General features: G+C 34.1%; 1 protein-coding gene and 1 non-coding gene across 5 annotated transcripts; one reads left to right on the forward strand and one right to left on the reverse strand.

Annotated features, from left to right (window-relative positions):
• Nucleotides 1-7,640: 7,640 nt before the first annotated feature.
• On the reverse strand, nt 7,641-7,722 carry Trnas-uga (transfer RNA serine (anticodon UGA)). Its single transcript has one exon. It is a non-coding gene; the product is annotated as a tRNA-Ser (tRNA).
• Nucleotides 7,723-8,316: 594 nt separating this feature from the next.
• LOC132699627 (protein gustavus) lies at nt 8,317-113,680 on the forward strand. Of its 4 annotated transcripts, XM_060666451.1 has the most exons (5): nt 8,317-8,514; nt 41,787-41,833; nt 108,541-109,027; nt 109,727-110,135; nt 110,956-113,680. In XM_060666451.1, exons 3-5 carry the CDS (start codon nt 108,728-108,730, stop codon nt 111,093-111,095), a joined length of 849 nt encoding a protein of 282 aa, XP_060522434.1. In that variant the 5' UTR covers nt 8,317-8,514; nt 41,787-41,833; nt 108,541-108,727; the 3' UTR covers nt 111,096-113,680. The 4 variants fall into 4 exon arrangements, with proteins under 4 accessions (XP_060522434.1, XP_060522431.1, XP_060522432.1 ...); XM_060666448.1 differs by lacking the exons at nt 8,317-8,514; nt 41,787-41,833 and adding an exon at nt 56,481-56,955; XM_060666449.1 differs by lacking the exons at nt 8,317-8,514; nt 41,787-41,833 and adding an exon at nt 86,528-86,858.
• Nucleotides 113,681-117,497: the final 3,817 nt, after the last annotated feature.

Below are 117,497 nucleotides of genomic sequence, written 5' to 3' on the forward strand. Positions count from 1 at the left end.
ACCCTGGAAAAGGGTTGGGTTGTCTCAACTGATAAGTCTAAAACAAATGCGCCATCAAAAAGAGGTAAACGAATAACTATTTTGCATGCTGGTTCTAAAGATGGTTGGATTCCAAATGGACTTTCTCTGTCTGTGAAAAATATTAAAGATTCTTCACTGGATTACCATGAAGACGCCACCGCTGATTTATTTGAAAGTTGGTTTAAAAACAAACTAGTTCCAAACATAGCGTAATTGTAATGGACAATGCGAGTTATTACAGTAGAGAGTTAGCTAAAAGCCCTTCCTCATGTGACACAAAAGGAACAATCCAAAACTGCATGTATAATAACGACGAAAAAGCAATTAATTGAGGTTTTACAAAACTTGAACCTACAAAAGAAATACGTCTGTGATAATTATGCAACAAATCTAGGACATACAGTTTTAAGGCTTCCACCTTACCACTGTATATTTAATCCCATTGAACATGTTTGGCACCAACTGAAATCTGCCATTCGTCGTAACAATGTTTTTCCCCGTGTTAACTCCAATGGTCTCAAACTTATAAAAAACGAAGTTTTTAACATCCCTCCACAAAGTTGGGCAAATTCTGTCAAACATATAGAAAAAGCAGAACAATCATATATGCATATTGCAAAGGATATAGAACAAATAATAATTAGAACAGGCGATGATAGCGATAGTGATACTGATATGTTATGTGAATAATTTTAAGTAATTTAAGTAGGTAATAACAATAATTTGTAATTTTAGATTTAAACATAAATACATACATAAATAAATAAATATCGTTTAGTATCTTTTCTAACAAAACCCCAAATAATTAAATTCTAAGCAAAGTACGGACCTGTTCGGCCATATTTCATTCTTACAGCTTGCCCGGGTCTTTCCTTAATTCGTATCAGTTAGTCACTTTCTTGTATCTATGGACAGACTTTACTCTTTAATTTCGTTTTTAAAAGAATTGAGATTAATGTTTATTCTTAAAATATTATATAACACGTAATGAAGACAATTGTCTAGTGTCGAATGAGCATGCGATCTACATCGTAGTTCTTGGAAGGTTTTTATTCCGGGTCAAGGCGCAACTAGGATTACTTTCTAAAGCCGCTATTCTAGAAATTCAAGAGCAAATTGAGGAAAGTGAATTCTTTAGTCTTAGTCGCTATGACCACACAAAAAAAGCATTTATTTCTTATTAAAATAATTGCTACTATTATTATTGCAGCAAAATAAATTCAGCCTAATCTTGAAGAGTCGGAAAAAACATTCAATAAAAATAATGTAGGGTTTTTTATCCATTAACTTTTGGTAATTATGGAATTTTCAAAAATACGTTGCAAACTTACCAGAATGACATAACTTGGATTTTATTTGATAACGATTTATCTTCGTGATTTCAAGAACATAAAATTTGCCATATTAAATTTTAGGTGAAATTACTATAACTAATATATTACTATAACTGATTTTATTTAAGTTTTAGTAATTTCATCTAAAATTTAAACGCGAATATTAGAAAAACTGCCAAATACAATATTTGCAAACTTTATATTCTCAAAATCAAAAGTGTTATATTTAAAACAATTTTATTTCAATATACATATAATTACCAAAAGATATTAGATGAAAAACATTACATCTTTTATATTTAAAGTTTTTTTTAACTGTTCGAGATTTGACTGTAGGAATGGTGCACAATACAAACAAACACTCTATAAATAATCCAGAACAAAATATTCATAAAATAATTTCAAATTGCACTTTATTAAATTGTTACTATTTACAAAACTTTTGGATTCCTGGTTGTTTTAGATCGAATTTGCTGACGTTCAACTAAACCAACACTCATCAGTGATTGCCGAACACAATCACGAGACCGGACATCAAATTTTATTCGATAAAACTAAACTTCTTGCATGTAATCAATTCTTCTACCAACGAAAAATGAAAATTTATTGAAATCTAATAGCTACCAAACAATCTTAACCACGACTTCACCCATATGGGACAATGTTCACGCCCCTCCATTGGTTCCGCCCCCTCCCTCCCCAAAGAAACTTCGAAAAATATCCTGAGAAAATGTTTTTTAACCTCTTCGTCCCAGTAAGTGGGAAATGACCCGTTTGGTTATATCATAAATAAAAATTTGGTGACTCCGAATGCTGTTCCAGATACTTTGGACGCGCAATTTTTTCCTTTGTAGGCCCACGCCTGGCGATGCAGTAGCGAGTAGAGATCTGCGCGCTATTTTGTTCGGCCTTGGCGGTCTCTCGTATTATTTTAAGCCCCCGCCATTACAGTCTTTTAAAAATAAATTTAACTATGGAAGCGACCGTCTACGCCTAACATCTGGCAATTGAGTCAATGCGGCAGATCGCCTATTCCTGATTAGGTATTCAAAATCAGCATAATAGCTTATCGCTGCAAACCACTCGTTTTTTTTCTTCACAGAATCAATTAAAAGCCCCCCGCGCCGGGCCATTTTCATATCAGTTTTATTACTGTGCGTGTCATAACCGTTATGACCCTATTCACCTCCCCTACGACTTATCGCGGTCACAATCTTAACCCCATCCAACGTGAGCCACTGTCCATGACGACGTCCGCAAATGGGGTAGATTGGGCGATAAAAATCGACTGTAGTGCATCATAATTCTGTCCGGATTTTTAATTGTCTCGTGGACTCTGATTTACATAAGTCATTATGGTTATTCAGGGGCGTACGACTCTTTTGTTTGTTAAGTTACGATGTGCGCAAATTTCCTACAAATTGTGTTTTTTCTTTAAATTTATTTTGTTCTTACTGTCTTGGGGTCAGCATATATTGGATATATGCTTCTTGGAACTATAGTTTGCAGAGTTACACTTATAGAAATTAAGAACAAGTTGATTTTTTGTACGATGGAAAGTGACAAATTGCGGATTACGACAGATGCAACTGTGGTCAGAAGAAACGCCTCCATCATCGGCCATAGAAAATCTGATTATATTATTCCAATTTAGTATCTAAAGGACACTGTGATTAGTTAGTAGAAGACCCAAAACACTTTATTCCTTGTTGTTTTCTGTCATCGATTTACAATACATTTAGGATTAGTTCGAAATCGAACTCAAGCTATATAGAAATGCTTGTCATTGATGAATCGATGAAATTTTTGTACAATTTTGTACAATGATGTAATACAATTTATATTTTAGTCCACTCGTTTTTGACAAAATGGGAAAAAGACGAAATTTTTATATAATTTCATAGAGTTCCGTGACTGACTGCAGCAACAATAATTATTTACAAATTAAAGTAGAACAAAAACACTAAAAATTACAAGACACACTAAAGTAAAAGATTCTTTAACCATTCCAAATACTGCTCTATGTGTCCACCATTTTACTGAACACATTTCTGATGATGTCTTGCATTTAGTAACATTTCCGGATAGTCTCTTAACTGATTGATTGCCCCTGAAATCATTTGCCGAAGTTCTACGATATTATTACAGGGAGTTCTGTGAACGTCTCCTCGAAAGAAAAAATCCATTAAAGTTAAGTCGGGGCTGTTGGCTCGCCAATCCATAGTTCCGCCGTTCCCTATCCAACCCCTGGGATATTCCATGTTAAGAAAATTTTTAACTTACACAACATTGTGAGGAGGGGCACCCTCTTGCTGCCATATAATAGCAGCGCTGATATATTTAGAGGTAAATCTTCTATATATTGTTCTATTTAGTGCTCCAGTTAATTTTTGTTCTATAAATATCTATAACACCACACCATGCATTAATTGATTGGTACTCTTGGGTTATTTCGTGTATTTGTCTAGGATCGTTTAAAGATCAATATCGCGTATTTTGTCTATTGAAACGCTTTCTTGTAGTAAACGAACTTTCTATTTAAAAAAACCAAACAAAACTGCATTTCTTCTTCGATTCTATCAAAATTGAGTCGATTGATCAGCGATAAATACCTCTGTCTAGTAATAGAGGAAACTGGATGTACTTCATAGAATCTTAATATGTGTGCCTTATTTTCTTAATTTAAAACATTAGGATTCCGGTAAACTTTTTTAGCATTTAATACATTACCGATTTCAGCAAATTTCTTTGCCAGCCTTGGAAATATCTGTTTTGAAGGAGCTCGGGGCTCTGGATAAAGTCCAATATACTGACGACGAGCTGCGATTGTACTTTTATTATTCAGAAGTATATTATTCAGAAGTATATTATCACTCCTTTCACGGATGCTAAAGTGGCGAAAAACCAATTTAACAATAATAACTCGACGTTGTTTACTAATATGTCAAACATAAACATATTTTTATTTGTCAGTCAGGGTACTGAAATTATATAAAAATGTCCTATTTTTGCCGATTTTTCAAAAACGAGTGGACTACAATATAAAGTGTGTTACATCATTGTAATCGGAATAAGATATTCTATTAAACACTTATATAACATACAGGGTTTTTCATTTTTTAAAAATATGATGTAGGTTTATATGTCAGAAAATTGATAGCGTTTTGTTTTATACGTTGCTTGGGTAAAAGCTTAGCTGCTATCTATACATTTTGTTTTTTTGTTTACCTAGATATCTCCAAAAACAAAAAAATTACTGCCAATTCAAATGTTGTCAAGATAAATTGAACGCACGATACATAACATACAACTATTTTGCGCATAATGATTAGTTTAAGTTATAGAAATGAAACTCACACACATTTCGTTAGTCGATATAATAAGTAAGTCCATGAATTTTGAATACTTTACTTTGCACCTGTGATTTTTCTGCTACCTTGAAGCTGAATAGGCGTCAATATAGATCGCATTAAGCATTTGCTTCTCTTGAGATGATGAATAGATGAGTTTTGAAGATACGACATAACTTTCGAACTCTAACTGAAACTCAATGGAGAAACTTGTGGATATCCAGAATTTAGTGTCGACAGGAACCGTATCCTTGAAACGTCAGGCATCCCACAATAGGGAATTCCCGCGGCGTCCCACAGCTGAGTTAAATTTATAGGGAGGACGTGCAAAATCCGTTGGCAATTCGACGATTTCACTGCGGTCGTAAATCGAGGAAATCTCAGAATTGCCGTGATACATTGGCCGGATATATCGGACGTTTTGGAAATTATTACATCGGTCCACCATCTGGCGTCCGCGTTTAAACGTAATGGACGTCGAGTTTAAATGTTCGGAGCGATTTTGTTCAATTGCGCTTTTTTTTCTTCTCGCTGTCCAGTTGCGCGACTCCGGATTAGCTCCGCGTGTGTTTTTCATCGTCATCAGTCCAATGTTTGATGATTTTTGAAAATTGCTTTTTTTTACGTATTTGGTTAAAAGCAGATAATACATTCAGCAACAACTTTTTTTTAAAGTTGGTACATTGGAGTTTACCATCTATTAATTAAACGGACAATAATGTCCAGTTTATAGTCTTCCTCAGACAGATTCAAACTTTCTTATTTTAAATGAAAGATGTACGTATTATTTTTAAATCTGAAAAATTTACCAAAAATATGTTCTTTTCATCTCAAATAAAAAGTGCGGACCTCTAAAAAAATGCTATGGACGTGGCAACACCGCTTATATTAAATTCCAAAGGTTTTCACGCAGTAATTTCTGAGATACGGCTGCCACGGGACTTTTGACCTTCTTTTATCTTGAATGACAAAAAATATTTATAAACGAACTATAAGATAATCTAAATTATAAAAGAAAAGTGTATAATATACAATTTACAGCCTATGAATTATAATGTAGTCAGTTTAGTAAATTTGAAAGTCCTGTAAAAAGTTTCTCAAAATTTATGTAGATAATTTTTTTTGGTGCGTTTCTCTAAAAGAACAACCCACATGCCGAAAAAAGAAAGAGCGAAAAAATAAGATTTTTTTTTCTATTTCAACCAAAAAGTATCAGCTAGTTTTTTTCTTCGAAAAAGTAGAACCAACTTTGGTATTTTAAATACGACACTCTATATATATTGGATTTTTCGTAGTTTTGCTCAAATCATAGCTTCCGTTAAATCTTTATTATAGCTATATTTAAATTCGTAGAGAGCTGGCTATAGCTTTCAAAATTCCCAATCAATACTTTTTTGTAGACAAGTTCACTCTTTAAAAATAATAGAATGCAATTTTTTTCATATGCAATGAAATGGAATTTTTATCAACTTTTATGGAACACAATTACAAATTGGATAGTTTGGAATACATTCCATTGAACTCTTTTAACAGTTAATGAGTTTTTTATTATTAATATATATATATGTCTGAATTATTGTTAAATATTTTATTGTATTTTGAGGTTATATCGATATAAGTTTCAATAAATGCCATGAACTTTCACCATGTTATTGCCGGTTTATAAAGTACTGAAAGTTAACGTTTACGGTTTAATTTTCGAGTTTTGATCACTTTAATGTAATTAAATAGAGTATATAGAATTTTTAATTTGAAATTACCAAAAAGAGATTCTCAATTGTCTCTTCCATTCAACAAATTTACATACCATACATTTATAAAATAGAACCCATAAAATATTGAAAATTCAAGTCTAATTTCATGTATGGTCTTGAACTGTTCTTCCATGTTAAATTACTTTAAATTTTTGATTACATGATTATAACCATCTATAAACATATATGTATATTTAACGTCCGTAAAGCTTCCGTTAATTTTAAACCACATTAAATTAATGTTTTAAGTACTTTACAAACCATCCTTCACGTGGGTCATCCGCCCGATTTTTTTGTAAATGACCGAAAGAAGAAAACTACAAAGAGTAAAGAAAAGAATAAATAATGCAAAAAGAAAAGTAGTCGATGGCGATTGGCGATTGGCGATTGGATCAGACACTAGCTACCTAAAAGCCATGAAAATAGTTGAAAATTTTGTCAAGATGTACGTAGAAAAGAATTTTAAAGGGAAGGGTTGCGGTCTAAAATATGATATAAGAAAAACAGTTTAATTAATTAAAAAAAGTTGGAAACAAAACATTGTAGACACATTTATCAGTAGGGGTAGGGGTACTGGCATATATTTAAAATTATGGAACATAAAATAAAAATTAGTTAATGCTCGCTAGGCTGTGAACAAAGTTTTATATCGAACCACTGCCCTTACGATGTCGTTTATCCGACAAACGGGATTTTTTCCTTAAAACACTTTTATATTCCTCCCTTCCTCGACCTTATTGACATCGCAAAACCCCATACAACCGTAAAATATGACATTAAAAATTACTCAGGAACATTTTCAGCCCTCCCGCATCGCCTGGCCAGCGCAGCATTCGGCGTGGTATTCGTTATTCGTGGACACAACGCGACAGGCCCACTGGGGAATTTTCCCGCAGGACAGGAAGTGGATTCATCCAGGCGAACAGTGCATTTAAACCACTTATCCACTTACGAGATACGCGGTTGTGTGATATCTTTATGGGGAAATAACTTAAATAATTGTATTTTGGATATGACAATTTTTCCTTTGATAATTATTCCTTCTAAATTAAAGAATATATATATCCTATTGTATTTATACGCTCTTGAGAAACCTTTGAAAAGCAAAATGCCTTCTTCTTAAATCTGCAGTTAAAGAGTTCTCACAAAAAAAAAAACATATAAGTCTAGAAAAAAATGTCCGCTGCGGACAGGATTCGAACCTGTGCGGGCAGAGCCCAATGGATTTCAAGTCCATCTCCTTAACCACTCGGACACCGCAGCTTGATTCAAAATTTTTTTCGAAGTCGTAGCTACTGTCATTAAAATAAAGCATCAAAATTTAACTAGTTTTTACTTCTTTAGATTTAAAATCTAGAAACGTTTTAAAAAAATAACGTTAATCAATAATAATTACTTAACAGACCAAAAAAAAAGATATAGTAAATAGGTTTGATGATTATTTAGGCTACAATTACAGGAAAATGAAGTTGTCAATTTTTACATACAAATTATAACTTAATTTGGAAACAATAACATATTTTTAAAGTTTATTCTCCGAATATCTGCAACCAACAATACTGTTATAAGACAATAGTTTATAAAATGTTCGTACTGGGTTCCCAAATATTTTCTCATTAATTGTATTTTTTAATTTTATTTTGAATAGTTTCTGACATCTACTGTTTGAATTCTTAAATACTTTCTAGTGTGAGACCGATGTAAAGATAACTGTAACCGTAATTCTCAATACACTTTGTCGATGGACCATCGCTTACGAGATGGCGCCACAAACGCAAAATTGTAGTAAACTACGATGATCATTTTCTTGGTTACCCGAACTGCTCGCTAGGGGCGTTAGCAATCGCGTGTCAAAAATCGGGCAAAAAATTCAGTGACAGACTCACAAGCAGACAGTTTTCAGATTGTTTATGGTTTTCGATATTATTCGAAGTCTGGCACGAGTCGAAAGTTAATCAAATCGCGTGTGCAGTGACCAGTCTTTCCGAATCAAGCCTTGTGTTCTTTCTTTATTCCCTTGGATTTAACCAATTTTGCAGTCCGTGTCCACGAAAGGTAAGAACCTTGGTTTATTTACCTTAAAACGCTAGTTTACCCGAAACGTATTAAGTTACTTACTGTTGCACATCTATTGCGCAAAGCGTTCTTCACATCTTTATTTAAACCTAAAATGCACCCGCTTAATGTGCAGCAGGGAATGGGCAATAGGGTAGGTCAATTGTGGGGGTTAGTTATGGCGGCCATATTTGTTGATGTTTCTACCTAGGGGTCCACATAGACTGTTTTTTGTGATCATTAAGTAGGATATTTGACTGGTTTTAATGTTTAAAATAATGATCTTCCCTGTATCACGAATACAGAGGTACTGTTTTCTATTTTCTATACCTATTCTTATTTTAGTAAGAGTGGTTGTGAGGTTTTTTGTGATTTGATGTTTGGGAATCGGAAGAAGTACTTGTTGGTGGCACGAGATATTTTGTAGTTATTAATTCTTCTAGCTATTACTTAAATCATCGTCATCTTCCATTTTAGACAAGGAATTTTTCCGTTGCCATCTGCGCATACATAATCATACAAAGTGCTTTTGCAATTTGTATTAATAAGGTGATAAACAATAACAAGTTTGAATTTTAATTTGTATGTAAGTTTTGTTTGCTCTTGAGCGACATTTAAGACGAACAAGATGATGAACAGGTTTTATGCAAAAAGATTTAGGAGCTTAGCATTTGCGTGATGTAATATTTTTTATCTTGATTCCTATAAATCTAATGCAAACTTTGTTTATTATTCGAGTAATTAGTTCGCATAAAATTTAATGGGTATGGTGTAAATCAAATTCATCGGTACTGTACCGTTTTGCTTGTATTGGAAAAACTACTTCTTAAATACGGATTTTAGCATTTTCTTGGCATTATCTACCCTCGACGTCATATGGCTGATAGTAGTTGTTACATATAACGGTTATTAACATTTTGGCGATAATAAACCTGTTAGTTAGTGCTCCTATTAGTAACTTGAATAAATATGATCCTTGCTTATCTTATTTGTCAGGTTCGTTTGTTTAAAATTCGATGCCGAACTAGCTTATTCGATAGCCTCGTAAGCCCGATCTAAATAACCTCAAACTATAGAGATCGAGCGTAAACCACAAATAATTTTTCAACATGAACGGTTTATGTAGTCAGTCTCTAATTTTTAATTGGGGTAAAATATCCGAGTTGACCCAAATCTCCCAATTAAACGTCGTTGAAACCAATTATCAAATATGACCTGCCTTCCGTGTGTTACTGCCTGTGACTCTATCAAGGTCACATTGTATCTGGTGTACCAAATAATTAAAGATGCCGAAAGAAAACACACTACTGTATTAGAAAGTCGGTATTGTATCTCATTTATTTGCACTGCTTTGCAAAAAAATTTTAATAGATATTGCGTAAAATAGAATGCGTGACAATAAAAAAAATGCATTATTGAACTCACGAGCGCACTCTACATAGCCAGTTAAATGGATGGTAATCATATACAGTAAACTCCGTTTATAACGTACATACATACATATTTCACTGGTCCGACCAAAAAACTCTTGATTTTTTATCGGACATTACGTACCATATATAACTTCTACCACAGTTATAAAGTACAATATTTTCACTATTGTTCCGGTTATAAAGTATCGGGGATTTTTGGAAATTGCTAGACAAAAGAAACTGGCAACAATAACAATATCTACAATTTGGAGTAATGGCGAAAAAATTAGAAATCCAGATGAAGATATAGCTCTTTTACCATGGTTTCAAGTTCGAAGATCCGAAAATATCGCAATAACTGCTCCAGTTTTGAAATCGAAAGCCGAAGAATTTGCGAGGGGATTACCAGGTGAGGATTTAGTTGTTCTACAGGTTGATGACTTACCTCTGGTTCAGTGGTTCGAGAAGTAATTAGTTGCGCAATAGCGGCCAAGATCTAACTAACATCTTGTATCTTCCTAAGGATAGCTTCCCAAGTGTTGATGATAATTTAATAACAACAGAATTATTAACGGATAATGATATTATCTAAAACGTCAGAATAGAGAAATATTGCTTCTGGTTGACAATTGTGCAGCTCATCCAAAAATCTAATCCTTTCAAATATCAGATTCGAGTTTTTGCCTCCAAGTAGCACCTCAGTGGCCCAACCAATGGACTAGCTCATAATAAAATGCCTTAAGACATATTACAGTAGATATTGTTTGTATAGTTTGATCTAGTTATTTGAAAATGGGGAACTTTTCAACATCACTATCCTAGACTCCATAAAATTACTTTCTCGATATTGGAATGATGTTACTTCAACCACTATTTCAAACTGCTTTCGACGTGCAGATCTGATAAAATCGGAAGATGAGTTTGATTCAGACGATGACTTACCTCTGGTTGAGTGGTTCGAGAAGTACAAAAATAATAACAGCGATGACTGGGAGGTTCCCCTAAGTAATTGGTTGCGCATTAGCGGTCAAGATCTAACCAACATTGAAATGTATCTTCCTGAGCTGGATAGTTTCCCAGCTGTTGATGATAATTTAATAACAGCGGAGTTATTAACGGATAATGATATTATTACTGAAGTTTTACAGCCAAATGTTCCTCAAAGCTTTGATAACGAAAGCGACTATGATGTTCAACAGGACGAAGTACGAAGTTATTCTGAAGCGCTTTGTACCGCTAAAATTGTTACCATTTTTGTACAATCTATTGATAATGTAACTGATGATATTATGCAAGCGTCCTGGAAGGTTGAAAAGCACATCGAGAATATGAAATTTGTATTGAAAAAAATAAACAAAAATAACGAATTTTTTTACCCAAAATGAAAAAAGTATTTATTTTGACTTGTATGTTGTAAAGTTTATATAGATAGATAACTTTTTGGTTTAGATACTTTAGTTTCTTTCGTTTTTTAGCACCTATCTTAGTGTTTATTATTTTTCTATTTTTATGTAAAACAAGAATATGTATGTACCTACATAATTTATTTTTTTTATACCGTACTTCCGCTTATAGAGTACATTTTCTAGAGGGTACTTTATAACCGGAGTTCACTGTATTAACTAAGCACAAAATATATTTTATATATTATAGTGACAGTTACATAAATATACGATTATGTTTTAATTTTTTATATCTTAATGTGTATTGAATTTTGCTAAAAGAATGATCAATTTTGATTGCTTCCACTACAATTTAAATGCGTATACAATTTAATATTTGTTGCTAGTTGCTGCAGCGGAAAACTATTTCATTTCAGGCACGTAGGATTCGTTTCGTTGGATCCAATTAAGAAAATCCAACGTTGCTGTATTTGATATCGCTCTTTAAATATTTTTAACGCCTCACCCGCCGATCCTATTGGGTCGGTGACATTTTATCACGAAAAGAGTCTGCATTATTGTAATACCGATAAACTCTACTCGGGACAGTTTTCGTTTATTCGCGTGGCAACGGTGGAGCAAAGCTTGACCGAAACTTCAAGGCGGTTATAAAAAAAAAAATCGTTTCAAGCATTGAAAATGTCGAATACATCTGCGGGCAGGAGAAATCCCGACAAAAGCATTTTTATTCCTGCAGCGTAACAGGAAGAACCTTCCATGCAAATGAACGTTTCAAACGCAAGTTGGTTGGTCAAGGAATGTTTATAATTAGTGGTACTTGATACGATTACGCTGGTTGATTTCGAACAAACTGTCACGTTATACACGTAACTTATTTTGCAACCTATCAGCGTTTACATGTATTTACCATACATGGGTGTTATCTGGTATGCCGCAACTTTGGCCTTTTGTTTACGTTTTTTCCAGCGAACCGAGTAAAATCCAAATCCAATTTTTTTTGCGTATTTATGGATCTAGAATAATAAACTAAGTACATTGTTCACGTCTGTTTTGACAGCAATACGGCCATGCAGAAATCAATCGTATTATGTTTCCGCCATCTTTGTTGTTAACAATAATGGTTATGAAATAAGTCTTAAATTACTGCGTCGCATCTTTTACGGGAAACTTAATCTATTTGGGCAACAGGAGTTTAAGGGACAAGCAACTTACCTTTGCAGTGATTCCATCCATGGGAGGTTCGTTTATTGCTTAGACGTGAATAAATAAACGCAAATAAGTAGACTCCATTTAAGGAAATCTGACAACTCGAAATGTTATATACCAACTACAAGGTCATATTCTAACCGCACATCCATATGATTTCCACAATTTATATGAATTGTTCGAGAAATACCCATATAGGAACACAGAAAAACATATACTGCTGCCATTGATGTTAATCTGTTTATAAGACATTTCTGGCATACCCAAGAATGTGTAGGATTACAGTTAAAAACATAAGTAACAAACATAATCTACATGTAATGAAAACAAGATAAAGGACCTCTCTATGTTATACACCGACTCCATTAAAAATGATCATTAAAGAGAATTGATGGAAATTGCAATTGTTATCTCTCTTTCTACAAACATTTCTAATTTCTAAAGGAGAGTGGCGGAGAGTTTTCAAATATTTTCATAAATAAATGTCCATATCTCTAAAAAGGCTTAACGCATTTTAATAAACTTGGGGTCTTTGAGCTCTCTTTTCCTCGGCAATATTCTTGCAATTGCTTATCTTGTCACCGGATGACGTTTTCTGAAAAAATAATTTCTTGAAAAAAGAATAAATGCAACGACATGCCTTGTATGTCATTAGATAGTCCAATAAGGGTCAAACAATACCGGTGAAAACCGCATCTCAATATCTTCATCCTCACCGAAAACGCGAAGAACGCTCAATTTATTTTTTTTTTTGATTTTGGGAAAAGAATCGACTCTAAAGTTTCTTTATTATTATTATTATCTAACTATCAAAAATTTACCAAATAAAACCGGCATTTACTATTTTATTTATTTTTTAGTCAACTAACCAAAAGTAATAAATTGTGCATAATAAAATTATCTGTTCCCTAAGGCTTTGATTTGTTCTATTCACTGAATTTCGGTGAATTTAAATAAGACAATATTAATGTAATAAACGTTTAACAAAATTAAATTAATCAATAGGGTAGTCAGTCTAGACACTTTGACAAGCATCAAATAGCGACATGTAAGATGCGTTGCGCTTGATCAGATAAAAATCAAATTTGTTTTCATGCCAATCTTAACAACCAGAAGGAAATTATTTCGGTCTTATCCATTTTTAAATGATTGGCCGCATTTTACTTAAATACGTTAATAGTTAATGAAATTAATTAGTCGCCAACAATTTAATTACCGATTAAAACTACATTTTATTGAAAAAGTAAGTTTTGTCCCTCGAAGGTATTCTAAAAAAATCAATGAAGATATATATTTTGCTTTTATTTGGCATCCTTAAGAATAAATCAATATTTCTTTTAATAAATTCTGGATAATTAGATGTTAATAACAACCAGTAAAGTATTTTTTTTTCGCAAAATTTATCTTTTTGCGATTATGTCAAAAAAACGCCACCTGGTGCCCTTTTTAATGACTCCAAGTTTAAACCTTTTTGGAGGTGAACATTTATTTAACAAATTGTTCGAGCACTGGGTGTTTTATTTAAAAAATATTGTTTCCCAGTGCTTTAATGTTAATTGACATATTCTTGTCACACTTGGTGGGCAGTGTAGGTAGGTAGGTATACTGTACACCCTACTAGATTTTGCTAAATTAACGCGTTGGGCTACGACCAGGGGCGTTCGACAGGTACCAGCAGCCGGTTGACTTTGCCGAATTCTACGCCACTGGCGCAATTGCCGTTTTAGTACAACTTTTGAATTTTCTGGTATTTTATTTGTAAATAACATACTCGTACTTTGGAACGATGAAATCTTTATTTTTCGGTATATTTAAATTGAAAAAAAATCCTGCGCAATTATTTTGTACATGAGTGTGTCTTGTACGCCGCGCGTTCAATATTGAAAAGCAAATTGAACCGTTTTATTGCAATCTAAATGAACTAGTAATTTTAATAACACCAAAATATCAAAAAATATGTTATTTCTATTTAATCATATTCTTGTATTTAAGATATTTCCTTTCGTCCATTATTATGAAGGATGCGTCTGTAGGAAAACTACTCGGAGAGTGTTGCGAAATCCTGTGGCCACGCGTATAATAGGTACATTTTTCTAGATTAAACAATAACCTTGTCGAAATATGTCACAGTACGCATTTAAGTTCAGTGAAAAAAAATCACCAAGGTAAATGTCCAATTGCTCGTGTCCCAACCGCAAACATTTTTGCTAAATTCTTGGCGCAGGTGTTTTGTATATTTCTACATGGTTTAAAACGACGAAGGCAGTGTGAATAATACCCCTCCGTCTTTTGTTCGAACGTACACAATATGTTTAAGTATCGGCGACCTATGACGAACCGCTAACACGTACAAGGTCCATCTTCCCAACATACAGCAACGTTAAGTGGAAAAACTGGAAAAATACGCGAATGTTGCGAAATTCAGGGCAATCCGGAAAATTTACAACGCAATAAATGGTTACCGGTTGCAAAACGAATTCTATACTTATATAACATTCGCAAACATCGAGCTTGCAATTAGTTTCAATCAAAGAATATGTAAACATTCTTTAAAATCCATCACGCTAATGTTAATTTGCTAAGGGATCATAGGAATCAAGCTCCACACAACATACGCAGAATTCATTTTTATTTTCACGTTGGTCAAGAAAAAGCAGCTATTTTGAACACTGTTTTATTACCTTCTCAATTGTTATTGTGTCTCGATTTTTATGGCCACGATGAGTACCAGATCCCAGCAGGTGAGCACTCAGATCTCGCTATTAGTCATACGGCAGCAAGAAAAATTATTGCAAATTTGTTTTGTTCGGCCATTTCAAAATATTATGGCTACACACACAAAAAAAACTTATTGATCCAGTTCAAATAATTTAAGATCGAAACAGGTGGTGCGGTCAACAAGACAATTAGCAATGTCAGTAGCTATATTGGTTCAGAGTAATTTCATATTCATTATTGGTAATAGGAAGGATACGGTTTTATGCGTCCATAATGCTATCGTTTAAGGTTTTAATATCGTTGTTAAATCACGGTGGTAACACGTAGAAACCGAATCTATCTATTTATATGCGGAACATGTGGAAAACCAAGAGCTAGTAAAAAGAATGTATATATTTTTTTCAGGCTCCGCTTTTTAGTACTCATTTTCAACCGATTTGAACACGTCGCATTGGAAAATTGAATAAAGCTATTTCGAAGAAAACAAGTCTAGTTTTCTAATTAAAATTATAAAACACGTATAGGTGCACGGAATACCAACATTAGAAACGAGCAATTTTCTTGTAAAATTTCCTACCACATGCGATGAATTAATTCAAAAGGGTATTCCCAACATACTAGGAACAAGAAAATCTACCTAGTCTCAGTTTTATGTTTATGTGTGTGTTCGCATTCTTTATCTACTATTCTTCCTTTTCTGTGGTCCAATTTAGTCTTAGTGGACATGTTTTTATTTACCATTTTATAGCAATAGAATGATAAATACAACTGTATATATATCTCGCAAAATAATTTCGTCGTCTAGTCAATTGCGAACGTGTTCAAGCAAAAAGTACTCAGCGACCTTTACGCAAATTTATTCTCAATAGCAATTCGATTTCCGTTGCCTATCGATAAAAAACAATAATTAAGACATCCGTTGATCGACGTTCAAAATTTAAATGTTGCGGCGACCTCTGTCTTACGGAACCGCGACTTTGTCCTCGTTTGAGTTCTGGCTCCTAGATGGCGTTCCTCTCGATGCCGATCCGAACTGCGTCGGCAACGGATTTCTGTACGATGACAAAACGCGTCGCTAGATGGCGGGACCCATAATTTAAAGAAATTGATTTGCTATTTGGCATTGTTTAAAAATATTTTGTGTGTCTTAATGTTTTTTTAATGCGGTTTTAGGCAGGTCGGAATCGGGATGGAGCAAATAAAAAGGATTTGCCCGAAGATAACTAGATTATCGCTAATGCGGTGTAGTCACTGCGTCGCTAATGTCAATTTCAATAAGTTTAGCAATATCCGATAATTACCTCACTTAACAATGTTACAAAAGTAAGCAAACATGTCGACAAAAAATTACGTATACGTACGATGATGCAATTTGGCAATGAAAACTACGCCATTAAACGGTCGTATGTACATATTTTACACAATCGAGCTGTGATTTTCTCTGGCGATTATAATTCATATACTTCCTACTACTAACGCCGATCAGCTAACAAATGGGTTATTATTAATAAATTCACGAACAACCTTCGCTTTAAAACGCCGACAAAGATTGAAATTGGATTTTTGTTTTGTTTTTGCGAATCTTATACATCGAGATATATAAACTCCTTTCTAAAATAAAATCGCATTATAACTATTAGGATACATAAAAAAGATCGATTTGCAAAATAAAATTATTTTAATAATTAAAAAATAAAAGAATTTGGACAATACGTCTCTTAAAAATAAAGTTGGGAATTAAAAAAACTGAAATTAAGGCTATCACAAAACTTTATGCAATATAGAGTTTTGTACGGATATAATTAGAACAATCTCTTAGCATACAATTAATGAAATAGGTAACTTTTTCACAAATATAATTGGAAACTCATTGCTGTTTAATATTAAAAATAATTATATAGATATTAAACATAATTTTTTGTTTCACAGACAAACAATTTAAGATATACTTTGAAATCGGGTGTAACTATTACATTTTAATTTATTTTTAATATTAAAAATAGTTATATAGATATTAAACATTATTTTTTGTTTCACAGACAAACAATTTAAGATATACTTTGAAATCGGGGTATGACTATTACATTTTAATTTATTTCTATTTTGAATAATTTGCAATTGCTTTAATTTATAATTTTGCGATATCAAATTCCAAATGGGCGCAGCTATGCTATTATACCATAAGATTTTGATGTTAGCAGTCTTTTTTTTTCTTTTCTAGATATAAAGTAAATTTTTGTAGAAAATTTATTCATTATATAATCAGAATGTAAAACGTCCAATTATAATTAACTGTAGCACCCAAGTATTTCATTTCTCTTTCGTGCAGCAGTTTTTCGTTGCTAATACAAATGTTTACGTCATTCATATTTATTTTATTTAGTTTATGGTTGTTTTCCAACGATACAAAATTTTCACTTGTAGGTATTTATTCCAGTGTTATTTATTATTGTACAACCAAGAATGTTATTCAAATCAGCATTAAGTTTTCTTTGTCATTTCATGAATATTCTTACCCATAAAAAAATCATTATGTCATGCGCAAATAATAGCGCTTTACTTTCATCTTTTACACACATTCTACAGCTGTGCAATCAGATATGCAATTACCAAAAATACGTTTGAAAAGTAGATGTATCTAGAAGCGATAATTATTTTTGCGCTTATTTTATTATTATAAAAAACAAGTTTGTTACTGAATCATAGTGTTTAAAAATGCGGTTCATTTTTTCGGCGTAAGGGTTATATCCAAACAAGTTAGGAAATAATACTTCGATAGCTACCCAGTAATTTTAGAGAGCAAAAAAATATTATTTAAAATAAAATGTTGATAATATAGCGTCATTTATTCCATATTATACTGAAGTGCTGCATTAGTTTCTTTTTATTCTTTTCATTCATGGAGTTAAAATTTAAAAAAACTAATAAAAATTACCTGTACTTGGTTTTTCGATTCTACCCTATAAAATGCATGTTTGGTATCATTAGGTATATAATTTAATGGAGATGTAACTATAAAATACGCAGAACAATTAGAGTCGTTCAGTATAACAACGAATACTTAAACATTTTCTTGTCGGATGTGTTGTGTGTGTGTGTGTGTGTGTGTGTGTGTGTGTGTGTGTGTGTGTGTGTGTGTGTGTGTGTGTGTGTGTGTGTGTGTGTGTGTGTGTGTGTGTGTGTGTGTGTGTGTGTGTGTGTGTGTGTGTGTGTGTGTGTGTGTGTGTGTGTGTGTGTGTGTGTGTGTGTGTGTGTGTGTGTGTGTGTGTGTGTGTGTGTGTGTGTGTGTGTGTGTGTGTGTGTGTGTGTGTGTGTGTGTGTGTGTGTGTGTGTGTGTGTGTGTGTGTGTGTGTGTGTGTGTGTGTGTGTGTGTGTGTGTGTGTGTGTGTGTGTGTGTGTGTGTGTGTGTGTGTGTGTGTGTGTGTGTGTGTGTGTGTGTGTGTGTGTGTGTGTGTGTGTGTGTGTGTGTGTGTGTGTGTGTGTGTGTGTGTGTGTGTGTGTGTGTGTGTGTGTGTGTGTGTGTGTGTGTGTGTGTGTGTGTGTGTGTGTGTGTGTGTGTGTGTGTGTGTGTGTGTGTGTGTGTGTGTGTGTGTGTGTGTGTGTGTGTGTGTGTGTGTGTGTGTGTGTGTGTGTGTGTGTGTGTGTGTGTGTGTGTGTGTGTGTGTGTGTGTGTGTGTGTGTGTGTGTGTGTGTGTGTGTGTGTGTGTGTGTGTGTGTGTGTGTGTGTGTGTGTGTGTGTGTGTGTGTGTGTGTGTGTGTGTGTGTGTGTGTGTGTGTGTGTGTGTGTGTGTGTGTGTGTGTGTGTGTGTGTGTGTGTGTGTGTGTGTGTGTGTGTGTGTGTGTGTGTGTGTGTGTGTGTGTGTGTGTGTGTGTGTGTGTGTGTGTGTGTGTGTGTGTGTGTGTGTGTGTGTGTGTGTGTGTGTGTGTGTGTGTGTGTGTGTGTGTGTGTGTGTGTGTGTGTGTGTGTGTGTGTGTGTGTGTGTGTGTGTGTGTGTGTGTGTGTGTGTGTGTGTGTGTGTGTGTGTGTGTGTGTGTGTGTGTGTGTGTGTGTGTGTGTTTTTTTTCTAGTCGGTAGGACTACACATTCGCCCTTGATGACCGGTGTAATTATTACGTCGATAAAAAGATGTCGCTTCGTTCGTAATATTTGAAATTTCGTATGCTTCGCGGAGGGGTCACTATGCATCCTGCTGCGGGGAGATATCGATTTTCACCCAGTGCCAACGCGAATTTTGCAGTGTTCTTATGGTTACCATTGATCGGGCCTACAATGTTGCACTGCAGGCCGGAAATTTACCGGAACGTCTAATCAACTTCGCAGTGGCGTTTCGTTGACGGATAATCGAGTCACAATTTTTCGCTAGTGATTTTTTTTAGGGTTTATATGCCTGACCGAAAATTTTATTGATTTACTTAAACAAAGAGTCCATTTTCGATTCCTAAACAATCTCGAGAATCGAGCGTGAATTTGATGCCGTACAATTCCGCAACGTTTTAAATACAGTTTTAATCAGTTTTGATTAGTTTATTAGATTAGTAGTTGTTCATGTATACACGTATGATGCATCAATTTGCAACAACTTAATTTATAAAATTTTATTGTAATGTTGGTTAGTTTATAAAATGTTCTGAATAAATCTGAGAGTGAGATCCGCATTTCGGCTGATGGAAAATGTACTAAAAAGAAGAGACTAACGTTCCATGAAAAAAAATACAATTTTTTTTTCAAAGTATAATCGCTTAGCAAAACAATGCCAAAACGGTGTAATGTAAAATCGATTTGACCGTAAAATACTGGGTGTTTCACAAAACATGCCCCAATGTTAGGTCGGACATTTCGTAATCTAAATCAAAGAAAACGCTTTATACAAACGAAGCTCCGCCATTCAGGAATGTTGCACTTTTATGTGAAAGTGAATAATAGAATGCAATAGAAGACAATACTATTAGGGGACAGCAACGGACTTCACAATATTAATCTAGTTAATGCAAAATTAGCCCTTTATAATTGTCAATTCCATATTTTAACACAATCGGGCAAGAAATATTTAACATATTGTACAAAAACACATTTTTTTAAGTATTTAATTTTTAATTTACTTTTTTTGGATGAACGAACCTTCAGTTGAGCGTTAAGCGAGTTGGATTTGAGATTGAAGACGTTCTTTGTGATTTTGTATTTTCCTTCATTGCCGCAAGTCGAAAATATACGAGTTTGTTATCAACTACGTTTCGGGTTCCGGCCGTTTCGTGACTAGTAGGCAACGCGCACCCGTTGCACGGCTACAGCGGTGGGATCCCGTCCACCCTCTTGTTGTTTCCGAAAAAGAGGGTCACCACACGTTTAATTTTTAATAGCTTTTTATTTTTGATCAGATTAACGAGCCGTTCCCGCTTTCATTTTGGTCCTCGTGTCCGATCCCTTTCACCCGTTTTCGGCCATTTTTTCACTCGGCGTCTACCAAAAAATTCCCGCTGGCCCTTTTTGGCGTCGACGAAGTGACGGACAGCAACGGGGGTAAGGGCGACTCCGTTTGAAAAATTACCATTACCATTACCATTACAAATAAAAATCGTTTAGATTCTTGTGTGCTATATATGTGTATGTGAGCGTGTGCTATATATTTCTCATTGGTTTACTTACCGTGCATATATTTTTTGTGCATAAACGTTTTTTCCTTCCGCTAATGTATACAGTCTATTAAAAAAAAAGCAATAGTTTGATCAGTAACCATGTATTCAAAAAGGCTTTTTTCGAAAAATGTACCCCAAATTATTGTTTTGTTTTTTAAATTATTTTTGAAACGATTTAATCGAAATGCATTTGATTGTTTTGCAATTTAAAAAATAATAAATTAAACATAAGTGATGGAGGAATTGGAGTACACAGTTATTTTAAAGCTTACAAAGAAATAAACATGTTTGTTTTAAAAATTGTAAATTGTAATATTTGCAACATCACAACCTCTCGTTTTTACTCAAATGCATTGCAATCATTTCTTGATCAGCAGATATTTCGTTACAAGGTTTCTTCTCTCCAATTCATCATTTTGTATTTTTCGTGAATCTTCAATTATTCTTTGATCGGAAACTCTTGAAGTCTGAGCAATTGTCTGTTGTTCGGCTTTTCTTAGTCATTATTTCATCAGTGTGCCTTATATGAGTTTCAACAAACTTTACGGTATATGAAATAGATATTATTTTATTATTGATTTGAGTAGACACTTTCAAATTGTATCAAGTTAACAGAATAAATACTGCAAGTAGCTCTAACTGAAGATTAAAAATGTAGGCAATTACAATTACAAGAAAGAAGAGATAGAGAGGGCTTAATGAATTAAAAAATGGAAGTATTTTATCAGATCTACTGATAATTAAATTTGCATATGTTAGTTAAATTTTGAGCAATATTATAAGAAAAGGATCTTTTATAAAAAAATTCTATGTTCTGGTACTATGAGACCACCGTTACGACGCAGATCTGGTTTGTGTATATATGTCACTGTGAAACTGAATCTTTCTGTAAAGATACTGCGGCATTTTATTTTTCAATTTTTTTAGAAAGAAACTCATGTACAGTTTTAATCGATAAAACATATTTAACCAACCCAGTCTATTTAGGTAGGGCGGAACCATATTACCTAATAGTCCTAATTAGACTTTCCATAAATAAGCCTTAAACAAGAATTTTGAATTTGATCAGGTGCTAAATTATAGAAACCATCCAAGTCATTATTTATAAGTACTTCAGTATAGTTTGTGGATTTCTCTGAAAATGAGAAGTAAATTTGGGTGTCGTGCGCATAGAAATGAGAATGTATATACGATATACAAAAGAGGACCTAAAATACTACCCGGGGCTCTGAATATACCATATGTGACATGAGAAAGTGCTACTTCACAATTATAACCTTTTGTGAACGATTAAAAACCTCTCGATTTGTTCCTCCATTTCCCTTTCAAGAATCTTTAACAGTGTTGGCAGTATACTAATCGACCGCAATTGGTTAAAATCGGAGGAACTGTCTACTTTAAGTAAAGGAAGCCATCAGCTTTTGTTTCAATTCGTTAAAGATAATTTTTTACGTCGGTTTCTGTTATCAGTTGAATAACGATTTATACCTTCCAATTTCATTAACATTGCGTATTGAAATACACAGAATATAACAACACACGCAACCTTTGCCATCATTTATGTTGCACTATCTTGCTCTTCACCGTGTGGGTACTTTCTTCCTGCCAGGCAAGCATAGTAAATTTCTCAATCTTCCTGTACCTTCCAAGCTGAAATTTTTTGCCTTAATGCTTAATTCAGTCTGTAGGAATTGGATATCAACTCGTTATTATTTATAAAAAAGCATATAAATTTGTGCGTGTAAAAGCTACTTTGGGTTATTATCGCATCACCCGGTATACGTTCGAAACCTGTAACCCTGAATTGGTCGTTACCATTCTCGCTCTACAATTTGACCTTTTTGTCGGGCGGCGGACTGGCCGTCGCTCATGTTCGAGACAGAAAGGCAGAAAACATACAGAGTGTTGGGCGTTCGAGCGTCGATACACCGAGGAAGTGAAAGGTCCGTGTTTTGATCGCCTATTCTGTAATCGAAGAGGTTCCACGTCGTCCGGCCTCTTGCTTATACATGGGACTGACATTTTTTCTGTAGGATTTAGTTTCGATGGTATCCTGTCGTCTGTACCGGGCGTCTCTCTAACGTAGGTCGCTGCATGGTTTCCCTCAGCTCTAAGGTTGCCTTCTATATTAGGCCTTTTTCGTCTACAAAGATAAGAAGCTTTTGTGAACTTTATATGCACTGTGAGTGATTTCAATCGGAATTGGACGTTTTGCAACAACTTTGCAACAATAACTAATTTTGTTTCTCAACAGGGTGTCCCACCTGGAACTTCGCCGATTTGTTAGGGGAAAACTTTTATAGTAAAAACTTTGTTTTACTTGTCTGTTATGTGTCTAAATGGATGTCTTCTGACATCTGTTTAATTAAATTACTGTTAACCTTATAAAACTTAAATTTTACTATATTTCTATAAATCACATGCATTTTAGAATCCTAACTTAGGCTCATCTCTGGAAGAATAATTTTATAACGATAACAGAAAACAAAAAATAAAAAATAAGATTACAGGGCCGTATTAATAGAAATATAAAAGATAATATTTTGGGTGGTTAAACAAAATCTAAATCGAACTATTACAGTAAGCAAATAAAACGGATAAAATATTATGCCTGTATTTAAGATGGCCGTCTTGAAAATTATGAATTCAAATTTTAAGGGCGCCATTTTATTCTGTTATCTTTCATATTAACGAAGGTATGGCCAATTTTTAGAATGGCCGAATTTTTAATTTTGGCTCGTAGCTTAAAATTTTATAATAACATTTTTTAAGTCTTAAAAAATAAGGATGTAACGTGGAAACGGCTCCTTAGTAATTCTTTTATTGGTTTTTTCTTAAAAATAGTTCATTACATCAATTCACCTTTTTTTAATTAGCTCAAACTACCGAAAAAGATTTTTTTGTGTCGGCGTCAAGCTAAATTTGTTTCAGGAATACCGTTTTAGTTTTGAAATTTGACGTTTTTATTAAATTATGTTAAGTAAAGGGCTGTAGGAAAAAAATTACATGAACTTGTGTTATTTTTTCGTACTCTATCTAAGCCATGAAGATTTCCCACCTTCTGATCCGACCCCTTGTATATATAGTTTATTTAAGAAGTATTTATAATTTCATCGGTGTGCAATATCCATTTTAATTATTGCTAAAGTGTTTATATAATTGTATGCCGAGAAACCATTCGCGTAGGTTTTCGAGCAATGCGGGAAAAAAGTCCCTTTCTACGTATAACCACCCGGATTTCCAATAGCCGGCTCGTCGATTTCAGAAAATTCATTCGCGATCTAAGGCAGTAATTTTGAAAACGTTACGCGAATATATTATCGAATCGGAACGCGACCTTGGTACCTACGTAATGGCGCGAAAGTACTGAAAAAAAAACTGTGATAAATCGGACCTGTTTTTCAGTTTTGATAAAAGCGTAAACGATAACTTATTTATTTTCTTCACCCTGTTTGCGGCGTTTTAATTTCTGACGCGATCGGATTGACCTCGAAATGTCGTATCTCACTTTCAAAATGGTCATTGTACTCGTCGGAGAAAAAAAATAGCTTCGCTTTTTTTTTGCAATTTTTCGAGATTGCTATTACCTCGATCTCTCGATCGATTTGAATTTTTCGCATGTTCCATTTGGCTATTGACCCTTGAAGATTGATTCGGGCAATATAATTACGGAATTAAGCGAAATTAATTCGACCGGGGCAATTTTGAGAGTGTGTTGTGGATTTCGACATCCGAAACCAAAAAAAAAAAAACGTCGGTACCCGATTATTAATTGATTGAAATTGACGGCCGTTTTGTTTTGCCAGTCCGATCGGTAATTTAGAGCCCGTCTATTGCAACATCGCGAAAAATCTTGCAAAAATCTGCCCGTTTCGTAGAAATTTCTGATACAATTTTTCTTTTGAATAATTAATAGTCTAGAGGTAAGTATTTCCTTAAAATATCAGCACACACATTTCTAATGCTAAACGGAAAATAAAGATCTTTGAAAAAACATCATTTTAAATCTCAGTAATTAATGGCAACTCATCTTGCCATTAATTACTAATCTTTTTACGGAAGTTATGATCTGGAATCTCCAATTTAAGATTCGGAAAATAATAGGTCATACCAAGTAGGGGAAAACGACAGAAACCGCGTTTGTTATTTACAGCGTGAAAATACAACACAACAACACAACAACACACACAACAACACAATACAACTTTATTAAGATTTTCTTTATATTTATTATTTATTATTAATTTTGTTTGAGTCAATTCGATTTTATTTTATGGTTGGTATTTGGTATTTTCGCCGCCGAACATGCCCGACTTTACCACATCTACTAATTTAAAACAATAATTCAAATGGGGTACAAATGTTTTACGCAAACATAACGCAAATAAGCTAGTCAAGAAACCCCAACAATATCGCGTTTTCGATCCGACAAACAAGTTTATTTCGTATGCCAATATTGATTTTTTGTTTTTACAGGTTTATCACGCCGTTCTAAACAAAAACTTGTTTTATTTTTAAATTTAATTTCATTATTATTTTTATTATTATATATATTTTTATATTTAACGTGGCAAAGTATAGGAAAAATAATCATAAAAAATCATTAATGGAAATAACTCAAGAAGACAATAAATTTTAAAATTAATTAAAAAAGAGAATATGTTTTTTCATTATTTCATTCGAAAACAGTCAATTAAAGTAATGGAATTAAAATAAGCTTTACACTCATTTAGTGCAAAACGTAATTGTAATATACATAGTTAATTTCATAAAAACGATTTTAAAAAAGCTTTGTCTATCTTCTGACAACATATAAATGCAAAGCAGTCCTATAATTTTTAATTCTAAATAAGACAGGTTTATAAAAAGGATGGTTTCCACTTGAAAATTGTAAAAATTGTAAATTGTAATTTTTCGACATGCTGTATCGAAATTCCTTTTTGTTCAACAGACAATTTTTTACAGGGTACGTTGATAGAATAAGATTTATTGAAATTGTTCGGTCTGAGAAATTTATTTTTAAGATAAGTAACATATTAAATATCTCAGAAAGTTAAAATCTTCGTATAGGATATTATGCATATTAAAAGTAATAATATATAGGGCGTTCTATCCATACAAAAGAAGTTGACACCTACTTTCGGATTGTGCCACCATCTTGAAAGTATTTTAGCTGGATTGTCTTCACTAACATTAGTTGAATTCCAAATTTTCCAATTTTTGCTACTTCAGCAGAACACTCTGTACAGGGTCGCTGACTAATAATCGAACAAAATTATAATTGCAAAAGTTTCTTTTTTTTTTGTATACTAGCTTTTGTAAAGATTTCGTTATAATGAAGCCAAGCTCATTCCTGTTCATTTGGCAACGGCGCTAGTTTTTGGATCCACACGATGAAGTATTGGATAACCATCGTAGTTTTCTGTACAAGGCCGGATAAGAGTACAAAAAGTAATTGTTTAAGGTCGGTACTTAGGGGGACAGGATATTTTGCCGGCGTTGGGGGCGGTTCGCCCCATTAAAATACCTATATACCAATTTTTTACTAAATACGGCAAAAGTTTTTAAAGCAATCTACTTGTATTTACTAAATATAAGGATATAAAAACAACAAAAATCTACGCGACGTTTTTTGGCGAGAAAAATTTTACAATTTCATAGGATTTTGCTTTAAAAAAATGAATCTATTAAAACGTTATTCATGTTTTCGAGTTATTTTACCTATCTTTTTTTTTCTTTTTTTTTCATTGTCATCAATTATTTAATTAATTGATATATAAAATTTTTATTTAATGATCATCTTATCTTATTTTGGAATTTGTTTGCTTTTACTAATATTCGTTTCTTTAATTTACAAAATATCTGTTTTATCGACCCCTGTCAAGACATCAATTTATTTCTTAAATAAACACAAACAATAAAAAAAATTAATCACCAATATAATGATGCTGATCATACTCCAATGAGAGTTGTAGGAAAATATAAGATATCCTATAATTCCGACAAAGTGTTGATTAGTGAAAAAGATGTTTCAAAAAATATCGTTAATTTGGTTAATAATGATGTCTTCGAAAGTTCCTCATTCAAAATATCTGTTTTTTTCAGTATTTCTGAAACATACATTATTTGAATATAGGTACCACAAATTCTCATTGAGTTATAAAGGTTAGAGCTGAAAAAATGTATATTTAATAATACCAAATTGTTTAAAAACTGATGTTTTTGAAAAATTGTACAGATTCATAGATTTTCCCATAATTAAACTTATTAAGAATTGTTCATGCCTTTATTGAAATTAATTCCTGATTTATTGATTGTCTTGTTTAACTTATTTTAATTTTTTTTTCTTTCTTTTAGTTAGAAATATTTAATTTAATTTATTTTGTTTGTATGTATATCCCTATACTTTTAGTGTTTTGTAATGTGCTAAAACGTTGACATTTTAGTGTTTTTCTTAGCGTCTCTTCTGTGTTTTTTTTCTCTTTCTTTTTCATAAAAGTCCTCCGTTAATAGGTACATTAATTCGTGGTTTAATGATTGCGTTCTTTAACTGATTTTAGAATTGGTTTGTTTTATCTATTTTTCTTTTTGAATAATTTTTTTGTTTACAGTTTGCAAAAATGCTATTTTTAAACAATAAAAAAGATCCTAATGTTTCAAGTAAAATAGAAAATATCCGGTTTCGAACGAACTATCTAGAGGAATAATGATTATTTCAAAAATAATTATGAAGTAAACATTTTGTACATTATTTTGCACTTAAATGTTGTCAGCAGTAACTTTTAGAATCAAAAGATATTTGTGTTTTAAATTTTAATTTGGGTATGGTGCAGAAATAATAAAAAACACATTTTTTGTAGATGCAGAGCGATATCCTTCACACACACACACGTGCTCGCGTTTACTTGTAAATTAGAAATTTGATTTTAGTTTAATTTATTCCTTTTGCGATTAAACGCGGCGCCGCCCCGTATATATCACGTTCGCGCCAATTTCTTGACGGGCGTCGCGTTCTAATGGCATATTAAATGTTACGCTATTGACATTAAACAAAATCCGTACGCGACTGAAATATCACAGCTTTTCCTTGACTTGGAAATACCGCGAATTATATATACCCGATTTTATATTGACTTTATAAATTTTAACGATTTTCTAGGTGTATACATATATTATAATATGAAATTAAGAGGGGGCCCTTACACGCGCGTTTTGCGTACGATCGCGTGAACCGCAGACCTGAATTTTTTTAACCTCGTTTAGTCTCGGATTTTGTATATACACTCGCGAAATTTACATTTTCGTCTACGGTTTCGAATGAGTAAGAACAAATCACAGGATGCTCCTCAACAAGGTTTCGTTTCAAATTAGGGCTTAAAATGCCTTCGTTAATTTCATTGTTACTCAAAGATTACAACGAAGACGAATAAGAATTTACAATTTACTACTACCTTGTCATGTCGTTACCACGACAGACGCTTATAACGTGATATCGTTGAAATCTCATTGTACACGACAAACGATTTCTGATTCCGCCACACCATTTTTCCATTTTATCATGATGCAAATATGATTGCTGAGACACTATTGTCCTTCTTAGTCATAACATCTTGCTAGATGTATTATGACCTATATCAATGAATTTCAATTTGAACTGAGACAGCTTTTACTTGATGAAAATCCATTTATCAAAATAAATAAGAACTAGAAGTTCAGATTTTCACGAAATTATACACCGTCTCTTTATCAAATGTAATATTTACAAACTACCTGCTACTATATATACCGAAAAATGACTATAAAACCTTAATTAATGTTGTTGTGAGAATTTAAGTTCAATAAAGTAGAGGTATTTAAATCTAATTGAAAGTTAAGCAATACATTTGAATGTCTCATTTTGTTAATCTCGATGGCTTCCAATAAATTTGATTTTCTACTTTTTGTGGCTGTATGGAATATATCAAAATGGTCGTCAAAAATGTGTTTTTCTGTGTTTAAGTGTGTAGCATAATTAGAATCTAGACTATTGTTTTTAAACGCTCTTTTATGTTCGTTAATGCGTTTTTTGAAGGATCTACCTGTTTGTCCAATATAAATTTTAGGACAAGATCCGCATTTCAACCTGTAGACACCTGATTTTTGAGATTTTGGACATTTCGTTTTATTGTTTTCTTAAAAATTTTCCTATTGTGTTGTTAGTTCTGAAAGCTATTTTTAAACCACACTTTGACAAATGTTTTGAAACTTTTTCGCTAGGTTCTCCTATGTATATAATTTTGTAATAATTGTTCGTGTTCTGTATTAGCCTTCGGATAAATAGAGTTTACTGTTGTCTGGATTTGTTTTTTATTCATAATTTCATCTATAATAGACGGATTGTAGCCGTTATTCAGTGCAATTTGTTTAATGACATTAAGGTCTTTGTTGTAATTTTCTGTTGAGAGTGGCGCATTAAGAAGTCTGTGTATAAAAGAGTGGAATGCAGCCATTTTGTGTGCATAAGGGTTATTTGATCTGTTATGTATGACTGTGTCCGTATGTGAAGGTTTATGATAAATGAAAAAATCTAATTTATTTTGCGTTTTCGTAATAGTTAAACCTAAAAAATGAATAGAGTTATCCTGTTCAATCTCGATGGTGAATTTTATACGATTATGTAATGAGTTAATGTAATTTAAAAAAGAATTCAATTGTCTGTCCGTCCCAACAAAGCAAGCAAAGACATCATCCACGCATCTATACCACCCTAGAAAACCTTTATTTAAAGGATGCTCTAGTATGATATTTTCCAAATTATCCATTAAAATCTCGGCTAACAAAGGACTAAGTGGGTTTCCCATAATCAAACCTTCCTTAGAGATGTAAATCTGTCCATTAAATTCAAAATAATTTTGGTCTAAAGATATTATTCAGCAATCTAATAAATCTTGTTTCACCGATGGGTTAACCTGTTTTTGAGTTAGGGTGAAATCCACTAAATCTATCACATCCGTAGGTGAAATACTGGGGAATAAGTTGTGTACATCAAAAGACAATAGTGTTGCGTTAGAAGGGATTTTGATATCTTTAATTTTGTTGATTAATTCCAAAGAATTTTTTATTGTAAATTTTGGTTTCAAATCTGTGTGGAACTTTAAAATATTTACTAATTTTGTTGAGAGTTTAACTGCTTCCAAAACGCATTAACGAACATAAAAGAGCGTTTAAAAACAATAGTTTAGATTCTAATTATGCTACACACTTAAACACAGAAAAACATATTTTTGACGACAATTTTGATATTTTACATACAGCCACAAAAAGTAGAAAATTAAATTTATTGGAAGCCATAGAGATTAACAAAATGGGACATTCAAATGTATTGCTTAATGACGAATTAGATTGAACTACCTCTCCTTTATTGAACTTAAATTCTCACAACAACATTAATTAAGGTTTTATAGTCATTTTTCGGTATATATAGTAGCAGGTAGTTTGTAAATATTACATTTGATGTCGAAACAATTGTCATGTCAAAATATATAATTTCGTGAAAATCTGAACTTTTAGTTTAGTTTTAGTTTAGTTTTTTGGACTGCTCTCTTGCCACTTATCTCGATTGAAGCAACCTTAACTCACTATACCTTGACAGAATGCCTCGCTCATATTTCGTTAAAAATTACGTATAAAATAACAAATATTTCTTTTAATCGAAGAGGTCTTTCATAGGAGACTGTACTATTTTCTCGTTTTTTGTATTTGTCTGTAGTATTATCTATTGTAGGTTTCCAAAGAATGCTCAAATGCTCTAAAACTGTGTCAAGTTGTCAAAATAAATGTCTTTTTGAGTCAATTATTCTCGAACCATATTCTACTCTTACTTACTTTTGTTCTTTAGATAGCCCCAAAAACAAAAAAAAAAACAAGCGGAAAGATATCTGAACTATTCGGTAGTCATATCCAAAGCTTGTCGTTAAAGATATTGGTGGTCTACAGAATATTGCGGAAGATGCTATATGAGTTAACCGTTGTTATGTTAAATTATGACTTTGAGGTGTGGTGACTTAATCCTACTGTGTTTTATCGCTAGAGAATTGAAAAAATGGCGAATTCGGTAGGTAGATAATACTATACGTAAAAGTTCAGTAATTTTTAATAAATTGATTTAATTAGAAATTTTCCAAACCTAATCGTGAAGTTTTTTTTTTGTTGATTAAATTAGACCGCTGGCAGGTATGCACGACGTCACTTGTGTTTAAATATGGTTGACCTTGGTTTTTAATTTCGAGTCATCCGATCAGTTATTTGCGGGATATTCGAAAAAAAGTAGTACTGAATACTAGGATCTAAAAGTAGTTAGCTGTAAATAATATTCGGGATGTTCTTAAAAACAGTTTATTATTTAATATCTGCAATTGTCACGAACCCTTTCAAAATTAGTTCTAAATAAGGATAGTTTTGTAACTGGGTAAAAATGTTCGCGAAAACCATGTACAGTACTTTATAAACGTCCAATGTCCGACAAGTTATTCAATTTTAAAAACGCTCGGTGGAACGGAACGCCAACGGTTACTAGTCGTTGCTTTTAATGAATATTTCTTCAAGGCAGGGGGACCGAGCACCATGGCCCCAAACAAAGGCTGATTAAAGTGCTCAGCCGCCATATCAAGCGGCAACCTCTACTACACAGTCAATTACAAAATTATAAGGAAACGTTGTGGGGGCCTTTCTTAAAATTTTCGTGATCCGCGCGGCAGTTTCGTGGATTCCGATTGAGATAAACTGTTATTAATTTGTTATTTGGTTCATTCGTTTCGTTAGAGACGTAGGAAAAAAAGTCCCTGTAAATTCTACTACGTATACCAGAAATATTTTGAGCGTCACCATTACCACATAGCTTGATGGACGCGAGAAAAGGGTCGAAACTAATTTGCATACAATAGATTTGTATTGGGGTCTTCCTTCCCAAGAAAAGGTATTTGGTTGAGTTCGTTGTGTTGATAGTAATATTTTAGGGTAAAGTCTGTTCATAGATATATGACTAACTGATACGAATTAAGGAAAGACCCGGGCAAGCTGTAAGAATGAAATATGGCCTAACAGGTCCGTACTTTGCTTAGAATTTAATTGTTTGGGGTTTTGTTAGGAAAGATACTAAACAATATTTAATAAAATAAATACAAAAAAATAAAATTACAAATTATTTTATACTTAAAATTATTCACATAATATATCAGTATCACTATCGCTATCATCGCCTTCTATATTATTTGCATCATGGATATACGATTGTTTTGCTTTTTCTATATGTTTAACAGAATTTGCCCAACTTTGTTGTTAAAAACTTTTGTTTCTATAAAGTTGAGGACATTGAACTTAACACGGGGAAAACATTGTTACGACGAATTGCAAATTTCAGTTGGTGCCAAACATGTTCAATGGGATTAAATATACAGTGGTAAGGTGGAAGCCTGAAAACTGTATGCCCTAGATTTTTTGCATAATTATCACAGACATATTCCTTTTGTAGGTTCAAGCTTTGTAGAACCTCAATTAATTGCTTTTTGGTATAACATTCGTGAAAATAAATGTCGTTATTATACATGTAGTTTTGGATTGTTGCTTTTGTGTCACATGAGGAAGAGGTTTTAGTCAACTGTCTACCGTGATAACTTGCATTGTCCATTACAATGACGCTATTAGGAGGAATGTTTGGAACTAGTTTGTTTTAAACCAACTTTCAAATAAATCGGCGGTGCTGTCTTCATGGTAATCCAGAGAAGAATCTTTAATATTTTTCGCAGACAGAGAAAGTCCATTTGGAATCCAACCATCTTTAGAGCCAGCATGCAAAATAGTTATTCTTTTACCTCTTTTTGATGGCGCGTTTGTTTTACACTTATCAGTTGAGTTAACCCAACCCTTTTCTGGGGTATCATAAGTGTCGAATCAGGTTTCATCCAAGTTAATAATTGGCCTTTGTTGTTCTCTGTAAATCCTAATTTTTTCTAGATATTCCAGTCGCCATTTCCGAATTCTAAAAGATTCCATTAAAACTTGCCTTTTGTCAATTTTTTTTAAATCTAAAACCCTTGTGTTGAATAAACTTCCATAAGGTAGTTCTGTCACATTTAACACGGGTTGCATCTTTTTCAAGCCTAATAATTAAGGTATCTAATGTTTATTCCTCGTGTAACTGGTAAATTTTATGCCGTATTTTATCTTGATCACTTTCATCTACACTCGAGAAAATGTCAGCATCGCATCTGTTTTTCCTCGCAGAAATGGGATTATTCACAATTTTCCATACAGTTGATGTTGGAATTTTCGCCAATGTGGTCGTTTCTTCTAAAGATGCTTACTTGCTGGAACCGCGTTCAATGAGAGTCAAATAAATATTGTTTATAACTTCCTTAGTCTCAATAGAATAGTGTTTTCTACATTTGGGCGGGAGCATCTCCTGAGATACACTAGATTCGCACATATTTTGCATAATTCGCACACGATTCAACACACGAAATAAGAATGATTACTAATAAACTTAAACTAAGTAGTATACCAAACCAAACAATATTAAACACAGGTAGATATAAAATTATCTTGTATTCCGGACCACAATTTTACCTAAATTTAAATTCCGAAACTTTAGGTAATAATCTTGTTGCATTGTATGTTAATGACCACCCTTGGATAATCCCATTCAAAAGCAATAGGTCACTTTCTCATATCTATGAACAGACCATACCTTGAAAATATTAAATACAGTTACTATTAGGGTATGAATTTGCCATCCAGAGTCGTTTGATATCAGCAACTCAAAAATATTCACCATTCGACGAACTCGTTTAGACAGACTATATAGACTAGTTTACGCTAATTTTAAAATGTGTGGTAGCGAGTCTTTATTTTTGTATAATCATTTGGTTAGCTGTTATCTAAAAAAAATTATGTATTTAAGCAAAACAGTGGTCGTTTGCGATAGAGAATCTGATTTCTAATCAGACGCCTTAACCGACAAGCCAAGACTAAATCTGTTTGAAAGTCGAACTATTTCCGATGATGTGCCATGCGTTTGAAATCTACGAGCACTACATTTTTAAGGATTTTGCGCACTCAATTCGAATATTTGACAAAATTTACTGATATTAGGTCAGCTGTTAATTAAAAAAAAAGTATCGAACCTACGCTGCGATAGAGAATCTGATTTCTAGTCAGACGCCTTAACCGACATTCCAAGACTAAATTTGTTTGAGAGTCGCACTGTTTTTGATAACGTGGCATAAGCCTGAAATATACGGGAATCACATTTTTATAATTTTGTGCTCTACCCCAACGTATGTGTTCTTTAAGTTCACTTCAAATTCTTCTGTATTGCAGAAAAAAGAAATGTATCCTTGATACTATTAATGTGTATTAATTATTTGACCTTGTAAAATTGTCAAGCCATTATTTTTTAGTATTGACTGGTTTGAGGTTTATAGCGTTATAGGTAAGTGAGTGTTTGGCACCTTTATAGAGACGAGAAGAATTTTCTTGTGCACTTCGATTTTAATAAGAATTTATTGTTAAACAGCGTTGAAGGTTGCTTGAAAAAGGTCGAAAATTTTTTGGAAACCTTAATCAAAGATTTTGCATTTTTACATTATAAAGCAGTGTCTCCGGTATTTGTAAATCTAATCTGGGGATGATTTTCAGGTACGCCATTTTACCTGAATTGTGTGTAGGTATACCACAGGTCATCAGGTGTTCCGAATGACAAAAAGACCTTTTATGCGGAACGAGGTTACAGTACCTAGACAGTTTACGCTCCCATAGAAAAGGTTCTATCCCCCTTAACGCGTATTCCCTTTGCCGTAAACTACCTATTTTGGTTAATTTTTTTTCATGCCTTGGCAGGAGCAGTACAAATAGCACATCAGTTAATTGGAAAACCCCGAAATTTATTAGAGCAAGAACAGAATTATTCAGTAATAACCTAGGAAGAAAATAAATATTTTGTTCGTTGCTAATGAAAATCCTGTGTTTTATCGCTAGAGAATTAAAAAAATGGCGAATTCGGTAGGTAGATAATACTATACGTAAAAGTTCAGTAATTTTGAATAAATTGATTTAATTAGAAAATTTCCAAACCTAATCCTGAATTTTTTTTTTGTTGATTAAATTAGACCGCTGGCAGGTATGCACGACATCACTTGTGTTTAAACATGATTGACCTTGGTTTTTAATTTCAAGTCATCCGATCAGTTATTTGCGGGATATTCGAAAAAAAGTAGTACCGAATACTAGGATCTAAAAGTAGTTAGCTGTAAATAATATTTAAGATGTTCTTAAAAACAATTTATTATTTAATATCTGCAATTGTCACGAATCCTTTCAAAATTAGTTCTAAATAAAGATAGTTTTGTAACTGGGTATTAGGCAACAGATTTTTTCCGTTTTTTTTAAGTTGTGTGGAGATAAACGAATGGTAGTGATTCTAAATACTTATTTATCTTCAACTTCTCCGTCGACCAGTTAAGGCACATTTCGTATTTCCATAGAATAAAAATATCGAAAACATCCGCCCTTCTTTAGAACCTATTTCGATGAAATTTTTTATTTGCAAAACATCAAATTTATTCTAAAATAATGCGTCGAGGCTTATTTTTAGAACCAATTTTGACGATCGAGTTTTATTTTCACTTCCCAAACGCCCTGTATAGTTTTTCGTGAATCTTCCTCGAGTTTACACGAAAGGGTCGATCCAGATTAAAGGGGAGAACAACATGTTAGCGTTGTTGTTCATTCGTATCTGCCTAAGTTTCAATCTGACCGGTATATTTTCAAGCGGCGCGCTAACAGAAAAAGACCATAATCACGGCCGGGGAAGGCACACTGACTTTCTGAACAACTACGTAGTTATGATCCGATGGAATTGACCGATTTCAAGGTGAAAACGAGAGACGTCGACTATTTTATACCTGCAGCGGCAAGAAGAGACCGTTCCGTCCGAGAGGTAACGACTAAAAAGCAGGCAGACAGGTAAAGAAACGGTCTGGGAAAAACTTTGTACGGGAACCCGTATTGCAGATAGTGCCTTGTGCGCAGGTCACAATTATTTAATAATAAACCCTCCGTGCGAAATTTGAGGTAGTTAAAAAGCTAAAGGAGACATAAAAACTCATACGTTACACGTGTTGACTAAAAATAAAGTAGTTGGATCGCCATTTAGTCCCGTGTTTTTTTATTGTACCGTCGTAAATGGTAAGGATCGCGGCTACATACCAGATAAGTAAAATTCATATCCATTCTAGTTAAAAAAAAACTTGAAGGCAATTTGTTACTTTGTGTTTTATTTCTTTAAACGCCATCGATCTCCGGCTGCATTCCTTTTTCCGTTTGGTTAACCCCTTATACGTGTAATGCAACTAAGCTTTAATTGATTCTTACTTTACGTTTTGGTTAGATTTAAGGTCTTCCACGTGTTTTACTAATCAGTTGTGTTTGTAAATTCAATTTTAGTTCTAGATAGTATTTGACGTAGGTGGTTTAAATGATCATCGTGGGATTTTTATATTTTTTTGTGCTGACATTTCTCATTCACAATTTCGATGTATATCTTCATGGAATTTATTAATATCCTTTGATCTTGTTACCCAATAAGTAGATTAACTTTGGCAAACTTCGTCATCTGAGATGCAGTATCTGCATACCCGACTACCCTCATAGGCCTTTAACTCGTTTAACTGATTTTGTTTTTTACTTTTTGGTTTGTTTAGTCATCCCATCCAACTAGAGAACATTAGTTATAAGTTCAAATGCATCCACTGAAGTTCTGGAACACCTACTCACTGTCAACTGTCAACTCGTTAGTGTTATTTCAAAACAGAATTTTTCATCGCACTACATTTCGATATGAATTTTTTAGGTAAAAAACCTGTAGATACACTGGAATTTAAAAAAAATCGTATACCCAGAAATGTTGCGAGTTACTCCAACTTTTGCAAAATAACTGTAATTAATTACCATTCAAATGCTTTCCAGTGATATAGATAGCGCTCGTATTTTGTTAACTGATTTTTTTAATTTCCTTGCTTTTTAATACACTGTATTTTTCAAATTCGCTAACTTTTTTTGGTTAGTTTAATTGTTAAACCCTCAAACTTTCCATTATGTTATTATTCTTATTTTTCATACTAATTGTCATAACACAATGAAGTTAGGGATTCATATAAAAGCTATCTAAAAAAATTAGGTCGCTTTTTTAAAAACAAACGAGAAATCTCAGTTGTACCTAGTTATATGAATTTCTATCTATTGAAAATTGAATATGACATTAAAACAATCCTAAAAAAATTAGGTCGTTTTTTTAAAAACAAACGAGAAATCTCAGTTGTATCTAGTTATATGAATTTTATTCGGCCAGATATATTCAACTCTTTTACACTATATTTTCGACAGTCGTTTTCTAACGAGGGTTCTCTCAACAATTTTATTGGTGTTAGTAGTTAACACCATTCTAAAAATATAAACATTAAGTTATTCTCCGATTATAGGGTGGAAAAAGTTCTTAAAGCAATTAATCTTAAATTCACAATTGGTCCAGATTTAGTTCTAGCATCCTTATATATTACTGTCTTTTTGTTCTGGCTAAACTGCTTGTAAAACTTTTTAATCTGTGACTGAGAAACCAAGCCGTACATGGAAAATATCTAAAATTATTCCCGTACACAAAAAAGACGGTAGATCGCAAATCACAAACTAGAGAGCTATTTTCCTATCTACAATTTCTGTAAAGTTTTAGAATCTCTTCTACAGGACAAAATATTTCATATTGTTAAGAACCAAATAGTCCCACAACAATATGGATTTTTTAAAGGACTATTACAAATTTATTTATTTATTTATCAACGGGTCAACCGTCCAATGTAAAAAAAGATTCACGTAAACAAAATAGTTAAAAACAAAACAAAATAGAATAAAACAGAATGAAATAGATAGATAAAGACCCAACCCTAGGATGAAAAACATTGGTTTCGCAATATTTTTGCACCCTGGAAGCAGTCAAGTTGGTCCGAAAAGCGATTTGCCAGTGCGGCTGATCTAGTAAGAAAAGAACTCTGCCCATAGTTAGCACGATGGGAGTCTACCTGGAAGGAGTGGTTTATTCTGGTCTGGCGGAAGGGAACGCGGAGTCAAATCTTACATAGCAGGTCAGGTCCAACTTAACGATTTTGTCTCAGTATATTTCTGAAGCTGTTGATGAGCGTTTGAAGCCCTAGATGACAAAATTTTCATCCACAAGCCCCGTGCTTTTGGATTTTCCGAATCGCAACTTGCAACTTAATACAGCCAAGTTTAATGTAGTCTCTTTTACCACCATGAGTGTCGCTGTGATAAAACTCTCTCCCATTCTAACACTTTTTGTGACTTGGAAGTAATATTCGACTCGAAATTATCCTTTGCTCCTGATGCTAATAAGGTCTGGCAGAAAGCTATGGATTTATCGTACGTTTAAAAATACGGAAGTCATAATAATATATAACTCATACGTGAGGTCTAAGTAAGAGTATGCATCATTAGTTTGCTCAATTTTTTGAAGTATGTATGGTATAAGTTGGACGGAGTATATCTCCCAAAAAGCTTTGCCATGATTACCATTATTTAATCACTTTAATTAAAATTTTAAGTAAGTTGTTTGACATAGTAGCACATTGTTTCTGTCCAAACCAAGAAAAAATATTTTAAAATGTTCATCTATTTTCTCAATGTGCTTCAAGTACAATTCTCGAGACGATTTGGACCTTTTTTCGCAATGTATTAGTAAGGTAAAAACGTTATTCGGTCTTTTCCCATTCTCTTGTTTGTTTATTAGAGTTAATGCTTATGTTAAGTTAGACTTTAAGTTAAGTTTCGTGATGCCATCATTACTTGCAATGCCTCTGTAACTATTAAATAATTTGTATTACAACCTACCTGTTAGTTGGGCTTCATAAATAAATAAATAACACGACGTTCCGTATTATAATTGTAGCCTGTCCGTGATAATGGCAAACCCGAAGTTTTTAATTAATGTAAAAAAATTGTGAAAGATAAATTATTGAAAATGAAATAAATAAACGAATGAATAAATATTTCAGTTCGTTCGGTTATGCAAATGAATAAAATTAAACTTAAACAATATTTTTTTCTAATAAATAAATTTAATATAAACGAGTTTCATTTGGCATATAAGACCAGAATTAAAATAAAAAATTAACTTGAGCCTATAAACATTCTGTTCTATTTATCAGAGCTATAGATTTTTTTCCTATTCTTTTGTTTTGTTCAATTATTTATTCATCATTATTTTTTCACTATCTGTTTGTCTGGATGTCTACTTTCACGCTCATTGTAAACCATTTATATTTTTTTAAATATTTTATTATTTTATTCTAGTTAAAACAACAAACATATTAATATTATTATTAAGTGATGAGCAGCTTTTATTTGAAAAAAAAAAAACTAGTAGTCAGCTTGTCATGTGGAATTACTTACTTACCCATTACCTGCACTTTGAAAGATTGATGTCTAAATTTCAAGTAATTTTGAAATAAAATCGTAACCAATTGAAAGTGCTGAACTGCGAACCGTTTTTCCGGATTATCTCCCTTCGTATCGCAACGGAAGACCGTGGCAACTCGTTTTTTTTTTTCTTTACGTTTTTCTTTGTAACGTACACGAGACCTCAGACAATGAAATTATTCAGTACGATTCAAGGATCGCGGGCAGCAGCGAGGTAAAAGAAAGCGACGATATTTACGTTCTTCGAGCTTTATTGTTTGGACAAGAAAAAACCTTTTTTAAGGCCTTATCTTCACGGTCGCAGTTAACGCGCGCGTACAGGGGGAACGGTTGCATAATTTCTGTCTTGTGAATAAAAGATCGTTTTATGTGGGTATATAAAATAATGACTCAAATGCCGCGACTATTTGTCGTCGAATTATATATTTTCGCAATCTCGTAACGGGTAAATCTGAGAAAGGCGCACGTTTCGGATAGAGATATACTGGGTGTCCCATAAGTCGAGTACCATAGTTAACGGAATAATCAAACCAATCGTATCTTACAGTTGAAAGTTATCACATTGTTAATGTTAATCCGAACCCCGAATGTGTTTATATGCGTTGCTGATGTATGGTGATCGTTGGAAACTACGGACCACAGACTTAACCTTTTAAACTTTTATGGAATACTGTGAAAGAAACAAATTAAAGGTTAATACCAATAGGTGTACATATACAAAATAGAAGGGTTAATAAATCGTACTGAAACTTTCAATAATCTTAAATGTCTGATTGTTTTATATAACACACAGCACTAGTACTTTGTAAGTCTCTGCAAACATTTGTAATGTTTTACCAGAATTGACTAAAAAACTAACGGCCGTAGAAAAAGTATAGTATCTAACACTTTGATAAGGTTCTTAAGCAAGCTCGTGATAAAAATTGTGTTTATCAAACTTGTATCCCTCTCCAATTGATTATTAAAACTTTAGGGTTTCAAAAACTGTTTAAGAAACTCCTTATAGCAAAGGCGTTCTGAAAGAATTTTGGTTGATTGTTCTGATGCTGACGCCATGAAATGTTATATCACAAAAGCTAGAAAAACTAATGTAGATTTAAAAAGGGTGGGTTTTAAAGTACACTTTTTTTTTGAAAAATACGAAAATACATTTTTTAATTGTTAATGTTGTTATTAATTAAATTAGTCTCTTACCCTTTTGTTTGAAAGTATTCGGAAAATATTTGGAATGTTGTATTCACTTATAAGCATAGTTCAACAAATGGGTGCTTAGTTTTCAATGTACGGGGTGTACGGGGGGAATTAATAATTTGTAATCTTTCAAAAAGATTTTTGACCCTGGTTTAAGCGACGTAAAAACTGACTACTGACTGGGGTGCTTTTTTAGATAATCGACAGTTTCTCTTCTAGAGCCCAGTTGCTCAGAATTCGGTAAAGTTTAGCAAATGGTTATAAATATTTACCATCTAATATATTAAAACTACTTAAAGACCTTGTATAACTAACTTAAACAAGACGTCTTATTTATTCTATCTTTTTTATACAAGATTATATATATTTGAGCTAGAAATGAAAGTAAAATTCTTCCAATGATAGGTACATCAAAAGAGAAATTGCTAACGATTTGAAAAACCGTTTGCTATATCAACATCGTAATATTTTTAAGATGGTTACCCATATCTACACTAACGGCTAAGCGATAAATTATTCATAATATTATAATATATTATTATATTTGTTGATTTTACAAGCACGAACGAGTGTGATCTCCTGCTAAAACAAAATGATACACTCTGTCCGTAAGTATTTAAGTTCCCATTTGACTCTGAAACAAGGACGCGTAAACAATTATCCAGATCCAAAAACTTTAAAGGAAGGACAGCGGCTGAGAGAGTGAGAGAGAGAAACACATGCAAATAGTTGGGCACCAGTCGTAGGTATACTATACTGAAAGTAACATGTATTAACATATCCTTTCCAATACTAAAATCAGTCATAGTGAATCGAATTGAAAAATGAAAATGAAACTTAATAATATTTCAGGTAAAAATCAAGGTTGATGCAAATAATTACGTATATTAAACAATCACCGGTGAGAAATATATGCATATTTGTGTGGATTGCGGTTAATTATAGTTATATTTAGTCCTACAACCAAAATCAATTGAATTCCTCCTCAACGTAAAATTGGTATCACTGATGTAGTTCATGTCCTTCCAAATAAATATGTTTTAAAAGTTGTTTGAAAAAAAATTGTTATTGTGACGCAGTTTTTCTGTCGATCAGGTCAATTTACCATCATGCCATACCACCCATATAGGTGTATTAAGATATTTGTAATGTTCTTCTTGTGCAATTGAACTGTTTTTTTTTTCAGATTAAAGATGTGGATAAAACGCCTGGGCATAGGATCGCAAGTGATAGGTAAGTTTAAGTGATAATCGAAAATTATTAGTTTTTCTCAAACACAGAAAGGGGAGGATTACCATTTATCATATCATTATTTGAAAAGTACCTCGCGCGATAGATTTTCATTTTATCTTGATAAAAACTGACATTTTTACATATTTTCAAAAAATTACCAGGAATACAAGGTTAGTCAGTTTAAGATTTAAGTGAATTATTACTGCAATTATCACTGCAATCACCAAAATCTGTTTTTTTGGTAAAGTTTAATATATGCTTAAACTCTAGTAGTTCAATTCAACTGAGCGTTGAATTGAACTAGATGAAGGTGGTAAATTTCACGCGTTTCCCCTTTTTTTGTCACGTGAAGCTCTGACAATTTGGATGTTGGTGAGAAACAACGATATTTCTGGTCAAATAAAATGGATTCCTGACGTAAAAACGTATTACGTGATCTTGTTTCCAAACATCTTAATCATCTAGCATCGACGGGCGTAATATAGAAAGTAAAAGTGCGATATAGTTGATACGAAAATACAGCATCGTTAGAAGACAAGTCGACTGCTGCCGTCCAAAGCTACTACGGTCGCCCGTATAGTGAGAGTGCGAGTTGCTACACACACACACACACACACATTCACACACAAATTAAACAAAGAGGAACTGTTGCGAAATCGGTAACAAAAATTGTACCGTAGGTTCTCTTTCTCTTGCCATTCTAAAATCGTTTATAGAATTTCGTGAATGGAAAAGGAAATCAACTTTTACGTTTGCCCGTTTCTATTTTGCACAATATGGCGCCGGAATACCGTGTTGCGAATGAATCACTGTGCGGTTTATGATCTGTGGTTATTGCGTACTGCGGGGCATATCTGCATCTAAGAATTTTGATATTTTATGGGATTATTTGGTCAAAAAATTTTCTAGTTCTGCGGTTCTCGTCTAGTCTGTATTTTTCTATTTGAAATTTGTAGGAGTGTAATTTTATGTAAAAAAAGTGATGCGGCATTTGCAATGTCAGTTTAGACAGTATCATACATTATACTGACAAAAACAAACAAAAATCATTACACCCAAAGTCAAAGTATGTTCATAGATATAAGAAAGTGACTAACTGATATGAATTAAGGAAAGACCCGGGCAAGCTGTAAGAATGAAATACGGCCGAACAGGTCCGTACTTTGCTTAGAATTTAATTATTTGGGGTTTTGTTAGGAAAGGTACTAAACAATATTTATTTATGTTTAAATTTAAAATAAAATTACAAATTATTTTTATTACCTACTTAAATTACTTAAAATTATCCACATAATATATCAGTATCACTATCGCTATCATCGCCTATTTTAATTATTATTTGTTCTATATTATTTTCAATATGGATATACGATTGTTCTGCTTTTTCTATATGTTTTTGCCCAACTTTTTGGAGGGAAGTTAAAAATTTCGGTTTCTAAAAGTTTGAGGACATTGGAGTTATCACGGGGAAAAATATTGTTGCGACGAATGGCAGATTTCAGTTGGTGCAAAACATGTTCAATGGGATTAAATATACAGTGGTAAGGTGGGAGCATTGTCCATTACAATGACTCTGTTAGGAGGAATGTTTGGAACTAGTTTGTTTTTAAACCAACTTTCAAATAAATCAGCGGTGGTGTCTTCATGGTAATCCAAACAAGAGTCTTTAATATTTTTCGCAGACAGAGAAAGTCCATTTGCAATCCAATCATCTTTAGAGCCAGCATGCAAAACAGTTATTCTTTTACCACCTTGGGATGGCGCGTTTGTTTTACACTTACAAGTTCAGTCAACCCAACCCTTTTCCGGAGTATCATAAGTGTCGAACCAGGTTTCATCCAAGTAAATAATTGCCCTTTGTTGTTCTCTGTAAATCTTAATTTTTTCTAGATATTCCAGTTGCCATTTCCGAATTCTAAAAGATTCCATTAAAACTTGCCTTTTGTCATTTTTTTTTTAAATCTAAAACCCATGTGTTGAATACACTTCCATAAGGTAGTTCTGCCACATTTAACACCGGTTTTATCTTTTTTACGCCTCCTAATTAAGATATCTAATGTAGGCACGCTTTGTTCCTCGTATAACTCGAGAAAATGTTAGCATCGCTTCTTTTTTTCCTCTGAAATGGGATTATTTACAATTTTCCATACAGTTGATGTTGGAATTTTCGTCAATGTGATCGTTTCTTCTAAAGATGCTTACTTGCTGGAACCGCGTTCAATGAGAGTCAAATAAATATTGTTTATAACTTCCTTAGTCTCAATAGAATAGTGTTTTCTACATTTGGGCAGGAGCATCTCCTGAGATACACTAGATTCGCACATATTTTGCATAATTCACACACGATTCAACAGACGCTGTATTACACACGAAATAAGAATGATTTCTAATAAACTTAAACTAAGTAGTATACCAAACCAAAGAATATTAAACACAGGTAAGTATAAAATTATTTTCTATTACGGACCACAATTTTATCTGAATTTAAATTCCGAAACTTTAGGTAATAATCTTGTTGCATTGTATGTTAATGATCACCCTTGGATAATCCCATTGAAAAGCAATTGGTCACTTTCTTACATATATGAACAGACCTTACCCTCTAGGAGCTTTCAAGAAAGGTGTTACGGAAGAACTTAGGCGGACATGTTTTACGTTATTCGGTCTTGAGCTGTGAAACTAATATTAAAATCGGTAAAAACCAAAACCATTCTTATTTATTTTGTATGAAAAAAAAAGAAGTGAATCAAGTCACTTTTTGCGCTTATATGTACCTACGTCTACGGACGAACTCCTACAGTGAATGTGATTCCACTTTTGACTATCTCTTACTCTAACCATAATAGAGTTAAACAAAAAGTTGAAAAAATCGGATACTGGGGACGCCCCTTCTATACGACATATGTACGAGTGAATGTATGTGTGTGTGAATCTAATTGGATATATCCCAATTTAGATCGTACACCCAACAACGTTGAATATGTATAGGAAGATATAATAACCCCTTCGTAATTATCCTCGCCGGAGGGGAGTGGGGATCCGCGCTTACGAGGGAGCAGCCGGATTCGCTTGGGGGGGTTAAAAGTGGCTGCCTCGTACAAACAGTGGCTAAAAATTATAATGCCGTACGATACGCATTATCCCGAAAATGTATGCCACTGGGGTAGCTCGGGCGCATAATATTTCGCAGCTAAAAACGTCGGGTCTCCCATCCTTACGCGCATGCGCGAATGGAGACATCTCAACTTCAGTTGTTCAGTTGTGGGGCCCAGCTTGAAATACTTCATTTTCGAGACCAACGTGGGAATCAACCTTCTAGGCCAATACAACTAACAGCAGGAACCGTTTCAAATGCATATTTTTTATTATATAATGCCGAAAATATACGACACATACAGTGAGGCCGGATTAAAAATAAATCTGGCCAACATTAAATATCTGCTAATGGAGTCTCCCCAGTACAATTTAAATGTTGATAGACAATTGGTCGAAACCTGTCAAAAATATACTTAATTACTATCACAGGCTCGAGTAGGTTAATTAATTAAAACAAGCCATCAGTAAATTGAATTTCTTAATATACATAAAGCCAAGATTAAATAAAAGTATTATACAAATTTTATTGTTGTATGGAACCCAGACGTGGGAACTAACGAAACCTGACACGCAGAGACTGGAAGTGACAGGGTAAGTTGTAGAGTATCACGGATGCAAAGAATAACAAAAAACAACGAAATGAAACGAAGAATGAATGTAGAAATAACGATATACGAAGAATGGGAGAGCAAGCAGACTTAAGTGGCCAACACATTTTTTATTGCCAATCGCCATATAGGAGAAAAAAGGGAACACCTCTAGATGAATGGATAAGTTTAGAAGGATATAGAGAAAAGCGGAACGGAAGAACAAGATTGGGTTTATTTCTACATTTTTGCAGATATGTGGTACTTTTTCGTCACTCATGATCTAAGTTGGCATTGAGTTGACGTTCTAACCAACAAATAGCAAAAAGTATTATTGGGATTTTATTAGCTGTGCTGAAGCACTCTTGCAGTTTTTATTTTATCTCCAGTTTCATTTTGGTTTTTCTTTCGTTCTTATTTATCTTCCTAAAACAGTCCCTACTTGAGGTAGCTGATTTTAAGTTGAATTTGCCCATTAGATGGATTTATTAAAAACACATTAAAAAGCATAAACTGATTTCCAATTTAAGGGTTTAACATAATAACTCTAAAATATTTTCCTAGGAAAGCAATACAAAATCTTATGGAGATAATTGATGTATAACAGATGTTTTCCCAGTTTTCTTCAATTATTATTATTATCAATATATTTTAATAGAGAATGGATTTTTCACTGCACGGACTAATAATAATCTAACCGATAAAACTTTACTCAAATCCATCAGCTTTCAGCATTTGTATGCACGAAGTACCGAAGTAAGGTTCTAGAACGTCATTGTGGAATTGAGGGTTACAAAGACAAACCCAAGCAAGATAGGCCTACTGTTAGAGCTATATAAAAATTTACCAGAGTTAAATACCACATTATGTTGTAAAAACGGTATATGGTTTGGAGAACTCTATCTTATTCCATCATCTCCCAATGCTTTTCATCTCACGTTACTACGTCCTATTTCTTGGACGATGAAGAAAGACTTGTTACCATTTGGCTATCACCACAAATACTGGAGCAGACTTTCTGCGGTTTGTTTTGCGACACAGTAGAACATCTGAAGCTCTTAGCCTTGTTTTCTTTTCCACTGATACAGGTTGTTCGGGGTTCCCATTGATCTGGAAAACAGAAAGGCAGGCGATTTAGAAGTCTGTCTTAAATGATGATTTTCTTCTTTTACATGTTTTCAGAATTTTTGAATTTCTATAGAGGTTGAAAATTTTGGCATAAAGTGTTTTTTCTTTATTTCTTAATTTTCAAATTGTTCCCATGGGATGGTTATTGAAAAATTATATTTATTTTCGTATTTTTGGTTCACTGGTGAAAAAGGTTGGTAAATATTTCGATATAGATAAATCTAGTTAATACACCACCTATTCTATGATTTTTTTTGTCACATCCAGGAAATATTTTTGCACATCCATTTATAAATGTTATTATTATCACTACTAAAGGACATAAAACCGTAGAAATCGCTAATTTATTTATTTATTTATATATGACTTCAAAAATTAATAAAAGCGGTACATAAATTTGTATCACGTTTCAAAGTAAAGTAAAAAATATATATTTTGGATTTGAGCGTTTTTGTTAAGTCTATAGCATGTAGATTACATTGCAGATAACATACATTAAAAATTCTATATTGATTATGCGTTACTTTTTGAAACAAAACATTGTTATTGCAAGTCTACAATTAGCGTGGTTCTTTAGTATTAGATTGTGCCTTGTGCAGTGAACGTTACAGTTCGTAAAATATGGCATATCCGAGGTATTTGACTCAAAAGGAATTAAAGGCGGCTATGGACGAGATCGTGATGTATGAGGACAATAACAATGAAAGTCGTAGGTATTATTTGGATTTACGTATTCTTATGTGTTGTAGCATTCCATTTCTTGTAAATTAATGCTAAAAATAACGTGAAAAAATATTTACAGAACATATTGACGCGGTCTATATTCCACCCGACGTGGATACCTTGACTGACGAAGAAGATATGATTGATAACTTAAATCTACAAGAGTTTGGGGAACTAACTGATATAGTTGGAACTGTCATTCAACAGTCCTGTAATTCGTCAACTACTAAATCTGAATGGGACTCATCAGATGATGATTGAATTCAAAAGAAGACGTATGCTTTCTGCAAACGACAGGCTTGCTTCTACTGTCAAATAGAAGAAAGGTCACATTGAGTACACTCACACACCTATATCCGATGAATTTAGATTATTTGAGGAACCAAAAAATAGGCTTTCTGGAAAAACTGCGCATGAAATATTTTTTATATTTTTCATGACGACGTGATTGATTTGATTTTAAATCTTGCATTGCTTTGCGACTTTTGAAAACTGATAAACCAATTACTCAAAGCAATCTCGCACGTGCCATGCTAATAAAGCCCGAAGGAGATGTAGAATGTGCATTTACATACTTCATGCTTTTCGAATTTGAACTTTCTTTTGTATATTTATGTATATTATATTATATGTTACATCTTATGTGCCCCAAAACATTATTTAATGTTTTTTCCCAGTGGTCAGTATGTTTCGATTTTTTTTTTGACGCATATGATGCATTCTTAAGTACAACAAAATAAATAAGTTCAAAGTAAAAAAGCATTTTTTTATTTTTTTTATGCTTGGGATAATATGGGTTAACAGAGTTATCGTCTATGCTTTTAATAAATATTGTATTTTAAGTTCGGGTGGAAAAGCAATATGCAATATACGTCGGGACTCAATTTTTCGGATTATCCGGCAACCTCGCGTCCCCCGCGTCTCGTCGACATTCTTCCGCACCCATTTTCAACCCTCTCGCATCCCCCCACCCCGTCCTTTGACCGACGAAATTGAGCCCTATGACGTTGAGCGCAGCCCCCATAATCGCTGCGGTCGTTTTCCTCGTTTATTTACCCTCCCGTTTTTAAGGGGGTTATGGAGGGGGGGGGTGCCTTTCGCACATCTCGCACCCCCGCCGCCGCCGGCCGGAGAGAACGAATGTTAACGAATCGATACTACGAGTCTGCGCTCGGGGCGAATTTTTGCGCCCGTCTAAGAACGGACGTACGTCCGCGTTAACTGTCACGCGTGCAGGGACGATGGGAGCACGTCGTGAATCGTCGTCGGGGATCAGGGACGGCGTACAATTGTTGTTACGCTAAGGGTGTGGGCTGCAAATAAATGCAAGGCATTGTGTCTACACGAGAGGAGTTTTTTATGTCGGACGCGGTAGCGGGATGGTTTTCTGAATCGCCCGTTTATCGATTTTCAAAAGTAATTAATTTCCCGGTCCGCAATGGCGGCGGTTAAGCGCAAACGTAAGCGAAATACAATTACAGTAATGGTTTGGAACCTGTATCACCCTGTATACATCCTTTTGCTAAGTCTCACTGCTTTTTACTAAATAAACCAAGACCATTTTTTTAAGCCGCTATGTAGCTATAATTCAATTTATGAATAGAATGTATTATAAAAATATTATTAAGTAATGTCTATGGAAAAACACGTTGTTTCAAAAATACTACAATTTGGTATCCCTTTTCTTATGAAGTTCAAAATAATCCCAACTCATTATGCAGCGAAAACTTTCTATAGATGTACCAAACCAAACCTGCATAATGGAGTTAAAAAGGGTCCTAGACACTGTGCTGTAAATACAGCATAAAGGGGTGAAAAAAAATTGCGCATCCAAACTCATTCGTATAGTAAGGAACTTTAAATTTGAGAATCTGAGAATAACAAGTGGCACGTTACAAAAAATAAAATACCTAAAGAATATGATGAAGGTAAGATAATAAGATGTTAAATGGGAAACTTAATAAACATAAGTTAAATTATCAGCAAACGTAAAATGATAAATAGTAAATAATAATTTGCACAGGTCTGTACATATATAGATATTTTTTTACTGAATGAAAATACGTAATAATACAATTTAACTGGTATCTTAAGAAAAAACTCTTAAAGGTAATTTTTTACCATTTTTAGATATTTATTGTTAAAGGAGTTTATATTCTCTAAATTTTTTAATTCCCGTGGTCTGGAACACAGTTGTACAAATTTTTCGGTTTTTTGATATATGCGTATTGTAACTTTAAATTTACCTGAAATTTTAAATAGCAGTATGGTTTATATGACAAAAAATTCCGGCACGTAAAGTATCGTTATTAAGTGGTTCTACTTCTATATATTAATTGGCATACCTTCTGTTTTGTAATTTTTGTAAATTCGACAGCATATTGGAGGCTAAAATAAGAAAGGGGAACAAAGATGATATTGAAAACCTGACCGAATTATAGTCAACTACTTTCGGGGTGTCGGGAGTTGTGAGAGATTGGGAAGTTAATTAAGTTACCAATAAGAACTGTCACATAAACTTTTTCTTAAACTTCCAAACATTTTTCAACTGATATGTAAGATTATTTATTAATCTAAAGAAAAATGATAGCGAATAGTATCTCAAGGTATGTGTTAAAGTGGTTTCTAAAATCCTCAAGAAGTTATCGACCATATAACCTATGTACATATTTTATTTTTTCTACAATTTCAATATTTGAAGGTTAATGTGATTATTTTTGCATATATTGATAGGCGTTGGTCACAGCGATTACTTTAGTTTGAACAATATACAGTGCTTAAAAAAAAAGAGAAAAACATTAAGGATTAAGCGTAGTTTGTTATATGAACATTGGGTCAAAAGACGACTATTAGCGAGATAATCGCATTTCTAGCGAAAAATAATGGTTTTATTTTTTATCTTAAAAATGAAAGTAGATAGAAAAATAAAATATAGCGGAATTATTACCATTATAAAAACAAACTTTGTATATTAGAATCATTTTTCTTCAGTAAATTTAAAGAAAAACCACTTAAGCAGTCGCACAGAAAAAAAAATAATTTCGATAGACTGGTTGATACGATACTTTTTGTCTTCTGCATTTTTTTCTCATAAAACGTACAGTTTCCTAAAAAGTAAAATAAAATGCAAAGCATTGAATGTTATTTATTCATTAGTGTAATTCTTCATTATTAAATTAAAACTTTTATTATTAGACAATTAAAATATTAAGTAATAAATGTTTTATTAAATGAAACTTATTTTATATTCAAACTAACTGGAGAAATGTCAAATAAAGCAATAAATAATAAGAAACACATTGAGAAGGTCACTAGAATTTTTGGTTTAGTATTACGAAAAAATTGCAGGAGACAAGTTTCTAAATAAAATATAAAATAGAAAAAATATGTTATAAAGTTTTTTTTCTTAAATTTAATTAAGAAGAATGAATGAATGAATGAGTCAATCAAAGCGAGTGCATTAATTTTCAGTAGCGCGATACATGACTGTGGACGTTTATATAACAAACTACCACTAAGTTATACTTTTTATAAAAGTTTTGGATCCCTCCTGCGTTGGTTTTTGTGGAATCGTACTAGTTAACGTTTCGCTTCTTCAGCCCTTGACTGAAACTGACTCATATTGTTTGAGGGGGGCGGAGCTAAATGAGGGACATAAACACCTTGCATGTAATCAATTCTTCTACCAACGAAAAATCCGAGAGTCTATAGAAATCTATAAGCAACCTAACAATCTTAACCGCGACTCAGGACTGGTTGATTTTGTTCACTGTAGCGTAAATAAAATGCTTCATCTGGGAAAATACATATAAAGTGAAAAGATATACCGAAATTATTTTGACATATTTTCAGAAGAGTAGGCTTTTTCCATTCTTCTTGGGGATCACCAAACTGCCGGGATGACACATATTGATATCTATTAATAAGATCTATATAGGAAATAAATTTACCAATTATCATCTAGAACTGAACAGGGGTACGCTTACGCCGAAAAAAATTGCGAAAGGAATAAGTTGACGGCCACATGAAGTCCCCTTGTTGCTAGGCAGCATTTGAGGCAATTCTAAGAATCGGTCACACATTTTTTATTCCCAAAACTTGTTCTATCACAAAGCAACTGTTGGTAAACAATATTATGGCAAATATAATACGTCGCGGTGCATTTTTATGAGACCAAAGTTGTTTAAAATACGTAATCTTCTTGGTGTTTGTCGGATTTAACGACCGCATTTGAGAACCAATAATTTGAAACTTCGATGCATATGCATCATTCTAGAATCCGATTTAAGTAGTACGGATCGTTTTAATATATTCATGCACGTATTTTGATCTTTACAAATTGGTGTTTTTTTTTTTAAACTCCTCCTATCTGAATGGATAATTGCCCCACGGAGTTGATGTTCATATCATTTCGAATAATTGCCGACAACGACTCGGTCAATTAAGAACAGATGTCTAATTCGTTATCTCGCCATGTTGTTGGCTTACTGCTGAGTACAAACAAACGTGAATAATGGACGTAATTAATTTGATTTTTTCGGTTTTGGAGTTGAGGTGCCCGTTGTTACGGCTTTCACATTAGCTGTTGACGCGAATAAACAAATCTTCTCTTGTAGAAAGCGAAAACGAGCTTTGCCAAATAAAAGGAGTGAAAAAAAATGGCGCTAACAATAAGACTGATGATGTGCGTGTGTGTTTATGTAGATATCCGCTTTATTTATTTATATATTAATAGCAATTATAGAGCAACTCAAATTACGACAGGAGTTCGTCAAAAAAGAATAACGGCATATTAGAATATAATCGATAACCAAGCCGATGATACGCGAAGTAAAAACGATCTCACTGCAAGGTTATAGAAATTCTGTTCCTAATAAGCTTTTTAAGGCATCCAGATTAGTTTTAAGAAAATATATTTCAACATTTTATTCCGTTTATAGACAAAAACAGTTAACCAAAAATAAAATAAAATTAATTTCATCTTCAAATCCAAATCAAAATCAAGAGTTATATAATAAAATAAGTGATAACAAATTCTACAAAGCCTGATGATGAATATCAATTATTAATAAACGTTTTCGATAGAATTTTTCTACGCATTAAAGGAATACTGGCCTGTTACAGCCTTTTTTTCATTGGAGTGAACTTTGATGATGCACTCGCCATTTTACTAAAATTGTTATTACTGTTCACCTACTATAAGTTATCGGCACATGCTAAAAATTTGTATGCACCATATGCATGTTTATGTTCATGACCTACCCGTGAAATATTGCCCAATTAATATGATTCTATAGGTTAATTTTCTAGATACGCCATTAAATTTGTTCTTACTCAACAGAATTCCCAATTTTATTACCCCGCACTATTTTGAAACAGACTTTAAACGATTTAGGTACTCCTACAACTGGTCTAAGATTTTTTTAAACAAAGTTTTTGACATCGATATTTAATAGTCAACCAGCACTACTCAAGATTGTCGTTTGTACACAACATTATCTATATATTTATTAATTTATAATTGGTATGTATGGTTTTTGAATCGTCCAAATGATATTTAATCTTTTCTAAGTATCTGATTTTTAATCTCCAATAAACCATTCAATCCTGCAGCCAGTTCGTTTCAAAGTTTATTACGTAGTCTCGAATCGACAGTCGCCTGGAGAAATAGTAAAATAAATATCGATCTGGTTTTGCTTTGTCATTGTAAAACATCGCAAAAATCTACACGAGCCGCATTTAAGTAATACAATCAATCCTGATATGTTAAGTCATGTTTTCAACATTTTGTTATATGTTGTATATTCTTATCCTGCTATGATATACGATTTTTTGAGCAATTTATACCTGTGCGGGGTATTTATATATTTTTGACCAAAAAATTTCACTGTTTTTTATGTTTTCTTTTCGTATTGAATAAACATTCGAGAACTTGACATTTTCGAGATAAAAAATAAAAGAGCGAACGTATTTTAATTAAAACCATTTAGCCATCACAATGGCATACGAAAAAAAAAACTCCGTAGAAAGAATTTTGAAAGAAATACAACCGATAAAAAAAATTGCTCGCATGTTTGATGGAAAATTTTATTTATGATAATACAATGTTCAATCATCAACGTGCAGGTATCTTAAAATCTATATTTCTTTATATAGTAACATGTCAAAGAAATTGTTTTTTTTTGGTTTGTTATGTATTTGCATTAATTTGCATTATTTCGTGGATGTTGTGTATGATTTTCTCTCATCAATCGGGGATTATTTGCACTTCTCCAATACCTACAATTTTGTTTATTTACCATACCGTACTCATGGCTCAAAGTTAGAGTTATGGTATGTTACATGATTTGTGCTTGAAATCTGACATATAGTTCGAAAGTGGATTTAAAAAAAATAGAGTTTCATTTAAAAAATGGAACTTGCACATTTGCATTTTGACTCACTCTGTATATTTTCTATTTACTGCAAAAAATACGCAAGAAATATAATAGATGCGTGCGAGCATTTGTTTTGACTTGCAATACCTGCTTTTCAAATAAATTTGTTGCATATTTTTGCCGTTCACTGTATTTGTTTATATAGGAACCCTCAACTAAAATGCCTTTTTAACAAATTGCATAGATTAATATGTATGTGTTAGATAGTAATTTTTAAAAGACTGTCAACATTTTGTCAGATTTTGAGATTTAGAAGTTTTTTGATTTTTGCTTTTAGCCCAGCAATTTTAAAAGCTAAGGCCGTTTGTATAACAGATGGAAATGACTAGTACAATTTTTGTTGTGTTAACTGACTGGTCAATTGACCGAGATAATTTTAAAAATTCCATGAAAGAAATATACATAGAATTATCGATCTTTTCAGTGAACAATATGTCACAAAACAATCAGCAATTAATCACAGATGAAAATTTGGTTACTACTAATAAACGTTCTATTTTTCTTAACTCTGTTGTAGAAGATGAAATTAAAAATTTAATACTATCCTTAAAATCTGATTCGACGCCGGGGTTTGACAATCTTCTCTATTGCAAAAAAATCATATCCATAACATAAAGCCAGTCTGCCAAATTATTAACTCAATGTTTACAGCTGGTAAGTGCTGGTAATATTGCTTTAATAAAACCCATTTATAAAAAAGAAGAAAAAAATATTCTTGAGAATTACAGGCCTTATATCTTATGTAACAAAAATTTTCGAAAAAGTCTTAAAAGTTCGGCTAGTTTCCTTAGATAATTTAAGACCATGTGCTGCAGTGTTCATTGACTTAGCAAAAGCATTGGATACTGTAAATACCTGAAAAATCTACAACAAATGGTAGAGATTAATATGGAATGGAAGTCCACACGGACACAGTCCTAGGAGCCATATTTTTCCTTATATACATAAATCAACTACTTACTTCCGATAAAATCATCTCTTTTACTGATGTTACAGTTTTGTTTGTTGAAGGTAACAATTGGGACGAAGTCACAGTCACAGTGGCATGACAATAATTTACTAACAATCAACTTAGATAAAACACAATAGTTGTCCTTTTGAATTTATAATGATCGACTACCTACAAACAATAAACTTCCTATAAAACTATTGTTTAGAAACAGATGCTGGTCTTTACGCAGAACTGAGCATTTTACCTACCTAGGAATTCATATTGACTCAAATCTAAAACTTCCATATCGAACAGTTAGTGAAAAAGTTAAGTTCCTTAATGTATTTATTCCGGCAATTTGCTAAAATATCTGATACAATCCCTTATATCTTATGGAATAACTGCTTGGGGTGCCGCTTATCACACAACTCTTCAACCCCTTAACTTAATACAGAAAATAATATTGAAAATTATATTATAAATCACCCCTTTTGTTCTTAATAAAAAATAAATTACTGGTTAATTCAAAAACTCACGAGTATGAAACACGCTTTAAACTAGGAAAAAATTTAACTTTACAAAAAATGCATTTATCTGTTGGACAAAAAAAATTACTTTTATACTGGTCAAGAAATTTATAACGCACTACCTCCAGAACTGTAAAATAAAATAAAATTAAAATCATTAAAAAAAAATTAACTAAGTGGCTTATTCTTGGTAAATTGTAACTTAAGTTTCTAAGTGGCTATTTGTTATAAGTCAAATTCACAAATTCTTTAATGTATTGTAACTATATAAAATAGTTTCTTTTTTTTTGGTAGATGATTTAAATAATAATAATAATAATTATTATTATTATTATTATTATTATTATTATTATTATTTATATTTTGCGTTACTTCGCCGTCGCGTGGTTCTGGGAACCTAATTTAGTCGATAATATTATTCGGATTCCCTGAATCGTCAAGTATCATTATTCGGATATTCCTTGAATAGGGTTATATGTAAACTGGACATCACAAAGGCATAATAGTTTAATATAAAATACATATTATTGTAAAATAATGATAAATAGCACTTTACAATTGCAAGATGCTATTTAAAACATTTTTTGACTAGTCAATTAAATAGTGGTCAATTGACCAGTCCCAACACTAGTTATTATAGTAGTTTTACTTTGTACGTTAATCGGCATTCTTGCAACTATTTCGTAATTTTTGTAAACTCTGCGACATATTGGAGATTACAAAGAGATAATAAATAAATACATCTCCTGCTACTTTATTGCTTGCCCTTATCTTTATTTATTTATTTTTTTTTGCAAATATTCTTTTTTCTAATTCTTGTTGCTCTATGATTGGTCTGTTCCATGCTATCTGTTAAGCAACCTCGTTTGTATAAATAATTAACTCAATTTTAGATAGCCACATTACGGGAAAAATGAATGAATTAGAAACACACACCGTTAAGCGTTTTGAAACCTGAATAAATTAGAAACACACAGCGTTAAGTGTTTTGAAAAATGTAGACCTCTTCCGACACGCGCCAAACACCGAAAAATATCTCTCTCGCGTGGACTTCTCTCTCCGTATATTCCTATTGAATGAAAATGCCCTTCTCCTCGTTTACGCATCGACCGCGTCGTGGCAACGTCGCGACGACGGACCCCACCGGCTGGTCGCCGCGTCGCGTCTCCTCTCTCTCCGGTCCGTCTCACCACCGCCGTCGCCGCCGCCGCCGCCGCCGCCGCGCCTCAGTGCTGGCGGGTCCCGCGGTCATGTTAACGTCGTCCCATCAGCTGCTCGTCGGTGCTTACAGTAATAATACCAACCGAACCGGGATCCATAACAACCATTGTCAATACCAATCTGTCATTTGGTATAACCAGCAGCAACAAGTGGTACCCGTCGTACCGACCACCTTGTACCATCATCAGGGAGTCGTTGGTAGATATCCCACGTCTGACGTCAGTAATAAGGATCGAAACCACCACGGGTTAGGGTTCGGGTTTACTTGGGTGCTCGGCAAGGGCGTATTATTGAGCGCCGCTCCCGCGTATGTGTTGTGGACGGTCGGCGAAGCGAGCTGCGTACCCGGTTTCGTGTTGGTACCGGCCGGCGGTGGTACCGCGGCGACCTTACAGCACCAATTCGCCGGCGGAAAGTTCTCGTACCACCGGACGAACTTTATTTTCGGCGTTTCCATTGGCATGGAGACTAGGTGGGTCTTTATGTTGTTTACGTATCTAGTTTTGGTTAGTTTTGGTAGTTTCACCACGACCGTTGGTGAAACTGACGCCCCCGCGCGCAGCTGCCGTTGGTGACCGTGTCTGCGGTTTTGACACGGAGGCGATCTGTGGGCCGGCCAAGGAGTGGCCGTTTATTAAACATTTCGTTTTCCGGCTTGTTAATTGGTAATGACGCTTAACACCGGGTGAAATATTGATTTTTTAAATTAAAGATCTTTTTTATTAAAGAAAACAGTATAATACATAACATCTGCCAAGGGAAAGGGATTATTCCTCACATTAACAATATTTGGCGCATGTATATATAAGTAGAGGTAATAGGGGACTGGCCAAATGGTAACCAGTATTTAAGAAAGTTTTTAGGTATTGTTCTCGTCATTGTTCTGCATTGATGCTATTATCTTTTTTTTGATTTTTAAAAATTATTTCTGCGCTTCATTTTGACAATGGGTTTGCTCTTTGCATAGTTTATAATGTAACAAATAATTATATTCAATTTATGCATAAATAATGGATTTAATTTTTTTTTTTAATTTGTCTCCTATTTTTGGAAAGTCAGTAAAAATGGGATTAATTTTTGTGAATCTTATTATACGAAAATAAAACCAGAAATGTTGTGGGAGGGGGGTAAAATATGGAACGACGCATATAATGAACAACCATATACTTTCAATGTTTTTTTTTTAAATATTTTTCGTCGTGTAGCACACCAGATCACCATATTTGATAGTGTCAAAAAATGGCTACGATTTGTTAGCTATTCGTATATTACGATAAATTTAATGCAAACCGTGCCATGAAAAATGGATTAAAAAAAGTTGCAATGAGCACACAGCATAAACGATATTTCATAAATAACCAAAAATTGTTAATTCGATTTTTATCAAAAAAGTTTTTTTTGTAACACAAAGCTCTTGCTTTCTTCAAAAAAAAAAGTAAAAAAAAAACAAAAGAAATGCTGATTTTATTTATCGCAACTCACTTTGTTTTTTAAAGTGAGTTGGGATAAATAAAATCCGCATTTTTTTTTAGCAATTTTGCTTTCTGTTAGACAATTATTTTAAGAAAACAAAACCTCAGAAATTTTGTATTACACAAAAAAACATCCAAAAACAATCCAAACAATTATTTTGAGTTATTTATCAACCTTACTTACTGAATGAATAAAAATATTGTTAATAACTTTTTTTCTAATGAAAACGTGAAACTATATGAAAATTATATACTTTCCATACTTTCCATTGCAGCTTTCACGATTTATGGAAGAAACTAAGTTAGAAAAAAGTATTGAAAACGCAGACGTTTAAAATAACTCGCAATACCACTAACAGCAAATGCCAACCTTGAAATATTTCTGAAAATAGTCAATATAACGAAATAATCAAATGGTTTGCCTGAAATTTTCGTGTTGCCATTTCTGGCAACATCAAGGAGTATACAAAAATTAAAATACATACTAAATTACATAAAATAAAAGTGAAGAAACTTTGTTGGTATTGTAAGTATAACAATAACAATTAAGGAATTGCGCAGTTTATGTTATTATAAATGGATACAAACAGATAAGTTAAAAACTCTAAACTTTACCTTATCCGACTCTGTCAATTAAAAACGACATCATAGCCGTTTTCTTATCATCAGTATGAACGAGAATTGCTTAGAATAAAAAGTGATTGTTAAGTATTTTGAATAATCGCCCTGCTCGTGGGAGTCCAGCGGCGAGCTCTTTAGATGATTCAAACGAAAATATCACAACACCAAAAACATATTTTCGGTCTCTACATCCTTGAAATTAACATTTTCACATCTGCAAGAGCGTTAAAAATATGCGACACTTGTTTACGCTCCTTTCATTTTCACATTTGCAAATTTGCATTCCCTCTCAACAAAAAAAAAACATACGGGCCCACAGTTAAATAATTTCTTTTAGTTATGTTTTGTTTGTTAGGCCGTTAACAATGCACATGTTGTAAATCGCACCGCGGAGTAACAATAAACAATACACAAAAGAACACGAATTAACATACGAGAACAACAATTAAATTACTTCGGTATCCCGGTAAATAAAAACTATATACAATGTTGTAGGCATATTTTCATTTCCCAATATGAGAGCGGAGAAAAAGTCGTTTTGTCTTGTATTAATACGTAGCCAGCGGCCACAATTTGCATGCTATAGGAAAATGTTTGACGATTTGATTGTTTAAAGCGCCGAGCGATTCAACGCTAAGTTTTGAACTGAATATTTTTGAAAAAGATAGTTTGCCACCGCTTTTGCTAAAAATTCACATCATTATTTTAGAGTTACTTTCGTAGACGCACTTTCTTCGCAGAAAAAAAAACATACATTTCTTTCTTAGTCCAGAGACTAACTGACAGAGAAATGATTCTGAATATTTGGATAGAAAACATGATGATAAAAATTCATTTTTTTCTTAAAAATTTAGCACCCTGTAGCTCGATCGAAAAAAAAATCAGTGGAAAATAACGCGAACAAGACAATAAATAAAACATTATTATTATCTTTTATTTCAAGTGATAGTTTTCCGCTGAAAGTCTCCTTATTAAAAACAAATTTAAATAATTAAAAATGGAACTTTTCTGCCCCGGGAATTATATTTTCAAATTTGGCTCGAAAATATTCGTCAGCAACAATAAAATTCAGCAAAGTTCGACCTCTGTTTTCAATTTTATATTTTAATTCGCAAATTAAAGAAAAAAACAATGTTTTCGCCATCAAATTTTCATTTCCTCCAGGCAAGAAGACATCCTGTTACAAAAAAAAAAAAAAAAAATTACGTATTGCCACAAATTTGAGCGTCTTGTTATATTAATCTCTTTAGGTGCCCAAGTGCCCATTTTGAGTGACTGTAACTTTTTTATTTTTAAAAGTATCAAAAATAAATAAATAAAAGGTTTGCATACATAAAACAAAACACTAAAATTTTTCTGAGCCAATTTGACATATTATATATAATTATATAACACTCTTTATCTTTTATGTCACTTGTTTTCTAGACATTGATAAAAATGTGAAATTTTCAGATAATTTCGAAGAGTGCTATATCTGACAATTAAGTTATCCTTATATTTAAATATTGCACTATTGATTAATGCATATCAATTTTTCACATTGTTATTCTTATTATTACGTAGTACTGGTCTACCTAATGATCATTCACCAATACATAAAATAATACCCAAGGGACCATGAGGTCATTATTTGCATTTCTTAGAACGCAATATATAGAAGATCTACGCCTAAACATATCAACCCAAATAATGTGTTGTTGGCCTCCTCACAATGGCATGAACTTTAGTAATGAGAACATACCTTTTGAATTTAGCATTGATGACAGTTTTTTTTTCTATTCTATGACTTCTATTCGAAACAAGGCGCAACCGAAATTCGATAAATTTCGGTTGTTTCAGTATTCTGCATCGAAAAATTTGCAACCATAGAGAGGACGAGGCCGAATCCTGTCAAGGGCAACCGCCTAGCGGCGCATCTAAACATATCACTTATTTATCCGCATTTGGCAAAACGTAATGCACACACAATGTCTATTACTCATATACACGCGCGAACCTTATTAATAAACAATTATTCACAAATTACCTGTCCATTACTGGAACCAAAGTGCAAACAATATTATTGATTTAGCATTGAAATTAATAAATATTATCATCAGGACACACCATCGATATCTATGTATTAATGGCAACGCCGGCGACCCTTTCGTTCCATTTAACGGCTCCTATTTGATAATATTAATCGTTAATAGGATTAAACATAACGCAGAAAGTTCGATGTAGAATTAGTTGTCCGCTTTTTACTGGATGTTTTCAACATTTTTTTTTGAGAAAAGATACTATTTTTTGCATTATTCTCGACAGTTGATATATATATATATATATATATATATATATATATATATATATATATATATATATATATATATATATATATATATATATATATATATATATATATATATATATATATATATATATATATAATAATTTTGAAAAAATGTTTGGAAAAACAAAGTTTTTGTTGCTATGGAAACATTTAAGTTGGGGCGCGGTCGGTGTCACCAATCTCAAACGGTTAAGTGTTGGATTTTAAAAACAATGCAAAGAAAAAATACTTCTATCCAAGAAATGACATTTTTAAACATTATGGGATATTACATATAGCCGTACGGAAACTAAAAAAAAAAAATTCACCCAAGTAGACGTCCTTCTTACGTCTAGCTCACCGAATGTATAAAGTGACCCGGCAACAAATAAAACATTTTCCAGTCAAAAAGAAAAACAACTAAAAACTGGATACTGAATTCTTCAGAAAAATTAATACATTTTGGTTAGTTTTATATGCATAATCATAATAAATATATATCAAAATAATCATAAAATATGAACTCTGCTCTTGTAAGCAATTTTCTCTTCTTTCCTTTTTTAACATCTATTTCAGGTACTCAAATTAACCAATTAACCAATGTTAAATTATTTTTGGGTTTAACATATTTGATTCACCAATCTGTGATAAACAACTGATTTTTTTGTGCCTAGCATATGATATTAATAGCTTAATAATAAATAAATAAATAAATTTAAATTAATGCAGTATTTTTAAAACTAATGTTTTAGTTGTCTTTTAGCCAAATCGCACAATTCATTTGCAAAATAAAGAATTATAAACATTTTTCACATATTCCGGTTTTTTTTATGAGACATCTGACTAAACAGCAACTACTGAATTTCATTAAAAAATGTTTTTCATTTTCCCTTTAAAATTGTTGACGAAATGTTAAAATTCATTTATTAAAAGTTATATTATTAAGCAATATCTGATTTTTAGTTTGCCACCCGTTCGATTTCCTAACAAAGTTAACAATTTTGTTTCTTAAACCCAATTCGGGCGATTTAAAATAATTGCGTTCACTAATTAATCCAGCATCTGTATTCACGACCATAATTGGGACGAATTGGCCAATGGGTAGACGGAAACAGAAATTGGTAAAATTGCGCTTGTCTATTGTGCAATGTATCGAAAGAGAAATTAATGTTGGTATCTGCCCACGCACTTGCAACGTGTACAAATTTTTGTTGTCGACTGTATCGGACTATTTATATCTGAGAGGCCGTTTTTGTTCCTATTTTAAAATCGCAACGGCTATAAGGTGGTACAACAAACTTGCCCGACAAAAAAGCCAAAGACTTATTGCAAAAATTGTTGAGGAAAAGAGGAATATTTTGGGAAATTTTCCTTTAACCGAAATCAGTTATATAAAAAAATATATTTTTGCCTTACAAACATAAAAAAAATGCCGTGGAAATGCATCATATTCATTTTCTGCGCTTTAGAACCGCCGAAATCAATTAAATCAAATTAAAACAAATTAACCAGAACTAACCAATAATTCGGAGCAAACATCACTTTCATGTAATTGATTTTGACTATTCTAAAGGCCGGAAAATAATGCGTTACCGCACAAAAATGTTTGTATTTCTACGTTCAAGGATTTTAAAAGACAAAAATGCAATCTTTGATTGAAATCATTTCGGCTAAACGGGAGTCGAGCCACCATTTTTATTGGGGTTCATTTTGAGGTGTGGTTGTCCTGACTCTCATACAATACAATTTTTGTTCAAATTTATAATGTTCGCTTTAACTAGATTACAGTTACAGTGCAGTTCAAAGAGATGCTATATTGTACGCCACTGATTTTTGTGCAATTTTCGTTATTTTCACTACAGCTTTTTTGACTCTAAACATTCATTTTTTGGTGCCGTTGATAAACAGTTCTAAAAAGAAAAAAATGCTGTTTTTTAATTTTAGTTTCTTCAAAATTTTATTTCATTTTTTTAAAGAAACGTCCCCATTCTACTTTAATGCCCCTTCTGTAAAATATTGCTCACCGCACGGATTTGGGAGCAGTCGGATGATTTCGCAAATACTACCGCACGACTTGAATTTTGACGTTTATCAATTCTGATGGTCATGTCATTGAATGTATTCTTGTTGTTTTGCAAAAATTATGGGCCACAGAAAAAGTAAACTTTTTCAGTTACGTCAGTGAATGTATTCGTGTTGTTTTGCGAAAAGTTACCCAAAAACTAACGGTCGTAGAAAAATTGTAGAATGCAACACGTTCGGTAAACTCTTTAAGTCACTCGTTTATCAAACACTCGCTCCGCTCGTGTCAAATAAACTCGTCATTCAAATGCCGTTTACGACACTTGAACTTGCTAACCAATCATCCTAATTTGTTCATGACCTACGTTTGATATGAACTTGTTTTTTTGGTTAGCGAATCTCGCAGTCGAACTTTGACGCATGCAACACCCTGTATAATACTTTCGTAGGTTAATAACCGATAGCGGATAATTTTCGAGATTGTGCATGTTCCGGGTATCTAGGGTACATGTTTGCGTACCATGTATCTGAGCCGTAAAAAATATAACTTTAAAACAATGCAGAAGTTACATTCAGCGTAACACACTTGTGATAGCATACGAATATCATGACACTTTTTAATATTTTAATAAAGTCAACACGCGACACAACCAAATTGTTCTAGTTTTTAGGAAATATCACCCTCTTAGCATTTTCGCAGATGGGTTAAGTTTATGAAAAGGATAGAAATATCTTAATAAATAAGAACTAAAATTTCAGATTTTCACGAAATTACATATTATGACATGACAATTGTTTCGACAACACCGTGTCTTTATCAAATGTAATATTTACAAACTACCTGCTACTATATATACCGAAAAATGACCATAAAACCTTAATTAATGTTGTTGCGAGAATTTAAGTTCAATAAAGGAGAGGTATTTAAATCTAATTGAAAGTTAAGCAATACATTTGAATGTCTCATTTTGTTAATCTCCATGGCTTCCAATAAATTTAATTTTCTACTTTTTGTGGCTGTGTGTAATATATCAAAATTGTCGTCAAAAATGTGTTTTTCTGTGTTTATGTTTTATGGATCTACCTGTTTGTCCAATATAAATTTTAGGACAAGATCCACATTTCAACCTGTAGACACCTGATTTTTGGGATTTTGGACATTTCGATTTATTGTTTTTTAAATATTTTCCTATTGTGTTGTTAGTTCTGAAAGCTATTTTTAAATCACATTTTGACAAATGTTTTTAAACTTTTTCGCTAGGTTCTCCTATGTATCTAATTGTTTTAAATTGTTCGTGTTCTGTATTTGGTTTCGGATAAATAGAGTTCACTGTGGTCTGTATTTGTTTTTTATTTATAATTTTATCTATAATGGACGAATTGTAGCCGTTGTTCAGTGCTATTTGTTTAATGATATTAAGTTCTTTGTTGTAATTTTCTGTTGAGAGTGGCGTATTAAGAAGTCTGTGTATAAAAGAGTTAAATGAGACATTCAAATGTATTGCTTAACGATCAATTAGATTTAAATACCTCTCCTTTATTGAACTTAAATTCTGGCAACAACATTAATTAAGGTTTTACGGTCATTTTTCGGTATAGTTTGTCATGTCATAATATATAATTTCGTGAAAATCTGAACTTTTAGTTGTTATTTATTTTGATAAATGGATTTTCATCAAGTAAAAGCCACCTCAGTTCAATTTTAGAAATATCTTCTTGATCACCGGGATAGTAAAAAGTATCGAAGCGCTTAAATAACTCTAAAACTGTCAAAAACAGCAATGTTGTCAGATTTACCACTTTTACGTCACACGCCATAATTTTTGTTATTTTAAATTTAATGCGTGCCCTATTTATTTTTATTGCAATGAATTGCGCTTTTCGAATTTAGTGAAGTCTGATAATTTCAAAATTGTTGTTGTTCGGTATAAAGTATCGCAACGCGTAAATATCTTCAAAACTGCCAAAGCTGGAACGATAAAATTCAATACCTGCCGGTTTTTGAACATGCAGAATTCAAAAATTCTAACACCAATTTTGTCAGATTTATCATTGCTAGAAAACAATTGTTGACATCTCCGAATTTTGGAGGTTCTTTTACATAGGAAAATTTAGAAATATATCACAGTAAAAGGTTATCAGAACTATAAATATCATCTGCCAATATTGCTGTTAGCATTTTTCAATTCTTTTTCTGGTACTTTTCACTAACCCGGTATATATTCTCCATTATGTTCTCACCGAGTTTTTATACATAAAATTTTATACAAGTTTATTGGAGGGAATATATGTGAAATATTTTAGACCTAGGGCGCTAAAATCGCATTTTCATTTCTGGAGTCCTCAACAATTGAAATAGTATATTATGCAACAAGTTTGGTAAACGGCATTTGAGTCAGGAGTTTATTTGGCACTAGCGGAGCGCAATAAAAAGTTTTTTCTACTCCCGTCTGTAAAATACCTAATTACCCGCCGATCTAGCGTGCGGGAAGCGTCACTTTACCACGTCAGTTTCGTTTCCCATGAATGCGAGCCACTTCGGACATTTCCGGGATTTTACCGCACGGATTTGGGAGCAATCGGATATTTTCGGAGATATTTCCCACGCTTTGAATTTTGACGTTTGTCAATTCTGACGGTCATGTCAGTGAATGTACTCTTCTTGTTTTTGCGAAAATGTACCCAAAAACTAACGGTCGTAGAAAAAGTATAGTATGCAACACGTTCGGTAAACTTTTTAACTCACTCGTTTATTAAAAACTCGCTCCGCTGCGCTCCGCTCGTGTCAAATAAACTCGTGAGTCAAATGCCGTGTACCGCACTTGTTGCATAATGTACTATTAACGCACTTGTTGCATAATATACTATTACCATACGCGTTGCATACTATATTTTTCCTACGATCGTTAGTTGTTGGGTACATTTTCCAAAACAACACAATACATTCACTCAAATCATCATGAAACACAGAATGAATTTACTAGCGAACTTCAAAATTTTAAATGAAAAAGTTTGTTAAATTTCTAGCATGTTAGACTCTTAATTTTTCAAGGAAACTTCCACAGGCTACTGTAATACTTTTTATAAAACTTTTGTATTCCTCTTGCGTCGGTTTTTGTTAAGTCGAACTAGACAGTTCGACGCAGGAGGAATCGAGAAGTTTTATAAAAAGTGCTAGACTCTTATTTGACAATTTTTTGTTGAAGCAAACGTAAACGTGATATCGTTGTATTAGTTTTTTTTGAAGAAATAAATTGTATTTATAGTGATGTCGCAAAACGCTCCCTAGCGGCGATACAAGCGATCGAAATCAAGCTGCTCACGCGAAATATTTATTTCCGAGAATGTTCGACACCCCCACCACTTTCCCTTAAGAGGTAGAGCAAAAGGAGAGTCGCATTTATGACAACTTTAAAACGGTTTTCATTTTAGTTATCTATAATATAAGATTATTTCTCAAAAAACAGGATTTAACATTCAAAAATGTTATTTCGCCTCCTAGAAATTTAAAAATAATGTCCAGCATTTTCTCTTGTCAGTTGTCGGCTTGTTGTATTTGCATACAAACGTTATCTTGTAATTGCAAGCGTAGGGATATTATTAATACGTTGATAATACGTCAAATTAATTAAACTGCGTATGATTTCCCTGTCATTAGAGCGGCCGTTCCCTTAATCTGTGACGCGTCACTGTTTGATCGTGATGAAAGACCCACGATGGCGCCCGTACACCATCACGATTGGTCCATAACTTCGGATTAGACTAATGATGACAAACTACTGATGGGACTTCGCAGGACACGACAAATGCAAGAGCTTTGCTGTTCCGTGGGAAATGTACACATTTAATTCGGGAAAGCGTACGACGGACTTTTGAAACGTATTGCCTCGAGATGAACGAGGAAATTTCAGGCTGTACAACGAAAGGGCGATTTCTAAACTAAGCCACAACCTCTATTGTCAACGTCTCTTAAAGTTTTAGCAATATTATTATTCAACCATGGTCGAACAGATTACAGATTTCTGGTGGAAGAGTTATCTTTTAACTTGTCCGTCGCTGCAACCCAAGAAATCTATCGTGACTTCCTCTATAGTTATTGAGTTTTAACTAGGATCGTCTCTCGAATTAACTTCACAGATTCGATATTGTCTTCTTGGCCTAAGTCGTGGCCACTCTCGATACGTCATCACATTGGCCTAATACGTTATGTGGCCGTTTCCTCTTGTTAGCAGAATCTAAATTCATTGTTTTCCTCCACTCAAATTAAGTATAGGTGCCTGTAAGGTTGACAGTGTCTCATCAGTAGCTTAGCACGTCTGCTGTGAGGAATTCTGAGGTATTCCTTTGCATAGCTTTAATTGGGGCTTGACTTAAGACTTTTTTCAGCTTTATGTGCTCATATAATTTTTGTTTTGTTCTTTCTACTTCTCTAATTTTTGAGGTGTATTACATTACTGCCCTTATTGTTATTATTCCGGTAATGTATACTACGCGAGTGCAGTGCTTTATCTCCCTGTAAAGCTTGTCGTGTTTGGTGCTATCACTATTGGTGGCCTTGCAGTAGCACATAGATTCGTTGGCATTTTCTTTTTTCTCAGTTGCCTTGTAGCCTCCACCTGCATGGTTATTGTTCACCAGACAACCGCTTCATGTGCTATTTGCTTTTGCCACTGGGTCACTTTTGGGCTTAGACGTGATTTCCTTCCACACATTCTTCTGCTAAAGCTGCAATTGTTGCTCAAGTGTGGTCATTTAAATATGCTATAGGTACTTTGTTGTAAAATTGTTGGTTTCTTCAAATCGTCAAAACGAATTGTCTCGATTTGTCTAAGTAACCGTTTATTAATTTACACTGGACATGCGTCAAGCTATCGGTAAATTGGGAACACATGCCTGACAATAGGTGAAACAGAAAAAAATCTGTTGGTGACTCGGTATTGTGCATATTATTAACGAGTATAGTCTAATAATGTAGAATCGATACGATTGTCGTTTGTCGAATTTCGACACTATGAGTATATAGGATGCGAGACTGTGCATATCGGCAACTGCCTCAGAATCGATATCGGTGATAGACAGACCCACGTGCTTTCAATACGTATTCACCTACTCTGGGGGAGGGGTGTGCACGCACTATTGAAACAACCTTTTTGGGGGTGTTTATATTGACGGCAAATGGATACTCGCGTGACGAGATTCTTCAGGTCGTCGACCTTGCGGGGTGCGAAAAAGGCCATACTAGCGCCCCAGAGGGGTGCGGATGCAGCTTTAATGTTAGGCGTTTTGAAATTTCGAACCTAAATCCGTGGGTATACTTTTTTTTTATTGTACGATGTGTACGATGTTTAAAAAATTTAACCCAATATTTAGGTATGTGATTTCTGAGGTCAGTAGCTTTTTCATTAAATATCTAATGGCTATATCTTTAACATATCCAACTGAACCCCACTGAACTTGAAAATCATTTATATTTTGCAAAAATCAACCACAACATTTTTGAAATTAAATTAAAAACTTATGGTAGCATTTTTTATAACTAAAAATCTGATAAATTATCTCCTTTGTTTAAACACTGTTATATACCGAGTTAATAAAAAGTAAAGGAAATATCTCCAAAGCGGCCAAAACTGGACGCAAAAAAACTCCATACCTGTGGGTTTTTAACATGTAGAATTCAAAAATGTTAACAGCAGGATTGTGAAGTTTGTTTTTAAACACAGTTGAACAAGTGAGAGGTTACCAGAATTATAAATATAATTACGAAATCTGACAATATTGCTATTATCATTTGCGGATTTTGCATGTTCAAAAATTCGCTGGTATTAAATTTAATCGTTTCAGCTTTGGCAGTTTTGGAGATATTTATACGTTCTAGAACTTTTTGCTCTAGTTCAGAATATAAACACAATTTTGAAATCATGAGACCTTATTAAATTTGACGTCTTCAACACTGCAATAAAAATAAATAGGGCATTCTATTTAAAATAAAAAAATTACGACGTACGACGCAAAAGTGCTAAAACTGATAACATTGCTGTTAACATTTTTGAATTCTGCTGAGTGTTCGAATACCTACAGGTTATCATTAACAACATTCTGCATACAGGAATACAACCGGGGTATATAGATTATGGAATTATATGGAATAATACCATATTATTGCTATATCTGTCTGGTCAAAGTAATTATCAATTTTATGGAATTCAATGGAAAAGCTGGAAATATCAAGATCAGGTAATGTTTGTTCCGTATGACTGTACCATCATTGATGATACAACACATTGTTTTTTAACATAATTTTAATACCACCTTACATTTTTTACCATATTTACTACATATCTTTTAAGCATCAAACCATATTTTCTTTCATTCAATTTGGAGTAACTTTTATATCTTACTTTTTTTTGTACGTCGTTGAACTCGTGATATTATTGCTTTGTATCTAAAATTGATTTTTGACTATTTTTTATTAAAGTAGTCAATTACTGAAAAAAAAAGCACTTAGTGTTTTCAAAATTGTATCGATTTTTTGTTTTGCAGAAGCAGCCTGTGAAATATCGTACACCTATTAAAAAAAAAGCCTGTACTATATATTAAAAACATTTCGGTGGGACATTATTGTGTATATTCGTATATAATTCTTAGTCCGGAAATTTTTTGTTTTCTTGGTCATTTTGGACTGCGATGCTATTTATACCAGGACGCAGCAGCAAAGGAAAATATCGAGCTTCGGCGTAGACTTCATGAAAATAACCACTCTCATCCTGTTTCGTGTTTTTGTTCCCACCGGTTTGCCTTGCAGTGGCAACGAACCCACTAGGACATGTCACGGCCGTTGACTCGCTCCTATGCTACCCAAATGTCGAAACATAATCGAATAGACCACCTCACACCCCAATGATGACGCCTAACTTTGGTGTATATTATGGAGGTTTATTTTACGTAATTTTGACCTTGTTTAGTTAATATCTCACTCTCAGTTTTCAAAACTATTCTATATATAAGTTTTGTATCTTGACGAATTACTCTGGCCTCTGCGTAAATGTAGGACGATGCACCCTCCAGCCTGTAACCTGAAAGCTAACTCCGCACAGCTGGTACCCCGTAGGGGTCAAAAATCCACGTAATAGGAGGAATTTGTCACAATACGTTGCTTCTCCCGCATCGATCCAAATCCGATCGTAATAAAAACAAAGTTTGTTCGAAACGTTTGTTATTAATTCCCAACTACACCGTATAATTGTGTGCGTTCGGTCACTTTAGATTACACAGACGTAATGGTTTGAGAATTCAAGGTTAAAATCGTTGGGGCTTTGTGCTTTCATCTCTCATGAGCTAAAATTGTAAACGCAGATGTGTCTTGGCTTTGTTTTGGCTTTCGTTTTGGAATTCTTCGGGCAGAGTTGGTCGGTCCGGGAGAGCGAAGGTCAAAGGCTTGTTGTGACGACGACAGCTCGGTGTGTACATACTGGCAAAGCTGTTGGGTTTGATGCCCACATTAAACGTGTGCGTTTTCTTATACGTTTCCTGTCGTGATGTTTGTCGCATAAACTGGCAAAACGACATTTAACATAAATGCGAAAACATTTGCAACGCTGCTAGGTATCGTACAGTGTAAAAAGTATAAGTGAGGTTATGTGTATTTGTATATGCTTTGGCCCTCGCTACGGACCAAATGTTAATTATAGGCTTTTAAATACATAACCGTTCTATTATGTCGTCTTTACAGTCTATATTTTTTTTGGCCACCATATATCGAGAAATTGTTGAGGATGTACACGTCTTCAGGCACTTATTTTTCTGATCTTGATCCGAACTAGTTTTTAATCACTTGTAATATTCCCCCGTCGCAGCAAAAAAAAAATCCGCTACAAACTGTAATAATGCATTTTTTCCCATTATTCTACTCACGTTTTATCCACTCTCGGGCCATTATCGATCGGAGACGGAAACGAGCCGTTTTGGCACTTAGCAACCGCATTGGGATCTATTCTGCCGCCCCCAAAAGCAACGTCGTCGGTAAAGGGCGTCGCTTCGCTTCTGTGTATACAGTTATAGTTAAAAAGTGCCACAGGAATGTTCCAATTTCGTTTCCGTTTAAAAAAATATATAGTAGGGAGCTCCAAAATTTAGTGTTAATCAGAAGTATTTCGTATGCACTTTCATTGGCTGTACATTTGGTAATTTTCTTTTTGAAGAAGAGCTTAGTCCTAAACCAAATAAAAAAATGTTTGTTATTAACGTAACGGAAATGCTTGTGGCAACAAAGTTATCGAAAAGATTTTCGTTCCAACTCAAACAAACGGCATATTTTCCCACCTGACATGTGTATTATTGACACGGTAATATTATAAGAAAGTTCCCATGGAGCAGAGTCAATATCAACAGCAAACCGAAGCCACAAAGGAAACGAAATCTTTGAACCATCGTAAAACTTCCTCAGTTATATGGTTTGTTTTACCATGACATTTTTAATTGTTGTATCGTTATGTACTTTAGTGGTATACGTTCTCGTTATACTGGACGAGTCAGCATTTTAGGAAAACGGATTACTTGGCTAGGATTAAAATTCGTAAAAGAAAATCATGTTTTATCCGTTTTTTTTATATATTGATATTATAATTAAAATATGGAAATGTGGAATGGATATTAAATCAGTTTTTGTTATTTTGGTTGGTGACTAAGGTTTTCAGACAGGACGAGCAGCTGTTCAACCGAACGTCAGTGACAAATGTAGTGACTTCAGTTGCTGATAAGTTAAGTCCCATCAAATTGAAATTTCCTTTATTTATATAAATTGTAGCCCAAACTACTACTTCCTACTCAGGCTCATGAGTACATACTCTGGTGTTATTCGTGTCAGCAGATATTTCTACTAGTATGTTGACCATTGACCGAAATAATTTAAAAAATACAATGAAATTAAATTTATTTATTAATATTTATTTATATTGTGCTTTACGTCGCCATCGCGTCGTCCTCGGAACTAAATGGATGGTATCGTTATTCGGGTATTCCTTGAAGAGAGTTGATTATACGATTAGAGAAAAAAAAAGGAAAATTAATAGAAAACGCTAATGATTTGATCAAAATTAAAGATGATTTTGCTTCATTTTATAAATTAATAGGACAAACATTCATATTTTAATTGACAGATAAGAAAATAAGCATCAAAAATTATTATTTTAAATGTTTAAAATAACAGTCTAAAAGTCCTTTTAGTCAGGCACATGTAATATTAATGGAGATTTTCTAACAAAATATAATATTTTTATTGGAATTAAATTTCCCCGACTTGAATTAACAATATCAGTCTTACTTAAACGAATAGATTTTTTTCAATCATTCCTAATTACCTTTACTTAGGTGTTGGTAATAAAATGAAAGAAAATTATTACAAATTTTTAGGTGTGATATTTCACCGCTTGTTGGTTGCTCTATTTTGTAATGCTTAATTTTGTACGGTCCATATATGATGTACATATACTACGTTGCTTGTCTGCTTATCGCCAAAAATTTAGATAATCAACTACAAGAAAACCAACAAGAAAACAGTTACAAAAACTTTAGACACAGAAAATGAAAACGGCAATATAGACCGCTAACATACTAACCAAAACTAACGATCTTTTGTAATAATAACTTGTTTTGAACATAATTCCGTTTAAAGCAAATGGGCAATATATTAAATATAGGAAAAAACAAAATCGTTGATGTTTCAAAGTACTTAAAATGTTATATTTTTATTAGATAAATTGTCTAAAAGAAATAATTTATTACTAGGTGATTTCTTGTGCAATTTTAAAACGCATGTAGGTAAATTGGACATCACAAACACATAATAATTCATTATAAAATTCATATTATAATTATTAAATAATGATAGATAACACTCTAGAATTTGACTAGTCAATTAAACCAGCCCCAATAATAGTAACGCCACTGTCAGATTACTTTCATTTTTCAAACTCGTCTTTCTATTGTACGCAAATAAGTGTGACGTCTCAAAAACCGAAATACGGAAACGCTTCATTGCAATTTATCTGAAAACTACGATATAATCCGTAAGTTGTCCACCCAGTTTAATGATCCCTGCGATTTGCAGATTTACATTTTATTACTCTCTCGTATTAATCAACTAGGTATATAATTCAATTATTTACCGAAATGTTTTGTTCCAGGTGAGTTTTCATCGACCGAGACTTCAAAGGGGGGAAACGAAAGACAAAAGGTAAAATGGTGTCAATTACCACTTTTTCTACGTACTTAATCAAGGTGTATTAAAAAGCATTCATTTATACGACCACAAGGCTAGCAGATTTCTTGTAAAAATCATTTTCTAACCGTAAGTCGCTCCATATTCCGCGTGGCCAAAAAAATGTCGACTGCAGTCGGCCATTATGGGCAACGGCTCCTTCCCTGTCTGATATAAACATTTGTCGAACACCGACATACGACCAGTTCATTAGAACTGTAAATGTTTATATTAGCAACCTGTTAAATTGTGGCGGAAATGGGGTGTCAATCCATTTTGTTTTATATTTGTTAATACTGAAACAAATAAACAACCAAAAAGAAATGATTGACTTTAAAAAAATATTCTAAGTATAATCTTCTTTTTCCAGAAGAGGATCTTTTGAATACAGTCAAGTAAATTATAATATACACCAGTTTGTTCTTATTGTTCTTATCGATGAAACTCAAACATTAAATTTTCGAAAAACTGGCGTGTCCGCGCTCAAAGGGAATTGAGAGGGTCAAGGGCGTTGCTTTGCGTGCGTGGACTTTGCTTTGAAAGCTTTCGAAATGTCATTGAAAATAAAATCTGAACTTTACTGCGACTACTTTCATTCTACTCGCAGTGAGGGAGAAAGGGACAGAAAAAACGAGTGCACTAACAGCTATTTCAATGAGTGAAAGTTGCATTCCTAAATAAATTTTCGATTATTGTTACGCACCGATTTGAATTATTGTTTGCTGTATGGATGGAAAAGAATGCCCATTTCCAATATTATAGTTCGATAAGTGAATAGTTACGAATTAATGAAAGCCGAACTCGTCTACAAAAAAAAAGTCAAGAAGCATCAAAAAAGGAAAAAATTGAGTAGAGTGTGTAAGGGTGTAAATTGTAAACTAAAAAACAGCTTTGCGTGCTTTTAGTTTTTTTTTTGCTATTCTTGGTCTAGTAACGATGTAGGCCGTGTGCAAAATGCAAAATTGCTCGAGCAGGGCACAAAAATTGCCAGACCGAAAGTGTTTATTGCTTTTTATTGTTTCTTCAAATGAAGTTAGAAAATCACGTTTCTTATTTTCTTAATATCATCAGCAATACTTCAGATTTTTAATTATTGACTACTGAAACGTTGAACTATAATCTTAGCAACAATATATGCAATATAATTTCAAGATATATGAGGACCCTTTTTGTCTTCGCTCGCTTATGCACTGTTTTTCATTCGGCCAATCAGAAGAAAAACGAGGAAAAATCTCGTTCCATTAAATCCACTTGCATTTTTGTCGTCGAAAGACTTTCCGAAGGATAAGAAAAAAATCGACGATGTTTAAGGTCAGTGACATACGGGCAAGTTAATCGCGACCTTCAGTCGGGTGTATTGCTTTCTTATTATTGTTGCTAAAAATACTCACTTCGCGTCTCTAGGCGATTTGTACAGGGTGTTGGTTATTTGATCGAAGATTGGCGTTTCAGCATTTAGCGCGTAAAAATATCGTAATTGCTTAGTTCGACCGACATATACCGGTTGTTTTTGTCGAACCCCCTTCACCAGAATGTCGAGGACGTTTAAAAGTACAAGCTCGAATGGCAGATGGATTTGATCGGTCCATTAAGTCCATCGACCTCCTCTGTGGCGATGCCATTGGTTTTGTAATATATACCTACTACACAACCTTTCCAGGCATCTATTAACTGCACTACTTTGTTGAAGCATCATTTGGACTCAAATTTTGTGGCAAATTATGCATCAACTAAGTCTGCAGAACTGAGGTAACCACCAATTTAATTTCAATGGCTTTATTAAATCTTTATTCCTTTGCAAATAAATCCTCAACATCATGAACACAACGAATCAGCAAATGTCATTTACGCAATTATAATTTTTGATTAATTTAATTTAGCATTGAAGTTCCTACTGAGCAAGATGAGATATAAAAATAAGTGAACACAACTCTATTTGGAAACTGAACAGATAACAATATCACAGCGAAAGTTAGTTTTGGTTAGTTTATATTGATTGGTCTTGACTGGATAAGTTATTGTAAGCTTTGTCGTCTATATCCAAATAGCAAGTAATAGTAAATTTTGACTGTTATTTAGTAGATATCTGAAAAACATTCTTTACTATTATTTTTTATCTTTACACAAACACGAAAGAGGTTCCTCTATCACAAAAATCGATCAACCAAACTTTTTCTCAATTTTATATATGAATAATTTGTTGGTTTAAATTGAAGTAAATAATATGCTATTTAGATTGCGATATAGACGCGAGTTAAGATATTACGCTTACATTAACAATACGTTTCATCCACTTTAGAGGCGAGTAAGCAAAAATAACGACACTTTACGTCATATGACCTTGCAAAACGCGTCGAATATCAGGCATGGAAGTCGTAAAATGCGCAAAATACGCTTTTATAAGGAACAAAATTCCCAAGAACATTTTTTTTCTATGACTTGCCATGAAAGTTAATTCTTCATTTTGAGGGCGATTGTGATACATGTAGGCACCCATATCTTAACGAAATGCGTTCACACCAGCACTAGCAATCGAATATTTCATTAAATATCTGATTCAACTAATTGCGAAAGAATAAGTTGTATATTACAAACGAAACGAAAGTCATTGTGTATTTTTTTTTCTACAACTTCCATTTTTATATTTTTTTATCCCGGAGTTATTAAATAAGATAATAATAAATTTGTGCACAGAGTTTATTGGATCTAAGATAATAGTCTTGGTTAAATCTGGTTAGTTACTTATGGGAATGGTTATACGTGTGGTAGCTGTTTTTTTTTATTTGGAAAAAAGAAATTAACAAATTAATCCTTTTCACTATTCGTTTTTTTCCCACGAAATCCATTTTTATGTTTTTTGTTTCAGAGTTTCCACATATGAAATAAGATAGTAATAAATTTGTACACCCTTCTGTACCCCAGATGGATAAATTTTACCCCGTAGTTCATAAGAGTATTGGTTAAATCTGGTGATTTTTCTTCCCTATAAAAAGTATGAAAACGTTTGGAACTGTAACTACTTTGACTATGAGAAAGTGTTTACGTTCCCTGGGTGGCATTTTATCTGCTTCTAATTTTAGTCCACCCGTGTTATGTTGCCAGGTGATTTTTATGGTTTAGACTTCCGGGATATGCGTGTATTTGGGCTGCCACATTTTCACAATTACTCGAATTAAACTCGAAATTGACATAATTTGCTGATGGTTAGTCACGCCGGACGACCAATTTCTGATGCTCGTTTTGGGGTTAAATCGGTTTCATTGGTCGACGAAAACGCCAAATTTTTTATAATCGGAAATTTGTCCCGAAAATAATCCACCACGCCAAGAAACTTAAAAGTGATCACGTGCGTTATTTTTGCAAAATCGGCAAAAGTGAAATTTCGCATTTGAATGGTTTTTCACAATCAGACAACGTAGGTATATATATACGTTTCACAATAACCGAGAGCGGCGCTCCGACCGCCATGTTGGTTTTAACCTTAGCCGGGTACCTTGGCCCAATATTGAAATCGCAGGCACTTTGTAATATCGCGTAGAGTATTGCGGTCCGATTTGGTGCTTTTTAATTGCGTCAACCGTGTTGCGCCAAATGCACAGCATACGCCGGTTTTGGTTAGTCGAGACGAGTGGCCAACGCAATGCAAAAAAAAAGGAGAGAAAGGGGCGAAAACGTTTGGGGTCTATTTTTACATAAAGACTTAGCGAAGAATAACACTCGAATTATAGTTTTGATTCTTTAAGTAACTGAAGTGAAAGTAAAATTTATTATTATTATTATTGTTATTATTATTATTATTATTATTTTAGGAAAAGCAGTTTAAATTGCTACCCAGTTCATGTAATCCCAAAAATTTTATAATTTTTGCGTAGTAGTTTCATTAAGTCCTGCTTTCCTTGATTAAGAAGTCCATTTTCAATGACACATTGATTAGTTTGTTGATTCGCACAAAATTCTTTTACATGTAACAAATTGAAAAAAAAATAAAGTGGCAATAAAAGACTATCTATAAATAAAATAAAAAAAATAGTTCATGTTGGCGTAAGAAAAGCAAACGGTCCGTATATATTTTTTCCAATTTTTAAAATATGCGAGCAAAAATAAAACCGAGATAACTTTTTGCATTTTTTTTCTAAATTAGGTTCTTCATATTTTTTCATTACCCTTTTCACTGCATGCAGTTTCTTGCATTAGAAACAATGGAAGTAGTGCTTTTCTGCTTATAAGTTATTATAAAAACAAGCTTTCGTGTGCTTTCAGGAATTTTCCGGACGTTTTTAACTACTTTTTTATATTCAAAATTTATATAGAAGTTTTAAAAATTCACGATCTTTTGTACTCAGAATAATCTATTTTTGAACATAAATAAATGCCAAACTATTTCGTTAACAAGAAATGAAATACACAGTAAGAAATTTTGATTTCAAAATTAATATTTTACCAAAAGTAGACTACATCAGGGACCTGGGATTATTATCGATTCCAAACTAACGTTTGACGGGAATATTGATTTAGTTTGCTCAGATGCAGTGAGGTTATTGAATATTGCTAGAAAATGTGCAGAGTTTACCAATATTAAGGTTATTGTTTGCTTATTTAACTTTTTTGTTTTTGGTTAGCTTCCGTTTGGTAACGTAGTTTGGAGTTCATAGTACAGGGTCTACAGAGATCGCTTGGAAAGTGTTCAAACATTTCATAATCCAGAATGATGATCATAGTCCTGCTCATGAACGCTTTAGTTATTATTACCCCGTTAACTAGTACATTGATGTAATGTTTCTGTATTGTATTGTAAATTTCCGCTATACTGCTTTCAACATTTTGTCAAATGTTTTGTTTAGAAAAAGTAATTCTTCGCAAAATTGTTTACTTTGTAGAAGAGTGAGAATTGGAAATGTGATAAGGCCGTAGACTTTTTCTTAACACCACTAAAATACTTTCAAAGGACTTGTATGTAGTGTACATTTGTTTTGCAGCCTCTGTAGTATTATCTGATGTTCGTTAAAGAAGGCAGGCGAGTTTACTACATTACAGTAAGATAAAAGGGAAAGAATAAGAGAGGCGTATAACCCTAGTTTGATGTCTGTATTTAAACTATCTTTGAATGTATAGAGAGTTCTTAGTTTCCCATAACTTCGCTAAAGTAAGACAGGTGCAATTCGAATCGAAGAATTCTATTAAAAGACATACTCAAATTCTTGCAAGAATCGGTAATATTAATGTTTTCATTATTTACGACAACCTTAAAACCAATAATAAGTTAGTTTTCGTTTCATTTATGAGAAGGGCATGAGCACAAGAAAAATTTTGAAACCACTCGCTAATCAGAATTAATTTGGCTGTTGGCCAACCTTTTCAAACTTAAACGATAAATATTACATTAGACAGGGGACTCAATATACTTCCCTGCAGAACCCCCCCGTGCAATATTAGAAAATTATGAAAATGAGTCTCATGAGGATACTGTCTGACTTCGTTCACTTAAATAGCTTTGGATGAGATAAATTGCTATAACTTGCTAACACCGAAGTATTGGCGTTTAGCGCAAAGAACCTCGTGATTCAAGATATCTAATGCCTTGTTGTACGTAGAAGTATAAGGCAGGTTTCCTTTGCTTCATCGCTACTGTTAAAACTATCATCGCTTAATTTTAAGAAGGCGGTAGCTGCTTCTATGACATTGCACGAAATCCAGACTGTATTGAAGGGATAACTTCCAACTGCAAGAAAGATTCGTTAAGCTGTTCATGCATTATTTTTTCCATAATTTTTGAAGGCACTAGTAATAGCCTTATCAGCCGAAAACGTGACAGTTCACTTGGATTATTGTGCTTTGGAATGCGAAACTTATAAGTTATGCAGCAAAAAAGTTATGTGCCCTAGCAAAAAAACAAAAAATTAAATTTTTCTTGAAAGAAAAACCGATTTGGTAATTGCGACCATTACATATAAAAATAATAGTTTGTCTACACGACGCATGCATTAAAATGTCGACATTTATCGGTTTTGAGCATTTTCTAACCTCGAAATTACGTACGCAAAACTTGTGCAACAGACACATATACTAATTTTGGTCGAATCGAAAAATTCGTAAAGAGAATGTGTCCGTATAGACAGCATGAAATGTCACTATGTGTGTCTAGTTGAACCAGTTGCAAATACTTTCACAAAAATATCGAAAATTATAGGTCGAACCTTACCACCGCAGATAGATATAATATGTTTTTATTAGTCATTCAATAATTTTACAATTGCATTATAGGGTGGGGTTGAATTTACCGCTATAGCGGTTACTAAATGTATATATATATTCGACTTTTATGTATACAACTGTTGCAAAATTGTATGTTTTAGGGTAAACGTTACATTTAAAGCGTTGTGTATGAAAGCGAATTCTATTAAGTTATATAATTTCATAGGTTTAAATCAGAACCATGCACGTTGCGACTGATTGTATAATAATACGGTTTCGTTTCATGATTCGGTAGAACTATTTTCCTGAAATTGATACTGAAAACTCCAAGTCTTCTCGCAATATAATTCAACGCTTGTCTTGGACCAGTGGCTCTAGGTTTAGGTTATTTTGGTTCTTATACGTTCTTCTTCTGCAACCAAATTCTCGATTTTTGGACACGATTTTGAGGTCGAGTTTTGGGTGATGATACCTAAGCATTTCAATTTTATTGGCGATCGATCGTTTTGATCAAACTGATCCCTCCTATTTGTGCAGCAAAACGAAAAATCGACGTTTCTAAGGAGGAAATGGCGGAAGGAGGGAACTCGCCGACGTAAATCTTATATTGATCTGACGTCGTGAAAAGATAAATTTCCGACAGTTTACATACAACCCCCCCCCCCCCCCCCCCCAAAGTTTGGAAGTTAGTTTCGAGTTCTTGGGACGCGGGGCTTCAAACTTCAGACAACTTCGAAATTGGGCATCTAAACCGTGCTCGAGTCGCTTCCCGCTCGAGATTAATTTTGATTACAGGGTTTGAGAAATGTTATTATATCCAAAGGGGACCCGAGGAAGTCATTGATAATACGCCTGACGATATGCAAAAACGCTTAACGCTTTAAAAATTATGAATGGTAAACTAGTTAGTTGATGAAACTGGTTCCATACTTAGTTTTATCAATTGAAGAGTTTCCGACCTTAAGACGTGAGACCCCGCGTATAGAATGTGATCTACATGGTGACCGCTTAAACGTCACGGGTTTGCCCGGTCGCCTCCTAGGTTATGATGTCATTAGGTCTGAGGATAGTTGGTTGCTTCAAGGGGCGACAGACAGTGCTAGATAGGCATTAGCAATGACCCACTTCGAATCGAATCGCGGTTAACATTGTTGTATAAATATCTATCTAATTGAAAAGGAAACATTAAATGGCGAGATCGGATAAAAATCGTATTAACAATGGGTAATATAAGTTGCAAATTAATACCTTCGCTGCTTCTGTGTTTGTTTTACGATGTACAGGATTATATCATCGGTTTATTGTTTTAACGAGAATGACTGTGAAAATGATCGAAATCGTCAAGGAATTTGGGAACGCGAGGTCTGTTATTTTTTGTTTAAGAGTTAAAGAGAAAAATTTTCAATCGGGCAGAAAAAAAAATGGTTAAGGGAGTTATTTTTTAAGAAAATATTAACCACTGGTAGTGGGGCACTTTTCACCTCTCATTTTTAGTTTTGGTTAGTTGTAAAATAAAAGTTCTTAGCGCTGTTACAAGTTTTTTTTTCTATATTAAAAAAGTCTAATATTACCCGCGTAATATTTCAATTTAACTAAAACGTAATGGAAATATTAAAAAAATCATTTTTATATTATATTAAATACAGGAAAATGCTTTTAAATACCGCCTAGTGAATAAATCATCTTGTTTCCATTGCTTTTAGAAAAATGATAAGGCGCATATTCATGTATTAAGTTGACACAAACTGAAAAATGCACGAGACTAGTTCCACAAAAATAAATTTTAACATCTAATATCGTCGAGGCCAAAAATTATGAGTAATAAATAAATTCAATTAATTCAAAAAATAAAATTTTATTTTGCAGAATCCCCTTGGAAATCGCTTTTTTTTCAATCATTTTAATCGACGTTTTTTCGTATAATCAAACTCAGGAATCTACGAGTTGGATTTAAAAAAAAATGATCTTTATTGGGAGTTATATCAGGTTTTGGATGAGACGGTATTAACATATTAAAAGATTTTATTAAATTTTATTGTTATCCTAGTTTTCAAAATATCAATATTAGAATAATTGAATATTTTAGCGATATTTAAGATATACAAAGTGATACATTTGTAAATATTTTACTGTAGCATCTGTTCGGCCGCTATTAGCGAAGATGGCGGATAGATAAGGGACTTACTTAACCAACCAAAACCCACTCGGAAAAAGTTGGAATGGACCCATGCGTCTGAATAATGCTTAATTTTTAACGTTTCGGTATAGGGACTTGGGCCAATCTACATTCGAGATCTTAATTGTTAGAGTGCGATGGTCATTGTGTTGTATATGCACGATAGCTAACAATGTCGGGTTTTTAAAAAAATGTTTGCATTTTAAGCGGTATCATTAGCGTTCAACGAATGAATTCTCGAAGCCCCCCCCCCCCACCTTTCATTTACTGTACGTTCATGAGTGATAGCGTCGATAAAATATAAATAAAATTTTATCTGTTGTTAACTCAGTTCGTTTTGGACGTATCAACGAAATTTGAGTTGAAAAAATTGAAAAATAGTTTACATAGTTGTCCATTTTTTCACTGAGTAAATAACTTTTAAACCGAAAGATACAGGATTGGTTGAATGGAATAAAAGTGCGTTTGTGTTTTTTATAAAATTAACTTTGATTTTGTAAATTATCTAGAAATTCCCAAAAATACGGAGTGAATTTTTAATTACAATGTGAAGAGTAGTGGTTTAGAATTGGGACACCCTGTAGACAAAACATGAAATTCCTAAAATATATTTGTTTTTTTGTTGTTATGCATCTATATACAATAAGTTTTGAAAAATACTCTTTACAAAGAGTTTGAAACAGTTTCGATCCCATTTTTACGACTGCAGAAACTAAAAATTAAAATGTTATTTTGAATGTTTTTTTTTATATTTTAACTTTGACAAATTACCAAATGTTTTCAAATATCGTGTTTTTAGACGTTTTTCATATCAATCAAGAAAAACGACTTTAAATCACGATTAAAGGTTTGACCCACAAAAATTATGAAGTGAAAACAAATGACCGTATTCCTATTCCTATATAATATGACAAAAATCCATGCAATAAGTAACTAAAAATAAACAAATAAATAATTAATAATAAACAACAATTCCAACACAACATAAAGAATGTCATTTACGTGTTTTTTTTTTTATGATATTCTATATTCCTAATTGTATTTTGGATAAAAAAAAAATCTGTTTAGTGGGAGTTAACTATGGTAAAAGCTATGCTAAAAAACAGATTCAGAGCTTCAGCTGACCACCCGCAGACACCCCATGAAGGTTCTTTAAATTATAAAATAGCTGACAATATGTTAAAACCAAAATATCCTACCAAATAGAAACGAAAAAATAAATCATTAAGAATTTTGGAATAGAAATTTTTAGTGCTTAAATGTAATATCAATTTATTCTTGTTACAAAAATTACTATCTGATGTGGCAATTCTCATGCGACTTTGCAGAAAAATTTCATCAGAAAAACTATAATGGTTACTTGTTTTTCATGATTGCGTTATTTTATGTTGAGCCACGTCAATGTTGGCGATTGTTAGAACTTCCTTCGTGAATTGACAATAAAAAAAGACATTTTATGTGAACGTTATGGTGGCCTTTTTCGATTTCGGGTAGGTAATTTAAACCATCTGCCTTACCTGGCTCATCCAGGAGGGTAGTAGCGTTTTTGACGACAGTTCATCTCGGAAATGGTTTTCGTGCTGCTGCGTGAAAGGCAAACTTTGAGCTGGGGATATTTCATATAATTCAGTTAGCTGGGCGAATTGTGAAATGGCAAGATAAAGTGCCTATAGAGTCTTTGGTTATTACGAAATCTCCTTTTTGCTTTCTCTTAATTACTATTAAAAATTATGTATGTTCCATGCATTCTCCATAGGCTTCAAAATTAAGCACTAAAAAAGGTTTTTTTTACTCCCGTCTGTAAAATACCTAATTACCCACCGATCTAGCGTGCGGGAAGCGTCACTTTACCACGTCAGTTTCGTTTCCCACGAATTCGAGCCACTTCGGACATTTCCGGCATTTTACCGCACGGATTTGGGAGCAATCGGATGTTTTTGAAGTTATTTCCCACGCTTTGAATTTTGACGTTTGTCAATTCCGACGGTCATGTCAATGAATGTATTCGTGTTGTTTTGCGAAAATGTAACCAAAAACTAACGGTGGTAGAAAAAGTATAGTATGCAACACGTCCGGTAAACTTTTTAACTCACTCGCTTATTAAAAACTCGCTAAGCTGCGCTCCGCTCGTGTCAAATCAACTCGTGCCGTTTACCACACATGTTGCATAATATACTATTCTCAAATTTGGATATCTTCCATAATATATGATCCAGTTGTTGTTGTTGTTTTTTGGTTTAGAAACTTTTTTGTTGACTATAACATAGCATTTCGACTACCTATCTGAATTTAATGGTAATATAATTCAATTAATTGTAAGGTTTAATAGAATACCTAAAACTACGTTAATACGTTTAAACTGTTAGTTTGCGGAACTTATATTTAAGTGTTTTTTTTTGTTTTTTATTATATATTTTTTGTTTCCAAAACTTATCTTGACTAATTTTACCTTTGATATTTATATACTGTGTTCAGTGTGTGGAAATAAATTAATGAAAATAATAAATTTTTACTTAATAAAATCTACGAATTTTAATAAAATATAGGGTGTTGTATTTTAACGTTTTAACGTTATTAAGTTACGAGGAAATGTGTTTTTTTTTCTGTTTTTCCTTTCAAACTTCTTGCTTTCGGGATTGGGCTGGTATTTTTGCCTTTAATATATATTAGTTACCTTCGTCTCCGAAATAATTTCGGCAATTTCCTGAAAGGCCCTATCGTTAAGTCCGATTTAGTGAAACGGCTTCCCCCACGTTAATTAATAATTTTAATAACCGATACGTTAGAGCCAAGCAACATTTTCGACCATATGGTCCGTACATTATAGATTATTTAATAAAGTTTTTACCGCATATGGTGTTTCGCCTCGTGTTCACAGAACACGTACATTCATTTCGAAGCAGACAACAATCTAACGCGTAACGGGCAAAGGCACAGACGCGGTTCGTACCTGGAATCAGGTAGACACACGACGTTGGTATTCCTTGATATTTTCTAAGTTTGAACGGCGACTGGTATGTATAGGCCATCTTGGGTTCAGTCCGTCGGCGGTATTATTACGTACCTTGCCGCGTAACCCTTTTAGACTTTTTAAGGCCATTCCCATGAACTAACAACAACTTTGAAACCGGTTTTCGGTAACATAAAGTACTTTTGCGCGGACTAACCCTCGTATACCGATTAATATGCAAGTCTACCGTCGGCTGAGGGTAATTACATTAAACGGTTTCTTACCTAGCGTAGCATGTCCGTGGAGCCCAAACAACTCCTGACCAGATCTCTTGTAGGAGAACTGCCTCAGAAAAACGACTATGAGGTTAACCAACCAATATCAGTAAATCGAAAGTTTGCAATATGGAAAGTTTGTATATGGTAAATGAATACTGAGTTGCTGGTGGTTGCTTCCAGTTCTTGGAACGATTAAGACGAGCGCGGTTGTGAATTAGAAGTTTTAATCTTGGAATTGGTATTGGGATATGGCAATGTTGTGTTTAATAGATATAGATAATGAATAATAGAAGCCATGAATAGAAAAATTATTGCTGAAGACATACGAAGTTTTTTTTTCCATCGTCCTGTGTGACAAGTGACAATTATTATTGAAGTGTTGATTTGTAATGTTTTTCTTAAAAGGTATGAATGTTTTCCTCTTCGTTAATGTTTTGCTTATTTTCTCACGGTATGATTTTTGACCTTTATTCCCGCTCCATTCCCATCCATCCCATCGAAAAGTTACATAGTTTTAAAGGAGATCCGCAATTTCAACTCGGCTCTATATGTCCTTCTTTGTCGGGCCGTCGAGCCTTAACATTGAGCTGGAAAGAAAGTTCTGATCCGCTTCCTAAACATTAAAGAGGGTATCGTGCCTCTTCCTTCGGCGCGGCGTTGTCAGATCGCATCCGATTTCCTAGTAACGAATGAGCAAAATGTCACTACCGGCGTTTCATAAAAAGTCGAGAAATGGGGAAAATTTCGCGAACAACAACCCGGCCCCGGTCCCCCCGTTCTTTCTTCCATTGTAACCATCCGTCTTTGTTGTTCGATCTCTTTGTCCGAATGTGGTGCTTTCAGACCTCGGTCGAACGGTTTTAAGGGACGTGCCTCTCGGGCGGGCGGCAACGGAGGCAGCAAATGCATTTTGGTAATTAAGCAAACGCGCCGTTGCCAATGTTCTCTTTTTCTCTTTGTTTTCGGGACCTCAATAGAAAATTTTCCATAATTGTTGAACAAAAAGACGCGGATCGATTGTTTTAGTACTGGCGAAGAAATTCATGTCGATTTGTGTAGCTTCAAGTCCAACCTGTGCTCATATTCGGCTGTGATCACCTTTTCCAATTCGATAGAAAAGAACGGGAAGACAAAACAAAATTTTCGATAGCATTGAAAACGCCATCTCACCAAAAAAAATGCAAGGATGTCCGCACTGAAGGGAGAAAACATATTTTACAGAGGTGCCAAGGCCAAAGAACAATGACCATTGAGAAGCAGAAGATCAAACACTTTACAGTTTTACAGGGAAGAAGACTGGTGTCGATTTCAATACCAAAGAGCAATGCAACGCTATTTAACCAAACGTTTCACAAGGATGTCGACTTACTAGAGAATGAACGTTTTACAGAATTGGCAGTACTAATCTAGAACCATCTATCCAAACTGCAATTTGCGTCTGCCTTCTTGTTCATTGGAGTCTTCTTCTTATCAAAACTAGCTACTGACTAACTGCAGATCAATGCAGTTGGAGCAAGTGCACCCTCTCATCGAAAAGCAAGTCGAGGTGGCTCGCACCCCTGGTTCGTCGTACCTAATCGCGAAAACCGAACAGATGTTTCGCAAGCTCCCGAAAAAAAAGCCTGCTACCTAAAAAAAAAGACCGAAATGTCCTGTCGCAGGCACCGAAGTCCCGAACATCTGTTGCGGACAAGCGGCAACGTCGCGGATAGAAGCGGGTATCAAGCACAATCGAAATCCCGACCGAGCAAGTCAGCCAGACCTCCTCGCCCGACTGTCAGTGCGCGTTCGAACGGTGCGGTGTTAGGCGACGATGGTCCTTCGTTCCGTCTAGAACACACTTTACTCTGCCGCCGGTCTTCTCGAAGGTAGTGTCTGTGGACGCGCGCAAACCTCCACGCTCATTTTTACGAATCTGCGTTTTCGTGCGTTTTGCTCACACGGTTGTCGTTCCCGAATCATGAGGAAGAAGAGCCATGCGGTCCGGTGGTGAGGAGGTAGTCGGACGGGAAGAGGGGAAAAACGTGGTGCAGTTGCTTCATCTATTAAAGGAAGTGTTGATCGATCAGTGGGATACGATGAAATTTTGCTCGTATGAACCGTAAGTTGATCGCAAAATTTGAAATTAAGGCGGCGCGCTTGTTGGGTAATAAGGGAAATCAATTTTCGACCACACGCAGCTTTCACCTATTTCGAAAGTGGTGATTTCTCTGCGCGTCGGCGGGTCGCGTGGTGTTTTATTGTTTTGCGACGATGCCATTGTTTTCGTTCTCCCGCTGTAGATTTTCGGAGGTCCGGATGATGCGGGCCCGACAAAGCAATCGAGGAGCATATGGTGCCTGACGAGGTTCAGTGCCCTCCCGTAGCGGTTGCTCGTATCTATTTTTAACGGCCGATGTGTGTGCACTTGAGACGTTCACTTTCGTGGCCCGAGCGTGGAGAGAAAAAAAAACGTGTCCCCCGACATCATCGCCGCGATGGTCCTAGTTTACCACATGCCCCTGGCCCCCGTTTCTTCTATCTGCCTATATCTGGTGTCTCTGGTTCATTCATTGGTAGACAAAAACTAGAGAGAGGGTCCCCGGTGACGATCGCGATACCTCCAGACGTCGGATTTTAGTACCTGCTCGGTGGCGAGAGATACGAACAAAGATTGTCCTTGAAATGTACCATCAAGGTCAACAGCGTTCTTCGCCGCGCGCTGGATTTCAAAAACGTTTTCGGTTTTTTTCCTTCTTGTTTCGTTGACCTAGTAGGGTTTTGTCTCTGTCGCATCGTTTTTAGAACAAAGGCCCCACACATCAAGATCCTGTACTGATAACTGCTACTACTAAATTACCAAAAAATCTTGTCAGCGCTTTTGTGTTGGCTAAAAACCGTCTCTTTTCGTTGGTTTCTGTGTCACTAAAAAACGGCTGTTGCGCAACATAACTGCTAGAATAGGGCTTAGGGCTGCCATGATCCTACCGGTTGCGCCATTTGAAAGCGAAAGGCGAGCGACTTTATTTACAACCCACCAACAATTCCACTGGAAAAGGCTGCAAATATCATCGATTTTGTCGTTAAAGTCTCTTCATAGACATAAGAAAGTGACTAACTGATACGAATTAAAGAAAGACCCGGGCAAGCTGTTAGAATGAAATATGGCCGAACAGGTCCGTACTTTGCTTAGAATTTAATTATTTCGGGTTTTGTTAGGAAAGATACAAAACAATATTTAATTACTTATGTTCTACCTACCTACCTACCTACTTCGGTTTCTATTAAGTTTGAGGACCTTGGAGTTAACACGGGGAAACCATTGTTACGATGAATGGCAGATTTCAATTGGTGCCAAACATGTTCAATGAGATACAGTGGTAAGTTCCACGTTAGGGGTTTTAGTCAACTACTGTTGCTACTAGGGTTTTAGTCTACTGTGTGTTGTTCTCTGTAAATCCTAATTTTTTCTAGATATTCCAGTCGCCATTTTCGAATTCTAAAAGATTCCATTTGTCAATTGTTTTAAATCTAAGACCGATGTGTTGAATACACTTTCATAAGGTAGTTCTGCCACATTTAACATCGGTTTCATTTTTTTTAAGCCTCCTAATGAAGATATTTAATGTAGGCACGCTTTGTTCCTCGTATAACTGGTAAATTTTACCCCGTATTATATCTTGATCACTTTCATCTGCACTCTAGAAAATGTCAGCATCGCTTCTTTTTTTCCTCGCTGAAATGGGATTATTCACAATTTTCCATACAGTTGATGTTGGAATTTTCGTCAATGTGGCCGTTTCTTGCTGGCACCACGTTCAATGAGAGTCAATTAGTCTCAATAGAATAGTGTTTCCTACATTTGGGCGGGAGCATCTCCTGAGGTATACTAGACTCGCACATATTTTGCATAATTCGCACACGATTCAACACAAGTAGTATACCAAACCAAACACAGGTAGGTTTAAAATTATTTTCTATTACGGACCACAATTTTATCTGTGTTTAAATTCCGAAACTTTAGGTAATAATCCTGTTGCATTGTATGTTAATGACCACCCTTGGATAATGCCATTCAAAAGCAATTGGTCACTTTCTTATATCTATGAACAGACCATACCTGCCTATGCCAACCTCCATTGATTAAAATATCATTATGCATGGCTGTTGAGTTTTTTGGAGTAAATTTTTTTCGATACGGTGCTAATGAAGTGCTATTATTCTGGGTTTAAGTGATCTGGTATTTTTGGAGTGATTGACCGCTCCGCGTCGCTATAAAAGGAATTATCAGACCTACTATCAACAAACGATACAATAAAAACGAAATACGGGATAGTGTTGTGTAAACTTTACGCCACTATCTTTAACAAAACAAGCAACCGACTGCAATTCTAGCACTACAATAATAAAAAAACATTGAACTACTTAGCATTGTTTCGTTTGAACTTTTTTTCTCGATCGCACAGGCCAATGGACATTTTGGTGTCCGCTGTGTCTGCAGAATCTAAAAGAACCTACAGATTTTTAAGATAGGCTGTATATTAATATTTCCAGTTAAAATAGAACAAAAACACATGATTTAAGCATTTATTACAAAAACTAGATTTACATACATTAGTCAGTTATCACATAAAAATTTTCTTTTATTCGACTTTCTAGATCGGAGTTTACTAGTGCAGTCATCCTCCTTGATACGATCTTCCATAGTTTTAGTGTCCTGATGGAATCTTTGACCCAGTTCTTCACTACAGCTAAGTTTTCTGGAAAGCAATCTGTGGCGGTGGAGGTATTGAACTTTTATACTCCCGAGAATATTATTATGCTGCTGCTGTATGATTACCACGAAAATTTTGTACTACGTGAACACTAACCAAATGAACAGCAAGCGTTAAATTCAGTCCCTTTCATTGGTGGATGTGGACATATTGTCTTATTTGGTATATATGACACCATCTCATAATTTATTCGTGTTATCTCATAACAAGTCCTCAAAACAATTTAAATCTAGTTTTAAAGCGCTCACAAATTGCTTCATCATATTCATAAGATGTTTTTCTCTCGAAAGCAACGGTCCGTTAATCACGTTCCGTTTTTCTCTAATCATGACGTCTTCGAAGGCCAATTTATGTTAACCCTGTACTCATGTAATATTAGTATTAGTCGGGGTTAAGCAGGTAAAGTAAGTATAAGGTAATTAAGTGGGGCCGGTAAACCTAGCATAGAAAGATCGGGACAGGATGTCATTTTAAGTATAAAATTTCTATTTTGGATTTTTTGGTTTTGTTACCCTTCGTTATAAAGAGATTTTTCAAGTACCATGCAAGCCTGTTGAACGCTTTAAAAAATCTGTGATCCTTTGTTGTTCTGCTAGTTCTACGGGCGCCATTTTTTTTTCCACCAACGATGGAAAATCGTGCAAGGTTGCGTTGCGAGAAAAATGTCAAGTTTAATGGGCCGCAACCTAAACGGAATTGTCGAATAAATAAAAAAACCTCCTAATAAGCTATTCCACCATTTTTTAGCGTCGTATTTCACAAATTTCGTCCGCCATTTCGGGTTGCGCACTAGATATGCGTAACATACACAATTTATTCGTTTAACGGGGTCAAGTACGAGCCGTTTCCAAAAATATCGCTTTCTGTCTGTTTTTGTTGCGCATTTTTTTAATCTGCGGTTTTGTTTATAACTCCCGCGACGTACGTAACAATAATTCATTATCCGCGCGGTTCAGAAGGGGCGGGGAGTCATCGGGAACATAGGAGTTTTGTTTTTGGATCGTAAATTTGGATAAAAATAAAATAAACAAAAAAAACTTCATTTGTGACGAATAAAAATTTCATTGATTGAACATAGACATGGATTGGAAATCAACGAATCAATCATATGATTTTTGCCCCTGAGCACTTTAATATTAAATGTAGAAGTGGTTTGATAAGGGTAAAATAATTAAAACAACGAAAGAATCCTTTTTAGCGGCAATATAAAATTGTTTCGACTAGATATTGATAAAAATCTTAAATGGAAAACACATTATGAATACCTAATATCAAAACTGCAAACTTATGCAAATAAAATCAGTTCTAAAAATTTGCTAACTCAGGTCTATTTTGCGAATGTTGATGTGGTAGGGGTTATTGCTTCAAAAAGAAATTCATAATTGTGGAGATAATTTTGCTGCTGTGTGAAATCTATTCTTCTAACCTACGCAGGGTCATTTGAAAATCCGTGTGCAAATCTAAACTGACTTTCCGTTCTCCTCGAAATGTAGAGGGCCCCTACTTTTTAATAACTTGTCAAATAACATAAAGACATTCAAATATTCAACGCTTTTAAAAGTTATGTTAAAAAAACTTGTTAGATAAATCTTTCTATCGTGTAGAAGATTATTTGTAACATAGGGCAACTGCATCATTTTTGGGGCACCGTGGTGTGTCTTGCAATGCAGATTTATCCATTGAAACACGTACATTTCAAATTCTTCCAAGAATCCTGAAGAAGAATAAGTTATCGCGGTTAGTTTTAAACCCTAGGCGGAATTGTATGAAGAAACGTTGGTGGTATATAAAACTAATACACGCGCGGCATTACACACAAGAGAGGCAGGAAAAGTTGAAATTTCATACCAAAGTGGGTATATTGCGGGGCCTGTCACTTTTACCAGGAAACGAGCGCCCGCGCTGATACTGCACAAACGTTCCTATTCGGCGGAAAATAACAATAATTTTCTCGCTAGCATTGCACGGTAAAAGTGCAAAAAAAGGAACGCTCTTCTCGCTAATAAAAGTGCACGCGTCTATGAACTTTTTAATAATATGTCATCATGATCATAGTTACGCAGTATTTTCTCAAATTGAGAACTCTCCCTATCTCACTACTCATTGTATCACAACAAAAATCGTGTCTGTGTTTTGAAAAAACTGTGAACTATTCTAAACTATTTTTCTGTCTGCTTTTTTTTCGCGACAAACTCTGTTAGAGGGGATGAAAATGATTATGCAAAAAAACTGTTTATCCCGTCTGTGAATACGTTAAAATTCTCTAGATTATAGAGTAGCAAACAGTTAAATAAATAGGTTAACTGGTGAATTCTAGGGAGGAACGTTAATAAGTTTTCTTTTTGTTGGATTCTCAAATCACTTCTCAATCACCGGTGCTTCTCGCGTTTTGATATATGCTATGCTAGCCGAACACACCCGAAGATTGCCGAATAGATATCGAAGTACGCGAAGCTTAAAACGCACTTGACCAAAGTACATTTTTCACATAAAAACTAAAACTAGAAAGTTAAAAATGGATTCAGAAAGACTAAAGTTTCATAAAATTGTTCATTAATAAATACTTATATAAATTATCTAATTTTACGCGTAATTCAAAACAATTTCCAGTCTTCATATCACGAATCAATAGACGGGCGCGCTTAATTTGACAAATATGAGGAAAGTGTGATATTTATAATTTAAACTTCTCCTTCCTTTATAGTCACTACATTAAAGTCCAAGTCGAGCCCTGAATAAAACTACCTAAAACCAGTGGCGTATAGTCTTTTCCGCTAAACGTATGGGCGCTAACGCCACCTATGTAAGAATGCGATATTTAGTGAAGTAGTAGCGTTTATGGAAAATTCATCTCCATATCCCAGCGTGTTTGCGATTAATTTACAATGAACTACAGTCGACGGAAAAGGTCTACCACCGTATCAGGAAAACATTCTGTTACACCCTGTATATGGCCTCGGTCTTGATGCAATTTATCTATGCGTTGCCTGTGAAGGGTGTTTTAGAACAAGATGCTAATAATGTTATGTTTTAAGTTTTCCGAAAAAAATCGTTCTTTTTTATCATAACCTCAACTTTTACATTTACATAACTTTTATATTAAATTATTAAAATCAGTCAAAAATTATATTAAAATCAGTTTCTTGGAGCCTTCAGGGCGGAACAAGGTTAAAAAATTAATTTTGTTCAACATAAAACGGAAACATTAAAAGTAATTCTTAGTTTAAGCAAATACAGTGGCGTGCACAATGGTTTTTCTATAATATTCAATCTAAATTAAATTCCGTACGGACGTCGCACGAAATTAAATTGAAAAAAATGTCTATAGGAAGTTGTAAAACTTATGATTTTCTACTTCAAATTACGACATCCTGTAGCTGTAGCTTATTAAATAATCTTCTTCTGACAGCCTCGGTGACATTTGAAACGAAAATGGCGATTGGCTGATGAACAGTTCTGCGCGAGTCCGATTATAGAATTTGGAATATGAAACCGAAATGACTCACCTAAACAAGGCGACTTTCATTTTCCGGTAAAACAAAATTGAAACCAGTAAAACAAGCGAAGCGTTGAACACTTCGAGCCTGCGTTAGCGAACTGTGTAAAAAAAAAACGAAGCAAGAAACAAACGAGCGGCGGAAAGCCACAGCGTCTGCCTCCTTCATTGGTGCCATTTTTCAGTTGTTCAGTGCCCGGGTGCGCTCTGAAGGTGGTACTGCGACGGTCGCGTTGTCAAATTAATGTTTTCGAGTGGCGTTTTGTCGGTGAAGAGACTGGGCACGACCTCCATTTAGTTCGCTGCAATTATAACACGATGATCGTAATGAGACGTAGGTAAGTCGGCCTGTAACCTTCTATTTTTCAAATCGGATCGAAGTCGATCGAGTTAAAAGTGAAACGGAGGGCAGATGTTTGGTTAAGGCTCTATCTAAGGTTAATGACACGATATTTGAATAAGCCAGGTGTGTGGAAAACGGGAAAAAACGGTTTCCGATTTACTAAGATCAGGAGCCACTGAAATTGCACTATTATTTGACAGGTACGCACGCAACCGGCATTGAGCTCAGCTATATTGGGTTGCGGTTCGGTTTTATTTTTTTTTGTGTATTGCGTTTTATGAATAACGATGATGAATACCAAACTGGAAATTTTGGAGCACTTACGAAAAAATATGTTATTTGATATGTATTCTGAATTTTGAAAATAGAAAATTCGGAAACAAAGTTGAGTCGAACTTTTGAAGTGATAAAACAATGAAGTTGAGGTAAATAGTTTTTTTTGTGAGGTTTTTTGAACAGCTAAATAAATGGATCAAAATAATAATGTTTCGGCTATTTCTCACTCCTTCATGGATAGAGCCCAAAACGGAATTCTTATTAGAAATATTTCACAGTGGATATATATTAATTTTAGCTATCCGTGATTTTAACAATTGCAGTCAACATTAGTTAAATTGAGTTATTAACATTGTAATTTCGAAACTTTTCGGAATGTCAGCATTGCAATGGTCTTTGTTGTAATACGTTTACTTGTATAATACTACCGTATAGGTTTCTAAGTGAATTTCTTCGCTATTTTCTATTTCGCGTTTGTTTAGTTTGGCGTTGAAAATATTAAAAATTAAAAATAAAATCAATTTTTTTTCGGTTTGTTCAAGAAAATGCATTAAAACCATCGCTAAAATGCCTAGAAATCGGCAGGCAACTGAAGCACAGTCCCCTGTAGAAATAATAAATTAAAAACTTCTTCTTCGTACTCTTGTAGTGGTAGAATGTGTTTTACGTTATGGAGGGGATAAAAGCGGTTGTGTTCGTAAGCTAAACTAACGAAAAGTATTTATTACTGGGTTTTAGAACAAACAAACAGTGAAACAAAGACAGAAGAAGAAGAAGAAGAAATGACAGAACTTAAAATATGTCATATGTTAAAATATGTTTGTGTTAGCATAATTAATTTGATCTGCTAAAAATATCGTCTGTGGTTGTTGTAAAATTTCGACTTTTTTCGAAATTTTATGGTGACATTTCAAGTTAAAACTGAAAATTTTGAATCAAAACGCGAAATTTTGGGGTTTTCATTCATCCATTGTCGAAATTTTTGGTATAAATACGAAATTTTGGAGCTTTGGGTTTCATTTTAAGGTAAAATTTCCAACTTAATACACGAAAATTAAGTCAAAATTTTATGGCAAAATTTCAAGTTAAACATCGAAATCTTGAATTTTAGAGACACGTGTATATCGTGGAAATGTTATCTTAAAATTTGAATTCAAAACACCAAATTTTAATTTAAACTGCACTTGTGTCAAAATTTCCATTTGAAACACGAAATTTCCAGTTACAGCCACAGCTTTAAGATCTATTATTTGTATTTACGTCGTTGTACGTCTCCTCGTGGTCGGTTGCGTATCAGGAAATATTTTTTCTTCCATTTTTTCCAACCACGAAACGCGCTTTGTTCCAAAGCGGTTTAGTAGCAGTCGTTTCCTCGTATTTAGCGTTGACGATCGCCCATAGTGTGTTGCCTTTGTTGGGCTTGTTTATATTCACGTATGGCGGCCCGGAAACGAATGCGCGCCGTGCGTGTGCCTCTTGAATTTTTTATTCCCCGATTCGCAACGGTCATGTTATACTAGGAACAGAAAAAAGCTCGACTGTCGAATTCAGAAGCGATGCCCGATATTGTTCGTCGTCGCTCTCGCGAATTTAAAATCAGCAATACGTGAAATTGTGCGGTTTTTTAAAATCGATACCGTATGATTGATCCAGTCAAATTAGGCATACAAATAGTAAGTTCTTGTCTGTCTAAAAAGTCAAGGTTGAACGTCAAAGGTTACAAGTCAAAATTTTTGGTTTTTCTAATTTTTCTCGAAAACGCTAAGCTTTATAGAAAAAATATAGAATTGTCCTCAAAAATGGTAGTTTAAGTTTAACCTTTTTCCCATTTCCATGCCTTTGTTTTTTTTCTTATACAGAAATTACCCGACAGAGCACGTTGTATTTTCTTCAAATTATTTACTACGATGTAAGAGAGGCTGCTCTATCGCTCTACAACATTTTCAAGTATCCAGTGTTGCAGAACATATATATTCGTGGCCACATCTTACTTAGTTTAAATGGTACCCCCTGTATATTATTTCATTTCTAAGCCGAACAGACAGACAGTTTCTGGAAAAGCCGAGGCATTCTTTTATGGCATGTCATTTTGAATGAAACATTCAGGCTGTTTAAAAACAAAATCTTGTATTTGAGTTCTATGGGGTTTATCGAGTTTTTTAAATAGCACATACTCCATATTATTTCATTTTTTCTAATTCTAGGAAATAAATTAAGCCAAATTTTTTATTTAATTTTCTTGTCTTACAATTATTTGGCCGATTCTGCTGCATCCGAAAATTGTAATCCATGAAACAACGTTTTGGTTAGTTTTGGTTAGTTCGCCTTGTAAAAACATTGTTAACCATGTTTACCCCATGTCGGTTTCATTAATTTAACTAAAATATTCGCTCATCTATAGGAAAGGACTATTTGCCACGTTATAAATTATCAAGAAGCGTTTTATTTATTTATTTTTTTACTTTCATACTGATCCAAATTTATCAGAAAGCAGTGGCGTGTGTCTTTGTTGTTACCTGTAGTTATAATATTGAGTTTTAACAACATAATTAATTAGTTTGAATCTGATTTCTTTTAGATGTCTGGATATTTTATTATTTATGGACGGATATTTATAATAAAATTTTTGTTAATTTTATAGTACGTACTATCGACTCTTATCCGGTTATACGATAAACACCCACAGCGCCCGGAACATTGATTTTAATCTGTTTAATGTTGAAACAGCTGATGGTGTCCCTCCGGACGAACCAGTTTCTGCCATTCGCTGATGCACGAAACTGAAGGGGTATAACGGTTAAATTTTAATAAATTTGGAGCGCATTAGTATGAACCCTCCGGTCGTATCTCCATGGTTGGGGAGGGGAGACTTTTTTGTAGTTGCAAACAGATGTGTTCCCTCTCCCAAAAAAAATGCCGTTAATGGGGCAACTTAATGAATTAAACACAAATTACAGGATGTTTTGAAGATTTGGGCTTACCAATGTGTTTTTCGCTAAATATCAAATTTAAAATAAACGAAGAAATCATGAAGAATATTTTTCTAGTTGAAAATTTAGCTAAGATCCGTTTATTTTCAAAAGTGAAATGTGTAGCATAGGATCTGGATACTCAGCTTCGGGTTAACGTATTTTTAAAATCAATATTCTTAAAAACATACTACTCATTAAGAATTAGGCAAGAGTTTGAGAAGGAATTTATGTGATTCACTTGTTCTCTTGTTTTTTGTGTGAACACGAATAGATTTCAGACTCGTGTCTCCGCTTTGTTTGTGGTTATATTTCTTTATAGGGGTATTTTTAATTGGTTGGTTTGTGTAGATAATCTTAAAGAGCTCCATTTTATTCCTTGTTTGTTGTTTAGTGCTCCTACTTTTGTTCGCTAGCGTTCAATTTTTCGTTACAACGTTCATAATATAAATATTAGAGATGCAATTAGATTTATAATGCCATTCGTACGAGTTTTTCTTATAAGACAGTGTGTTGTTATTGTTCAGTTGCATGCATTATTTAAATATAAATATAAAAAGCATTACGTTAAGTCCGGATTAAATTAAACTATCGAAAATTATATTCTAAAATAACAGAAATATTCGGTAAATATTGGTCTAATATTTTTTATTTTGTAAATGTGTGTTGTTTAATGTAAAGTTTTTTGTTAAACATGTCAGCCAATGTCTCGTTCACTAGCGTAACTTTTCAGTTGGACTTCGTCAGAATCGTTGAGGTGGATTCATTGCAATATTTTCTACTAGTCTACTAGATATAATTATTTGATTAAACGGCATTGATTATTAATTAATGTTTGTTGGGCTTTTGAAAATTTTTTAAAAATATTTCCGGTATAGACAATCCAAACCGACCCCAATTTTCTAAGTTGATGATGCAGCGTGGGCAAAAATTCAGGATAAAAGCAGTGGTGCACAATTGCATGGCAAGTACTGGTTACTATTTGTATATAATGGACTATTTTACTATAAAAATACAGCACATGAGTGCCAGTACGTTCAATTAACTGTATTAGATAGGTAGCCAGCTAGTATTATACTGTGCTATAAACTACTGTATCAAAACTAAATATAAATAAGTTTTAACCTAGTTTCCATCTCATGGTTACCGTCGTCAGCCAAGTGCACAATCGTGCTCCCTACTTTTTGTACATGGGCTACACAATTTTCCCGGATTATTTTGCATCTCTGTCTGGAATAGATTAACCACAGATGAATTCAAGGTTGGCGAAACATGGTTCCTTCCTACCGATGTTCAACGGCAGGTAGGAAGTCTTGACACAGTATGACCAATTTTTTCCTCTCTCCAATCTACTTGAAGAGCGGGGTTCTTTTTTCCACGAAGGAAACATCTTATAGGTAGCATGTGTATAACTATGACGACTAAACTTCTTGTCTCAAATTATACAAACATCTAACTAAACTTTGAAACCAAAAATCATCCACCTATAACTATTGCAAATAATCTATCCAAATTACTGACACAATTAGCAAATAAGTTCGTTTATCCAGATTATTTAACTGATTAATTGTTATTTAGTACTTCTGTACACAACTCGTTAGTCGTACTATAGCACGAGATATGTCTGCGCCATAAAACCATTCGCAATCAATCTGCGCAGCTCTGTCGCGCATTGGCAAGTGCTCTTTTAAGTTTCGAGACACCCTGTATGACGGACCTTCGCTTGGGTCCGCTGAAATAGTGAAAGGCACGGCCGTCGCTCAGTTTTGGTTATTCGTGAAAAAAAAAACAGAAATATCTAATAAATTCCAGTTTCGTTTCCTCATTACCTTCGAAAAATTAACATTAGAGCGGAATCGAATTCTATATAAGCGGTTCAGAAGTAAAAATTTATTACAAAACGTGGAATGCATTAAAATGGAGGACGAATGCGGTTTCCTAATTTTTTTTTTCATTTTTAATTCGCGTACCCGCGGTTACGCCAATTACAAAACGTCGAAAGGTTCCATATGCCGAATTCGATTGCTTACTTAAAATACGTAACTGTTAGAATTCGTTGTTAACTATCACTTTGCTCTGCGGTATTTGCAATTGCCGGTAAAAGGTACGCTTCGGTTTCGTTTTTTTTTTTCGGCCGCCATCGTTGTGCCGCGACGATTACCCCAAGGTTGAGTCTACGCGCTATCTCCAATTTGGTGTAGTTTTCAAGATGTCGGTGAGCCTTGAACAATAATCAAGACGACCTGTAACTTTATAGCTCAAACCAATTGATTCCGTCAACTCTAGACCACTATTTAACAGATTTTATTTATTTTAATTATATTATTATTATTATTATTATTATTATTATTATTATTATTATTATTATTATTATTATTATATAAGATAATATAAACGGGTATTCATTTACTGAAACTAGTATTTTATATACATAATAATAAAGGAAACTTACAAACAAGATCTGACTTTAATTTCTACTCCGAAACAAAAATACCTTTCAGTTAAAAAATGTAATAGCTATTGCTGTTAAAAATCACCTTTTCATTCCCGCCAAACATACTATAAATATATGCTTCCTGCTGAAATCAGAGACGTAAACCAAAAGAAATTAAAAATATTTAAAATCTGCTGACAGAAAATGGTTTAATAGATTTGGTTCTATGATTGTCGGTGGTTTTAGGTACCATATTTTTAATTGTTATTTGTTTGTTTATAATATTTTTATGTTTATTATTTTTTAAAATGTTGCTTTTTTTAACCAAACTTGCCTTTGTAATATTGATAACTAACTGAACTGTGGCAGACGGGGCGATATTTACAGTCGCGGAATTCTCCGGCGCATTCGCCAATTTTCACTTCCGATTGTCGAGATTGTTAACGTGTAGCATTATCGTCCTTAAAACTTGCACTTATTGATTATTTTACTTATGGATCAGGTGTAAACTATTTGTCGTAAAAGAAAAAAAGTGGTAATGCTAACATCCGCATGAAATTAGAATTACCAGGTTTTTTTTTTCTACATGGCGCGATAATTTTTTTCTTTTACGAAAAAAAAAATTAGTATATATATTGAAAACTTGCATGTGAGGATGTTAACTTCCTATGCGTAGATTTTATGGAATTTAAAAATTCATTAATTTGTTTAAATTAATTTATCAATATAATAAAATAAAAGAATCGTTCACAGTTGCATTACAATTACTAAAATAATTTTTTATCATCTGAATTCTCTAATAAAGATGGTCCATTAATCTAAAATAATCTTGTATACTTTATTCACAGGTGGTAAAGGCAATTAAATTAATATATTGAATGTCTATTCAATTTCCAGTCTACCTAACACTACCTTGCATATCTGGGTGAGTTTCTTTTACATCCTCGGTTATCTACTAAGCAGAATCCAATTTCAACTTACCTGTCTCTAATATTTGCGTATGGTGCCATTTCACATGCATCAGGTGCGTTTTTAAGAACATTTGTTACTTACAATTTGATCAGACGTTAAACTGGCCAAATGTTGCAAGAAAAGCATTATTCCACCGTTCTCTTCTTCTTTTCTTCAGAAACGTGCAAGACTAAATTTTCTACTGAAACACAACCACACTGATTGCTTTTTTAATAAATATATATGCATAGTAAAGAGTTGTCATTTTGTAAATATGGTAGTTTTTAATAAGTAAATGTGCTTTTGGTTCGATTGTAAAATCAAAATGAACCACTTGAAATTAGCATTAATCAAACCTTCCTCCTTAATCCCCGTTTAACAGATGACGTTTTAAGGCATATCAACCATACGTATCTAACGTAATCTATTACCAAGATGATACATTTAACCATAGGGATCATTATGATCATCTTAAACTTCTTCCTCCTCGATGTTGTAGAAGTATCTAGTTCTAGGTCTTTTCATACTTTATCGCTCTCGTTAGTGAATTTACTCAGTTCAACCGCTAGGCGTCTCAGCGTTACTCTTATATGATGCTAATAATGGCTAAATTATTAATTTAAATCTTGTAAAACAAAAACGCTGCAAATTAGTCCCTGGAAACTTTTATATCGCTCGGTATCGAATAAAGGATTTCAACAGCGTCTCGGAACAGCTGACGGTTACCGAAGAAACCTTGAATAAGACATTGTTTCCGTGCCACCTGGTAGAGCGATTACGTAATTAGAAACCATCAAATGTTAATAATAATGATAAAAAAATCAAGCGATCGTCGGCTGTGAATAACGAATATGTTTTTAACGAATTTAACGTTCCCCTTCGCGTTATTTTACACCGCGGCTATCTCTCGATTTCCTTTCCTTCCGAGGACTATTTTTTCCTGTTAAACTTTGCTTCGCGATGTCAACATTCGTTTCGCGTTTTTGACGCCAAACCTATATCGACCCGAGTTAGGATGAGGTAGGGCAAATGAGTTCCGGAAAAACGTTATGTATGGTATATCGTTGGGCCACTACGTACACATCGCCGCCCATTGCTAATGCCATTGACACCTGCGTCGCGGTATCCTTGAAAAACGTTTTGGCCATTCTCTTTCTTTGTGAAAGAATTGGAAAAAGCCAGTCGTTTCCGCCACCGATGTTTGATCGTTCGCCAACCATCACGAATTCCGAATGGGTTTTGTCAATTAATTGTTTATCGTCCATTCCGCATTTTAAGTTGCGATTTATGCAGATCCGTTGAGCTGTCCCCTCCATTACGAAAGCTTTGAGTAGTCGTTCCTCTTGGGCTGGGGCGAATGTGAGCACGGGAATACCATTCGCTGGTTTCTATACTGTGGTAATTAGTAACGCACGAAAATAACGATGTTTTCGCCGGTTGCCTAAGTAAACGGTAAGTAATTTACTTACCGTTCTAGAACTATGCACTCTAGAACACCATTGGTAATTTTGAATCGAGAACCAAAGCACTCAGTCGCTGACTGGTCAATATCACTGCAATTTATTATCTATCAAAGGGAACTGTTAGAATTTTGTCAGGTTGTAAACCTTAACAAAACATTAAACAAAACTCATATCGCGATCCATCTATTTAGTGGTAAAATTGCATAAAAAAATTCGCATGTTATGGCGAGGAATAAATAATTTAACAGCTTTTAAAAATAACACTTCCTTCATTTTTTTGTTCTACACAGGGGATGTATTAGTTTTCAAAAATTTCTAGGTAGTGTAAATCTTAAACGGCCTTAAATAAATCATTATGTTTTTTATTTTATTTTACGAGACTTTAAAATGATTACGTTGACGTGTGATAGAGTGATATATTTTGAGTAGTTAGGATCATAAATTCTATTCTGTAATAGTATATTATGCAACACGTGCGGTAAACGGCATTTGACCCACGAGTTTATTTGACACGAGCGGAGCGCAGCGGAGCGAGTGTTTAATAAACGAGCGACTTAAAAAGTTTACCGGACGTGTTTCCTACTATACTTTTTGTACGACATTTAGTTTTTGGGTACATTTTCGCAAAACAACACGAATACATTCACTGACATGACCGTCAGAATTGACAAACGTCAAAATTTAAGATGTGGGAAATATCTCCGAAAACAGCCGATTGTTCCCAAACCCGTCCGGTAAAATCCCGGAAATGTCCGAAGTGGCTCGGATTCGTGGGAAACGAAACTGACGTGGTAAAGTGACGCTTCCCGCACGCTAGATCGGTATGTAATTAGGTATTTTACATACGGGAGTAGAAGAAAAAAGTAGTTTTGGTTAGTGAGCGTATTTAATCAGTAAAAGGTATTTTTTATACATGGTAATTATTTCTATTATTTCTATTATCTCTCTCCATGAGGTACTATGTTTTTACAAATTTTGTAGTTAATTTATTCACTAACATTTATCAACCATACGCACTTTAAACCTCGCTGATGGAGACGTAATTATCATAATATTGGTGTGTAATTATAGATGTAATCGTTCGGATCCTCGAGGCCTCTTATGATACTTCAATTCGAGGTGCTCGCTTTGAAAATTACGCTACCGTTGCTTATGAACAGATGCAAAAGTATTAAGTTAAATTTTTTATGCGACAGTGTGTAGGAGGCAACTTCCAAGAATCATTATTGAAACACATATCGACTAAGCTAATTGCCTGCCAATTAAAAATCTATATTATAATTGTCGTTACTTGCGGTTCTTTTATTTACTATCTCCATTGTTTGCCATTGCCATAAAGTTATGCTGCAAATTCAGCAACGCACACCAAAAGAAACTAGGAACTGCATACGCAGCTGAGTCAATAAGAATTTTTGTTACAAGAAGTTCCGAATTTAGCTTATCCATCTTTAAGTTTTGGTTGGCTAGTTCAAGAACTTTGTGAATGTCAGGATATCATAACTTGCTGATACTAGAGAATTTTGAATGAGTTTCAAAATCAAAATAGCTTTATTTTTGGTCAATTAGTAATAAGTAAGGGAGCGAGCAAATAATTAACATCACAGTTAAACGACTCTTTATTATAACATAATATTATTATAATATAATATATTATAATATTAAGTCAAACTTTTGCTTGGGTTTGCAGGCTTCATCGGCACGTAAAAAATAGATACGAAGATGTTCCATCAGGAATGCAGAAAGGAAAATTAACTGTATAGACATTAATTTTTACTATTTTGTTGTAGGAATCAATAACATATTTTCCCAAATTATAGTATGTAGTGGTGGGAAATGAAGGACGACATTTAGAATTTAGAGGCACACAAATTAGCAAATACGCAACTAGAATTGCACAAGGTAATACAGCAATACGTCAACTAAACAATATACTCTGGAATAACCACATCACTCGGAACACAAAAGTTAGAATATATAAAAGTATCATTCAAAGTATTGCAACATATGGCTCAGAGCTTTGGGTGATAAATAAAAAAGACGCCTCCAAAATAAAAGCTATGATAATGAATTGTTGGCGGATATAGATATTGACATCCTGGAAACTGTAGAATGTAAAAGGTTGAAATGGTATGGCTACTGTTACAATGGATCCCCACCAATGGCAGAAAAAGAGGTAGACCGAGGAAATCGTGGAAGCGAGAAATAAACTGTGGAGCACATGACTGGAATGATCACAAGCGTTATAAGCTAGGACACGAGAATAAGCGACAGCTGTAAACAACGTCGTTGTTATATATAATTCCTCCACTGAGAAATCATAATTAAGGTGTAAAACGCAGACTAGGCACAAATATTTTGCAAGACCGTAAACAAACACGTCGCAAGCTACTAAAAACTACATTAAAGCTGAACGAAGATTAAAGTGGATTATAATTTTCTAATGACACATTTGAGGAACCCACCGTTGTTTCGTCAGCCGATTGACAGTTAATTATGCTTGTTTTTTTTTTTGTTACTCGCCTCTTCATAACTTCTTGTCAGGGCAACAGCTTAAAAAGAAGACACCGAAATAGTACAGTACAAATTATAAAAATATAAATCTATTTAACATCTATTACTGATGAACCCAACGGAAAGCTTGATTTTATAATAAAAAGCCGACAAATGGGTATAAAAATTATTGGAAATTGGAGAGCTTGAAGGTGTGAGAGATTTTTTCTTAAATTGATTTTAGCCGCCAACCCTGTAAATTTTTTCCTACAAAATTTCTTTTCTTCCAAAAAAATATTTTCCCGTTTCAGCCGGATTGTCTTTTTCAATTAAGATGACGTAATGTGACGGAAGCACTGTAAATATAAAAATGGTGTCATTCGAACAATGCGCCGATGTTTTGCACTATATGAATGAGCCGGACGACGGGCGTTATGATTTTATTAGCATTATGCAGATCATCGGTACCGCGAATGACCGTGACCTTGGACGTTGTTATTAAGCAAGAGCTGGGGTTCTGGGATCCTCTCACTCGCACGCCTAGACACGCCGCGATCTCGTAGCAGCCGCCACCCGCCTCCGGTGATTCACCCGGCAAATACGCGCGGGGAAACACTTCTTTGGCGGTCCGTTTAAAAATGGCGATCGACGTTCTAAGAATAAATCCAACTCATTGCGCGAAAAAATTATCAAAAATCTTCAACATAACTTGTTTGAAAATGTTATATTGCGAAATAAGGATGTTTGTACTTTCGTAGTCAAGTAACTAAGTTTTAAATAGAACACTCTGTACATTAATGTCTGTTTTGAAAGTTTTTGATATATATTGGGAGTTGATCGTGTTTATATTAAAAAAAAAAGTATTGAAAATTCAAACGTTGGTAAATAAATTGTGTAGTGTGTAGCTTGCTTTCTTTTTCTGTCATGTTTCGCCGTCATCGTCTTGACCAGTCAATAGCCGTAAAGCATTTTTACAATATGAAAATGTTTTATTGCTCATATTTTCAAATCTTTTTGAATTAGGCAACCTTATACAGTGTCGTCCCTTTTTCAAATACGATAAAATTATAAAAATTGGTTGCAAAATGACTTCAAAATATTCAAAAATTTCCAAAAACTCATTCAAAACGTAAGATGTTTATTTTAAGTATAGACATTAATTTTTACTGTTTTGTTGCAGCAATTACTAACATATTTTTCATCTCTTGAGGACTGAAGTCCCTTAAAGAAATTGCTTAATATGACAGTTAAGTTTTATTTTCATCTTTTTTTTTAAACATAAAAAGTAGTAATAAGTTTTCCCATAGGATGCGAGTTATCTGAAGCACGCCGTGTCTAAAAGTGTAAGCGAATAGAAAGATGAATTATTTTATTTGTTGTTTACGTCGGAAATGATTCAGTGTAATCGATACATCTTCCAATTACACAATTACTTTACAATGTCATCATGACTACGTGAATATGAAGTGTGACAGTCACGTGGCAGTGAATTAAATATTACTTTTAGTAATTCTCTTAGTAAAATCTCATAAAATGATTTTACCAAAATATCAAGTACTAAGAAAGTACCAAGTATTCCATAATGCAAAAAACGACTTTTTCTAACTGTCTTAACTCAACTTGCCTCAAAAATGAAATCCAAGTATGTTGTTGAGATAAAAAGGTAGCCTCAGAAACGAATTTTTCTGGTAATACCCGGTAAGTTCCAGAGTTGCTCATACTGCTGCGTCAAATTCTGATTATTGTATTGTATTATTTAATTTAAACTGCACACATTATGTGTGCCGCTCACCAACCATTTGTTTTTGCGGATTTAACGTCTTCTATGCATATGCAAAATACATATGACGTAATTGTAAACTTCTTAGAATTATACAACGCTAGGAAATAATTATATTCTCCAGGAATAACAGTTTCTCAAAGCGTTGGCTTGGTGGAAAGGAGAGTCCGTCCCATTCATTTTTCCGACTACATCAATGACGCACAAAAGTTCTAATATTATAATGTGCTTATTTATTTTGTACATGGAACATTTACGTGGAACAAAGCTAAAAGACAATGATAACTAAGCCCCGCAGGAGCAGATAAATATCGGTTGAGACAATAGAATGCAGAAAAGGAAAAACATTTAAAAATCTGTGAATTTTGTTTCCCGTCACGTGCGCACAGCCAGACTTCGATCAAACGGATCAATCGAAAAATTTTTCAATTTGTGCTTTGTCTAGGATTACGTTTGATGATGGTGCTATTGCGTCGTGGGACTGATGATTTGAGTACAGAAATCCTAATGGGTAAATTTCAAGTAGGTTTAAAGAACTGCTACCGATCTGTATGTGGATATGTTTTATATGTATGAAAGTATCATTTTACGTCGATCGTTCAAAACTTTTTCAATCCCTCAATTTCGTTCATCGGAATATAGCGTACCAGTAAATTTGTGTCGTATAATCGATAGCCGATTTTTCGATTCATAAATCATAAAAGAGTATTCATATAATTAAAAACTGACAACGCGGAAAGTACACATAAAATACATAAATATTTTAGCAAATTTTCTAAATTATTTTTGCTGGTTTAAATTGATGTAATGAAACAACTTATCGGGCTGTCGATAATTTAGGAATTACAATTTGTCAGTTGTTAAAATACCAATGCTTACTATAGTCTTGACAAAAAAAAACAGTATCAGATATAGTTTTGTTATATAAATATATTAATTGTGCAAAAAAAAATTATTTTATTAAGAATCTATATTTTTATTTTTTGCCCTAGATCCAGGAAAATTGTTTTTTTTCTATTAGTGTTATTTTTCATTACCATTAAATTATCACTATACTAATACCTAATCAGAGGAATTCACAATTACAGTTCTCCTGTTGTGGTCTGTTTCTTAATGCGAGAGAGTTATAAAATTTAAATTTGCTAGTCGAGAGCAATAATAAAGGTCTTTACAATGTTTTCTAGCATGTGATCAGTTTCCCGCATTCTTTCCTTCCTTAAGGTCTGGACAGTGCTTTCTAACATCAGTTTCCCACATTCTTTCTTCTATTTCAATCACGGGTTCGCTGCACTTACCCTATTTTCCACTGTCATTATTCCCTATTGCAAAATGATTTCGAGGTCCCTCGTTTTAAAAATGGTGTTATGCCTTGCTACAAACCCTTTTACTTGGGCCCATATCAATTCAATAGGGTTTAATTCGCAGTGATATGGTGGAAGTCGAAGTAAAATTATAATTATAAATTTCGTACAAAGAGGCTTGTTTTTTTTTCAAAGCTACACTCTCCAGTGGTTCATTTTTCAGAATATCACCTTAAAGTGCTTCTTATTTAAAGTAAGCTTGCCAATGAGTGATGTCATTTTTTCCACAAGAGGACGTGGGTATTTTTTCCAATTTTCTTTAGTGGTAACGGGCATTATTTATTACTATGACTAAACGACCAGTCAATGTGAGCGATATCCAACTTCATTCGCAACAGTCCACCAGTTTTGCTGGCGAAGAGATTAACTTTGCCTACTGTTTATTATTCCAAAACCACAGCCTCTTATAGAACACCCTGCCGAGCGGACCCTTACTCGTAATCATTGCAGGACCGTCCTAGCAATTTATCTACTTGCACTAATAAGCAGGATATAAGTATGTCTTCTATCTTTCTCGCCGAGTAATTCTTGAAACATGTACAAAAAAATTAGTACAAAGGAATAATTTATAATATTAATTACATTTCTACATAGTATCGTTATTAATATACATAATATTAAATATAATAACAATAAAGTATCAATCACTTAGGAAGTCGCTACTGCCGACACCTAGTTCAATGATCAACTCCTTTTATTACTCGTTTTTCACAGTTGGACCAGCTTTCTACTGATATTTTAGCTACCTCTTGCCGACTTACGTTTATGGTACTATCAACAAATTTTGGTGCAGTGTTATTTCTTCTATGCGCTTTTAACTCAGACCAAATCATCTCAATCGGGTTAAATTTACAATGATACTGGAGTAATCTCATCATCATGTCCGTTATATTGTGCTATCGAATCGCTTATATAATCTATAGTCTTAAAAACGTTTGTTGTTTACAAAACGAAAAACTATGTAGAAGACACAAAAATATAAGAAGAAGAATGTTGTTAATCGACAGGCACACATGACAAAAATGATTATTTTCAAACTTACCTATAAGATAAATAGTGAACAAGTACTTACCCTTACCCGTTGAAGTATCCAGCGAAAACAGCCTCGCAGGGTCAAAGCTCGAGAATCAGGTACATAAATACGTACTTACTGGAAGGATCGCAGTGAAATACCTCCGTAATATATACGAACATATTGCAATTTCAATTAAACTCCCAAGAACGATACGTGTCACCTGATGTTAAAATAAACGCTTCTACTTATACTTCATGGAGAATAAACATCTGTTGGGATGTACTTAATACGTCAAAGCAATAAATGCACTATATTTTTGGTCGCTCGATACAAACAGCGTGTTTTTTTCTGAAAAATAATGTTAACCAAAAACGTTTTTTATTTTACAACTGCGGAAACTTAGGATTTTTGAAATGCAGATTTAGCTGGAACGTTTCGTCTCTTGTCGCAGGTACAAATCGAACCAAAGGACTAGCGGCGTCGTGAGGAACGTCGTGGGAGGCAGCGGCGTCGGCGGCGGCCACCAGGCGGCCGGCGGCAGGGGGGCAGCTGAGGTTCGGCGCGCCTACAAGGCGGCCGTGTTGCCTGCGTGCGGGACAGCGAAGGCGGTCACGCGCGGGAGGCGGGGAGCGCGGGGAATGAGCATGGGCCAGAAGGTCAGCGGCGGAGTCAAGGCGGTAAACGGCAGAGACGCCGCAGCCGCCCCGTACAAACCGGTGATCCCGAGGGAATTGGCGCAGGACTTTGCGAGGCCGCCGCGGCTCGACATGCTGCTCGATATGCCGGCAGCGTTGAGGGAGACGCAGCTCAAGTACAGCTGGAACCAGGACGATCGTTCTTTGAACATCTTCGTCAAGGAGGACGACAAGTTGACGTTTCACAGGCATCCGGTCGCGCAGAGCACGGACTGTATACGGGGAAAGGTCGGGTTTACAAAGGTAAGAGGACGTCTTCACCGCATATGCATTAATTCGGCCACGGCGTAGAAGCGCTTGAAAGTAAAGGTATCCTATTATATTTAAAAATATGGCATGGAATTGAATATGAAAACCAATTGAAAAAGTATGACGAGAAACTCAATGACTGGTATTTTCCCCCACGTGTAAGGATGACAGGTGCAATGCGCCACATACCTTCAATAATGTACCTTTCTGATGTCTATTTTGAGATATAATTTTCGGTAATAAGCATGAAGGAGTCCTTAATGCGATAGCTTTTAAAACTTGTAATTGGCACGTCCTTTCCAACCCATCAATTCCACCGGCCCAGTTCTCCTCGTAAACTGCAATCAATGGGGGGAAAATCGTATATTTTTGGACAATAACCAAAATGTTGTAGTGAACCATACACGGATATGTCATTTTTTTTTATATGAGTTACAAATGATCTAAAAAGTGTCCTATCATATACAATATAAATATTTATTGGCATCAGTCTGAAAATATTGGTATATACTACATATAACCGATTGTCACAGTCAACAATAGTCAACATAAAAAATAAGGGTTCAAGGAAGGAAAAAAAAATTGAGAAAAAATATCAACAATATCTTGTTATCAACATATATAACAAAGAAAACAATTGCCATTGCTATCCAGATCGATAAAGTTGAAAGACCTATATTCGGTAATTTCCAGGGTATGCACTGTTGGGAAGTGTGTTGGTCGACGAGGCAACGGGGTACGCACGCAGTGGTGGGCGTGGCAACTGCCGAAGCGCCCCTCCACTCGGTCGGGTATCATAGCTTGGTCGGTAGCACGGACAACTCGTGGGGCTGGGACTTGGGCAGGAACAAGCTCTATCACGATTCGAAAAACCAACCGGGGGTGCTCTACCCCGCGTTGCTGAAACCTGACGAAACGTTCATCGTACCCGACAAGTTCCTTGTCGTCTTGGACATGGACGAGGGCACGTTAAGTTTCGTCGTCGACGGCCAGTACCTGGGCATCGCGTTCCGCGGTTTGAAGGGGAAGAAACTCTACCCGATCGTTAGCGCCGTGTGGGGCCATTGCGAAATCACTATGCGATACATTGGCGGATTAGATCGTGAGTATTCTGTTCCTTCAATTTGGTCTATTGAGTCGCAGAAGTGGTTATTTAAGAAACATCAAAAAGTACGTTCTTTTTTTCAAAGGAATTTACAAAACTTCTGGATTTCTTCTGCGTCCAGCAGTTTTGTAAATAGTATCAAAAAGTGCGATTTGTGGTTTAAATTTTTTCAACCCTGACCGCACTTAACATTAATTTATAATAATAATACTTTATTTACTCATTTCCATTTTGTTACTAATTAAGAGTGTATGCAACAAAAAATGCAAAACCATAAAAAAAAATTAACATCAACAATTAGGACAAATATTGTTTAAAAGAGAAGTGTTTAAAATTTGAATTTTTTTATATTTATTTTATATTTTTAATATTAATATAAAATATCCCTATTTTTTACTATTACAAATGCAATGCAGAATCTCATGTGTTGGTAAATACTTAGATTCTCAACATTAAATGCTTTTTCAGTACGAATCCGAAACTTTTATGTGCTGATTAAAAATGTCGACTATAAAATAATGGCAACAAAAACAATTCCAGTTTTTGCTCTAACTAAGATTGTTATTTACAGTTCATAAGACCAATTGAGTCTCAATATGACATATTCCAACATAAAACTCATAAAGCATTAAATATTCTTTGATAAAAATATTGTTAATGTCTTTAGTTGTTCCTTCGTTTTCTATTTCTTATTCTTAATTATTATGATGATAACGTAACCCCACACGCCAATGGAGGGAAAATGTATAGGTTTGACCTTGAACAGCAATTACAACTTTTGTATAGTTTTTATAACAAAATTCTATTTTTCTTTCAGCCGAACCGCTTCCATTGATGGACCTCTGTCGTCGGGTAATAAGACAAAGACTTGGCAAGGCCCATTTGGAAGAGAAAGTGATGGGACTTCAGCTTCCGCAAGCGCTGCAGACTTACCTCCTGTACAGAGACCGAAGATAATACCGAAGAACCGAAAAGTTGTCTTCCTCGCCGCTTGTTTTGTAGTGACCATGCGCGCGTAATCGACTCAAATCTCGTGAACGAATCGTCGCAGTAACATTTCGCGGGTTTTAATTTAACCAAAAAAAAAGATAAAAATTAAAACAAAAAATCAATCTGACTGCCAAGTGTAACATATATGATTTTTCGAAACGGTAATCTATCGAGCATCGAACAGTTTTTTCATTTGCTCCATGATGGTGTTTTTAGTTCATTACTTACGAATCTCCCGTTCGGTTTGCGCGAACTTAGCGTTCTGACAGAACCCACAGTGCGAACTCTGTCTTTTGTTTTTTTTTTTTAGTGATTTATATCTTTGATGATCTCTAGTGGGATAGTAGTTCGAGATACTTAGGACCGCAGGTGGTGATGAACGAGAAGAATTTTACAACATACAGTATATATAAATATATTTTGAAAAATAAAAATTGTCTTCTTGTAAAACGTTTAAGCACATTGGCTTCCTGATCATAGCTTTACTTGATAGTTTTTAATGTTAACCGAATAAAATGAAAACCAGGAATGTACCAATGGAACGACTGTACGCGTCAGACTCCTCCTCCCGTACGTTTTCGTACCGGGGAGTCCGGCGGAAGAGAATAGATGACGATTCTCTATGTATAGTAAAGTGCCCTAGCAATTTTGACAAGGAGCATCACACTATCCATTGATTGACTGACTGTAAATACATATTTTTTTTGTATTTTCGTTTCCGCTTTGTTTTCGATCCTTTCGAGCAGCTTGTTTGTAGTTTTAGACGCAAAATTCTATTCCCGTTGTTGATTTTTTTTGGGATTGTTTGTTTTTCTTTTAGGGTCTCTGAGCTCCACCCCCTAGCGAACGAGAAAGTTTCGCCAGTTGGAAAAAAATTAATGGCAGATGTGTTTTTTTTTTTTTAATAAAAGTTTGTTTACAGTAGGTATTCATCGCTCGGGCCAGACAGCTTCGTATATTTGAACTACTCAGTATATCTTGCATGTATATCCCATCATACCTCTCCTGTACCTCTATATAACTTGATATACTGCTCCTATACATATCTCCTACACCTTCACATAACTCTCCTATACTGTACTTCTCCTGTACTTCTATATACCTGTCCTATACCTTTTGTATGCCTCTGTCCATATATAAGTGTAAAGGCCCTAGCGACGTAACTTACTGTTAAAGTAGTAACACTGTTTGCGTCACAGACACAACAAAAAATAACTTTTCTAGATTTTTGTTAAGTTTTTTTTTTTGTTTAGCCGGGCACAGGTTCCACCTTAAAAGTTTTCGGATATGGTTGGGTGAGGGTACATTTTTAGCCAAAAAGCTGGCTCATGATATTGCTATGGACTACTTCTTATGCCTAACATATACCCCACATTCCTCGCCTATGCTTCCATATAGATCCCATTTCTCCTCCTTATTGCTCTCCTCTATACTTCTCCTATGCTTTCTTATATCTCCATATACCTCTCCTATGCCTCTATATATATTAGGTATAAATGTACCGACCTGCCTGAAAAGTCAGAGGCACAAAATTTTTTTGTTAAGTGTTTTTCTTGTGTTAAGCTGGGCAGTTGTTTCGGTCGTTAAGAACCTCCTAGAAAGTCGGATCGTGATATTGCAACAAACATGTTCGACACAAGACGAGTAGCAATTCGATTTGACATAATTGCGAAGGCACTTTACCTTGCTCGATGGCCGCACACTTCCAAGCCAAAACACTAGATAAATTCCATCCCGTATTATTCGCGAGCGGTTTCACAAAATATAGGTCGGCCATTGGGCAAAATTAGATCGTAAGGAAGTTAGACATATTTTTGTAAATAAGACGCCTAGATAAGTGCCAGTTCAAACACACACACCATAACGTATACATAATTGTTCGGGAAACACGCGAGGCGCGAGACGTTTTTATATAAAGTTAAGGGTTTTTTTTTGGTAGGAAAATTTCCCCCTCATCCGCCGCATCCGTTTGAAGATATATTTAATTATATTAATTACGTAATATTTGGTCATGTGATGACTGCCATGTTTGTGTCGAAGAGTGTATAAATGTAATACGCCGTTTATTGTGTTTAGGTTTTAGTAGGGATATTTTTTTGTAATTACGGTCGCTGGATTTTTTTGGCGGTCGATTCGAAATTTCGCGTTCGTTAACGTTCGTGTGTAAATATTTTTTTTAACAGGCACGTCGTTTTTGCGTTTTTGAAATTTACCTCTTGGGAGGCGATGGAACCGCTGCCCGTCGTTTGGTTAACATATTCCCCCATTGTACATTCTTTCGAAAGAGCTGCATCCACTGTGTTCAATTTCTCGATACTTTAAACTGCTAATTTCTTAATTTCTTTTTTGTAATTTTGAAAATTTCTCCTTTGCCACGCACGAGGACGTGTATAAAAAAATGAAAAAATTGCAATTTTTCTAGCGGACCTGGACGAACTTATGATGTAAGTAGGACGTTTTTCTAATTATATTTAAGTTTTGCTGTGAGAGTCCAGGCGTACTCTTAAGTTAATTGATGTATGTTTATGATGAAAATAAAGTATTTAAAGAAGGCGGTCGGTTTTAATTTCCGCTTCCTGCTGAAGAATGACAAGATTAAAAATAGACGAAATTAAAGGTATGAGCGTTCAGTTTCAAAGAAACGGTAAACTGTGTGTCCAGTTAAGGATGTGATATGGATATCGGAAACTATAGTAGATACTTGAGGAAATATATAAGATTTGTCAGCAAAGATCAAAAAACGACAAACATAATCTTGGGATTATTACACTATTGGGGCACTTTTTTACCAAGATATGATGACATAAAAGGAAGCAGATTTTTTTTTATTGGTGTAATATTGAATATTTTCATAGATAGGGCATAAAAAATGCTTAGACAGCCCAATTGTTGCTATAAACAATTAATTTCAGTTAACATACCGAATTGTATTAGATACGCGAGCTTTTAATTTATTTAAAAATTCTTTGATAATAGTTCAACATGCTACAGTGCTGAATTTTGTGCCATAGAAATACTTGATATGCTAAGAAGCAGTATTTAAATACAAAGATTACAGTAAAATAAACAGATTTGTGCAGGATTGGTTGCCAATTTATGGCTCATTTCAAAAATCAGTAACAAAAAGAAATAAACATTATCATTAACTGAAGAAATTTTGTTTGAAATTTAATTCTAATTCAGTGGATGAGATCATTGACTTTCTATAAACTAAATCAAATCAAAATTTGCTTTTGTGACCCTAATAATAATAATAATAAATGCATAGTGTCATACATCATTCAAAAGCATTTTTTTTTGTTTCTCATAAAATTCTTTAAAACCTTATATTCCTATCTTACCTTGGACACACTGTATAGTAAGGACAAATGGTGAGATTGTGTTAATAACATCAATAGCATGAATATTTTATTTTTATTACTTGCTTTCACTGTTATTTTTTCTTTCTTAGCAGGGTATAATTCACTTCTAGTTCCCCTAAACTAGTATAGGAAGTCCACTATATTACCTACCTTTGCTTTTATAACTTCTGCCTTACTTTTACTAATTTTTAAGATATTACTCACATTTCCTATTTTTCAGTCAGTTCTAAACTCATTCTCTCTCTTCAATTTTTCTGATATTTTAAATAAAAAATATTTGCATTTTGAACTCTACCAGCCGTTGCACTTTTTACAAATTCCATAAATTTTAGAATAGGAAAGACTTTTTCCATAATGGTTTTGTGGCCTTTAAATTTTAATTTTAGAATGTCAACTATACATGCTCACCATCACCGCTATACGTCATTGGTTCTTTTATTTTTTCGTTAAAGCTATATAGTTTTCTTAGTCCCTTGGTAGCCAACATTTTGCGTTATTGATAGCAAAGTCTACCAAAAAAAGAGGAAAGGAAGAACCTGTTTCTTTGCCTGTAGCGCCTTCATTATCAGGTTTATTAATTTAGATCAAAAAGATGAAAATATAAGTTGCCAATTTTTTTTGTTCTACCTTTACACAGGAGGAGTTTTCATTAAAAAATATATTTACCCTACAAATTTCGAACATGACCGATAGCGCAAACAATAATTAGCTAAGTAACCCAGCTAATTAACGCACCTTATGTTTAAATATTGCTAGAAAAAACTATGGAAATGAGGAAGGCCTGCACTCATAGTTCTTAATTATTATACTTCGTGAAAACGTAAATTGTATGATTTGAAAAGTTGCGCATCCACCATATAGTGACAATTATGGTTAGTAGTTGACCTTTGAGTGGGCGAAATTACAGATTTTCATTATCAAGAACATAATAATAATTTAATTAATTTATTTTGCTTATTTCTTGACCATTGGTCAAAACATCAGTTGGTTAAATTGTTGCGCTTTCACCAGATTAAAAAAGTCCACCGTTAGATTGTAAAAATGATTTTGGATGGATTTGGTATACTGTGGCCCCCCAAAACTATACGTCCATATTTTAACCACTCTATCCATGTACTAAAATGAAGATTCTTGTCAACTAAGTAATTGATATTAAATATAAACCATTTGTAAAACATAAATAATTTTTCGGCAAAAGAGTGCGTCCTATTGCATAGAGTCATTTGTGTGAAGAATGCCAGATTTCGCAATGTTGTAGTTTATATTGCTAAAAATCAACAATTTAAGATTGTTTTTATTGTAATTTTTTCTATATAAACTCTAACTGGTATTAATTGTTTTAGTCAGTTTTTCCACCCCTATTCGCAGAACCCACTCCCCTTCAGACGACTTTTCCGCAACGCACACAAATTTAAATTTATATTGCTTCATTACCGAAACAACCCTCATCAAACCCCTCCCGAATTATCTACATCCCTAGTACGCTTAACTCGGCAAGAAGCTCTCAAAAAATCACGACGCGTCTACCCTACGGCATTACAAACCCTCACCCCACGTAGCTTTGCCGCGGAGATTCTCCCAATACGGCACGAGAGGGTTCAAATGCCTCCAGACAGGAACTCTGCTCGTTTGAAGCACCCTGTATGACATTTGTGTTCGCGAAGGTGGTAGACGTGCTTGCGACGTTGCCGCTACCGTCGGCCATAAGAGATGTTGACTAATTTCTGTTCTTATCTTATAACTCCTAGAGTATCGCTTTCGAAAATTTGGGCTGGTCTATCGAATCGAAGGAAAAGTAGATAACAAAACTAATCAATTCAAAGACAAAAAGTAACCAATAATTTACGTTATAAAATATTTTAATATTTATATATAAAAATTGCATGTTATATTCATAGATATTCATTTTATAAACGCAAATTTGAAATGCCACGTACGATTTTTTCTAGCATAAAATGAATCCACTTGCACAAGTTCCATCTGTAAAATGAAAGAGCAGTCCTATAGATTTTTTTTAAAATTGCTTAAAAATTGAAGAAAGTGCCTTTTTATTCCAAAAACCTAAACGAACTTGGTGGCCAATTGAGAAAGGAACCGGGCTCTATCTCGGAAAATGGGTTTAGTAAAGACTTACAGTAAAAAAACTTATGGCTAAAGCGGCCAGGGGAAAATGTTGGAAAATTATTTTCAAATTTCTAGCACACTTAAAGCCATTGCAAATCCAACGATCCACCCGTTCCGGACAAATGGGCTGTCCAGTGGATGACCAGGAATCGCACTGACGGTAGCTTGAAGATATCCATTGAACTCACAAATGTCACACTTCTGGATGTCATTTTGTAACCCACATACCTATACACACAATTATTTTAAAATCCAAAACTATTTACAGAAATATTGAAGAAAGGAATATTCAAATATTAAAGTTTTTGAACCATGGGAGTAATAATTAATGTGATAGGCGGTGACGTCACATGATACCTGTGTCCAAAAATAATTATAAACAAAATGTAAAACAATCGATCGATTCAAAGCCACTGTAATGTAATCGATTGTGTGCATATCGTGACGAAAGTCTTCAACAAATAATCCAACAAAAATATGCCCTTGGATACTTTATCTAATGTATATCGTGCCTAAATTTTGTATCATTTTATATTATATCCGACAGTGAATATTTAACATTAACATACAAAGAATACAAAGAATTTCCTAGACTACATTTGGGGATAGCACTCTTGAATCTTAAATCCCGCTTTTGAAGAAATTATCTTTTATTATAGATAATTAAAATGAACAAAGAATCGTTCGAATTCGCATCGTAAAGCATTGTTTGAAAGATCGTTTTTCCGACTGTGTCTACAAATGGTATAATACTGTTTCCAATATTTCGGCTGCTGGATTGATCGAGATATCCAAGAATCCTTTATATGAAATCCGAGAAATGCATTCCAGAAGTTCAGGTCGATGCTTTCAAATAATACACATAACAAGATAAATGTTTGTA

Source organism: Cylas formicarius, unplaced genomic scaffold (assembly GCF_029955315.1).
Source record: "Cylas formicarius isolate icCylForm1 unplaced genomic scaffold, icCylForm1.1 PGA_scaffold_3__17_contigs__length_32017465, whole genome shotgun sequence".
NCBI classification, from domain to species: domain Eukaryota; kingdom Metazoa; phylum Arthropoda; class Insecta; order Coleoptera; family Brentidae; genus Cylas; species Cylas formicarius.

Bases quoted from the DNA above. Each gene is read 5' to 3' on its own strand.
- LOC132699627 (XM_060666448.1), top strand. From the start codon at position 56,513: ATGTTAACGTCGTCCCATCAGCTGCTCGTCGGTGCTTACAGTAATAAT. The intron at 56,956-108,540 runs GTGGGTCTTTAT...CTCTTGTCGCAG, and splicing joins TCCATTGGCATGGAGACTAG to GTACAAATCGAACCAAAGGA. The intron at 109,028-109,726 runs GTAAGAGGACGT...GGTAATTTCCAG, and splicing joins GAAAGGTCGGGTTTACAAAG to GGTATGCACTGTTGGGAAGT.